General features: G+C 40.9%; 4 protein-coding genes, 1 long non-coding RNA gene, 1 other non-coding gene and 1 pseudogene across 22 annotated transcripts in view; 3 read left to right on the plus strand and 4 right to left on the minus strand.

The window, feature by feature from the left end:
• The window catches only part of ANKS1A (ankyrin repeat and sterile alpha motif domain containing 1A), a 180,221-nt gene extending 158,221 nt beyond the window's left edge, over positions 1–22,000 (minus strand). For 4 of the 13 annotated variants that reach the window (XM_078055458.1, XM_036096154.2, XM_078055461.1 and 1 more), the window contains exon 1: positions 21,704–21,999. In XM_078055458.1, coding sequence (XP_077911584.1) covers positions 21,704–21,894 — 191 coding nt within the window. In that variant the 5' untranslated portion in view covers positions 21,895–21,999. Of the gene's footprint in view, positions 1–21,703 lie in introns of all 13 variants that reach the window. The other 9 variants (XM_036096177.2, XM_036096188.2, XM_078055463.1 and 6 more) reach the window with 5 other exon arrangements.
• A 1,235-nt stretch (positions 22,001–23,235) lies between these two features.
• TAF11 (TATA-box binding protein associated factor 11) lies at positions 23,236–30,888 on the plus strand. Of its 2 annotated transcripts, XM_036096355.2 has the most exons (5): positions 23,238–23,530; positions 26,363–26,511; positions 28,830–28,917; positions 29,263–29,359; positions 30,026–30,888. In XM_036096355.2, exons 1-5 carry the CDS (start codon positions 23,360–23,362, stop codon positions 30,154–30,156), a joined length of 636 nt encoding a protein of 211 aa, XP_035952248.1. In that variant the 5' UTR covers positions 23,238–23,359; the 3' UTR covers positions 30,157–30,888. The 2 variants fall into 2 exon arrangements, with proteins under 2 accessions (XP_035952258.1, XP_035952248.1); XM_036096365.2 differs by lacking the exon at positions 29,263–29,359 and having other exon boundaries at positions 23,236–23,530.
• A 226-nt stretch (positions 30,889–31,114) lies between these two features.
• Positions 31,115–93,420, minus strand: BLTP3A (bridge-like lipid transfer protein family member 3A). 4 transcript variants are annotated; one of them, XM_036096141.2, is made up of 22 exons: positions 93,135–93,420; positions 66,388–66,550; positions 66,250–66,288; positions 65,460–65,551; positions 59,049–59,109; positions 58,858–58,938; positions 58,381–58,521; positions 57,782–57,952; positions 56,898–57,084; positions 50,410–50,496; positions 49,722–49,892; positions 49,191–49,330; positions 48,638–48,779; positions 48,185–48,378; positions 46,526–47,982; positions 42,000–42,196; positions 40,033–40,187; positions 39,794–39,944; positions 37,333–37,595; positions 36,774–36,882; positions 36,542–36,648; positions 31,115–35,934 (listed from the first exon to the last, which is right to left on the minus strand). In XM_036096141.2, exons 1-22 carry the CDS (start codon positions 93,176–93,178, stop codon positions 35,809–35,811), a joined length of 4,278 nt encoding a protein of 1,425 aa, XP_035952034.2. In that variant the 5' UTR covers positions 93,179–93,420; the 3' UTR covers positions 31,115–35,808. The 4 variants fall into 4 exon arrangements, with proteins under 4 accessions (XP_035952034.2, XP_035952021.2, XP_035952026.2 ...); XM_036096128.2 differs by lacking the exon at positions 59,049–59,109 and having other exon boundaries at positions 58,858–59,047; XM_078055466.1 differs by lacking the exons at positions 36,774–36,882; positions 59,049–59,109 and having other exon boundaries at positions 35,798–35,934; positions 58,858–59,047.
• LOC118538442 (large ribosomal subunit protein uL23 pseudogene) lies at positions 53,974–54,580 on the plus strand (annotated as a pseudogene).
• A 4,798-nt stretch (positions 93,421–98,218) lies between the features above and the next one.
• On the minus strand, positions 98,219–100,746 carry LOC118538258 (uncharacterized). Its single transcript, XR_004918535.2, has 3 exons — positions 99,437–100,746; positions 99,243–99,335; positions 98,219–98,656 (listed from the first exon to the last, which is right to left on the minus strand). It is a non-coding gene; the product is annotated as an uncharacterized LOC118538258 (long non-coding RNA).
• On the plus strand, positions 99,257–99,329 carry TRNAE-CUC (transfer RNA glutamic acid (anticodon CUC)). The gene has a single exon. It is a non-coding gene; the product is annotated as a tRNA-Glu (tRNA).
• A 5,324-nt stretch (positions 100,747–106,070) lies between the features above and the next one.
• Positions 106,071–121,657, minus strand: SNRPC (small nuclear ribonucleoprotein polypeptide C). Its single transcript, XM_078054360.1, has 9 exons — positions 121,615–121,657; positions 120,792–120,913; positions 118,666–118,814; positions 118,278–118,320; positions 113,820–113,928; positions 110,829–110,918; positions 109,392–109,496; positions 106,866–106,922; positions 106,071–106,433 (listed from the first exon to the last, which is right to left on the minus strand). Exons 1-9 carry the CDS (start codon positions 121,655–121,657, stop codon positions 106,309–106,311), a joined length of 843 nt encoding a protein of 280 aa, XP_077910486.1. The 3' UTR covers positions 106,071–106,308.
• Positions 121,658–127,195: the final 5,538 nt, after the last annotated feature.

Consider the following 127,195-nt stretch of genomic DNA (forward strand, 5'->3'; position numbering starts at 1 on the left):
GCAGTCGCTTAACCAACTGAGCCACCCAGGCACCCTAGACTTCTGTGTTTTAACACAGGGGAATCAGAGCATGCCAGTGATGAGGATCAGACTACATGAGCTATCAACGCAAAATGCTGACATTGATGCTCATTACAGATGTTGGAGAACCAACAAACTAATAAAGAAGAAACTGTGAAAATTTGATTTGGTCATGTAAAACTTAATACTAACTACAGTCCCTTATGTGAGCTGCTAACCTAATTACCATGCAGCACAATAATGATCATGCATATCATTAAAAGTGTCAGATTGGCATGTGAATGTTAGATTTCATCACAATGCTGCACTGAAGTCACCCATAAATTGTTTCACACCTAGCATATTTGTTTACTCACAACTTCAAGCTGAAATGAACATCCCTGGGTGAACAAGAACTTGTGTTGTTGTAAATGCATTAACAGTCCCTGGGCACAACCTGAAAACTGGAAGAGCAGAGATTCGTGGTGGCTCAGACTACTATATAGAGATTCCAGAGGCAAGAAATGTTACCTTGCAGTTTTATTATAGAAGTCTCTGTAGCCAAACCGCCATTTCTCTTCTGTTCATCTGAGTAAGGATTCTCTGCCCCACACACCACCATGCTTCACTCTAAACTGTCAAGAATTTAGAATAACAGGAAATTTGGAGTAGAGGCAGGCAGATGGCTGGATTTTGGCAGACTGGAGAGAAAAGCTTCCTCTCCGCACAAAGGGTGTGGTTTGGGTTTCTTAACGACCATTCAGGGCTGGGACTCCCGACACGGCCAATCACGAGGCCCCGCCAGGCAGCTTTTGTCGCCTTTGCCTTTTCTAGGAGTTTCAGTCCTAGGCACTCAGTCCCTGGCCTTCAAGAGGACACACTGCCGTACCTAAGGACCAGGACTGTGAGCAAGGAAGTCCTGGGCGCCTAGATAATAGCCCTGTGGGTTTAAGGATGTCCCTCACCGCTATCCTGTGCACACAGAGGAGTTTATTTTAGCAGACCACAGGCCAAAGCAAAGACAGGCTTAGCTCTAAACTGTAGAAAACCCTTAGAATCAAATCTAGATACCATTTCGCAAGAAGTGCTGGTTTGGTTTTCTGCACATGTCTCAGTAAATAAATGACTGCCAATCCCGAAAGGAGTAAGGTCTGCCTATTCTTCCCATATCACTGGTTCCCTCTCCGTTCAGGGGTTCATGGGTCCTTTCTGGAAATACCCACTTGGGAGATTTAGCTTTCATCACAATAAAAAGGAAGAATAAAACAAACCAAAAGACGGATTTATCTGCCTGATTTTTAAAGTCATCATACAACTGTAGGCCTCCATCTACAAACTTCTATGATCCCTCCAATACATAATGGGGCTGTTCTAAAGCAAACACTGTGCTTGTGCAGGAGAGGGGGAAAAGTATGTCATTTCAGTTATGACTTAAAAATCCAGTCCTATAAAAATCCACTCTCTCTTTCCATTGTTAACATCCTATTTAAATCCTATTTAGTCATCAACCTCTCCACTGCAAATCAACAACTACCAAGTCCTGTTCAGGTGACCTCCTAAATATCTCTCCAATTTGGCCTCCTCTCCCTACCCATTGTTACTGGCCTTAAATCATTTTTGTACTCCTACCCAATTTCAACCCCTGGATCCATTTGCCAAAAAACTGAAGTGATCTCCCGAAACTGCAAATCCATCATTACCTTCAGTACAAAATCCAGCTCCTTTACAGGGGCATGATGGCTTTGCCTCTGCCTGTTGTGTCTCAGAGCCTCTCTCTCCACTCCACAGCACCCCACCACCCTCCTTCCCACCAGGCAATTACCTACAGTTTCCTGAATGTGCCCCACTCTCCATATAACCAGTCCCTGCATATGCCGTACACTCTCTCTCCAGCTTAGAAGAGCCCTTGCTTTCCCCCTTCTTTGCCAGTATAACTCCTATGAGCTCTAATATTCCACTCAGACTTCACTTCTTCTGGGAGGCACATTTCCCTCACACCTGGAGTTGCCCCCACCCCCACCCCGTCCTTTAATTCCTACGTGATCCCCCAGCATCCCTCTGCTTCCCAGCACTCACCACACTATTATCTGTATCCCCCATTACAAGATTAGAGGCTGGGATTGAGATTCTTTTCTAACTCCACTGGCTAGCACATGGTCTGGCACCTATTAGACCAAGAAACTGCCATCGTCTTTTGGTTCCAAATCAGCGCAACTCCCCCTACTCCCCAAGAGGGTTACGAAAAAAGCACAGAAGGGGAACAGAAGGGGGATTGGGTGTTAACTGCTGCTCTCTGACTACCCTGTAAACTACTGAAAGAAAAAAAAAAAAAAGAGAGACTACTAAGATGACTTTACATTAATGATGATAATTATTATGGTAAATGTCAATTGAAGGCACAGAGCATGGTGTCGTGGAAAAAGCACGGACTCTGCAATCAGTGAGATATGGGATTGAATTCAGATAAGTAACACAAAGTCTAGGTCTGTGGTTTTATGGAGAATTTATTTAAGTCTGGGAATCGGTCTAGTGTAGTACTGGGCCCGTACAGACCCATCCCTGTTCCAGTCTCACTGTACTACATGGACTTGGGGGAATGGGGGAGAAAAAGAAACATGTTCCCAGGCAAAAACTGATGGTGACAGAAGTCAGAATAGTGGTTTCCTCAAGGAGGGGCATTTTTGGCTGGGAGGTGACCAAGAGCGCCTTCTGGAGTCTTGGAAATGTTCTGTCTTGATCTAGTTGATAACTACACAGATGTATACACTGGTAACACTACACTGTTTTGTACACTTAATGTCCATGCACTCGTGGTATATAAATTATATCCCAAGATTTATTTTTTTTAACTAATAAAAGAAACACACTCTCTCTCTGTGATGGAAGACAACCCCAAAGACAAGGCTCTGAAGTCCAAGTGTGCTTGCAGACTGAAGGCTCCTGGTCACTGACAGCAGCTTCTTAGCCCCGGGGCCGAAGTGTTGTTATACAAGGTCAGTAGGCATGACAGTAGGCAGAATAAATGTCTCATCCACACATATTACAAAGTCCCAAAGGTACAGAGAAGCTCTCATACTTAATAAAACACATTTATTGCAGAGTATTACTACCTTCACAGTCATTCTGTCATAACATATTTCCTCAATCAAAAGATACTCAAAGTATAACCACAATCCTGTTGGGACTGAAACAATTTTTGAAGTAATCTCTCTCTTTCTTTTTCTCTTTCCCTCCTTTCTTCCCCTTTCCCTTCTCCTCCTTCTTGCCCCTTCTCCTTCTTCTTCCCCCCACTTTCTTGCCTCCCCTACTCCCTCCCCATCTCCCTCTCTCCCTCCTCTCCCCACCTCTCTCAGGCCTAGAGCTAAAGTCTAAACTTGATCAAGCCAGCATCCAAGCTGGCACCCACCCAGCCTACCAGCCTCCCCTTCACTGGTTCCAGTGGTAGTCTTCACTCCCCTGGGATGATTCACTCACTGCTCAAACAGATCTTTCCCAATGTAGCTTCTCTACCTTTGCCCCTAGCTGTTCCCTTTCCTCCTCCACACCAGTCTCCCATCAGCTAAGTCTTGGGCTTTCTTCAGGGGCGGGTCTCAAGTCTCACCTCCCAGAAGTCTATGGGGCGGGAGGAGGGCTCTGCAGACCCTAGCCCGCCCCACCCTGCCACCATCTTCTCCTCTTCCAAAATCCTTTAGCACACACTGTTTACCTCCATGGCTACATGCTGAGTACCTAAGGGAACTCAGGCATGAGTTGAGGGAACAGAGGCAAAGAAATTAAGAAAGTCATTTATTATCTCTCAATTGGTAGGTGGCAAAGGCAAGATTTGAACCCAGACAACATGACTCCAGAGCCACTTATCTGATACGGCCTTTGTTTATTTAGTTTTTTTTTTAAGATTTTATTTTATTTATTTGACAGAGAGAGGCACAGCGAGAGAGGGAACACAAGCAGGGGGAGTGGGAGAGGGAGAAGCAGGCTTCCCGCTGAACAGGAAGCCCGATGTGGGGCTCGATCCCAGGACCCTGGGATCATGACCCGAGCCGAAGGCAGACGCTTAACGACTGAGCCACCCAGGCTGTTTATTTACTTTTTATTTTGAAATAATTTTAGGCTTACAGAAGAATGGCAAAGATAGTACAGAGTTCCTGTATACCTTTCGCTCAGCTTCCCCTTATGTCAACATCTTACATAACCATGGTACACTGACCAAAATGTAAGACACGAACACTATATTGTATATGGTATATTGTAACAGTACAATACTATTAACTAAACTGCAGGCTTTATTCAGATTTCCCCAATTTTTATACTCAGGCCCCTTTCCTGTTTCAAGACTGCACTTTACACTTAGTAGTCATAATTCCTTAGTCTCCAGTCAGCAACAGTTCTGCTGTCTTTCCTTGTCTTTCATGACCCTATCACTTTTAAAGAGTACTAATCAGGTATCTTGTAGGATGTCCTTCAACTTGAGTTTATCTGTTTTCTCATGATTACACCACAGGGACAGATTTCGGGGAAGAAGATCAGAGGTCAACTGTCCTCATCACATCCTATAAGGGGTAAGTGATAGCAACATGACTTACCACCAGTAATGTTAACCTTGACCACTTGGTTAAGGTGGTGTCTGCCAGGTTCTTCCACTATAAAATTACTGTTTTTCCCTTTCCATACTCTATGATTTGGAAGCCAGTCTCTAAGTCCAGCCCACACTCAAGAGGAGGGGAATTAAACTCCATCTCCTGGAGAGAAGAGTTTCGAAGAATAAGAGGGCATGGGTTGAAAGCATAACAGTAATCAATAGATATTTTAGGGAAGATGCTTTGAGGCTACGCAAATATTGTTTCTCCTTAAACTTTTACCCACTAATTTTAGCCTCCATTGGAGATCTTGCCTGCAGCAATTATTACTATGGTGTACTAAAGGTGATTTTCTACTCCCCTCATTCCTTCTATATTTAGTAGTTGGAATTCTTCTGAAAGGAAGAGCTATCTCTTCACCCCCATTTATTTATTCAGTTGTTTATATCATTAACTTGTGGATTATTTTATTCTTTGGTTTATAATCCAATACTATTGTTATTTATTTTGCTGTTCAAATTGTTCCAGCTTTGGCTTTTGAGAGCTCTTTCAGGTTGGCTTCCGTGTTCTTTTGCTGTGCCCCTGTCTTTTTTATTTTCCCTGCCCCCATCCTGAAATCTACAATTTCTCTGAGGAGTTGATAAGGTCATTTTATCATTGTTCTAATCAAGCCAATTTCTTTCTTTTCTTCTTTCTTTCCTTCCTTCTTTTTTTTTTTTTTTAAGATTTATTTATTTATTTATTTATTTGACAGAGAGAGAGAGAGGGAACACAAGCAGGGGGAGTGGGAGAGGGAGAAGCAGGCTTCCCGCTGAGCAGGGAGCCCAACTAAGGACTCAATCCCAGGATCCCGAGATCACGACCTGAGCCAAAGGCAGGCGCTTAATGACTGAGCCACCCAGGCGCCTCAATGTTACTTTTTTTAATCAAGAAAACAACCTTGCAATCAACATACATCTTCAGAGAAAGTCATATAATAAAAAGTACCAACAAACAAAACAACAAACAAAATTTACTTACAGTATCATCAGGCTCATTTTAGACTAAATGAATACAGTATATCCCAGTCAAGAAATCAATAACTCTTGAGAAGTTAAAAACTTCAAGAGAAACAATATATATTCATATAATATTTTACTTACTGACTTCTCTGAAATGTGCAAAAATTCACACGGCTAATGGAATTTTCCATGTTAAATGTTGCTCAACATGACAAATTCCTAACACAAAAATATTTTAATGTAGGAAGCAACATGTGAACATTCCATTTAGATGGTAAAATTCAGGTTACAATAATATGATAAATATCAAATAATATCCTTCTGGTCTAATGGAAAACATAACAGTTGTGACAGTCACGAATCAAGCCAATTTCTTAAGGGAACGGACAAATTTTGTACTCCTAAATATTTCCTGTAGCAGTATGCATAACATACAGGGATCAGGCACTAATCAGTGTTTGTTTATGAAAGCTTCAAAGTAGAAGGAGCAATGGCCCACTTACACACTCGCATAGATGAGGGGACAGACAGACTTCCTCCTCTCCTAACCTACCCTTCTGGATGAGGTATAGCAAAGGCCTGGCCCAGTTCCAGCACACAGTAAGAGGACAGTAAGCTGCGGTCTGACTCTGCAACTGCTTTATGACGTGCTGATGCACATTCCTTAGGAGCCCGGCAGGACGCGCTACAAACATTGCCTTGTTTTTGGATGGGAAAACTGAGGTGCAAGTGAAGTGAAAAAACATTCCCAAGATCATTCAGCTAGAGTGTGGCTGAGGGGGTACTAGGGGGAAGGCCCCGATGGACTGCTCTCCCATGCCCTTTCCCCGAGGCAGGGTGCACTCAGAAGGAGGAAGGTTCCTGGAGACAATGTTTCGTGCAGATTGATTTTTCTGTCTAGCCCATGTCCTCTTCCCTTTAGAGTTCACACATGGAGAGACTAGAGGATAAAACTAGGAGACCTATGTACTTTCCAGATCCCAGGGATCTAGACAGGCCTAGGCCAAGCTAAAACCCTACGGATAAGAACTTAAAGCTTAATGTACAGGTTTTGTCCAGGTAGCTACAACAACGTATAAAAGGCTAAAATCAAAATCCATGAAGGAGGGAGAGACAAGACTTAGATTTTGTTCCACTCAAACCCAGATGGCCACATGAACCCAAAGACCAATCCTAACTTCTAAGAATAAATACTAAGTTCCCAATGAGAAACAAAGAGGTTAAAACAAATGTGAATCAAGGAACACCTCAGTGGCTTGGTGGTTGATTGGCTGGCTCTTGGTTTTGGCTAAGGTCATGATCTCAGGGTCATGGGATTGAGCCCCGCATCAGGTTCCACACTCACAGGGAGTCTGCTTGAGATTCTCTCTCTCCCTCTCCCTCTGCCCCTCCCCCATTTGTGCTCGCTCCCTCTCTCTCTCTCTTAACAAATAAATCTTTAAAAAAAAATATGAATCACAATTAAAACAACGATAAAAAGCAGCAGGTTAAGCCTATCGGTGTCAAAATCTCACAAGTCCCTAGTATCTGGTAATGAGGAAACCTGATGCCAGCCAGATTCATCATATAACCTCTTATTTCATCACCAAAAGAAAATCAGATAACACCTTAGCAATGGGAAAGCTATTGACTTAAAAACCTTCTTGAAATTTGAAAAAAATTATGTGTGTATATACATATAAATAAATTAAATGGTGGTCATTATGCTTTTAAATAACATTCACATTTTTTCAGAGACCCAGACTTGTGGTCTGAACTCACAGCTGATTCGATCCACCAAAAAAGTGTATTTCTACCTGGTTATTTGACTTTTAAAGAAGTGGCTTATAGGTAAATTGGTTTTTTAGAATGATGACCAAAGCCCACAATAAGCCAGTTTGAAAGCATCAATATCAAGATAAGAAACATGTCAGTTATAAGCAATCAATTTTATAGATTACAATGGGACCCCCCCCAACACACACACAAAATAAATCTTGGGTTTACCTTCTACTAGATCATTTTGTTAGTACCAGCAGCTTATACAAAATTTACAATTACATACACATTCTTTTCAGCAAACATAGGTATTTTTAAATGATTATGAAAACTCACTCAAAAGAATTAGGTCTTCATAAATACCTGCCAAATGAATGAGGAGAAGCTAAAGTATACCTGGGCTGCAATTTTCATCAGTTCTCTCTGTAAATTAATGATACAGTTCACAAAAGAGTAAATATTAAAGAGAGGTAAAATATTAAAGAGAGGTAAACAGAAGTGATGGTAACTGAAGATAATGCATCTAACAGATCATAATAGGTAAAGAAAAGACATTAAGAAAAAGCTCTATCAATCTGATTGACGAAGCATAATAAGTAAAAGTACTGGATCCTAATTTCTCATACACTCTTTCTTTAAAAAAGAAAAAAAAAAAACCAACCCAACCACTGGGTGGGTGGGGCACCTGGGTGGCTCAATCAGTTAAGCGTCCAACTCTTGATTTCAGCTCAGGTCATGATCTCAGGGTCATGAGATCCAGCCCTGCATTGAGCTCTGTGCTGGGCATGGAGCCTGCTTAAGATTCTCTCTCTCCCTCTGCCCCTTCCCCCAATCTGCGTACTCGCTTGCTCGCGCTTGCTCTCTCTCAATAAAATTTTAAAAATTTTTAAAAATTAAAAAATGAACCAAACAGTTAAACTTTAAAATGAAGCACTAAGTCCTGAATCATTGACTTAAAAACCTTTTTGAAAGTCTGCTCTGGGTCTGCTAAAGATGGCAAAGGGCTGCTGATGAGTGACTAGCAAGAAAACTATTCTCCAGGTAAGTCTTAAACATACAATGAGATAGCAATAGATTAAAATGTAGCAAATCTGGAATCCCTGCCAATTTTAGTATCTGAGGTATTTGCATTTGTAGGTAAAAAGTAATAGAGCTCGTCTATTATTGCTAAGCATATAGGACCCATAGGAGTTCTCAGAGCTGTTTAACTAGGGTATAGAATATACTACATTTCCCTTCTACGTCTACAACCTGGGGACTCAAGATATCTTTCTTTCTGTTAGCCATGATCTCCACACAAAATAAACTCTAAAGGCCCAAATGGAAAACCTCAGTCCTTAACCTCTCTGAATCTCATCAGTAAAGTGGTCACTAATACCTCTATCACAAGACTGTGAAGATTAAAGCACTAAGGATTATGGGAAACTAACATCTCCTATCTCCAAATCCCAGGCTTCAAACTACTATCAACAATCATTTGAACTAGCCAGCTAATATTCTCTGAAAATCATTTTATGGACAAACTAATTATTATGAGATGAAATATTTGGTCATAAATCACTAATGAGGTAGGAGGAGTGGAGAGAACTGTTAAAAAGCTGAGTGGGTAGCAAGAGTTTGAAATAACTACAAATACACAGGCCTCTGGTTTCTTGCCAATTGTTTAGATTTACTTCCCTTGCATACACTTTGGCCTTCGTGGTACATCTGGCAGTCATGTGTCCAAAAACAAATCTTTATCACTTTGAACTTGGGGAAGGGGGGTGGGGGAGGCTGAATTTTCTCCCACATGAAATTCATGAATGCATTAACCTGCCTGAGAGGAAGATGGGAATTTCCTAGAAGAAAAGTTTGAAAGAAGCAATATGGAGGCTTTTTCCTCTTCGTGAGCTGCGGGGCATTCCCCTATATCCTTTTTTTTTTTTTTTTTACGATTTTATTTATTTATTTGACAGAGAGAGAGACAGTGAGAGAGGGAACACAAGAAGGGGCAGTGGGAGAGGGAGAAGCAGGCTTCCCGCTGAGCAGGGAGCCCGACGCGAGGCTCGATCCCAGGACCCTGGGATCATGACTTGAGCCAAAGGCAGACGCTTAACGACTGAGCCACCCAGGCGCCCCTCCCCTACATCCTCTTAACTAATATATTATTTGGCATAAGTTTAAAGACATTCCCCTCATCTAATTTTCCTATATTCCAGGGAAATTGCCAATGGGTTTTTTTTTTTTTAATAAGCCTCTCACTTTAGGTAGTCAAAGTGTTCCAAAGGGATTTTGTGTTACATTCTCGGATAAAAGGAAGAATCCCCAATTGCATAAAAACTAAGGGGCAAGGACTCCAGAGCCTGGGTTCAAAACCAAGTTCTACCACTTCCTAACTTACCACCTGGGGCAAGCTATGTGACTTCTCTGTGTTTCAGTTTTCTCATCAATAAAATGGCAAAGATACTAGTGCCTTCCCCAAAGAGTTGTCATGAGAACAAAAGGAGTTAATATTCATAAAGTGCTTAGGAGAGTGTACGGCACAAAGTAAGTGTTATAAAAGCAACTATTAAATTAAAATAAATAAACGCCTAATTCACCTTTTTTGGTAAAATATTACCTAAGCATATAGTATGTGATGTCTGAATCTCCTCCAAAGAGACTAAATTCTCCAAGTGGTCACATGGAGTGCTAAGCAAGCAACAGTTTTGGAGCCAGAGAGACTCCTGGCTCTGCACCCCTCTGTGTGGCCTTGTGCTGGTGACTTTAACCTGTCCCCAAACCTTTGCTTCTTCATCTGCAAAATGGGAATAACAATAATTATCTACTAGGCATATTATAAAGGTAAATGAGAAAATACAGATGTGAAGTTCTTGGCACAAAGCAAAGTATGAAGTGCTCTATCCCTCTCCCATATACACATGTACATACCCACCCACAATACGATCTATAGCAACAACTCTGAGCTGTTGGGAATTAACTTGTGAGCTAACTACCCCAGATACTGCAATGTGGGCTGGCTTTTGCAAAAATTTTATCATGGCAGTGGGACAACCTCAAGAAGCAAGAATCAGGTAGCTGGACCCAACCAGGACATGAGTCAATCAATGCACAGACTTTATCAAACTGCATCAGAGGAAGAGCGGGGAACAATGCACGGAGAGTTACAAACAAAGCCAGGACTGGGGTTCCTCTCTAGGCCCAGAGAAGAGCTAAAGATCTAAAAACAAACACATGAAAGCCTAAGAATCTTGCAATGATTCAGATAAACAGCCCTGAACTGATTTGTTTTGTAAGCTTTCCCAGTCACTGAACTTTCTTTTAAGTGGATCTTGACCATAATTCAAAAGGTAAAATGACTCAAGAAATGGATTGTATTTAAAAGAAACAAAGGAAAATCACAATGAATGCTTACTCAGGTGAAAGGAAAACAAAGTCAAAAGGCTGGTTCACTCAGACAAAAAGGGTTGTGACACAGGCAAAAACCCCCTTTAAGAAGGATCTTTCTGAGGTTAAATAAAGTACCACCTCCAAATAAACTAGCTTGTGTTTTCTATAATAGCTGACACCTCAAGTAACAGTACCACTTTGTCTACATTTCACAGGTAAGAATAGAGACGTTCCAATTTTTAAAAATAGAATGTTCCCTAAAAAAAAAAATCAAAATCCCTGAGATTTTAAACTTTTGCTGTGACTGAAAACTATTCTAATTAGGAGATCTAACTGTACACGTGTAAAGCTGAAAGTCATGAAATGCACAACAGGATGGACAATAAAAAATTTTACTTTCTTAATCTCAGTAAAGACAAGCACTTGATAATGCCTTCCAAATGCAAAAATCAATGCTACTACTCCAGTTATCAGTGAATGTTCGATGAATGCTGACTACTGGTATTATTAGTGGGACATACATTTGGAGCTGCTTTTCCAGGCACAGTAAAAAGCTTGACTGACCCCATACATCATGTTGCCTCTAGTCACCACTGGCAGGGATAAGCATGCAGTGTAATCACGACAAAGGATGGGCCCCATCACATGGGGACAGAGCCACAGCCTCAGTCTTGCAAGAATCATGCACCATCCAACTCAACTGTGTTGATAACTGCTTAGAACAATGAAGCTGAAGTGTTTTAAGAAATATTTTCCTTTCTGAGTAAAGAAGTTCAGTTTATTTCTCTTACTTTTGTTTTCATTTTTTCATCTTAACTAATGAAAATGCTCTTTAAGGAATCTGAGAGCCCCGCGTGAAAGTGCCAGGAAATTGGTCAGTATAATGGCGCCGGATGCTGTCATCGCCTAACAGAGGTCAAAATCTCTCTAAAGTAGAATGCTGACTGTCCCAACAACTGTCAAAAAGAAAAAAACAAATGGTTCCACATGCTGCTTTTATCACTTTTAAATTGACTATAATGTAGCATTTGTATGGCTAGTCAATGGGGGAATCTGGGCCAAGGCAGAAGCACCCAGACCCGAACCACCCATCCCCACTCCCAATATATAAAACCAATGAATAAAATATAACAAAAGAAATGCTTTTGTATGTAGTTGAGCCAAACCAAGCAAAGAAAATACACAGATGTCAGAACAGGAACTCAAAATCAGAGCTGTGAATGGGAACTCCGAATGCACTAAGAGAAATCAACAGTAAGTACACAGAGAAATGTGCTTGATATACTTAAAAGAAAATTCAGTGGACTCTTCAACGTTTCTTCAACGTTTCTTCAACGGTCATGTAAAAAGTGTAACACCATGAAACATACTGAGTAACAAACAAGATTGAATAATCTAAGTAACAACTCAGCTTGACACATCTAGCTTCTTATCTAGAACCAACCCATAAAGCTGGTGGGAAAACACCATTTAAAATTGTTCTTCCAAAAGTGCAACCTAGGGGCGCCTGGGTGGCTCAGTCGTTAAGCGTCTGCCTTCGGCTCAGGTCATGATCCCAGGGTCCTGGGACTGAGCCCCACATCCGGCTCCCCGCTGGGCGGGAAGCCTGCTTCTCCCTCTCCCACTCCCCCTGCTTGTGTTCCCTCTCTCGCTGTGTCTCTGTCAAATAAATAAATAAAATCTTAAAAAAAAAACAAAACAAAAGTGCAACCTAACAAATTTGATTACTCAAGTCCCTAGGCCATCTTTTTTACGGCTTTGTCATCTATAGGGCCATCTAAGGCCAGCACAAAACTTAAAAAGAGAAAAAAGATTAGAAGCTAGCTGAACTATATAATCTACACTCTCAAAGATTAGAACATTTGATTTGCAAATGGCCAGATGAACCAGCACAAACTGGGGGACTCTGAGTAGAAATATCACTCAAGTAAAATACACAAACACACACAACACCTCTTCATTATAAACCAATTTAACTGCTTTTCATAGTAAAGTAAAACTGTCAGTCTAAGTGTCTCAGAGCACATTTTTTAAAGGTTATTATTGGGGGTACTTGGGTGGCTCAGTCGGTTAAATGTTCAACTCTTGATTTCGGCTCAGGTTATGATCTCAGGGTCGTGAGATCATCAAGCCCTGTGTTGGGCTCTGCGCTGAGCATGGAGCCTGCTTAAGATTCTCTCTCCCCCCTCTCCCTCTGCCCCGCCCTGCTTCCACTTGCGTTCTCTCTCTCCCTAAAAAAAAAAAAAAAAAAAAAAAAGTCTTCTAGTTAATAAGTGAAGAAGGCAAAATAGAAATGAAATATCACCATTTTGCCAACTCTTAATTAAATCTTGGATCTAGGCAGTGATCTCCAGTGTCTGCCGACATCACAAAAAAAGAAAGATTAAATGAAGGAAGTACACAACACCCCCAGGAAGAAATCCTGCCAAAAACTTTGAACCTGAATGAGATCAAGTCTCTATATCTGATTTCCAGCTTCTAGAAAATACAAGGGACAGATGAACATGTTAAATGATACCTCAGAGATGCAATCAGCAGAACCTAGGCTGTGGGAAATGGGGTGAATACCTTTTCTTCTTCAACAAATAAACAAGAAAAAATGACAGAGATGAAACCCACAGATTTAAAGAGACTGAGAGAGATAGCAAATGAATACAATGTGTGGACCTTGTTTGGATACAGATTTGAACAAACCAGCTGTAAAACATAAACTATTTTAGACACTGTGGAAAATTTGAACTGTAACTAAACATTTGATGATTTTAAGGAACTGCCATTTTTTAGATGTGATATGGTAGTGTGAATATCTAAAGAGTCCTTATCTTTTAAAGACATGTATTAAAGATATATATAGGAGGGGCGCCTGGGTGGCTCAGTCATTAAGCGTCTGCCTTCGGCTCAGGTCATGATCCCAGGGTCCTGGGATCGAGTCCCACATCGGGCTCCCTGCTCAGTGGAGAGTCTGCTTCTCCCTCTCCGTCTGCCTGCCTCTCTGCTTACTTGTGCTCTCTCTCTATCTCTCTGTCAAATAAATAAATAAAATCTAAAAAAAAAATAAAATAGGGGAAAAGTTAAAAAAAAAAAAGATATATATAGGAGTGTCTTCAAAATAATTTAGCTGGGGCGCCTGGGTGGCTCAGTTGGTTAAGCGACTGCCTTCGGCTCAGGTCATGATCCTGGAGTCCCTGGATCGAGTCCCGCATCGGGCTCCCTGCTCGGCAGGGAGCCTGCTTCTCCCTATGACCCTCACCCCTCTCATGTGCTCTCTCTCTCATTCTCTCTGTCTCAAATAAATAAATAAAATTTAAAAAAAAAAAAATAATAATTTAGCTGGAGGGCTGATTAAAAGAAACAAAATTGGTCATAAGCTGGTAATTGTCTTACAAGTACATATGGTACACAAGGATTCATTACTTTATTCTCTTGACTTCTGTATGTTTGAAATTTCCCATTATAAAAGCTAGAACAAAAGAAAATGGCTTTTGTCTTGTTTTGCTTGGGGCATACTGCTTCACGCATTTATGTTATTAATGGCCCCCTTCTAAACATTAACCTCTGAAGAAAGACCCAAGAGGCCCCAACTTGACCATTAAAAGTCCTATGCCTACACAAAGGTAACTTTCTAAATATAAGTAGCATTTAGCAGCCATAGCTTAAAGCCATTACTTTCCAATCAGAAGGACCCAGGAGATGTAAGGGGCCTTAAAATTATTGTAAGAGTCCTCAAATACAACTGCATATGTGATTTTTGCAATGGCTGAATACTCAAATTACACCTACTATTCTGAGTATATAAAATGTTGTAAGCATGAGTATGCACAAAATGTTATATACAAGACAGTACATCCCAGTGCTGTTCCAACAGCAGAAAACTAAAATCAAAGTCATGTCTAATGGCAGAGGAGGGATTAAATGAATTACAGTCCATACCCACTGTGGAATATCACTTATTCATTTAAAATGAGGTTGAAGAGAAAATGATAGGAAAGTGTTTATAATATATTAAATGAAGTTTTGAGACAAAGTATGTACAGAACAATGTCATTTCTGCTAAAAAAAAAAAAAAAAATTGCACAGAAAAAAGACCAAAGAATGTACACCAAAATTGCAACAGTTATTTCCTTTAGGTGGTGGAATTACAGATGATTTTATTTTCTTCTTTGTGCTTTCATGTGTCTAGAAATTTTTTAATAATAAATACAGAGATCCATAATCCCTTATTCACAATTCAGATATCCAAAAATCTCTAAAAATAAATTTTTTAAAGTTAGTGGCAAACTTGTTTAGGTACAAAACCTGCCCTAAACTGACATAGAGCTGCTTCATATTTATCCCTTTTAGTGTGAATATTGACAGATTTCATTGCAGTAATACAAGGTTTCAGAGTGTTGACGCAGATTCTACTAGGGGCTCGCTATTACTCTCCAACAACCCCAAAATTTTGGATACTAAATCCCAAGGTTTCAGACAAAAGATTGTGGACCTATATCAATTTGTAATTTGCCACCATTACCATTTTTAGGCTTCTAAAAATGGAACTCACATTTAAAAAGTTTGGCAGCTTCTGCTATCAATTATTATACATTTTTAAATGGCATCAATATAAAATATATCCTTTAACAGGATTATCATTCCAGTTTAATCAAGGGTGGCAAGCATTGGGCTCCCATCAGATGATTTTAGCAGCCAAGGTTTACCAAGTCCTTGGCATGTGCCAGGCATTATGTGCCTTCCATATTTCAGCTCATCTGATGCTGCTTCAGGAAGTAGATATATCCCAGGCCCATTATACATATGAAGACACAGATGCTCAGAGAGGTTATGTAACTTGCCTAACTCACAAGGCAGAGTTGGGTCAGAGCCTGACCTTCAGCAGCCATGCTAAGCCCTCGCCAGTTAAGCAAGCCAGGGGGCAGTAGCTCCCTGTTCTGCTTCCTGGATCATCTCCACCATTTTTAATAGTGGTAATAACATCACAAGTAAAGCAGAGACAACCGACTTGTTTTAAAAACTCTTTCTGATTTGTAAACTAAACAAACTTGATCTACAAATTACTAGCAAAGGATAAATATGAAGCCGTAACGTATAATTTCTAGTATTACTACCATTAACTCTAACCACACCAAAGTTATTTGAAGATGTTCTATGAATGTAACAATATAATTTTCTATACCACAGAAAATCTCCCAGTAATCTTGTAGAAATCAGTGTGGGGAACATCTTCTGAGAGCTGTCCAGAAGAGACCAAGTTCCTACTCACAGGAGAGCCTGACATTTCCAAGAACAAACTCTCCACTATCTACTTTTGGGGTTTCCTTGGTGTCTCTGGGCTATAAAACCCAGTAATTTACTTTCCCTCCTGAAAACTAGGGTAGAAATAGCATTGACTTCCTTTTTGCAAACCAAAATTCACAGCTGTTTGGGGTGAACAAATCAAGAAGAAAAAAAGAAACTTCTAAAGGGATTTTTCTGACCAAGGAAGCAACTTTCACTGGGACCGTAATCTCCCAGGACAAGTGAACATGCTGAAGCTAACTGGATACAAATCAAATTCTGCAGACCACAAGACTGTTTCACTGTTTCCAGTCTCTAATTTTTGTAACTAAGACAGTAAAAACTGAACTTCAATTGGAGAATTCAGAAAAAGGGAGATGTCTGACTTTTCAAACTTCTGTTAAATTATCTTTTTCTATAAGTACATGCCTTACTCAGTTTAAGATAAGCACTATTTTTAGATATAAAATAACCACACACAGTCATATTCTGCTTTAAAGAAAGCGAAAATGCACAGCAATTCCAAAATAAAGGAAAAGGACCATTATCCCAATAAAATCATACTTAAAAGAGATATATTAAGAAATTCTTTAAAAATCATTTTTAATGAATTAAGAGGGTTTAGTGTAAGATCTAGAAAACTATTATCCTCATGTTTTGTTTTTGTTTTGTTGCATTCTCTTGGAAGAATGAGAATTTAGATCACACAAGCCCATGAGATCCTGCTTCAGGACCTTGCATTCTACAATCCTTGGTCAGCGTTGTCCTCTTCCTTAGGATGTTAAAATCATTTTGCTCAAATTAGGCATATTCAAAAGAAAATCTGCCATCACGGGAGGACAAAAGTAACAGGGTCAGCATGAGAAAAGTTGTCTTGCCATTACTGTTTCCAAGCTACACATTCATTCTGGTCAAAGGACCATTTTAATGGAATGGTTATGTTAACCACTTCTTTTTTTTTTTTTTAAGTCTGAATTCCTGACATAAATATTAAGAATCTTTCTTTAAAAACAATGAATATGTTGTCATATCTTCTGACATTGGAAGAACTTTTTATTGTCCCCAAAGTGGGGTCTATTTTTCAAAAGTTTTCATTCTTCATTTCTTATTTCAGAAAATAGTTCATATATTTGGCAAACTGTGGCTATTTCTAGATAGTCTCCCCCCACCACCCCAAAAGGTAGAGTAAAAACTAATTATAGCCACATTTATTGCTACTGTCTATAAATTTTCCGATTTCTCCAGTAAGCCTCCTTGGCTTCTTTTCTTATTCACTCTTATGCTTAAGAAATTAAGTATAGAATTCTCCTAAACCATGACACAATCTATTCCTTGATCCTAATCTTTGGTTTAGTTTCTTTGTGCTTCTGAACCCTCAGGAATGCATTTCACTCTACATTGTTCACATATACCAGTATTTAGCTCATAATTCAACATAGTTTTAAGTTAATATATGATGTTTTCTTGTAACATTTCCTTTTCTCAGGTCTTTTTGCCCTTTAGTTGATAGAATTCACTTCTAACCCAAATCTTACTGTCTTCTCATACAGAATTCGCTTTCCTGGAAATTAGTAGTTTCAGTATGACCATCAACATATCAAACTCTGAATTACATGAGAATTTGTGTGCAGGGCTGAAAAATACCATGAGTTAAAAAGAAGTTTAACACAGTGCCTGTTCCAAGGTACTTGACTGAAGGCATACATCTGTTCAACAATCAGAAAATGATATCGTATTATATAAAGCAAAATCTATGCCATCCAGAACCTTTCTAGGACTAGACCTTTCAGGTAACTATGCTTTCTAAATAATCTACTGCTTGTCTTTTTAAGTAACAGCAACTATATTTGAATCATTTTGGATAAAAAACTAAAACATGTTTTCCTTACTTTCATTAACATGCTACACTGAACATAATTTAATCTGTATCTGATGGCTAAGAGTCATACTAAACAGAAATTAGAGCACTAAGCTATAGTACAATGATGCCTAGGGCCTAAGGAAGTGTGTAGGGCTATGCACATCTATGTTAATAGTCTCAAATTACTAAAAAGTGGGAAAAATTATGATAGATTTTAATTGCTTTTTCTGTCTCTTATTTTGTCAATCTGTCACACAGACATCATACTGCTATAAATGCTGTAAAGAAAGAGACCACGCATCAGGAGAGGGGCTAATTTTGATAAAGTACCTACTATGTGCTGGGTCTGAGATAAACTTTACAGTGCATCTAGCAATTGGCCTGGCACAAAGTAGATGACAGGTAAACACTAGATAAATGAACAGCACTAATGTGCCTACCTAAGCGGGCCCTCTCCCCTATTTATTGTCTCTAAACTGCCACAGCCCGGAAAACACATACCCAAGTATGAAAGAACACCATTTATAATATATCTGGCATGGTACTTTGTACACAGCAGGGGCAGTATGGCAAAACTGTATGGGCTGAACTGAACTGAGGATGGCTAACAGGGAGCATTTACAATGTGCCAGAAAATGTGGAAGTATTTTACACACAGTATCTAAGATGATACCTATAAGGCAAACAATATTGTCCCCATTTTACAGATGCAGAAATCAAGACTCCAAGTGGCTGAGTAATTTGTATAAAATCAAGCAGCTAGTCCATGCTGGAAGCACACTGTGAATTCAGGCAGTCTGACTGCAGAGCATTATACTCTACTGCCTCTGAATAAATGTGCAGTAAATAAGTCTATAACAACTCTTTTTTCCTAAAAGTTTTTGCTAACTTTCTGATTCTCAGGTATGTTCTCAACTGGTGAGTGTTACTATATGTAAACATTATACTGACAGGCCAAAGCAATAAACTAGGAAAACTAGGCAAGTAAAGTACGAGCCGATGAGCTACTGTACGCTCCAGATGATGGGTTCCAAAGAAGTAGAAGCCTGAGAGATCTGTGTGTATTAGGGTCAGCAGGGAGGGCTTTAAGAAGTTAAGACCTAAGCCCAAGAAGTGTAAGAATAAAGAGATGGGGTGAAAGAGGGAGCATTTTGTAGCTTAAGAATAAACACAAAACCTTTGTGGAACTAGGGGAGGGGGGTCATAAATAGATGAACAGACAAACACACATGTGGTTTAGAACATTATAGCCACTGCAGCTGTAAGCTCCCATTCTAGCCAGCTTTACTTGGTCACTCAAACAGAGGGACAAACATAGGTTACGGTTGGCAGCACTAGTAAGGGTAGGATACGGCAGCTAATGCAAAGGCCAGATCTGAAGCTAGGATTCCACAGCTCTTGTTAAGGGTCCTTGGAGGTGAGGAGTGTGGGCATAGGGAGCCGACCCTCTACTATTTCCAAACCTAAAATGGGAGGACATGCTGACCTACGGACTATTTAAATACAGAGTGTCATTTGCTCAGAAATCTTCCACTAGGCTGAACCAGAATCACCTCTAATTAATGACACACCTAGTGTAACTAGTGCCTGAAGATCCTCCCTGCCCCTAGGAATCCCAGCGATGAGAGGCTAAGGAAGCTCTTGGGCCACCTACCATCTCCGTAAGAGACACAAGAGCACGTCAGGAGTCAGCTCTCTTATGCAAGGAAATGGAGACACCGTGCACACTTTATGACAGAGACTGGACATTTTAGTATGAGGCCCAAAGTAAAAACACTGTGGTCAACAAACATTTCCTAGTCTTGCTTAACTACATGGCAGCTAAAACCTCAGCAAAATTTCAACAGTCTCTGAGTGTGAGCAGTAAGAGTAATTTGACCTGTACTTGAAGGTGGGAGATATTTGAAAGTTTCTCATGTCAGCAGGTTATACTAGGGGTTAAGGTATCTCCGGCAACCCTCCAAATGCTACATTATTCAACCAAATAGAGACAGGCACCTCCAAACTTCTATAGTCTTTCTGTCATCTCTCAGACATCAGAGTGCAGAAATACCAAAGTAACCCAGGGAAGATTCGAAACCCAATGCATGCATTCAAAGTACATCTTTTGAGGGGCACCTGGGTGCCTCAGTCGGTTAAGCGTCTGCCTTCGGCTCAGGTCATGATCCCAGGGCTCTCTGCTCAGTGCAGAGCCTGCTTCTCCCTTTGCCTCTGCCTCTGCTCCTCCCCCCACTTGTGCTCTCTCTCTCTCCAATAAATAAATAAAATCCTAAAAAAAAAAAAAAAGTACATCTATTCAACACCCATAAGTTGTCAGGCACTGATCTAGGGACTGGGACTATAAACATAAGAAAGACTAAGTCAATCTAAAAGATGGAAGTGTACCCATTCATTATTATTACCTTTATCACGCCCAACCACTCAAGGCTCCTGGCAGGAAGTTCTTCTAGTGCCCCACTAGCACCAGATAAGTTTCCTTTCCTGCTCTGTGCCTCTGATCAGGGCTTGCCAGCCTGGAATGCTCTCACTGTACTTCACCAATCTAAATCCTCACATCCTTCAAAGTGAGCTGAAGTCCTCCTCCTGGAAGCTCTGATCTCTATCTCATTCCCAAAGTTATGTCTCATTTCTCCGAACTACTAACAATTACTGCCAGTACCACCATCACCCTATTTAGAAATCTGTCATCCCCTAATTGATATTTTTATTCTTTCAATGAATCCTGAGTACCAACTGTGTGACAGCATTGTTCCAGGGGCTGGAGAAAGGGCAGCAAATAGCACTGGTTTTAACCTCCCCAAAAGAATTCCTGGGGAGAGTTCTTCTCTTATACTGCTTTTTAAAAGATCTTCCTGTGTAGACATGGGCTTGTACCCAGTGCTTAATACCTAACAATTTATTAGATCCTTGGGCTGCTTTGGTCCAAGCTCACTCGAAGTAACTGAATAAACTAATAGGGAAACAAAAGCCAACGAAGCCATTTCTAAATGAACTTCCACTTCTTAAAAACCTCAAAAGAACAAGGAAGGAAAAGAAAACAGGCAATGAAAGTGCTGCTGAACCAACACATTTTACTCACACTGACAAAGCACGTCCAATTCCCCCCCAAGCCACGCAAAAGTGACCTTTCCCTCTCAATCCGTACAGCTCCAGATTCAAGTGTTTAACAACAGATCTCAGAAAAGTTTAAAGCACCCCTCAGTTTCCTAAACCAGTCTTTCTAAAGCTTTGTTTCTTGACGAATAAACCCCTTGATGAATCCTGCATATGCAGGATTAGCAGACTAATCCAATGAGGTTCACTACAACGAACTAGAATTTGAGCTTCAAGCACAAGAGGGACTAAATGAACACTTTGAATGTGATAAATCCAGACACAATTTTAATATAAACAACAAAAGCCAGGTCCTGCGGAGCGTGGTGGAAGGTTCCAAGTTCCCAAAAGAAGGGAATCAAGAGAATTTCCTCCAGGGGAGCGGCGAGATTCTGCAAGGCGTGGGAGTTTCTGCAGGAGGTGAGGGAGATTTAAAATAAATATTCCTTTGCTCTAAAGTGGCTTGTGAGATACGACAGCTGGCACCCTACAGCGGGCGAGGGTGAAGCCGGGCTGTGCCATGCGGCGGCGGCTGCCACCCGGGCACTCCCACCATTCTCCGCAGCCAGGTCAGGATGCGAGACGGGAGCCCGGCTCCGCGCGGACCCGCACCCGCGCTCCTCGCCCCGTGGGCCGCCCGCCCTCGACCCGGGGCACCCAGCAAACCCACCCGCCCGGGTCTCAGGAGCGCGGACCTCTCTGGAGACCCAGGAGACGCGCGGGGGAGAGGGGGTCTCCAGGCGGCTGTCCCGCCCCGGCGCGTTACTCACCTGAGCAGACTGGAAAGGGGATGGCTCGAGGACCCCAGGCCGCCGCCGCCGCCGCCGCTGCTCCCGGAGGAGCCGCCGCCGCCGCCGCCGCCCCCGAAGCCTGAGGAGAGCCGCTTCCCGGACAGCAGCTTCTCCACGGCCGGGAGGTGCCCGGTGCGGGCCGCCTCCAGCAGCTCCTGCTCCTTCCCCATCCCCAGGGCCACCGCCCCCTGGACCCCCTTCCCAGGGCTGCGGCGGAGGCTGCTCCCGCTCCCAAACTTTCCGTCTCCGGGCAACGCACCCCCCAAACCGGCCGGGGACACCACCCCCCTCCCCCCCGCCTTTTCGCCCCAGGAGCGCGTCACTTCCGGGATCTGGCGTCACGCGTCACCGCGCCCCCGCGCCCCGCCCCCTTGCCCACCTAGCTGGGCGGGGCTCGGCCGCCGGGTACAGGTGGCTTTGGTCTGCAGGAAATGGACCTGGGTCTGCGGAGATAGGACTCCAGGGGCGAGAGGAAAGCGCCTTGTAGTTACTCGCTGTACAGGGGGAAGGGAACAAACGGGGCCCACCTGTATGCGCCTCCCGAAGTGCGCTCCTTCCCCAAAGGTTTTGGGAGCCCACAAGACAGGAAATACGGTAATTCACCCAGGCAGCGTAGAAACAAAGAGAGAAATATGGTAACGCGCACCTACATTTCCAAGCCCATTCTTTGAGCACGCATAAATTAAATATGTGGTGGATGTGGGAACCTAGTGATACAGAGGTGAATAAAATGCCCCGCTCCGTACCTCAATGAGGGAAGAGAGGAAAATTTTTAAATAAAAATATCTCCACTTCTTCATGGTCCCAATCTCTGAAATGGCTCGTTAAAGCGAAATATGCAAAGAAAAGACCTCCCATCCCGGTAGGATTTGCTTCCTCTTACTTTTGATGAGATTAACAAAACTGACATAAGAAGTCAGGCTTGTGAAACCGACCTCGGTCTTGAGTACTGGTGAATTGGAAAACTCACTTAATTGGGTAGAAACTGTATGTTTTTACTACTAGAACTGTTCCTAGCTCGAAGCAGGCGTTCAACAGTTGTGGAGTGAATAAATGGATTGGATCAATTCTGTTCAAGCTATATGACTTTTTTTTTTTTTTTTTTTAGGGTGCTTAAGGAACCCAAGGGAAATGCTGACAATTCACACAGGTCCACGGTCTGTACCCAATTGAAATGTACGAGGTTGAGTCCCTGCCTAAAAGTTTACCGGATAGCCGCATCCCACGACACGGGCGTACAACGTAATTGAGTTTTCTCCCGTCCCTAAACTTTACTCTGAAGAAAGCGGACTAAGGAGTTAACTACGTTTTTAGGAAGGCAGAATGAGGGGGGGGAAGTCCTTCAGTAAACAACACAACTGTCCTTTACAAATGCTGATTTCCCAATGTGGAAGGAAAATCCACAAACTGAATTCTGTACCCTCAATCTTCCCTCTCCAACCGCCACCAAATCAGACTTGAAACAGAGCCCTGAAGTCCTCTGCGCATGCTTCCAACTGTCCCCTCCGAGGAGCCGTAGGAGTGATGTTATCATAGCGCGACAACAGGAAGTAAGCTTGTGGGCTGCTGTATGCCTCTAGGTCGGGAGCTCCAGAGTCTGACAGGACTGCGATCTCCCCTCTTTTTCTTGCTGCTATGGATAATGCCTGCGAGTCGCCCACGGAAAAAGGAGGAGAGACAGGGGAGTCAGACGAAACGGCCGCTGCTCCCGGGGGTCCCGGCGCTACCGACACGGACGGAATCCCGGAGGAAACTGACGGGGACGGAGATGGGGATTTGAAAGAAGCCACGGCCGAAGAAGGCGAGGTAGGGAGAGCAGTGTTGATGAGGCCAGAGATTGTTAGTGCTTGCTGGACCGGCTTTCTGGTTGGTCCCTGCCAATCTAAGATAACTGGAACTCACCATGACTCCCTTTAGATCTGCGAAGGTGGGTGGGGAGAGGGAGGAGACAAAACTGTAATGCTGGTTCGGTTCTAGACATCCAGCCATTGGGTTAATACTTTTAATCCCTTAGATATCAAGGCTACTTCTAAGAGAATTTTTTTTAAGTAAACTCTACCCCCAAGGTGGGGCTTGAACTCACGACCGTGAAATCAGGAGCGGCATGTTCTACGCACGAAGCCACCCAGGCGCCCTTAAGGGACTTTGACGTAGCCTCTTGGTTTTCCTGGTGAGGAAATTGGGATCTGATGTCACACTAACACTTAGTGCAAGAGCTAGAACCCAGGATTCCTAGTACCCCTTTGACCGAAATATGGTTTCTCCTAGATGTTGCTCAAGCATAACTTTGTCATTATACACTGCAGAATCGTTCAAGGAAGACTTCGAGGGAGTTACTGGATTAGCCACGCTTTTACCCTCTTCAGACATTTAACTACTACCAGTGATCTGGATGCTAATGTCCAAGGCTCTCTATAGCATAAATACACCAAACCCATCAGTTGTGCCACCCGAAGAGTTCAGCAGTGTTGCCTAACCGAGCATCAGTCGGGGGACCAGAATCTCAGTGTTCTCTCGGTTCCATTTCTAGAGATAGAATCTTGGAGTCTTAGAGCTTCTTCTTAAAGGGATCATGGGGGAGGACATTGGATTAAATAGAAACAGCCTTTCAGAGCATTAAGTTGCATCAAAACATGTAAAGTAAGAACTTTTAGAAAAAGAAAAATGTGATGAAACTATTTTAAGAAGGAACCTTTAAAACAGATCTGAAGGACAGAGAAGATTTGAATAATCGTCTCAGTCCCATAAGGAGCTTACTACATGCAGAAATTTGCACCCAACAGAAGATAATTTTTTTTTTATCTGAAACACTTTTAAAAAATTGATCATATAGGGGTGCCTGGGTGGCTCAGTTCATTAAGTGTCTGCCTTCAGCTCAGGTCATGATCCCAGCGTCCTCGGATCGAGCCCCGCATCGGGCTCCCTGCCCCTGCTCTTGTGCTCTCACTTGCTCTCTCTCTCTCCCTCTCAAATAAAATCTTAAAAAAAAAAAAAATCACATACCATACCACAAAGAAAAACACAAATTCTTAAAAGTAGAAATCAAAACAGGCCACATCCTGTTAGTACAGTGCAATAGACCTAAAATTAACAAAAAAAAGCTTCTCCTCACCCCCACTCCTCCCAAAAAACTAGCATCTGGATATTTTAAACTATTTTTTAACTAGCCCTTAGATTAAATAAATAAATAAAGAGAACACTACATTAAATTCTATGGCCTTTCAAAACTTTATTTAAAGAAAATTTCATAGCTTTATATATTTTTATTATTAACGAGATGCTGAAAATAAGCACCTAACTCAAGAAACCAGAAAAAAAAAACAGAACAGGGGCACCTGGGTGGTTCAGTCGGTTAAGCATCTGCCTTCAGCTGAGGTCGTGATCCCGGGGTCCTGGATTCCAGCCCCAGGTCAGGCTCCCTGCTCAGCGGAGGGCCTGCTTCTCCCTCTCCCTCCCCCTGATTGTGCTCTCTCTCTCAAATAAGTAAGTAAAATCTTTTAAAAAAATAAATAAATAAAAGAACAGAACAAACCAGAAATATTTGGTGTTCAAGTTTAGGCCAAATACATTTGAAAATCTAAGAAAAATGGCTTATTTTTAGGGAAAATATAAATCACCAAAACTGAAGCACAGAGAGGTTAGAAAACTTGTATTAAATAGATAACTAGAGAAGAAATTGACAAGTTTTTTAAAGGTATACTGCCTTCACTTTCACCTACCCCCCTCATATTCCTGTATGAGTTCATATGAGTTCCTCTTTAGGGAAAACAGAGGTTAAATCCCATTAATGAGGTTTGTTATGTCTTTTGATTTTATATTAAGGTAGAGGGGGTGAAGTTTGGATTTTGATTTTAATTGCTATTAAACAGACATTAAACATCTAGCATGAGTAAACCTATGCTAAATGCTTATGTGGGGAGAGAGAAATAATAACAGACAAACCTATCTTCAAAAAGTTTTCAGTCTAGCAATGAAAAATAAATATTTGCATGATACAGTAGAATTGAGAGATAGGAAGAAAAGAGCACTACACGTGGGGGAAGCTCACTTATAAGTTCCAAATCCAGGGCCACATGGCTGGCTCAGTCGGTAGAACATGTGACTCTTGATCTCAGGGTCATGAGTTCGAGCCCCATGCTGGGGGTAGAGGTTACTTAAAAAAAATTATTAAAAGTTCCAAATTCAAAGAAACACTGTTTTGATGAGAAGGTGCCTCCTTTTTAATATTCTTTCCAGATGGAATCATCAGCAATAAAGAGATCTATAGATTTAGAGGCAGAAGAGCTGGCTGGATGGAGAGGACTTTTCTGACATCCCCTCTAAAGAATGAGGTCAGGAAAGTGGGCTCAAGGGGGGGAGTGGTTTTCATGATCCTTGGCATATCATTTCCTTTGTAAACATACTAGAGCTATGATCATAGCTAAACTGGAACACTGGATTATTTGTCTGGTTTTCTTTCCACAGCTGGGCTATAAACTTCTTTAGGAGAGTGTATCTTACACATAATGATGATACAGCCAGTGTTTGGAACCAAAAAACTATTGAATAATGGGTTTGTTGTGTTATAATAAGAATGAAGTCTTACCCAAGTCTGGAAAGTAGGCCACGTATATAATGGGGTTTCTTTCATCTTCTCAGCTCAAGAGTCAGGACATCTCAGATTTAACAGCAGTTGAAAGGGAAGACTCATCTTTACTTACTCCTGCAGCCAAAAAAATGAAAATAGATACCAAAGAAAAGAAAGAGAAGAAGCAAAAAGTGGATGAAGATGAGATTCAAAAGATGCAGTAAGTCACTTTCTGATTTTTTTCCCCATTTCAAGGCTCTAACTTGACCATACAAAGTTAATAAATTTTTTTGGCCTTTAAATTTTTTTCCTTTTTTATATTCAAAAGAAAATAAAGCAAATAATACCTTATGTTACATTTTAGAAAACATAAATAAGTAAAAAGAAAAATATCATCTTATCACCAGAGATAAAAACTGTTAATATTTTGGTGTATAGTCTCCAAGATACTTTCTATATACATATATATCTAGAAATAAATTTTTCCAAAGATGTTACTGTTTGTAACCTGTTTTTCACATTATATAGGGTGAGTGTTTTCCATGTTAATTATATATCTAGGTCATAACATTTTTTTAAATGGAAGTAGCTTCATTGTGGTTTTTTGGGTTTTGGGGGGGATTTTTTGGGTTTTTTTTAAGATTTTATTTTTAAGTAATCTCTACACCCAACATGGGGCTCAAACCCACAACCCCAAGATCAAGAGTCACACGCTCCACCAGACTGAGCCAGCCAGGCACCCCTCATGGTGTTTTCTGATTGTAAAAGATGTATGGGCTCATGCAAATTATTCAGAGAATACAGAAAAATGGAAAAAAATAATTACCTCTAATCCCACCACCCAGAGTTGACCCTGGATATATATTTGATTATATACTTCTTCAGACTTGGGGGTTTTTTTGGTTTATTTTTTTGTTGTTGTTTTCAGACTTTTTTTTTAAGATTTTATTTATTTATTTGACAGAGAGAGACACAGTGAGAGAGGGAACACAAGCAGGGGGAGTGGCAGAGGGAGAAGCAGGCTTCCCAGGGAGCAGGAAGCCTGATGTGGGGCTCCATCCCAGGACCCTGGAACCATGACCTGAGCCAAAGGCAGACACTTAACGACTGAGCCACCCAGGCATCCCTCAGACTTGTTTTTAATGTTTTATATGTATAGCTAAATATTTTGTCAGTAAATATGCCCATAAATCATCAGTTGCAATGGCTGCATTATATTCCATTATGCAGGTGAATAATTTAATCAATCCCTGTAGTTCTTTTTTTTTCTTTTTTTTTTTTTTTATTATTTTTTAAAGATTTTTATTTATTTACTTGAGACAGAGAGAATGAGAGAGAGAGAGCACATGAGAGGGGGGAGGGTCAGAGGGAGAAGCAGGCTCCTTGCTGAGCAGGGAGCCCAATGCGGGACTCGATCCAGGGACTCCAGGATCATGACCTGAGCCGAAGGCAGTCGCTTAACCAACTGAGCCACCCAGGCGCCCTCTTTTTTTTTCTTTTGACAACATTATGATGAGTATCTTTGAGCACATCTTTGCATACTTGTCTACTTATTTCCTAAATAAACTCCTAGAAGTGAATTGCCAGTTCAAACAGTATGAATATTTTCAAAGGCTCTTCATACACATTTCCAAATGCTTCTCCAGAAAGGTCGTTCCACTTCACACTCTACCAGCAGGTATGAGTTTTTGTCCTCCCATTCTTATTAGTACCATTCTTTATACTATTCGTCTGATTCATGAAAAATGTTATCTTATTTTAGTTTATCATTGTCATTTCTTTAGTTAATAATAGTTAATTTTTTCCTCTGTATTGGCCATTGGTATTTTTGTAAATTCCCTGTTCATGTCCTTTGCTCATTTTCTAAATTAATATAGCCATCTTTTTATTTATTTGAAAGTATTAAGAGTATTAACCCTTTTCCATATATTTTACAAACATTTTCCCCCAAGTCAGTTAATGCTGAAAACTACTGGTTTGAATATAAATTTATGTATCAAATTTTTACCATCAATATGTAGTAAGGTAGAGTTATGGGGAGAGAGAGCCACGTGCTGAAAACAACCTACACAATCTAGATAGTACAGTATACTGTGACCCAACATTGTTGTTTAAGTTTTGTTCTTAATGAAGTAGAAAGGAAGTTGTGTTTCACTTTTTCTCAAGTTCCTTAAGAGTAGAAACGCTTTGGAACGCCTGGGTGGCTCAGTCTGTTGAGCGTCTGTCTGCCTCTGGCTCAGGTCATGATCCCAGGGTTCTGGGATCGAGCCCTGCATCAGGCTCCCTGCTCTGCGGGAGGCCTGCTTCTCCCTCTGCCTGCCGTTCCCCCTGCTCGTGTTCCTTCTCTGTCAAATAAATAAATTTTTAAAAAAAGAGTAAAAATGCTTTATCTTCATTCCTTGTAAGCACCAAACCTAATGCTATTGACCCCTCGAAAATTTATTTTCTAATTGTCTGAGACTTGCTTTTATTGATGTGATAATATATTTTAAGCATTTGTTCTTGTAAGCCAACTTAATTACCTGAATCTTTGTCTAGAATCCTGGTTTCTTCCTTTTCGGAGGAGCAGCTGAACCGTTATGAAATGTATCGCCGGTCAGCTTTCCCTAAGGCAGCCATTAAAAGGGTAAGGATGGACTACCACACTTCATTTCCATCCGATGTGAGAGCTGAACTAGACACAAGAGCTATGTCCATTAGCATTTTGAGTGGGGTGTTAGTCAAGGTGGTGGATCATTCATGCAGGAAAATAAAAATAACATGCCCCTCAATAATCAGTTGGAGTTTTGTATTCCAGGGATAGGATCTTGACATATAGGTCACTATACACCTGAATCCTTGTTTTAATAGTCTTAATTTCAGCATCCAGCCTTTAGCAAACACTTTTTTAGGAAAAAAAAACTCTTAAGGGTACCATGTTCCAAAGCCAGTTCTTGACTATATTAATCATGGTCTTTGTCCTTCTTTCAAGCTGATCCAGTCCATCACGGGCACCTCTGTGTCTCAGAATGTTGTTATTGCTATGTCTGGTATTTCCAAGGTTTTCGTCGGGGAGGTGGTAGAAGAAGGTGAGTATTATTAATACACATACAGGATTGAACCTTTGGGGGTCTTATTTTCAAGAGTATCTATACTAAGGGACCTATTAAACACTTGTGGGAGTTTGCATTTGCACTAGTAGTTGACCAAGTGGGGCACCTTGTATTCAGGAGAGCATGACCATTATTCCTCAGAAGTTTTAATACTCAGAGGCAAGGAAGCATCTGGGAAATCTCCTTTCTGGATGCCTGTCCCCAGCCCAGGGTGACAGAAGCATACTTCGTACTTTTCTCCAATGGACTTTGCTCATTTCTGTTGCCAAATTAAAGACACAAGAAAAGCAATCACTGGGGCCTGACCAGTGTGGTGTGATGAGTTGTCCCCGATGTTATAGACCCATGGGAGCTGCCCTCTGTCCGTCAAGGAAAGAACCTGGCTGCTGTGTATTGCTAACCTCATCAGTGAAATGTTTTATTTTTTTAAGCAGAAGTTATGTTTTAAACTATTGCCTATGATAAAGCCTGATAGGATATACTAAAGCTAACATGATGTGTTTTATAGCATTCTCTAAAGAAGGGAGTGTCATGGTTTCCTTAGCAAGCTTCAGAAGGGTTAATGAAAATTATAGGATTCAAATGGATTATGTAATATGAAGTTCTTTGACAATGAAACTTTTCTTCTTGTCCTCTGTTTAGCACTGGATGTGTGTGAGAAGTGGGGAGAAATGCCACCACTCCAACCCAAACATATGAGGGAGGCTGTTCGGAGGTTAAAGTCCAAGGGGCAGATCCCCAACTCAAAGCACAAAAAAATCATCTTCTTCTAGACCAAAGCCTAGAAAGGCCTGGTACTGAAGGAAGAAGCGCTGGTTCCAGACCTGCTGCTGCATGAGACTTTTGCACTGGTGCTTTAGTATCTCAGTCCTCCAAGGATTCCATGATGATTTTAATGTCTTTCTTGGAACTCTGATATTCATCGCATCTCAAAGGCATGCAGCCTGTTTCATACTTGCCTTGACTAAATATTGGGACCTCTTTGGGCATTTTGAGGCATTGAACTGTTTCTTGGCCAGTTGGAAGAAGGTACGTGGGCCGTAAGCATCTTCTAGACAGGGAAGCTGCTTACAGAGAGAAAACCTTTCCAGGAGAGCTTTGACGGTTTCACACTGAAGCATGTAGTTGCTATGACTTAGGTTGTTTCTTCCATCTGGTTTTAAGTAGATGAAACAACCAGAAACTTTTGACTTGAGATACTCTACCATGAAAAACACAGTGAAAGCAAGAGTAGTGGAGGGGCGCCTGGGTGGCTCAGTTGGTTAAGCGACTGCCTTCGGCTCAGGTCATGATCCTGGAGTCCCTGGATCGAGTCCCGCATCAGCCTGCTTCTCCCTCTGACCCTCCCCCCTCTCATGTGCTCTCTCTCTCTCACATTCCGTCTCAAATAAATAAATAAAATCTTTAAAAAAAAAAAAAAAAAGAGTAGTGGAAAAGTTTGTCCCTGTAAACATGTAAAGTTCTATGGATTTTGGTGAGTCATCATTAAACTGTTTTCCAACGTGCCATATGTGTGTTCATTTTCTGTCTAGCTGGTTGGAATGGGGAGAAGTTCACCATTCTTCTCCGGTGTCAGAATAAAATTAGTCTTGGCTTTTTTTGAAAATTTGAGCCCTTCCCAGTTTCTGTTAGGACCATTAAAATTTTCTCTCATAAAAGAGTACTTAAACCACTTAAAAATAATGTAAAAGCCCATATATTTCAGGTTCCTATAAAGAGAGATACCACAACCAGTGTTTAGTAAGTTTAATTTGCTTTTTTCAGGTGGTTCACAGAACCAGTACACTCAAGGTTTGATTAGATAATGCAACATTAAAATTTCCCAACACTGACCAGTATTCCAGTTCATCAGATACATTCTCATTGTTTTCCTCAAATAGAGGGGAATGGAGTGACCTTTTATTGACAGTGATTAGAAGTAATAAGGCTACTGTATATAATTGGCAATCCCCAAGAATTCTTTCCTCTGTTATTCAGTGTCATAGAGAGAAGAGTTTTGAAGCTGTTCTCTTTTGAAGCTTTCCTGAGCATGTCTTAAAAGATGCCAGTTCTGTTTAGCACCCTGATGGAGGGGAAACAGCTTGGACTCACAAAGTACAGTAAATCCGACTTTGAGTATCTTACATTAAAACCCATGGCTTTAAACATATATTTAGCTAGTGAAGAAGACACTTCAGTGGGACATTCCACAAAGAAATGTTGTAAGACTCAGGCTAAATCTTAACCGGATAATAAACTAAGGGGGGAGAAAAAAAGGCAGATAGTCTCTCAGCTCTAACAAATTTTTTTTAACAATTATAGGAACTACACCTATTGCAATTTGACATATTGGATAAGGCTGAAACTTATAAGTAACAAGGGAGAAAGATCACATCACGAGTCTAGCCATTTAGCAAAGCCTCACAGTTTAAGGTTCTCCAAGAGTGTTTCTCCTTGTGTCTGTTGTGAGAGATAGGGAAAATAATCCCCACTCAACAACAGCTTCCACCCATACCTATCCAGAGGTGAATGGGAATATTCCTACTCTAGTAGAAGGCAGGAGAAGATCTAGGTGAGGGCTGTAGTCTCTGGAAGGATGGTACATCACACCAGCTTCTCTCGAAATGGTAATGACTACGGTAAATTACAAGGTCAGGACAGCTTTTGCAGTTCTCAAATAACCAAATGTCATTCTACTAGCAGTGCAGCAATGTTCGTTTGCACAGTTTTGTGATGTTACTGTAACTGATTTTAGAAGTTTAGGCAAGTATTAAATGAGAAAAAACTAACCCTTAGTGTAAAGGTTTAGAATGGCAGATTCCCATATCACTATGGCAATACTTGAAACGACCTGCTTTCCACTACCCCCCTGAACTAGGCTAAGGGGAAACTAATGTAAATGGGTTAAATGGGAGCATTTAAATTCTGGGGTATGTTGAGGGGTAGTGTTTATCCCTTGTATATTCCGTACACAGAAACTGTTCCTTTGAGAACCATGAAAGGGTACATCAAGTCTGAGGACTGTGGCAAAATGAGGGTCAGATTACAGAATACAGCAAAAGCAGCCGTCACAAGAATAGAACCCATTCCTTCAGTCTTAAGTCAAAGAAATGAGGTTAATTATTCCAGTGAGTTGAAAAATTTGAGATCAATAACCATCCCTGCAGCTCAGCTAAGAGATATTTAAACTAAAGCCTACCTCCAGTACATCCATGTAAACGGGAAATCTCGACAATCATAGATGATACATAGTTGGAAATGCTTCACAGCTGAAATGGTGATGTGCAGCAGCTGAGGTCTTTGAGGGATAGTGGTGCTATCACTCCAGACATTTTCTTGAGGTATTGTTATTTCTTGTTCACAGAGTCTTAGAGCTCCAAGGCAGAAATCATAAGCAGTCCAAAGTACTATTTTCCTTCCTTTTTTTTCTTTACATTTATCCTGAGAACTACCAACCAGTTCACATTTCTTCATTATGCAAGTCTTTCCCCCAGCGAACAGGAGTATGAAGTTACACAAGATGATTGTTAACTAAAATTTCCTGGGACAATGACCCCTACACCACATTTTCTGCAGGAGGATTTCAAGACACAATAGCCAAGGATGCCACGTAGGAAAGTCAGAAATTCTAGGGCTCCATCTGTCACATGGACAAGAACTCCAGAGAGCCTAGAAACCTGACTGAACTCTGGCCATTAAAGGGGTTAGCCTGGATGTTTGCCAGATTTGTTTGTATCGCTGACCAGCAAGCACAAGCTTAAAGTGAAGGTATACCAAGCAATGCCCATTAGGCATTTTCTTTGCATGGAGGGATACCAGAGGGACATGGTGTGGGTGGGGGTAGGGTGGGGGGGAGGAGGGGAGGGAAAAAGAATCAGAATGTGATTTTAAACCAATTCGGGTGAGTCTAAGTTTGAATAATTCTGTTTTCTGGCTACTGATCTCCTTCCGCAAGGCCTCCTCTAAGAACATTAGAAAGGCCATACTTGAGAGGACGAGTGATCCATTTTGTTCAACACTATGCCTTCCGAAGGAGCACTAAGGGGGAGTGTGTGGAGGAACACAGTTACCGTCTCACTGTGTTTCACCAAATAGCCCTAGTTTTCCATAATTCCGTTGGAAGGCCATTATACAAGGATTCCTCTTAAACCTTTGCCACCCAAACATAGCCTCTGCCAGCATCACTTCTCGGACAATGAGCTCTTTAAGTTTCTGATTTGCCAGGAGAAGTGCTTTCTTGTACTTAAGGCTATGAGGTTGAGCCCCAGAGCTAGAATATCAGGACTTGGTGAGCATGTCCCTCCTCTTGACCAGGTATCTGATCTCACACTACCCTCAGCTTTTATCTTTCCAGAGTTGGAGCTAACATTTTAAACTTGTGTCCTCATGTGGAAGTATCTCCACTCCCTGATAATTTTTGCTATTATCTGGACCTTTCGTCCCTTCACCATATATTCTGTAAATAAGGTCACTAGAAGTGCATAGATAATGTAAGCCATTAAAATGGTGTTCTATGAGGTCCTGTTTTCTGTGTTGTCTCCATGAGCCCTTCCTGATGGTGCAGTCGGGCTTTGAGCCAGAGCAGCCAGCACACTGACCCCTCCTTCCCCTCAGCAATGGTTAGGTTACCTTGCGGAGTTCTAGCAGAGCTTGCTGCCTTGCTGATTCTTCTATTACTTTACACTTCCCTAGACTGAACCTCACCTGTCATTTTCCTGTGTCGTCACAGCCAGGCTTGTGGGCCTTCTGTGGTTTTGCTTTTTTTTTTTAAATCCCTTCTGGTTTACCTTTCACTGCCTGAAAGTAGTGACATTCGACTGCATTATAATTTCCTACTTCCAGGTAATTTATAAAAATCCTAAGTAAGGTTAAACCAAGCATCCACCCACAGGGAACTTCCCCTGTTAGCATTATCTCCAAAAAGATGTTTATTCTTAAGTCTCTAAGTTGTTTCCTAAGCACGACAAAGTATTCCCGTATCTCATAGTAACTGGTGTTTTTAAAGTTGCTTTAAGTGAAGAACCTTGACAAAAGTTCTTTAGAAGTCTGAACAAATTATATCTTGTTGTTTCTTGAATGCATGTTTCTTTTTATCCTCAAAAAAACTAGAATATGCAAGTCAGGCATGATTTCCCATAAAGGAAAACATTTATCTTTCCTCCAATATGTCATGTGTGATTAAGACTTCAGTGACACCAGTAAATCACTCATTTTACCATCTTGCCAATTGAAGGTGAGTTAGCTGATGAGCTTCTGTCCAATCAACACAGCTTGAAGTATATTACAGAGCAGTATGGATGAAGGTAGAATACTGAGGAAGAATTAGGAAAGAAAGGGGGAAAATCGTTCTTTCATGGGGCAAGGGGAAAGCCTAGCTAGGTTGAAGGATTTTTGTTTTGTTTTTTTACTTAAGTCAAAATTACATGATTTTAAAAAGCCACAGTGATAGAGGAGTATGAGAGGCAACAAGTTGAGAAGTTTACGTTACAGTTTAAAACACATTTTCAGCTCCCAAATGACCAAGTGCAAAGGAGAGTGCTGGTAGAAAGTCCCAGTGCGGGGAGAGTAGACGTGCCGGGAGCCCGGGGAGACAGAGGAATCAGTCCTGAAGCGCAGCTGTGAAGGCAGGCAGGCCTCTGGGCAGGCAACAGTGGGCTCAGCACAGGCTCCCCTAGTGATTCTTACCACGTCATACCTTCAGCCTAGCTCAGTGAATATTGATTTAAATTTCAAATAATGTTATAGAAGGGAAAGATACAACTGAGCCACTACTGTTTACTTTCTACCACAGCATCACAATGATGAAGTGTAACAGAAAAGAACCTTAACCCTGAAAAATCTGATTGTAGTATCAGCCAAGATGGCATGAGCTTGGCTCCCTTTCCAAAAAAAGGCGGCATCCAGGTCTCCCTTACTCTTGTGCCTCTCCTGGCTCCCGCCTCGCTGGCTATTTCCTGTTCCACTCTACTATCATGGCCAAAGCTCAGGCCGAGGACTTTTCAGGTCTGCTACAGGAAGCTCTGGGACGTAGAATCTTTGGTGGCTCTGCGGGTGACTGAGGAGGTGGGTACTTTCTCTTGTTCACACAGGTTGTAGAGAAAGCAAATGTCTCTGCCATGAAACCAGGTGGTGAAATGGCCCGACAGTGTCGACAAGATTCCACCTAGTGTGCAGAGAGCCAGAAGGCTTTATGTAGGCAAGACATGATGCTTGAGCCACACGCAAAGCTGCCCCCAATTTCCTAGAACGTGGCCATGCTTTGCCCTGTCTTCCACCCAAGTCAGAACAGCTGGTGGAAAGGACACCCCAACGAGTGGGCTGAGCACTTCCCAGGCCCTCTGGCATCCTTAGCAGACTTCTTCAGTGCTGGCCGGTGCCTTCTGTCACAGGTGGTGCTATTGCTGGTGATCTCCTCTCTCCTTGGTAAGACGGCTGAGCCACTGCTATCAGAGCTCAAAGAGGGGGTTATATTTCCTAATCTCCTGAAGCAGTCTTTCTTTCTCCTGGTTGGCATCGGCCAATGCTTGTTTAGTTTCTATGAGTTCCTTTTGTAGGGTAGGCAATTCTTTCACCTGGGGAACAATAACAAATTTACAGTTAAAAATAACATGCCTTGCAAAAACACCTGATAAGGGAACAAGAACTCAGAGTTCAAGCAGAAAAATCCACAAATTTGGTTACTGATCAAGAGAATACAACCAGATCTTTCTAAAAGCCTAATTGGGGCAACCTGGGTGGCTCAGTCATTAAGCGTCTGACTTCGGCTCAGGTCACGATCCCAGAGTCCTGGGATCGAGCCCTGCATCGGGCTCCTTGCTCAGCTGGAAGCCTGCTTCTCCCTCTCCCACTCCCCCTACTTGTGTTCCTGTTCTCTCTGTCTCTCTCTGTCAAATAAATAAATAAAATCTTTAAAAAAAATAAAAGCCTAATCCTGTCTTCAGAGTTCATCAGTTATAAGGACAGCAACAGTAGAATATATGATCAGCAACCATTCACCTACAGTTCCTGACTTATATCCCCTAGTAAGCACTTCTAGAAGTTGCTGCTAGGTGACAGGAGCCCAAACCACCCAGCTATACACAGCACAGACAACCTTTTCAGCCCTCTGAGTTTTACCAGCTTCTGTAATTACAGCCACTAAGGGTCTGTGGGAAAAGTACTGTTCAGTTGGGTCCTCACCTGCTGTCCAAAAGCTTCTTCTGTGGGCATCAGAAACATCTGTTCTTTGGGGGGCTGCCTCTTCTCACTTTTAGGTCCTTCAGATGATGGTCTGTCTTGAGCAGCAGCTGGAAAAAAGTAAAGGTTCTAAATGACAAACTCCTGCCAACATGCAAACAATTCCTAGTTATCATCTATCCCTTTATGGGAGAAAAAAGGCAGAGAAGCCAGGAGGCTGACGAGCCCAACTCACCGTCTATGTGGAACACACCATCATCACCCCGCTTCAGCACAAGGTGCTCCGTGGCCAAAGTGATGGGGATAGGGCCTGGAGATGTCGGATAGATGGGGGGGGTATCATCCTGCAGGGAAGAGGGAACCCACATGATGCCCCCAACCAGCTCAGAGCAATTCAGGTAACAACCCTTGCTTCTACCATCCAGCCTGAAGCAGTGTTATGCCATCATGTATCCATACATTCTTGCAAGGTAGAGAAGCAGAACTGAGTCTCTCCTATTCTAGAGATGGTCAAACTGAGGACCAGATAACCTAATGGGCTTATTTATACATAGTCATGCTGCATGCCAGAGACAAGGTCAGGGCTAGTGACAAGGTCTCCTCACCTAAATCCAGAACACTTTGATACAACACACATTTATGTATTACTACAACCTTCACTAAGAATGCTAATATGCATTTACTCACTTGATCCTCACCACATTGGACCATGACAAGGGAAGAAGTGTATAGCTATCACTGCCAAAATTCCTTGCCTGGCGAAGTCTAGGGTAAAATCCCAAAGCTCCTCTCACCTTTAGGGTGATCCTGGAGTGCAGGAGCTCAATCTGCATGGGAACTACCACTGGGATCTCCTCATCCTCCAAGAAGGGCCCCAGGCCATTGAGCACCGAAGTGAACAGCTCAAGGTCACAGCCTCGAAGCAAGAAATGCAGGAAGCCATTCTGTGCGGCCAGTGGGGAATGAACAGCTGCACCAGGCCCCACCTCAAAGCGAAGGCCCACAGCTGGCCTGATGTGGTCAGTCTTCAAAGCTGAGGATTCCTGAAAGCCTGTACCTTTGAGAAGAGAGACAGAAAGAAAACATTAATTAATTATGAGTCAGAGACCATTCTAAGCACTTTACATATATTTAATATTCATAACAACCCTATGCCAAAAGTATTATCATCATTCCCATTTTAGTGATGAAGGAACTAAGGCACAGAAAATAACTTGCCCAAAGTTCAACAGCTTGTAAGTAGCAAGGACAGGACTTGAATGCAGGCAACCATGACTGACTGCAAAGACTGGGCTTTTGCTATCATGCCTCTCATGGTGGAAGGGAAGTCAAGGATCAATAAAAAGCTGGCCTTGCTATAAATCTGAGACACTGGGCTAAAGGCCAAGGGAAAGCTCTTAAAACACAGGACCCTCAACTCTGCTAAATTTGAACATCTCTTCTTTCTCCAAGTCTTGGTGTTCTCATTTCTGATAAAGCCACGCAGGATCCATGCTAATCTCCCCAAAACTCCATAAAGAACTATCACAGGTGTAGCCAAGGATATGAAATAACTTATATAACTGCAAATTGGCACAGTATTTTGGGAAAAAAACTGGCATTACCTAGTAAAGTTGAAGCTACACCTACCCTAATGCCCTGGAAATTATATCCTCAGGAATGTAACCCCGGAGAAACTCTCTTACATACCAGGAGACGTGTACAAGAATGTTCAAGGCAGGGCGCCTGGGTGGCTCAGTTGGGTAAGCGTCTGCCTTCAGCTTGGGTCATGATCCCAGGGTCCTGGGATCAAGTCCCGCATTGGGCTCCCTAATCGGCAGGAAGCCTGCTTCTCCCTCTCCCTCTGCTGCTCCCCCCCAACTCATGCTCTCTCTCTCTCTCTCAAATAAATAAATAAAATCTTTAAAAAAAAAAGAATGTTCAAGGCAATCCTATATGATATAGCAAAAAAACCCAGAAACAACCCAAATGTCTGTTAAGAATAGAGAAGTAAATAAAGCAATGGGTACAAGGGATATTTTAGGGGTGATGGTAATGGTTGCACAACTCTGTAAACTTGTTAGGATTTATCAAATTGTATACTTACAATAAGCAAATTTCATAAATGCAAATTATACCTCAATAAAGTTGTTTTTAAAAAGCAAAAACTAGTAATATTTATACAATAGAATATGATATAGCAATGAAAATGAATCACAGCTAATTCAACAACCTAGTAGAATTTGAAGAATATCAAAGAAAGAAGCCACTCATGAAAGAATACAGACTATAATCCTATTTAGAAAAACTCTAAAACCTGCAAAACTAAATAATACACTGATAACAAACATGTAGAAGAGTTGTAAAGTAAAGCAACAGAATGAGAAACACAAAATTCAGGAGAGTGATTCTTTATGACAGGTGAGAGGCAGAAGAAGATTCAGGAGCGGGGTTCCTGGGGACTTCAAAGTTAATGGTACTATTCTGTTTATTAAACTAGGTGGTGGTGTACATGGGTTCACTGTATTTTTATTACTTTATACCTTACATATATGTTGTAAGTATTCCTTAGTATCTACTCAATATTTTTTTTTACTTTATACTTTCTTATATTTTTTACTGTTATGTTAATTCTACTCAATATTTTAAAAAATATTTTTAAAATGAAGAATGCAGCATAAGCCCAGATTTTTCCTGTTATCATCTTTTTTTTTTTTTAAGATTTTATTTATTTATTTGATAGAGAGAGACACAGCGAGAGCAGGAACACAAGCAGGGGGGGTGGGAGAGGGAGAAGCAGACTTCCTGCCAAGCAGGGAGCTTGATGTGGGGCTTGATCCCAGGACCCTGGGATCATGACCTGAGCCGAAGGCAGACGCTTAATGGCTGAGCCACCCAGGCGCCCTTCCTGTCATCTTCTAAAGTACAAATATCAAAGGATTGAATCTGAATGACAGAATTCCCTGATCATATACAGTTGGATGTCAGCAGCTACACAAATGAAGAAGTGGACAGTGGCCTCCTGTATAAGCTTAAGGAGCACCTGGGAAGTGAAGATGGTGAATAGCCTACTGAATGCAAAGCCCCAGAAAGGGCTCTGGGAGGTTCCCCTGCAAGAAGAAGGCTTGACTGGAGTTCCTCCTCCTAATGGCTGCTGGAGAGAAGGACCAAGGGCTTGGCACTAGGACAGCTACCCTTGGGGCCCAGTGACAGGAGCAAGAAGCTAGGGCTGCCCCAGATAAATCCCAGCTCCCCTAGAACAGCCCCCATCCTCACCTGAGCACTGTCCATGCAGGAACTGCCAGAGTCCCACGGTGCCCAGCTGTTGGACACTCAGTTCCTCTGCCTGCAGGGCTACAGCCAGGTCCTCACCACGTACCTCGATCCCCAAAGATACCTCATTCACCTTCAGGACCAGAACGGAGACCTGTAAAAGGATACTTTCTTAGCTGAGTGCCTCGCAAGCTTCTAGCCTACAGCCTACTCTCTGCAGAGAAGAAAGGAGAGCAGCTGACCGGGTGAAGGCTGAGGTCTTCCCCACTGGGTGAGACCGAACTGTTGGCCTCTGGTGACCCCTGGCCGTAACTATCCACAACAGGGCTCGCTTGGACACCAGCACTGTCCAAGACATTTGGAAGAGTTCCTGGTGGAAGAGATTCTGGACCAGACTCTGCATAAGAAAGACAACAAATGAGTTTGAAAATCAAAAAGTTCTGTTCAAATCCAATCTCTAAAAACAATGACAACTGTGGAAAAAAAAAAAAACACTTATGACACTTATGAGACAATTGGGAATTTGAAAACTGGATATTTGATGAATTTAAAGAATTGCTGATTTTTAAAAATGGGACAGTGGTATTTGGTCACATTAAAAAAAAGTCTGCAAATGAATGCAACCCAAGTGTCCACAGACAGATGAACGGATTAACAAAATGTGGTATAAACATACAATAGGGTATTAGCTTTAAAAAAGAAGAAAATTCTGACATGTGCTATGAAGTGAATGAACCCTAAGGCCATTATGTTAAGTGAAACAAGCCAGTCATAAAAGGACAAATACTGGGGTGCCTGGGTGCTCGGTCGGTTAAGTGTCTGCCTTCAGCTCAGGTCATGACCTCAGGGTCCTTGGATGGAGCCTGCATCGGGCTCCCTGCTCAGTGGGGAGCCTGCTTCTCCCTCTCCTCCCCACTCGTACTCTCTCTCTCTATCTCTGTCTCTCTCCCGTCAAATAAATCAATAAAATCTTAAAAAAAACGGACAAATACTGTGTGATTCCATTTATATGAGGTACCCAGAATAGTCAAATTCAGAATACAAAGTGGAACAGTGGTCGCCAGGGGCTGGAAGAGAAGGGAATGAGGTACAGATTTTCAGATTTATGAGATGAAAAAAGTTCTGGAGATGGATAGTGGTGATGGTTGCACAGCGATACTTTTTTTTTTTTTTAAAGATTTTTTATTTATTTGACAGAGAGAAACACAGTGAGAGAGGGAGAGGAAGCAGGCTTCCCGCTGAGCAGAGAGCCCGATGCGTGGCTCAATCCCAGGACCCTGGGATCACGACCTGAGCCGAAGGCAGACGCTTAAGGACTGAGTCACCCAGGTGCCCCTGCACAATGATACTTAATGCTCCTCAATTACAGTTAAAAACGGTTAAGATTGTAAAGTTTATGTAATATATACTTTGCCACAATTTACATTTTTTTCAAATGTTTTTAAAGTTTATTTTCTAGAGATGCATAATAAAAATATTTATGGATAAAATGTTATGTTTGGAATTTGCTTCAAAATAATATGGGAGGAAAGGAAGTGAACAGAAGTATGTATGAAACAAGAATGGCCATGAGTTCTTAATATTTGAAGCTAGGTAATGGGTACATGAGCGTTCATCGTTTGATCCCATCTACCTTTATACATATTTGAATTTTTCCATAATATTCCATAATAATAACAAAGCAAACAGGAGTACACACCACCCAGCTTAAGAAACAGTACATTCTCTTTTTACTTTATTTTCGTTTAGACACTCTTAAGGGACCATTTAAAAAAGTCTCCGGTTCAATAACATGAAAGAACCAGTGTAGTTTCCAGTAATGAATGATCTAATTCCTAATAGTTACTCATTTTATCATAGAAAAAGCTCCTATTTTCCAACAATAAAATACATAGTTAGGGGAAAAAAAAAAACCCAAAAGCACCAGCCACCAAACTAATCCTCCTGCCACAGCTACATGGCTATAAGACTAGCACTCTCTCTTTTGGTCTGAGTCTCATTCTGTGATGAAGGTCAAGTGCTAACCAATAACCTAGAAGATGTGTAGATAAGCCAGAGCTACAAATCCACTAAAATTTCTCTCTTTTTTGGTTTTGGCTAAGAAAACATCTATTTTATCAAATCTCAGCTCCTTTTGTATCCTGCTGGTATACAGGCAGCAGAAAGAACCCTTTTTGGACTTCAGTTTCACCTGGCTGCTTCCACGTACCAGACTCCAAGAGCGTCACAAAGCTATCACTGCCATCACTGTCCACGGAAATCCGGTCTTCAGGGCCACTGTTATCCAATGAAACGCCGTCAAATGACTGCTGAGATACTGTCCTCTTCATGGAGAAAAGTCGGAGTCGGGCAGCCCCTCCACTCAGTGGTGCTGCCGCCCCCTCATCTATTTTGGCCATGGGCTCCCTGTTTAAGAGATAAAAACCATGGGCGCCTGTGTGGCTCAGTCGGTTAGGGGCCTTCGGCTCAGGTCATGGTCCCGGGGTCCTGGGATGGAGCCCCACACTGGGCTCCTTGCTCTGCGGGAGGCCTGCTTCTCCCTCTGCCCCTCTCCCTGTCGTGTGTGCGCTCTCGCGCGCTCTCTCTCTTTACCGTGCGTGCACAAAAATAAATTAAAAAATCTTTAAAAACACACACACACACAAATGTGGCTTAGAAGATATGTTTTGGGTCTTGCAATGCCCAACCCTTTCAACCCAAATAGTTATTTATACATTAACTTTGATGTCAACTATTATCTGCTGTAAGGGGGTCACACCATTTTTCAACTGCTGGCCTTTCTGAATCTGGCATTTCAAACTGCATAAGTAGCTCTGCCATATCAACATTAAATATCAAGTTTATTCAAGGTCATCCCATATATAGATGAGACTGACTACCTACAGCCCCAGTGCAAATGAATGACACCTGAAGCCACCCACATCCATTCCACAAGTATTTACTGGAAAACCTGTGCACATAAGGCACCATACGAATCACAGGGAGTGAATAAAATAACGAACAAGGCATCCTCTGTCCTCAATGAATGTATAAACTATCAGGAGAGAGGAGATTCAGATACAACCTACCATCGTATGGGCGTAAATCACACACACCATAAGAGAGGGACAGAGGCTAGGCAAAGCCAAAGGCTAGGCAATATCAAAGGGGGGAAAGGATGAGAAGAAGGGTATCAGGAATAGCTCTGTGGAAGGAGATGGCATTTGAGGGAGCCCTTGAGGGCTGTGAAAGAAACAGGGAAGGGGCATTCTATGCGGAAGAAACAGCATGAGCAAAGACATGGAGCACGGAGCTAGAAAACAAAAAGTACCTTTGGAGACAGTAGCTCAATGCAGCTAGAGCTTAGGTTTTGTTGGGAAGAGCAGTGGAAGATAAAGTTAAAAAGGCACAATAGAGTGAAAAGAAACCTTTAAAGATCTTTTAATCTTCCTATTTAATCTCCCCATTTTATAAAAGAAGCTGACTCAAGGTCATAGTTAAAGATGGAATTAAGAAAAACCCAAGTCTCCTAACTCTTGCTAAGTGTTTATTTCCCCCTTTTGTACCACATGGGTTGCAGCCGGATTACAGAAAAACCTGAATAAAAGATTATATATGAAAGTGCTTTTAAAACTATAAAGTACAGGGGGTATATGGGAAATCTCTGTACCTTCTGCTCAGTAATTCCTATGAACCTAAAACTCTTCTAAAAAACAGTCTATTAAAAAACTGTAAAGTGAGGGGCACCTGGATCACTCAGTCTGTTAAGTGTCCAAGTCTTGGTCTCAGTTCAGTTCTTGATCTCAGGACCGTGAGTTCAAGCCCCAGCATGGAGCCTACTTAAAAAACAAAAAACACAAAGTACCATATGGAATATATCACAATAATTGATTATGCCACACTAATAAGTTCAAACTAAATTCAGGGGGTATAAGGGAAAAGCCTAATTTTAGAGTAGGGAAATAATAAGATCAGACCTATGTTTTAAGGCTCTTTCAAACAAGCTAGTGAGGAAAAGACCTCCAATGAGGAAATCAATTAATAGTTTACTGAAATAGTCCACATGTAGGAACAGACAGCAAAAAGGGATATGAGACTCCCTAAAGCAGTGTTCTCAAAGTGTCATCCTGGTAGGAGCATCAGCATCAATGGGGGGAGGGAAGGGGCTTAGAAATGCATGTTCTCAGGCCCTGTCTCAGACCTACTGGATGAGAAACTTCTAAGGGTGGGGATCAGCAATCTGTTTTAAGAAGCCCTCCAGATGATTCTGAAGCACGCTTTGGTCTGAGAACCCCTGCTCTAGAATTACAGTCAGAATCTGGCAAATGACTGGAAGAGGCAGGAGAATGATACAACTGAATAAAGAAAGAACTGGTCTAGGGAGGGATAGGGAATTTAGTTTTATGTATGTGAGGTTTGCCACACCCCTGGGAAATCCATGGGGAACTACATGCAGTAGATGGTTTTTGATGAAGAGCAGGGGAGGGGAGAAAAGTCAGAACCGGAAATATAGACTACAGCAGAGGTAAGGAGATGAATAAAATAACCTTGAGAGAAAGTATACAAAAATGCACTGATAAAAACCTTCCTGAAGTTTGGCAAATTCATCAAGAACCTTAAAAATGTTTGCAGCATTTGACCCAATAATAACCCACTTCTGGGTTTTCATTCTAAAGATTTAGATATGCATAAAGAGTAATGTTCACAAAAACAAGGGCATTTAACACAGCTTTGGTTCTGAGAAAAACTGGAAACACACTAAAGCCCCCCCCACAGTGGGATGAATGAATAAATGAGGATAAATCCATTTGCCAGAATACAATAGAGCAATTAAAAATTATGTATTCAGGTACCTCATGAATGGGAAATGATTCACAAACAAACATTAAGTGAATAAAACTGGAAATTTTCTAGATGATATAGAAATAATTCTATTATTGTAAAAATAGTATTCATGTATAGCGTATGTGTGTACACACCTATAAGCATTCACATGGGTACCCAAATATAGGTATAAAAATCGGAAGAAAAAAGATCCAAATGTGAATAGTGACTATCTCTGCATTGTGTTGTCACAAGTGACTTTTTCTTCTTTATTCTTTTTTTCCTACATTGTCAACAAAATGAACACAAATCATTTTTATAATTTAAAACATAAAGATTATGATAAAAGTGATCAGAATACGGACAGCCTAGTGCAGTGGAGCGGTTAGGTTTATAGGACAGAAGACAGCAGCCAAGGAAGAAGGAAAGACTCCTGCCGAGAAGTGCAGTGTGAGGGGCCGCGCAGGGCTATAAGCGTTCGGGACAACTGCAAGGCCGACACGAGGAGCCAAGGACAGGGAGGACTGAGAAGAGGCCATGGGACTGGGCCACCAGCAAGTCAAGGTTGGGGGTTGAAAAAGGGTTTGTGTCACACACCTTTCTTTTCCCTTTATCACCCCCTCTCCTCTTTTCCCATCTCCATTTAGAAAAAGCAGCACATTTGGTGACTGGGAGTCCAGTCAATCCTCACCCCACCACTCAGGAGTTCTGTGATCCTGAGCAAGTTTCTTACCTCTCTGAACTCAGTTTCCTCACGTGTAAAATGGGGACTGATATTATTACCTGCCTTCCAGGGTTGTTACAAGAATTCAATGGATTAATATTGTAAGCATTCAGGAGAGTGCCTGATACACAGAAAGCACTCCATAAGTGTTGTCTAGTATTCTATCATTTATCCCTTCAAGTTTTCCCTTCTCCTTCCTTCTAGGCTATCTGTGCCTAGCAAGTACTAACACTGGCATTGCTTAGAGACCCACTTAGACCCACAATCCACTTAGACAAAGCTCCAAAGCCACTGATCTTCAAACCATGGTCCCCAAACCACAAAGCATCCCAACAAAGATTTCCCATAGTCTTCATTATCATTCCTAAAACCACGAGGCACCAATGGAAAAATCCATACCTTTCCACTCTTCTGATTATGCATTTCTGTATTTTTCTGCTAACTCCCTACTGTATCTTCAGTGTCTGACACAGAGCCAGGCACAAAGTAGGGGCTCGAAAAATTTTTGTTGAATGAACACATGAAATTCTTCCTTCTCTATTACTCTGGCAGACATTGATAAGGTGTACCAGAAAGAGCAAATACAAAGCCCCAGCTTCTCTATCTACAAGATACAGGATCCATGGGCTCATCCTTTTTGATCCTTCAGTTCCCTCAGCTATAAACTGAGGATACAAATTTCTATTGCTATCTCATGGGGTTGCTGTGGGGATCAAATCAAACAAAATATTATGTGAAAGGCCACTAAAAAGAATAAAATATCATACAGATGCCAAGTATTATTATTATTATTGTTCTCATAGAGTATATCTGTATCAATAATAGTGAATCAGTGAAAGAGGAGGGAAGATCCTATGAAGCAGTAAATGTTGACTTGAAACTGCCCAAGAATAGGCTAAGCTACATGGAGGCATGTGCAAATCCAATTTCTGGTTCTTCCCCTATCACAGAATTAGATGTAGTCTTAAAAATAAGTCTCTCCAGTTGGTATACCTATATCCTCTAAGTAGCCTAAAAATTCTTCCACTGCCCTTCAGGCAGCACTGAAAATTAAAGGCTTTGGTACATTAGAGAGGCCATTCTATGCCATCCCCTGGACTACACAGTGCTTCCCAATCTAACAGTACACACAGCAGGAGGCCTTAAGCCCAACGACCAGAGCTAGGAGGAGGAGACAGGATGAATGAAGAAGGCAGAGAGCCACTCACTTGGCTGGGGGCAGGGACAACATCTTGTGCATGGTGGAGGTCATTCGGTCTCTGCCCAGACTGAAGGCATCCTTAGTCAGGGACACAGCTTCCTTGGTGAGGTCCATAGTGGCATGTAGAGCCTCCTTTGTGGCATCCTTGGTCATGTGAATAGCACTTGACAATTCTCCCTCAATGTTCTTCAAGGGGATGATCTCGGCCTGTCCATTCACAGCAGTATCCCTGCCATCTGGGGGCTTCAACGCAGCTGGTGAGGTGGATGCCTGGGTTCTGCTCAGTCTCTTGGCCTGTAAGAAATCCACTGCCTCATGGCCCTTCCCTACCTCCTGCTGTGCAAGAGGATCTGAATCCTGTAGCTCTCCATTGCTATGGAGAGGCACTGGCCTATCCTGGGATGCATCCAGATTTTCAACGCCACTGTCCTCCAGAACCTTCTCAGGGCTTGCTGGGCCCTGGTCTGAGGAGGCATCAGACTTCAGCTCCCTATCCTCTGAAGGAGACAGCTCTGAATCGATGAGGCTGGTGGTATCTGAAACTGCAGAGTCAGCTTCAACAGCCGCCGGGGCAGGATGCATGAGCAGAGCCACCTCAGCGCTGGGGAAGAGGACCCCAATGCAAGCTGTCTGGTCCCGCAGAGGAGAGCCAGTCATGGCCTCTGTGTCCTTAGTCAGTTGCTCTTGAAGACCCTGTAGCACCTCCTTCAGGCGGAGCAGAGCCAAGTACTGGTAATGGTCAAGCCTCACGCGGACATGTGCAGGGGAGTGTACAAGCATGTGAACATCTGCTGCATCCTCAAGCTCAGTCAGAGGCCCTTTGCTGTCCACACTACTGCTGCCTTCTCTCAAAACATCCATGACTTCTGTAAGGCCTGACAGGCTTTTCAAATCATGCTCAGTCTTTGACCTTTGATGGGGCACAGCATCAGGGGCAAGGGCCTCAGAATGGACAGGACTGCCAAAGCTAGCGGATGGTTTCAGCCTCCCTTCTGTGGCCAAAAGGAGCTTCCGTGCCTGAGCCTGCTGCCAGCGGAGGGGTAGGCAGGCCCAAATGGACAAGGGGAAGGGGGCCACAAAATTCAAGGTATGGCCTTTGAAGTTCTCTGTTCCCTCAAAGTCCAAGGAGATCTGGGTGAAGTGGATGGACCACAGATCCTGGGAAGCCTTAAGCCTCTGGGGAGGGAGGGTACTGGGTTGAGGGAGGCGGGAATCCACCTGGAAAGCATGATGTAAAAAAAGCATGTGCAGAAGGCTAAAGCCACCTGGAACCTTGGGAAAGTGAACATAATTGGAATGAAAGAACTCAGCAGCCGCAAAACCTCGGAAGAGACTTTGGAGGTCTGGACAACTACAATGTGGGGCATGACGTGTATTGGTGGCAGTCACGCCCGATGCAGAAAAGATGAGGGCCTGAGGACGATGCAACCCAGCCTGCTCTCTCTTCTCCAGCGGGAAGCTAACCTTCAGAGAGAAAATGAAACCCAATTCAGAATGGACATCTGAGTAGCTCCCCAACCTGCTATTAATACATGTGTAAAAGACCGAGCCGCAATACTGTTTTTCTTACTTCTATCAAAGGGACAGAGCAGAACCCTGGATTATAGCCACGGGAGAAATGCAGCTAGGGATGCCAAAAGGGAATGAAAATCCCACTCTCCCCTACCTTCAACCAGAAGGCATCCAGTCGGATATCCAAGTGTTCATCTTTCTGGCTCGAATCTTCCAGCTTGTAGATAGCTTTGAACTGCTCCAAACTGCGGTATAAATCCAGGCAGAAGAGGTTTCCCCAGAGCAAGCTGACAGGATCCATAGTAAACGTCAGACCATTTAACTGAACATAGAGATTGGGACAGGGAACTGGAAAGCAGGAAAAAAAAAAGAATTGCCGTGTACAGAGTAGCAACTCGACTCCTACTTACCAGCTGATACTCATTTTATTACGAAGAAAGCAAAGGTGCATATTTCTACATGGCAGAGTTTTTAACAAAGGTGTGCTAAACTAACTCAAACACCTAAAATTCCTAGAGACAAATGAGAATACAAGCCGTGGCCCCAAGGCTGGCAGATGTGAAGAGCATGAGCTAAACAATAAGAAGTGAGCGGATCAGATGCTTACCTGGAAGCTCCTGATTATCGGGGAAGTAATACTCTGTGAACTCAATATGAATGGCAGAGACCTGAGTGGGAAGATTGTGAAGCTTCCGACTGCAGGAAAGGAGTGTAGATGGCTTCTTACTTGGCTGTCCAGCCGTAGAAACCTACACAACCACACGCAAGTTGCTGTTAGCACCCGTACAGCATCCAGAATAGAATTCCCTCAATTTCCTCTGAGGTCATAGAAAGCCACTGCCACCCTTGCAAAGTCTACCACAGGGAGCAGAGGGCTTTTCACACGTATTGCAGGCATTCTCGCACCTGCTCCCACTATCTGCAAGTTCACTGCTCTCAGGGGAAGGTTGGTAGTAGGGTATCAGAGGAAACTGGGGGAGTCCCAGGTCCTGATCTCAGCAGCCATCCATGCTCAGAAAGAAACAGACCAGTGTTATCAATCCACCCAGAAGTGAGGGAAGCAGCCCCTGAATCCCACAATCTTCTTCACACCTGTTGCCTTCCAAATGTACTGTTCCACCCCTTTCCAACCATGTCTCCCTGCATCCTGGGCTTCTCACCTGGTGGATGTCCAAGTCATCCACCCGTACTACCAGGCAACTAGAGCGCAAGCGATTCCATGCTGGAGGCCGAAAGGCAGCCTGTCGGCCCTGAGAGGGGCTTCTCTCAACGGGGTTCTTTCGAGGACTGGAGAGAGAATCTAAATAAAAATAAGAAAGTAGGAAAGAGAATCAGGTACATTCAACTCTCATTACTAACAGAATTAGGAAAGTAAAAATCCTAAGACACTAAGGCTATATATATGTAGAAAAGAGAGCTTAACTGTCTAGCTCCTAGAAGGAACTCAAAAATTGTATTCTCCTTAAGACCAAGGCCACAGTCTCTGGAATAAAGGTGACAACAACCTCTCCTCAACACTGCAACTAGTCCTAAAGACAACTAGGACTCTGTAAAGAAAAAAAGTCACTGATGTCTTTCCATGGGATCAGGTTGGGATAATTAGCTAGTCCGGTGCTTTACCTTCACTGGATATTCAAAAGTAAATAGCAACAGGCTAAGCAATGGGAGTCCTCCAGCTCCTTGTAACCTACCTGCTTTCCTCCTGAAGGGAGAATCTACCCCCAGGTGCCAGGGCGGTTTGAGACCCGTCTCTTCATGCCACTTCTCCATTTTACTCTGAAATTCCATCACCAGCTTCTGGGCCCACTGGACTCGTGTCTCCATGGCCTCACAGTGCCGTACCCAATGTTTGCAGCTGTCACCTATGCAACAAAGAAGCAAAAAGATTTCAGTCCAAGATCATGATCCAACATTCTGATTTTTCCCTTCCATTGGTATAGTCATAGTTCAGAATCTGATCCCTCACCCCAATCCAGATTTCTCTGGGGTAAGTAAAAATTATCTAGTGACAACACTCAAGTTCTTCTGGATTCCATATGTGATTTTTCCCTAAGGTTCCCTAAAAGGCCAGCTGCTGACTGTCACTATCTTTGACCATGGACTACTAGGAAGGCTCTAAAACTAGTGGAAGTAAGGGGCAGAGCATAGAGTCAAAAGCAACATCTCAAGCACTGCCTCTCCTACTTCTTCCCATCACTGATAAAGAATCATCAATAGTAGACCCGACAAGTTTCTTGAAGAGGGCTATTCCCAACACCCCTCTGAGCTGCAACTCCTGGCACCCTCCTGCTGGACAGTCAGGAATGAACCCAAGAATCTGTCCTCAATACACGGGTACCTGGGACACACTAGAACTGCTGCTATTTAGAATTGTCCTACCTGCCCAGTGGAAGGGGTAATAGTCAAATGCCATCTTGCGGAAAGTAAGCTGCATTGCACCACCCATGAGTCTGTTTGCAGAGACACCTATAAAAGAAAAAGAAAGGTGAACAACGCAGAAGAAACAAAGAAGCCTAAATACCACTTGAAGTATTTAAGTCCTCTGAGCATCAGTTCCAAAGCCTGAGGGCGCCTGGGTGGCTCAGTCCGTTAAGCGACCAACTCTTGATTTCAGCTCAGGTCATGATCTCTGTCCCGGTTGTGAGATTGAGCCTCACGTCCAGCTCCACGCTGGGTGTGGAGCCTGCTTAAGACTCTCTCTCTTTCTCTCTCCCCCACCCCACCCCCACCCCACTGCCTCCCCTCTCTCTCTACAAAAAAAAAAAAAAAAAAAGAAAAAAAAAAGTCTGGTTGATACACAAGTGCAACTGAAAGGCCAGGGTGTCAAGTGATTTGCAAGTCTGAGGCCCTCCTCTCTTGATTTATAATGGTCAACGGACAACACCCAAAAAAGGTATATCCCATTATCTCTGTAAATGGCTGCCAGATTTCCAGAAAGGCAAAAGAAACTGCAAAACTCAGGGTTCAGGAATTACAATCCTAGGTATCCCACTGACACATTCTAAAATCCTGATTGGTTCCCCCAAACCTAACAATGCTAGGATTGCTGTTCCTCGGCCCAACACCTGGAGAGGCATAAGCCAAATTCCCCCCAAAACAGAACCCACATTATTTCCTTTCATATCCTGGCCTCAGAGCTAATTAGACAATCACTACATAAAATACATACACAGTACCATGGAACACCAAAACACTGCACTAACAAGGACATTTGTAAAATACACATACAGGATATTGTAGGTAAACTGGAATTTTTAGCATCAAGTCAAATACTGTATTATATTTATCTTGAATTTACATTTAATTCTTACTAAATGAATGAACCTTCCCTATTTCTTTTTTTTTTAAGATTTTATTTATTTATTTGTCAGAGAGAGAGAGCACAAGCAGGGGGAGCGGCAGGCGGAGGGAGAAGCAGACTCCCCGCTGAGCAGGGAGCCCGATGCGGGGCTCGATCCCAACCTGAGTCGAAGGCAGATGCTTAACTGACTGAGCCACCAAGGCGCCCCAAACTTTCCCTATTTCTACCTTACCTCTCCAACTACATTCTAAGAATTGTTAGTAGAGTAGTTAGAATAGACACTACTTCTCCTACATATGCATATTGTCTGACCTACCCTGTTCTACATTTCTATCTCTTATTAGGGTGAAGGGAAATACCATGGGATCCTCTGGGTATAAGCTGGTACATTTCCGTCTAGTCTGGATTTCACCACCTCAAGTTCTGGACTAATCACCATCCTACACTCATGTTCCTTCTTCTCAATCTTTTTGTTCGTTATCACTACCTCTAAGGAGCTTATTTAGACATTTTTTTCATAATTGCCTCTTCATGAAATCTTCATACCACAGATATACTATATATCTGCTTATGTACTATGTCTGTCTGTGCTTTATACATAAAAAGAATGAATACAGGGGCGCCTGGGTGGCTCAGTTGGCTAAGCGTCTGCCTTCGGCTCAGATCATGATCCCAGGGTCCTGGGATCAAGCCCCACGTCGGGCTCCCTACTCAATGGGGAGCCTGCTTCTCCCTCTGCCTCTACCCCCCCACCCTGTGCTCGCTCTCACTTGCTCTATCTCAAATAAATAAATAAAATCTTTTTTTTTTAAAGATTTTATTTATTTATTTGACAGAGAGAGACACAGTGAGAGAAGGAACACAAGTAGGGGGAGTGGGAGAGGGAGAAGCAGGTTTCCTGCAGAGCAGGGAGCCCGATGCAGGGCTTGATCCCAGGATGCTGGGATCATGACCTGAGCCGAAGGCAGATGCTTAACTGACTGAGCCACCCAGGTGCCCCAATAAATAAAATCTTAAAAAAAGATTTTTATTCAATGCAAGGTAACAAAAGACTAAATAATTCTTTTAAATTAAAAGTTAAATTTAAAAACTTAAAGCTATTAATATTTAACAACTTTATAAATATATTTGCTGAGTAACCTTTAATGAAACTTATTATATAAATTATAATGTATCAAATTATATATGCAAATTAGCAATTTATAGAAATACACAACAGCAATATAACCAAATTTTTAATTATTCAAAAGTATTTTTCAGCAAAAAAACAGAAAATTTAAATAAATTTCTTAAAATTAATTTTAGTGAACTTTTTTTTTTTTAAGTAAGCTCTATGCCCAATGTTGGGCTTGAACTCACTACCCTGAGATCAAGAGTCACATGCTCTACCGACTGAGCCAGCCAGGCACCCCTTAGTAAACTTAACTTTTAACTTTTGCTTGATGAGAAAAAATCTTTTAGCTTATCTAGCTGCTAGGTATTCGTTCAGACTGGGTCAATATTTTTTCTTTTCTGCATTTAATGAATGATTTGCTGAATGTCTTGTAGAATTAAATAATAAAATAGAAACTATTTTTATTTAATTCTTGAAGTTCAAATCACAAAAGCACTGAGGCTCAAATATAACAACACTGACAAGGCAGCCAAAGGCAGTCAGGAGGCATGTGCAAGGCCCCTCCTACTGTATGACTTTGAGATTAAGCAATCAATTGGGAGAAAGTCCTCCAATCACAGCCATCTATTCACCATATTTTGTGTATCTTCCATGAACTCAATGTCAATGCTCCTCACATGATACCCAAGAAAACCCAATGAAAGAAATTAAGTACCAAGGAATAAAATTTTGTCATGCAGGGTTAAGCTTTGGAAGGGCACAAACTATTGTTACAGCTAAGATTGTTTTTTGCTCCCACACCTCACCAAAGCCAATTTTTTAATGTCAAGAATAGAAAAACTCAAGACAGAAGGAAGATCAGTGGTTCCTTAGAGCTGCAAAATGGAAAGTGACAACTAATGGGTACATGATTTGTTTTAGGGAGGGCAAAAATGTTCTAAAATTAGATTGCACAACCCCATGAATATACTAAAAAAACACTGAGTTGTATATTCTAAATGCGTGAATTGTATGGAATGTGAATTCGATCTCAATAAAGCTGTTTAAAATGAAAGAGCCAATTTGCAACTGCTGTTGGGTGATACCATCCTAGTTAAAAATGCATAACTGAGGCTACTGGAGGTAGAGGGTTTCACAGCAATGCTCCCTCCATTGGAATTATTTAGATGTAAAAGAACAATAAACTACATAGACTGAGCATATTAAAATAGGGTCTAGAATTAAAATCAAAATCAAATAGAATTACCAATTACCAACATATTTAATTATAAACACATAATCATACAAGAGACATAAATGGTAAATAGTGTCCATAAATGACTAATTAAAATTCTCCAGTGAGCTGGTGGGATGAGGACAGCATGGCCTTAAGAGTGATAAAGAAAGTTTTTGGCTCACAGGCCTCATTCTAAGGAAAAAGAATTAAAAAGAGGCAGGCGACACTCTTCCCCATCAACTACTAACCTCTTCTCTGAAGGCTGGAATATACACTGCTCCAATTTTATTTTAAGAGATAGTGCTGCCCCACCTCAAGCCAAGCTGTCCCCGAGGACCCACCCAGTTTCCAATAATTTCACCTCCAATACCAAGGGAAAGGTAAGCATGTTACTCAAGGGCTCAACATCCCAGGCTATGGTGTCCCTTAATGAAAAAGCAGGTAAATCCCTTTCACGAAGATGGTACCAAAGGCAAAGAAGGAAGCCCCTGCTTCTCCCAAAGCCAAAGCCAAAGCCAAGGTTTCGAAGGCCTTTTGAAAGGCATCCACAGTCACAAAAAAAAAGAAGATCCACACGTCACCGAAATTCCGACAACCCAAGACACTGCATCTCCAAAGGCACCCTAAATATCCTCAAAAGAGCGCCCCCAGGAGAAACAAGCTTGATCACTATGCCATCATCAAGTTCCCCCTGACCATTGAGTCAACCATGAAGAAAATAGAAGACAACAACACACTTGTGTTCATTGTGGATGTCAAGGCCAACAAGCACCAGATCAAACAGGCTGTGAAGAAGCTCTAGGACACTGACGTGACAAAAGTCAACACCTTGATCAGGCCTGATGGAGAGAAGGCATATGTTCGACTGGCTCCTGACTATGAGGCTTTGGATGTTGCCAACAAAACTGGAATCATCTAAACTGAGTCCAGCTAGCTAAATCTAAAATGTAAATGTAGGGGTGCCTGGGTGGCTCAGTCGTTAAGCGTCTGCCTTCGGCTCGGGTCGTGGTCCCAGGGTCCTGGGATCGACCCCCGCATCGGGCTCCCTGCTCGGCGGGAAGCCTGCTTCTCCCTCTCCCACTGCCCCTTCTTGTGTTCCCTCTCTCGCTGTGTCTCTCTCTGTCAAATAAATAAATAAATTCTTAAAAAAAAAATAAATAAATAAATAAATAAATAAATAAATAAATAAAACGTAAATGTAGCCTTTAAGGACCCTCTAGAGTCCAAAAGAACTTTCTGTGATGATGAAAATCTTTTATGGTCTGTAGATTGTACTGAGTACTTGAAATGTGACTGGTGCAAATGAGGAACTGAATTTTTAGTTTACTTAATTTTAACAGCCACATGTGGCTATTGGCTACCATACTGGACACACAGCTCCAGAGCAATGCTATCTATTAGAAATATAATGTGAGCCACATAAGTAATTTTAAATTTTCTAGTAGCCATATGAAAAAAAGTTCTTTAAAAAGGTGAAATTAATTTTAACAATACCTACTACTTAAATGAATATAATCAACATTTTATCAATTTCCACATACACTCTATATGAAAATAATTATCAAGGTATTCTACACTCTTGTTTTCTACTATATCTTCAAAATCCCATGCGTATATTATATTTGCAGCCCATCTCAATTTGGATCAGCCAACAGTAGTTATATGTGGCTGCATATTAGAACAACTCCAGAGAATCGTACAGCCCTTTCTGTACCACTAGTTCTCCCTTCCCTTTTCTCCCCAGATCCCAGGAGAAGAGTCAAATTCACAAGAACTTGTTCTGTTCCTTGCTCCTTAACAGAGTCATACACCACACCTGGGTAAGGCAGGTTGGGAGTTATCCCTGTATCTAAAAATATCTCATCCAAAAATTCCCTAAATTCCAGATTTGTAGTTTAATTTAGTTTAATAAATAAATACATGAGGGCTGCAGAGGAAGCTAGTCATTCATATCTTAGTGTGGATTATGGGTCCTGGCCATATGAAGAGGACAGTGCTAAATACCCCTCATCAAGCAAGAGGACGAAACTCTCAATAATACACTCTTAAATAAAGACCTCTGAAAGGATTCAAAACAAAACAAGAGAAAAAACCCAAAGCATTTAGAGTAACACTTGGAAGAAACAACCAAACAAAATAATAATCATTTTAGGAAAGAACTTCCAAAATAAGTGGGTGGCAAACCAGTGAGCAATTTATTTCTTATGGTCGCAAAAGCAATCTTTATGTTGTCACGGCTCCTTTTAGCTGTCTCAGAGTAGGAGTAGATGGGGGCTGAAGTCACTTCAACACCAAAGAATAGCAAAGCAAGAGAGACAATGCTGCTTGGAGCCCCAGAAAGAAAAGGTAAGTTCCCCTGAGGAAACAGTCTAGGTGTCATTAAGAGGCAGACATAACCTTCAGAAAGGATAAGGCAGCATGAGAAAAATCTACTATATATTAGAGCATCTCAAGCCAAGAGGTGGTGCAAAGGGGACCATAAAGGAAATGTAGACAGGGTATTAAAGGAACAGGCAGCAGAGGGATAATAATACTGAGTATGTGCCTATAATTAAGGTCCTCCAGATTCAGTATATCATTTCAGTTGAGCGTGACAACAACCAATGTGGTAAAGGAGTCATATATGATTTAACTCAAGATCACAAATGAAGAAACTCAGAGAGCTTAAGCAAGAGGCTAAGTGATTTCCCCAAGGCTCATGAAGGGAAAAAATGAGTCCAATTCCTTTTTCATTTTGAATAAACATATATGTCTATGTAATACTAACTGTCCTAATGAATGAAAAGCATAATGAGAATACAACATAACCTCTCTGCTTGGGAAGAGGGCATTTACACATAAAAAATATTTAAATTGACTCAAAAATCTGAAAATCCTGGAGTTTCCTATACTTGAATTTACTTTCCTAAAAGTTATACCAGTGGTCAGCATTGCCCAAGATATGCTGGGGAGGAAAAAAGTACACTCTGCTTGAGCTCTGCCCCTGAGGACTCTCTCTTAGTGAGGCCTGGGAGAGTGCTGGCCTCTGTATTTTACTAAGTATTGCTGGTGGTCCCGCTGCACCCTAAAGGCTAAAAGCACTACTTCCCACCAACAGAGCAAGAGACACCACCGGAGACTGAGGCCCAAGGAATGCCTGGGATTAAGGGAAGCCAACCAAAGTACTCCACAGCATCTTGAAAAGAGCTGAAGGTACTGACGGACCACCCAGCCCAGGCTCAGGCCTAACAGAGTACCTGGCTCTCGGGACTGGCTATCATCGCAAATGTGCAGGTCCAGACGGGAGATGAGCAGATGGTAGGAGGACTCCTTCACATCAAATCTCTCAAAGTACTGGCTGAGGCGACTGCTGCTGCTGCTGCCCTGGCCGCCCCCGAACGCCTGGGCCCAGGACTGCTGGGCACTGGGAGCAGGTGGGGTGATCTATACGTGACAGGGAGAAAAACAAGACGTCCAAACCCAGAGAGGCTCCTCACACAGGCTTTCTTAAGCTTTAGCTTTTTAGTGAAGAAAGCCACAATTTAGCAAGATGCCCCCTCCCTCTCATAACTAACTGTTCACCTGGTAGCTCACTTAGGTCTGTCTCACCTAAATAACCCAAACTCCGAAAAGCCTAATTATAATTAGTCTTGTAACTCCAGTCAGAGTACTGTTCTGAGGTTTGAAGTGCCCCCCAAGCTCTCACCCCCCAGGACTTAGCTGACTGATGCTAAAACACTGCCTCCAGAAAGTCTTTCTTAAATGCCCTCTTTCAGCCTGTGTAGTTAGATGCCTCTTCTTTGTATTCTCATGGCATAGTGTCTACCTATATACAGCACTTACCACCTCCTATTATAATAACTTGTTTATAGTCCATATTTAAAGACAGTCAGAGCTCCAACGACAGGAACAAGAGGCTTATTTTACTTTTCCTTCCCAGTGGCTAGTACTATATAGCTAACACACCGGAGGCACCCAATGAAGAGAATAAATGAATAAATTAGAAGCACAAACAAAGCCTATGCAAATGACAAATGTCCCAGATAAGCCTATGAAGTCTAGACCCCACCTATGTTGGTATGAATTAGGTCTGGCCCTCCATCTCCCTAGCCCCACCCAGGGTATGTGTTTTGCCTCTAACCTGTACAGGCTCGGGGGCCAGGCTCTTTCTCTGCTGGGCTGACTTCTCCATTGCCTCACTCAGTGACTCTGCATACTTCATCATAGCCTTGAGCTGCGAGTCAGTTAGCACCCAGAGCAGGTCATCCAACAGGAACATCAGCTTGGAGGCTACCACATTGCAATCTTTGGTCTGAAGGGGCCACATAAAACATGGGGTTCAACATCTGGTATCATTCCAACTCCTCAATGGGACTATTACTTGATTAATTTCAGAGAGGGCTTTTCAGAACATGAAAGGAAAGCAGCAAACACTATGGAGAGTCAATTTCTTACAAAACTACTAAAGTTTTCTGCGATTAACAAGAAACAACAGCAGTCAACGGCCAGGTGCCTATGTCAGTGTTCCTATATGGGTAAAAATTGTGGTTTCCAAAATTCAGGTGACAAGGAGGGGCAAATGTTCACAGGAATGTTCTGTGCAACACTGAATTACAGGCCTGCCCCTTTTGATTGTCATTCCTGGGGCCAGTAACATTCAAAAAACAGAGAACAACAACTCCCAGGCTGTCTAGGAGAATAAAAGATGGAAGTTTTCATTAGGGCAGAGAACATACTCACTCTTCTCTTGAGGGCTATCTGGATCCTGCCTTGGTTGGTAATAAGCCTCAGTGGAGTGGTGACTGGGTCCTGATCACCATTGTCTGTAGCATCTGCCTCAATTCGAAGTGTTTGCCAAGTTATTTCCTTAAATGTTAAAACCTAGAAGGAGAGAAAGTAAAATCCCTTAATTCTATGGATGAAATTAACCAAGAGGCAGGAAGTCCAAGGGGAAAAGACGAGCAAAACAGAAACTCCCACCATTCTCAGTTGGGATCCTACCAATAGAATGCAGTGAATCAGAGATCCCTAAGAGAAGAAAGCATGTAGCAATAACACTGGGATTCTTGGGTTCACAGGAATGGGGGACATATCTGAGGAAATCCCCAAAGCAGGAATAATATCCTTTAAAAATCAGTCCTATTTTGAATCTCCTTTAAAAATCAGTCCTATTTTGAATCTCCCCATTCTCTCCTCTTGCAATACTGGGGCTGTCACCTCTCCTCGGTGGGGGTCAGTGATGCGGGTGAAGCGGAGGTCACTCTGCTGCCAGTTAGGGTTGACGCTGTAGCCCTGGAGCTGCCACAATTCAAAAGAAGCGTGGAAGGCCTTGGAGTGAATCTTGATGGTGATGGAATTGACGATGATGAACATCCCCTCCACCACCTTCTCGGCAAAGCCATACTCACTACAACAAATGAGGCAGAGCGATGTTCAGAAGCAGGTGAAACTTTGTGCACACTCTTTATACTGGAAGACATCAGACAAGATTATTAACACTGTCTCTCTTTGGGTGCTAGAACTATGAATGATTTCTTTCTTTATTTCTCTCTTCCTATTTCTACTTACAGTTTTTAAATTTTGAAAATTTTTTATGATGCAATACTCTTTTTAATTGGATTTTTTGAGGAACAAAATAAAAGAAAAAGAGTTGACCTAGAAATAATCTCCCTTCTGTTAGAAAGAATAAATTGAAAAATATTTTTATAATCCACAAACTACGTAAATTTGAATGTTGTACATGAGGGAAGGTATAACTAAAGAAAGGAAATACTAGGTTTCTATAAAATCTTCAAAGACACAGCATACTCTGCAAAGGTAGTGGAAAGAGGAAAGAAGTACAGCCAAGTGAGCAAGAGGTCAAGAACAATTCCAACTCTCTACCCTGTCAAATATATCCCAAAGAGCATAGCTGTACTTCCACAGTGAGAGGTCAGAAATGGCAAGGAGAGAATTGAAGGCCATCTTAAAGTTCTTCTGGATGTAGAAAACACAGACATTCTTTTTTTTTTTTTTTAAGATTTTTATTTATTTATTTAACAGAGAGAGAGAGAGAGAGCACAAGTAGGCAGAGCGGCAGACAGAGGGAGAGGGAGAAGCAGGCTCTCCGCCAAGCAGGGAGCCCGATGTGGGGCTTGATCCCAGGACCCTGGGATCATGACCTGAGCCGAAGGCAGCCGCTTAACAGACTGAACCACCCAGGCGCCCTGAAAACAAAGACATTCTTGACATGTAAATGAAATCAGTTCTCATTACAAGAGATAAAAAGGTGTGGAAATTATAAACTGGAAAAAAATATATTTGCAATCTATATCATAAAGGGCTAACACCTCTAATGTATAAAGAGCTTCAAGAAACTGAAAAGAAGGGGCGCCTGGGTGGCTCAGTCGTTAAGCGTCTGCCTTCAGCTCAGGTCACGATCCCAGGGTCCTGGGATCGAGCCCCGCATCGGGCTCCCTGCTCAGCGGGAAGCCTGCTTCTCCCTTTCCCACTCCCCCTGCTTGTGTTCCCTCTCTCGCTGTGTCTCTCTCTGTCAAATAAATAAATAAATTCTTAAAAAAAAAAAAAAGAAACTGAAAAGAAAAAGACCTACAGGCCAATAAAAACGGGACAAAGTATGGACAGTTCACAGAGAAGTGCAAATGATATTAAACATAAAAATGTTCAACCTCACTCATAAATCACAATTATGCCAAGAGACACTTAATTTATAATAGAGGTGACAGAGTAGTAGGGAAAAGATGGTCTTTCAATAACAGTGCACGGTCAATTTGAAGATATTGACAGGGAAAAAATAGTATTAACTCCTATTTTACATCAAACAAAAAAAAATAATCAGTTTTAAGACTGTATCTAAATGTGTAAGGTCAAACAATAAAACTTTTAGAAGAAAACAAAAAAGAATATTTTCATGGCTTAGGACAGGAAAAGAGCCCTTAAACAGGACTCAAAAAGGGCTAAGCATAAAGGGGAAAAAAAGGTATACTGGACTACATTAGAATTAATCATTTCTGTTCAACAAAAAAGCAATATTAAGAGTGATAGTGATGCTCAACATCACTCATCATCAGGGAAATGCAAATGAAAACCACAATGAGATATCACCTCACATCTGTCAAAATGGCTAGTATCAAAGCAACAAGAAACAACTGTTGGCAAGGATGTGAAGAAAAGGAAACCTTTGTGCACTGTTGGTGGGAATGGCAATTTGGTGCAGCCACTGTGGAAAATAATATGGAGGTTCCTCAAAAAACTAAAAAGAGAAGTATCATACAATCCAGTAATTCTACTTCTAGGTATTTACTTGAGGAAAATGACAACACTAATTCAAGAAGGTATCTGCATCCCTATTTATTGCAGCATTATTTACAATAGTCAAGATATGGAAGCAACCCAATTGTCCATAAATAGATAAATGGATAAAGAAGATGTGCTATACACACACACACACACACACACACACACACACACACACACACACAATGGAATATTACTCAGCTATAAAAAAGAATGAAATCTTGCCATTTGTGACAACATGGGTGAACCTAGAAGGCATTAGGCTAAGTAAAACAAGTCAGACAAAGAAAGACAAATACCATATGATTTCACTTATATGTGGAATCTAAAACACAAAACAAATGAACAACCAAAACAAAAACAAATTCATAAATACAGAGAACAAACTGGTGGTTGCCAGAGGGGAGGGGTAGGAGGAGTGGGCAAAATAGGAGAAGTGATGAAGAGGTACATACTTCAAGTAATAAAATAAATCAGTCATGAGGATGAAAAGTACAGCACAGGGAATATAGTCAATAATATTGCAATAATATATGATAACTATACTTATCATTATGAGCACTACATAATGTGTAGAACTGTCAAATCACTATATTGTACACCTGAAACCAATAAAACATTGTATATCAACTATACTTAAAAAGAAAAAAAGGAAGCAACACCAGGGATGAGCAGGTACAGAGAAAAGGCCATGTGAGGAAATGCTCAGGAGTCAGCATCTGCAAGCCAAGGAGAGAGGCCTCAGGACCTGCTGATACCTTGATAATAGACTTCAAGCCCCCAGAACTATGAGAAAATAAATTTCAACTATTTAGGCACCCAGTCTATGGTATTATGTCATGGTAGTCATAGCAAACCAATACAAATGGATACAGAGTTCCAATTTCAGAAGATGAAAAAGCTCTAGAGATTTGTTGCAGGATGTGAGTTCAGTTAACACTACTGAACTGCACACTTAAAAATGGTTAAGATGGGGGCACCTGGGTGTCTCAGTTGGTTAAGTGTCTGCCTTCGGCTCAGGTCATGATCCCAGAATCCTGGGATCGAGCCCCACATCAGCTCCCTGCTCAGTGGGGAGTCTGCTTCTCCCTCTCTCTACTGCTACCCCTGCTCATACTCTGTCTCTCTAATAAATAAATAAAATCTTTTAAAAAATAAAAAGATGGGGACGCCTGGGTGGCTCAGTCGTTAAGCGTCTGCCTTCGGCTCAGGTCATGATCCCAGGGTCCTGGGATCGAGCCCCGCATCGGGCTCCCTGCTCTGCGGGAAGCCTGCTTCTCCCTCTCCCACTCCCCCTGCTTGTGTTCCCTCTCTCGCTGTTTTCTCTCTCTCTGTCAAATAAATAAAATCTTAAAAAAAAAAAAAAAAAAATCTTTTAAAAAAAATAAAAAATAAAAAGATGGAATCATACTGTATGATTCCAACTATATGACATTCTGGAAAAGGAAAAACAATGGAGATAGTGAAAAAAGACCAGTTGTTTCAGGGGTTGGGGGCAGGGATAGAGATAAGTAAGTGGAGCACACAGAATTTTTAGGGCAGTGAAAATACACTGTGATACCATAATGGTGGATATATGTCATTATACATTTGTCCCAACCCATAGAATGTACAAAACCAAGAGTGAACCTTAATATGACCTATGGACTTTGGGTGATTGTGATGTGTCAATGTAGGTTTAACCACTGTAACAAATGTACTACTCTGGTAGGGGATGTTGATAATGGAGAAGGCTATGCATGCGTGGAGGCAAGGGGATATGGGAAATCTGTGTACCTTCCTCTAACTTTATTGTGAACCTAAAACTGCAAAATTTGTCTTAAAAAAAAATGAACTTCTCTATATGTCAAATTGGTATCCCAACCATATAAAAAATGACTTCAAGTGACTTTAAAACACAGCATTTGACCATACTTCCCTAGTGGGATATATCATAAGGTTAAAACACATGAACGCACAGAAATCTACTGTATTCAGTAATCTTATTGATAGTTATAATATTGGCTTTGTTATTTTTTTAAACAATTGAAAAAGTAAATCATTTATTATATTATTGTTGTTAGGAACCAAGGTTCAGCACATGAACAAAAAATACAAACAATAAATCTAAAAAGTTATTTTAAAATCCTCTTTTTATTTGAATTGAGAAACATCAGCATATTGGCATGATTTATTTTTCTCTTTCTTAAAAATACCTTTACCCTAGAACTGAACACTAAGGCCTCAATTCAAATGACAACTCAATGAATACAATTTTGCCCAGACTGTTCTCTCTAAATAACATTTCTCACTAAAAGGAATCAGGGTTCCTTGGAGAAATGTCAGATTCCAGGTCTGAAGTAAGGATGTATATGAGAAGCCTGAAACATCTTATTCTGTCTAAAAGCAAAAAGATTATTGGGGTCTTCTCCAAAAGACACAGGAGGTGACTTCGAAAGCCTCTCACTAGCCAAAGATGAGGACATCTGAATATCAAAACAAATAATGATTATAAATGTATGAAATACAACAAACATTTTTTTTTAAGTAAATGGAAGTGTAGGATGTAAGAAAATTTAAATGTAAAAACATGTAAAAAGAATCTAAAATAGTAAACCACTCTGGAAAAGTTTGGCAGTCTCTTAAAAAGCTAAATCTTACCTACCATACCACCTGACCATTCCACTCCTAGGCATTTACCCAAGAGAAATAAAAGCACATGACCACACAAAAACTTGTACATGAATGTTCATAGCAGCATTATTCACAATAGCCAAAAACTGTAAATAAAGTGTCAATTAACAAGTGAATGGATAAACAAATTGTGATCTATCCACACAATGGAATATATTACTCAGTAATAAAAGAAATGAACTACTGATACACTCAACAACATGAATGAATCTCAAAATAATTACGCTGACTAAAAGAAGCCAGACAAAAACCAGTACATACTATATGATTCATTTATATAAAATTATAGAAAATGTAAACTAATCTATAGTCACAGAAAGCCATGCTTGTCTGGGGATAGGAAGGGGTGAGAAAGGAAAGGGAAGGAATATAAAGGAGAACAACAATATGTTTAAGGGTTAATGGATATGTTCGTTGTCTTGATTGTGTTGATGATTTCGTGGTGTATGCATATGCTAAAACTTATCAAATTGTATACTTTGTATATGTAGTCTATTTTGTGTCAATTATACTTTAATAAAGTTGTTAAAAACAACATGAATTCAAAATGATAAACCTCCTTCATCCTCCCCTCACACCCACAAAAAATCTTAGAGATTATTGCTAATCTATTATTGCTAGTAAACGCAATAGGAAGAAAAGAATTATAAAATCCCTGTTTTGCAGCCTACAATGAAATAACAGATCTATACAACTATCATCAAATGGTTATCAACAGTCCTTACACCATGAGGTGAAATAGATAAGGAACTTAATCACAACAGATAAATCAGACCATCATCATCTGAATCCACTGATTAATCTTAACCAAAGGAACATTTTGTCCCTCCTGATATGTTACAATAGGAAATACATGGTACAATTTCTAGAGCATTCTTACCAAGAAAACAAAAAACAAAAACATTTACTCAAATCAAGCCTTTAAATCTTACTCTCGGTTTAAATGAGAAACATTTAAAATATAACCTTGAGGACACAATCAGCCGAAATACAAAATGTGGGAAATTCTTTAGAAAAAACAATCTAGTTTATACAAAGAATAAATGGTTTATTAAAGAGTGGGGGTGGGGGATTGTTTAGAATTAAAGAGCCTTGAAAGGCAAATCCCTAAATGTAATATGTGGAGCTCTTTGGAGCCACACTGCATTGGAAAAAATATTTTAGAGACAATTCAGGAAAATTGAATATGAAATAAGTATTAAATAATATTAACAAATTCCAGGCGCCTGGGTGGCTCAGTTGGTTAAGCGACTGCCTTTGGCTCAGGTCATGATCCTGGAGTCCCGGGATCGAGTCCCGCATCGGGCTCCCTGCTCGGCAGGGAGTCTGCTTCTCCCTCTGACCCTCCCCCATCTCATGCTCTCTCTCTCTGTCTCATTCTCTCTCTCAAATAAATAAATAAAATCTTTAAAAAATAATAATAATAATAATATTAACAAATTCCTATTAATTCTATTGATTGTGATAATAGTATTGTGTGTTTTTTCTTTCTTTCTTCACAATCCCTGTCTCTTAAAGACACAGTATCCAGAAGTATTTACAGATGGAATCATATGGTGTCTGGGATTTGCTTTCAAATACGACAGTGCGCACGCACGCACACACACACACATACACACACACACACACACACACACACACACACACAGTGGCAGGAAAAAGGTGAAAATAGAATGGCAAAATGTTGATAGCTGTTAGAAGTTAGATCTTAGTTGCATGGGGGTTGATTACACTATTCTCTCCACTTTAGTGTAGGTTGGAAAAGTCCCATAATAAAAAGTTTATTTTTCACTAAAAGTTGATACAGAACAGGTAACATGTTGGAAATAACAGGGACCTAAGAAACTAACCTCTGTCCTGAAGCAAGGGCAATGGGAGACTGTCCATTCGGGGGCCGAGGCTCCTCACATGTCTTCATCTCCACCTCTACCTTATCCAGACACTGAAATAAAAGCCACGGAGAGCTAAGCATCTGCACAAAAACCTACACAGCACACACTGAGTCTTATTCATCCCTATGCTCTACTGCCTAGTTGAGTGCTGTGCCTACAGGGGGCAGACAATAAATGTTTGTTGAATGAATGAACAAACTGAAATGCAAGAAGAGGCCTCATCTTCCCTCTTCCGTGTCCATTAGCAGCAGAACTCTAGGACAAGCATGGGATTAACTCACAGCAGAAAACTAAAACATAAATCCAAGTTACAGAAGTATTCCTATCCCTGGGGATTCCAATCTTCGGATAAAGATAAGCATTGATGGGTTCCTGAAGGGCTTTCAGCTGATAATCACCCAATAGTCGACATGAACTAAATTTCTAATTTTTTCTCTGTCAGGATTTCAAAGGAAATCTAAAAGTAGAACCCGGGCAGCAAAATGTGTTATAAAAAACAAAAGGCAAAACAACCAACTCAGGACTCCTGTGTCTTGTGTCTCAGTGCTAACTGCCACACCGCACAGTAATTTCAGAATAAGCCCAGACAATAGTCACTGTCTCAGAGAGAAGCTCACAAGCCAGACAGAGCAATCACCACTCCCAAAAGGGATAGCCTGTCAGGACTCCTCCCCATCTCCTCTCAGATCTTTTAAAACCCCACCCCAGCCATCCCATTTGATTACTTGCAATCAAGAAAGGCCATTACCAAGCAAATGGGGTGTGTCTTCAACTTTGTCCACTGGATCTGCAAGAGGAAAGCAACACTCAGGGCTGTGGGAGCTGCCCCTCAAGAAAGCATGCCTGCTGGCCAAGGACAGCAACAGCACCTGACCCCCATTCTCACCCGGATGGAGGCCCTGTTGCAGTAGACCCGAGTAATGGCTAACCAGGTAGGCAGCTCCAGCACATTCTGTAGAACCTCTTCATCCAGCTCCAGGTTGCTCAGCTGACCCTCCCCTTTCAGGGTGCTCAAATTGATTTTGTCCGGGGAAAGATTCTTGGTGAACCTGAAAAGAGTAAAGATAAGAAGCTATTATTTCCATGGAAATCCACAAAATGAGCATTATAGCCAACACTTCTCAATTTGGAGAAAAGAGAAAGTTAAAGAACCAGTATTCACTAATGACCACACTGTCTCTATGCCAAGTAAGATGTTAGGTCAGACCTACCACTCTACTCATGATTGTGTCACCTTTCTACTCAAGCACCTACGATGGGGATTCTGGAGAAATGGCTATCGAAGTGGCAACATAGCCTTTGGTATTTCTGAATCCCCACATTAAAACAGAGCAACTAGATAACACCACAAAAAGCCCATGGATAACATCCATAACAAAACTAGATGATAAAGCGTCCTCATAAACCCCCATATAAAGAGAGAAAAACATCAATGGCCAGGAGACACAAGTACTATATAAGCAGCTATGCAGATCAACATAAAGGGAAGCAATAGGGCATCTGACAGACCAGAGAACAGAAGAACCCCAAATAACCAAGTTTTAAATGAAAAGCAATGTGGGCCAATCTGATCACAGAGACTGAAACTAGTGGGGTTGAGTCCACTGCAAGGGGTCCCCAGTGAGGCGTAAAGGACCTGGAGCAGTCTAGCCTTAAAAACTCATGGAACTAACCAAGGCTCCTTCCTAGGACAGGGCACCAACGCTGAAAAGAAACTGCTGAGAGAGGAATCCAAATTGAACAAGATAGGGAAAACAGAAACAAAGAGATGGTACAAACAAAAGTGGGGGTGGGGAGGGGCAGGGGACAGACCAGGATATCTCAGAAAGCAAGTTATATTTTTTAACACTACTTGAAACAGACGAGGGAGCTCTATGAAGTTAGAATGTGAAACAGTAACAGGCTAATTGTTGGCTTGTTAAGTAGGGTCAAATGAAATCCCAGACCCTTACACATACCTTTACTCATGTGATCAAAGAACACCCCCCTCCCCACCTCTAGTCCTGCCAAAGGGAATAAGCCTGAATCGCATCATGCTACTAGGTCCAGTTGCTAATTTGTAGGAAATACAGAGGACAGAGGTAAACTCCTGAACTGCACCATAAGCGTGCAACCAGCAAAATACAGACCATGGGAAACTATATAGGTCAAGTGGCCTGGACATAATTCCCACAGGTCAATCTTTGCACTGTTCCACACTTAGTGTCTCCAGTCTGCTCATGTGCTCTTGCCACCCCCTTTCCTGAAGCATCCTTACCACAATCTGCCATTCAAGGCCCAATGCAAGACTTCTCACTGAGGCTCTTTCCCTCACTGCTGCAACTCACCTGAAACTTTTTTTCTTCTACATCTCTGGAATCTGTTACACACATTTAAGTCATAATCACAGAGGGTCTTGGGATATTTTCTAATTCTCTCCTATGTAACCACCCTATGTGATTAGACATGAAGCCCTGTGAGGTCAGAGGCTCAGTCTTAGCCGTCTCTCCTAATCAAAATGGTCACCTGACACACCTACATACCTCTCAGCTAACTATCCTGCTGGCTACCTACTCCCAGCTCCCTTCTCCCATCTTTTTGGTTAGATCAATTTAAGGCCAGTTCCTCACAGCATATCCCTCTCTCCTGTATGACAAATTGTCTATGACAAATCTCATGCCTGTAATTCTCACTGTTGCTGCCTCTCAGAGTCACCATTTTCCACCCCAATAATGAATTGTATTTTGCCCTCCATCCATAACTATACTTAGCCCTTACATATATTAGATGCTAATAACTGACTTTAGAGTTACATATTATTTACCAACTTTTATTTTTTCACATATATCCTTTCCTATGACTAAGCTATATTTTAGTGGTTTTGGTTTTCCTCGGACCATAAGATCGTGACATGCAAGAGTTTTATCTTCACAGTTTTTTTCTACAGTGCCTAAAATGGTACTATGTAAAAAGGCTCTTTTAACAATTTTTAAATGATAGTAAAAAAAATTTTTAGAAGTTTATAAACATGCAACAAAATACTATATGATATTAAGGGATTCACAGGAATGCACTGGCATGATGACAATTCAGGAAACTGCTTACCTGTGAGACAAGGGGAAGGGTCCACAGGAAGCTGCAACTATACGAATAATACTTATTTGTCACGCTGGGAGGTGACTGTATGGCTATTCATTATATTACTCTCTAAACCTTTTTGTACAGCAAATATTTCATAATAATTCTAAGATCTCTATAAATTCCCTACTATATGTACTTACTGTTGGGAGAGCTACTCCTCCATGGGTCTCTCATACTCCTACATGTCTTGCTGAGTATGCCAAAAATGCATGACCCTGACCACTCCTTACCCAGGCCACTTTTCAGGACTGTGTTTGAAAAGATCAGCTTTGGGGGATGAAGTAATGTCCCCCACCCTAGGACGTACAGCAGGCTTGCTTGCCACTTACTATAAAAACAATGGATTCCCCAAGTTCAATGTTCTATTCCTATAACATATGTGCAAGCATCCATCTGGGCCCATTCGTGTCACTCCGATGGGACTTAAGCGGGCAAGGGGAACTAATGCAAACATATGCTTATGCTACTTGCTGGACCATGAGTAATAAAGTCCTTGGTCTCAGATCCAGGAGTCTCTTCTGCTCTGTCAGCCTCCATGAACTACAGCAGGCTAATTATTAGCTTCTAAGCAGGGTAAAATAAAATCCTATACCCTTACACATACTTTTACTGACTTTAATTCATAAAAAAAATTTTTAATCAACATTTACTGGGTATGAGCCAATTTTATTCTCTGGACCCAAAAGACAAGCTTTCTACAATGGCTCCTATCCTCTGAAAACTAACTTGCTACAGAGGGAAAGAGAATTTCTCTTTTCCTTCAAGGAATGGCCATGTACAAGGAAATAGGACTGGGGTGTGAAATAGAAAAAAGAACATCTTAAACACTTCCACTACGTAAAACAAGAACAACAACTGAAACTAAAGGAAGATATAGTACATGCCCCTTAGGAACCTGGAGGAAACACAATCCTGCAGGAAGGAAAGGAAAGCAGAAAACAGAACTCAACATTATTTGTAATCATTAGGTACAGGTAGGCTTTCTTTTTCAAGCCTCTTTTATATTTAAATAAGATATTACAATTATTTCCTTCTAGCAACCTTTCCTCTACTCTTAAGTATTCAGGGAAGCCATATCAGCTCACAAATTGGGGTGAGGCATCCTTCAGAAGTATTAGTCTTAAAGATAAGAATTTTTGAAAATGTGGGGCGCCTGGGTGGCTCAGCCGTTAAGCATCTGCCTTTGTCTCAGGTCATGATCCCAGGGTGCTGGGATCGAGCCCCGCATCGGGCTCCCTGCTCTGCAGAAAGCCTGCTTCTCCCTCTCCCACTCCCCCTGCTTGTTTTCCCTCTCTCGCTGTGTCTCTTGTCAAATAAATAAATAAAATCTTAAAAAAAAAAAAGAATTTTTGAAGATGTGAATTCAGTTTTGAAGACTGTAACTGTATGTCTGTTCCTTTCCTCCCCACAAATTGTGATAAGACCCCACTTCCCTGCCTCAACTGGGAAACATGGTAAGTGTGAGTCACTGTCAGAGATGGGAGTAAGGACTCCTTTAATATGCAGGAGAGAAAAGGCTGAAAATCACAAAGACAAACTACTCTTCTTTATGATAAAAACCATTTTTAAGAAAAGAAAGTGATAGGGACTTTTTCAAGTATGTTCCTCTCTGAAAAAAAAAAAAAAGAGGAACATACTTTGAATGAAACAAAAACACAGATCTCTTTCTATTTCAATGTCTCATCCTCCATTCCCAGTATGCCTATTTCTATCCTTTCCACCCAGGTGTCTACAAACTGAAATCTGGACAAGTTTAAAACTGAATTAATGTTCCCCAGAAAGCCTTTCCATTATATCCCACTCTAGCTCCAAGAATAGATTTTCATCCCTTGTCTCTCTAATACTATAGAGAACTGAGAACAGGGAAAAAAATTATCAATGAAAATAGTCAAAATCAAGCTTGTAAAGGCAAGACCAACCACCTGAAAACAATAGGCCTGTAGTTGGTAACCAGCTTAGCTTAACTTTGACTTCTATGAATTTTGTAACAATGTCATCTGGCAGAGTTCTATGAATTTTGTAACAATGTCATCTGGCAAATGACAGCACTGACTTCTTCAGGGCAGTTCTGTGGAGGAGAGAACCCTGTGCCCAATTTATCCTGATAGTAACCAGGCGGACTTATCTTGGAAATAAGTGCAAGTGTAAACACCAGCCAGCCAGGACGAGAGACTAATCTCAGTGAGGATGCTCACCAGCCTCTTGGCATACTACAAAACCCAGGAGAACCAGTCTTCCTACCCCAAAGTAGATGAGATCCGGATGAAAAGTGATCATTCATATTTCCAGGTAGGGCATAGAAGATAACCAAGAGGATAAACTTCCTTTTATTATATAACTTTGGCTATCAGAATAAAAAATCTCTCTAGAGATTACCTGTAGGTCTGCTGGACCACCATGGTTGTCCTCCCCTAACAGTAATAATGATATATATTTGCTTTTTCATTTACCAATTTACTTTTAGTATTCAACAAAAGATGGATAGCATATTATTAGCTTCTCAAAAAAACACAGTAAGAATTCCTCAACTGATTTTGACTGCATTTTACAGTAATAACAAAGAATAAGTAAAAAGGTAATCCATGGGGCCTGGTGTGGAGGATTGTGGAGGTTCGCTCAACCAAGGAAACCAGATCTGAGATCTGATCTGAAACCACTTTATTCAGCATCTGTGTTCCTAATTGAGGATAATATCACTGATTCCAGGGTTGTTGAAAAGGCTAATGGAAGCCTGCTATTTATTCCACTTCAAGTATGTGGGGAAACATTTTTCTGGCCATCTGTCACTGTTACAGAGCACAGAGGCTAAGATGAAATCAAGTTGGAGAAACAGATTTTGATCAGGTTTCATTTCTGCCAGGGGATTGCAATCTGCCAAAGAGACAACAGAGAAAGACTCTCAGACATCTTTGTGAAAATGTACCACCGTGTTAGGAAGTGAGAATTCTTAGATTTTCAGACTCACAGAATTTCAGAGTAGAAGGAATCTTAAATAATCATTTAGTCCAAATCTACGATTTTCAAATGGCCAGTGAGTTAAATGACTTGTCCAGCTAGCCAGTGGTAAACCTGCAACTAAGTAAATGGCAGAAATGAGACTTAACCCAGCATTCATTCAATTTTCTGCTTCAGGTCCCACAGAAATTGAACCCCCACAAAAGCAAAAATGTCTGCAAATACACTTCGTTTCCTTCACTTCTTTTTCCACTAAGGTGATCACAGCTCAGGCCTTGGTTTCTAAGCTTCCTACCCAAATCCATATCAAAGTATTTTCACTGCCCAGCCACACCACAGGCATATCTTTTAGCAAAAATATAACACACTAAGCCATTGATTTAAACACAGGACCCCTAAATCATCTAAACAAACCATCTCAATCACTAAAGTAGCTAACATTATTCCATCCTGGATAACGTGATGGAATATGCCATCCAATCTTAGTAGTTTGCCCTAATAGGTTTTACTCTCAAAACATCTACATGAACAGATATATGCCTTTCTTAGAAGAAAATTCTCCTTCTGGATTTTTGTTTTCAAAAATTTTAATTGTTTCATTTAAGGTGCAGTTTATATACAGTGGCTTATTTCTGAACTTTATATTTTGTTCTGCTGATCCACTTATCCATATGCCAATACCACACTGGCTTTATTATGGTAACTTCATTTTAAGTCTTGAAAGTAAGTAGTATAAACTTCATTTTTGCTTTTTTTCCCCAAGATTATTTTGGCCATTCTAGGTCCTTTTCATTTCCTTATAAATTTTTTAATCAGCCTGCCACTTTCTATCGGGGGGGGGGGGGGGGCTGCGGAAAGCACCTGCTGAAATTCTGATTGGGATTGCATAGTTGAATTTGGGGAGATCTGACATATTAACAAAAATGAATCAGCCTATCCTTGAACATGGTATACAATCAAAGTACGCATATTTATTTGGATCTTTTTTAACCTCTCTAGGCATATTTTATAGTTTTCAGTATACATATTTTCTTCATATATATATATGTACAGTAAAGGAATATTTACTATTGTAAAGGAAACTAAAATTTTTTTCTAGTTGTTTGTTGCTAGAAGATAGAAATAAAAGTGATATTTTTATATTGACCTTTTTTTAAGATTTTGAGTAATCTCTACACCCGACATGGGGCTCAAACTTACAACCCCGAGATCAAGAGTCGCACACTCCACCAACTGAGCCAGCCAGGTGCCCCTATATTGACTTTGTATCCTACAACCTTACTAAATTCAGTTATTAGCTCTAGTGGTTGTTTTGTAGGTTCCTTAGGATCTTCTATATAAACAATTATATCTGTGAATAGAGACAGTTTTACTTCTTCATTTCCAATCTTTATGAAAATTGATATTTATATATTGATCTTGTACATTGCAACCTTGCTAAGCTAACTTATCAGTTCTAGTAACTTTTTTTAAAGAAGCCATAAGATTTCTATATAGACATTCATGTTGTCTGCAACATCTCTGTCAGGCTTCTGTTACCATGTTAAACAAGATGGGAAATGTTTCCCTTCTCTATTTCCCTAAAGAATTGGTGTTAAATGAGTATTATTTCTTACTTAAATGTTCAAAAGAAGTCATGAGGGGCACCTGGGTGGCTCAGTCAGTTAAGTGACTGCCTTCAGCTCGGGTCTTGATCCCAGGGTCCTGGGATCGAGCCCCGCATCAGGTTCCCTGCTCTGTGGGGAGCCTGCTTCTCCCTCTCTCTCTGCCTGCCACTCCCCCTGCTTTGTGCTGTCTCTCTCTGTCAAATAAATAAAGTCTTTAAAAAAAAAAAAAAGAAGTCATCAATAAAGCTATCTGCACCTGGAGTTTTCTTTATTAAAAATGGTTCTGATAACAAATGTAATTTCCTTAATAGACATAAGGCTACTCAGATATTCTATTTCATTGTCAGTTCTGGTAAGTTATGTTTTTCAAATAATTATGTGCATTTCATCTAAGTTGAATTTTTTGACAAAAGATATTCATAATATCCCTTAGTACCTTTTAACATCTGTAAGATCTACCTATATCCCCTCTTTCACTCCTGGTAGTATTTATGATTTTTTTCTTGAGCAGTTTCACTAAAGGTTAATTTTGATATTTAAAAAAAAAACTTTTGTATTAATTTTCTCTATTTTTGTCCTATTTTCAATTTCAGTGATTTCTTTTTTTTTTAAGATTTTTTTTTAAAGATTTTATTTATTTTATTTATTTATTTGACCGAGAGAGACACAACGAGAGAGGGAACACAAGCATCAGTGATTTCTAGTCTGTTTTTCCTTTATTCTACTTACTTGGTTTATTTTGCTCATCTTTTTCTAGCATCTTAAGTTGGAAACTTCAGTCACAGATTTTTAAACTTTTCCCTAATATAAGTGTTTAAAGCTATGTATTTCCCAATACTCACTTTATTAGCTATATCCCACAAGTTTTGATATGTTGAATTTTCATTGCCAACTAGCTAAAAATATTTCCTAACTTCTTTTATGTTTTCTTTGACCATGAGTTATTTAGAAATGTATTTTTTTAAAAGATTTTATTTGACAGAGAGAGACACAGCAAGAGAGGGAACACAAGCAGGGGGAGTGGGAGAGGGAGAAGCAGGCTTCCCGTTGAGCAGGGAGCCCGATGCGGGGCTCGATCCCAGGACCCTGGGATCATGACCCGAGCCGAAGGCAGACGCTTAACAACTGAGCCACCCAGGTGCCCCTAGAAATGTATTTTAAATATTCCAAATTTGCAGGGCCTTTCTAGTTATCTTATTGGTACTGATTTTTTTTTAAGATTTTATTTATTTATTTATTTGAAAGAGAGAGAGAGAGAGAAACAGCATGAGAGGGGAGAGGGTCAGAGGGAGAAGCAGGCTCCCCGCTGAACCAGCAGCCCGATGTGGGACTCGATCCCAGGACTCCGGGATCACGACCCAAGCGAAGGCAGTCGCCCAACCGACTGAGCCACCCAGGCACCCTTAGTGGTATTGATTTTTAATTTAATTCCATACTATAGTCAGGGAATATACTATGTAACTTCCCAATATTATGAAATGTGTTGAGACATATTTAATGTATGGTCTATTTTGGTGAGCATTCCCTGTGCACTTGAAAAGAACATATATTCTTCAGTTGTTATGTACAGTGTTCTATTAGTGTCAATTAGGCAAGGCAATGCAAAATGTTACTCAGATCTTCTAATTTTTTTATAAATATTTTTTGTTTTAAAGATTTTATTTATTTGATATTATTTGTTTATTTGAGAGAGTGAGACAGAGTGCACAAGCAGGGGAGAGAGGCAGGGGTAGAGGGAAAAGCAGGCTCCCCGCTGAGCAGAGAGCCCCACACGGGCTCGATCCCAGGACTCTGGAATAACAACCTGAGCCAAACGCAGATGCTTAAGTGACTGAGCCACCCAGGCTTCCCAGATCTTCTATATTTTTATTGATATTTCTCAAGTTGTTCTATCAACTACTGAGGGAAGAGTATTAAAAACACCCAACTAAGGGGCGCCTGGGTGGCTCAGTTGGTTAAGCGACTGCCTTCGGCTCAGGTCATGATCCTGGAGTCCCGGGATCGAGTCCCGTATCGGGCTCCCTGCTTGGCAGGGAGTCTGCTTCTCCCTCTGACCCTCCTCCCTCTCATGCTCTCTGTCTCTCATTCTCTCTCAAATAAATAAATAAAAGCTTTAAAAAATAAAAAAAAATAAAATAAAAACACCCAACTATAATTGTGGATTTGCCCTTTTATGCTTTTTTTTTTGAAGATTTTATTTATTCATTTGAGAGAGAGAGCCCACAAGCTTTTAATTGTTTTGTTTTGTTTCATGTGTATTTTTTTTTAAGATTTTATTTATTTGACAGAGAGAGAGAGAGAGCAAGAGCAGGAACACAAGCAGGGGGAGTGGGAGAGGGAGAAGCAGGCTTCCAGTGGAGCACGGAGCCTGATGCGGGACTCGATCCCAGGACCCTGGGATCATGACCTGAGCCGAAGGCAGACGCTTAACGACTGAGCCACCCAGGAGCCCCTCATGTGTATTTTTTTTTAACTCTTCTTTTTTTTTTTTTAAAGATTTTATTTATTTATTTGAGAGAGAGAGAATGAGAGAGAGCACATGAGAGGGGGGAGGGTCAGAGGGAGAAGCAGACTCCCTGCCAAGCAGGGAGCCCGATGCGGGATTCGATCCAGGGACTCCAGGATCATGACCTGAGCCGAGGGCAGTCGCTTAATCAACTGAGCCACCCAGGCGCCCTTAACTCTTCTTTTTTAAGATTTTATTTGAGAGAGAAAGAGTACACACGTGCACACATGGGCGGGGGGAGGAGGAAAGGAGTAGAGGGAGAGGAAGAGAGAAAATCTCAAGCAGACTCCCCACTGAGTGCAGAGCCCAATGTGGGGCTTGATCTCACGACCCTCGAGACCATGACCTGAGCCAAAATCAAGAGTCAGACGCTTAACCAACTGAGCTGTCCAGGAGCCCCTTGTTTCATGTGTATTGAAGCTCTTTTATTAAGTTCATATACATTAATGATTGTGTCTTTCTGATGAAATGATCCTTTTACTATGAAATGTTTATCTCCAGTAGTAAACTTTGTCTTGAAGTTTATTTTGTCTGATAATATAGCCACGCCAGCATTCCTGTGCTTACTGTTCACATGGTGTACCTTTTTTCATCTTCTCACTTTCAATCTGTGTTTATCCCTTTTTCATCCAGTCTGACAACCTATGCTGTTAAACTGGAGTGGTCAATCCATTTACATTTAATGTATTTATTGATATTGGTTAGATTTTGGTTTACCATTCTATTTGTTCCATCTGGTTTTTTCCTCTATTCCTCCTTCGCTGCCTTCTTTTTAGGTTAACCTATTTATTTTTAGTATTTCATTGTAATTATTTTATGGGCTTTTTAGCTGTATCTCTTTACGTGTGTGTGAGAGAGACAGAAAGAGAGAGACTGCTCTAGGGATACAATATGTAAACTTAACACAATCTACTTACAGCAAATACTGTAATTCACATAAGAATTTAAGAATCTTTGCAAAATAGTTCATTTACTGCCCTTCACCTTTTGGACTATAACTGTCATATTTATTACATCTACAGTAGTCCCCCTTTATCCACAAGGGCTACATCCTAAAACCCCCAGTGGATGCCTGAAATTGCAGATAGTACTGAATCCTATATATACTGGGGTTTTTTTTCTATTAATACATAACTATGACAAAGTTTAATTTATAAATTAGGCACAGTAAGAGATTAACAATAATAAAAATAGAACAATTATAACTATATACTGTAATAAAAGTTATGTGAATGTGGTCTCTCTCAAAATATCTTACTGTACTGTACTCACCCTTCTTATAATGACGTAAAATGATAAAATGCCTATGTGATGAGTTGAAGTGAGATGACTGACGTAGGTACTATGACACAGTGTCAGGCTACTACTGACCTTCTGATGATATGTCAGGAGGATAATCTGCTTCTGGACTGCGGTTGACCACAGGTAACCGAAATCATAGAAAGCAAAACTGTGGATAAGGGGGACTACTGTACATATGTCCTAGACCTACAATTAAGTCTTGTCTTTTAAAGAAATTGAGAATAAAAAATATATAGTCTTTTACACCTACATTTCCAGTGTTCTTCACTCTTTCCTATAGATCCAAATTCCCATCTGATATCATTCCTCTCCAATCTGAAGAACTTTTTTCATTATCTCTTGTAGTACTACTAGGATTCTCTGAGTTTTCATTTGTCTAAAAATGCCTTTACTTTACTTTCTATTTTTAAAAAATATTTAAGCTGGACATGGAATTCTAGGTTGAGAGCTTCTTTCAGCATTTTAAATGTATCATCCCATTATCTTCTTGCCTCTGTTGTTATTGATGAGAAGCGAGCCATTAATTTAGATCATTGTTCTCCTTTGTGTGATAAGTCACTTTTCTCTGGCTGCTCTCAAGTTCTTCTCTTTCTCCTTAGTTTTCAGCAATATGACTGTGATGTGCCTGGAGTAGTCTTTGTATCTGTTTTGCTTAAGGTTGACTGAGCTTCTTGGATTCTATAAATCTGTTTAAAAGTTCTGTTGGAACTTTTAGCCATTATTTCAAGAACAGCTCTATTGAAATTAATTCATATACCATATACACATTCATTTTTTTATTATGTTATGTTAGTCACCATACAGTACATCATGTAGTTTTTGATGTAGTGTTCCATGATTCATTGTTTGCATATAACATCCAGTGCTCCATGCAGTATGTTTAAAATGTGCAATTCAGTGGTTTTTAGTATACTCACAGAGTTGTGCAACCATAAGCTTAATCAATTTTACAACGTTTTCATTACCCTCTTCCAAAAAAACCGGTACCCTTCAGCTATTATCCCCATTTTCCCTACTTCCCCTAACCTGGTAACCATTATTCTATTTTCTGTCTCTATAGATTTGCCTATCCTGGACATTTAATATAAACAGAATTATATAACATATGGTCTCTTGTAAATAGCTTCTTTCCCTTAGCATATTTTCAAGGTTCATCCATGTTATAACAGGAATCAGCACTTCTTTCCTTTTTATGGTCAAAAATTGGTCAAAACATTACTGAGACTCCATTATATGGATAGTCCACATTTTGTTTATCCATTCATCAATTGATGAACATTTGGGTTGTGTCCAGTTTGCGGATATTATGAATAATGCTACTATAAACATGCAAGTACAAGTTTTTGTGTGGACATATGCTTTTATTTCTGTTGGGTATACATGTAGGAATGGAACTGCTGGTAAAATGGTAACTCCTTACTTTTTCAGGAACTGCCCGGCTGTTTTCCTTACTGGCTACACCATGTTACAGCCCTACCAGCTGTGTTTTAGAGTTCCAATTGCTCCACATCCTCACCAACATTTGTTATTATTTCTCCGTATCTTCACCAACACTGTTATTATCTGTCTTTTATTATTACAGTCATCCTTATAGCCATTCTATTTGATCTGCATTTCCTTGATGGCTGATAACGTTGAGTACCTTTTCATATGTTTGTGGCTATTTATGCATCTTCTTTAAAGAAATGTCTGGGGCACCTGGGTGGCTCAGTCCATTAAGAGTCTGCCTTTGGCTCAGGTCATGATCCCAGGGTCCTGGGATTGAGCCCTGCATCGGGCCCCCCACTGAGCTTCTTTTCCCTCTGCCACTCCCCCTGCTTGTGCTCTCACACTCTCTCTCTGTCAAATAAATAAAATCTTTTGAAAGAAAGAAAGAGAGAGAGAGAGAAAGGGAGGGAGAGAGAGAGAGAGAAAGGTCTATTCAGATCTTTGGTTCATTTTTAAATTGGGTTGTCTTTTTATTGTTTAGTTGTCAGCCATTATTTCTTCAAATATTTTTGTCCTGTTTTAGTTATCTACTACAGCATAACAAATCACTCCAAACCTAGTGCCATAAAACAGTAAGCATTTTATTAAGTTCACAGATTTTGTGCATTAGAAATTCATTCAAGGGACAACTGGGATAGCTTTACTCTGATTCATGAATTCTGGGGTTTCATCTGGGACACCAAAATAGCTGGGAGCTGGTATCACCTAGTGGCTTCTTCACTTCACATGGTTGATTCCTAAGCTGAAATGTCTCAAAGGCCAGGCTGAGCCAGGACTGTTAACTGGAGCTCTGCGTAGCTTGAATGTCACTCCCACCTCGATTCTATTGGCCAAGAGAACATGTAGGATGGTAGATACTGCTGCAGCTATCTTTGGAAAATACAATCTGCCAGATGTCTTCTGTCTCCTTTACTTCTAGGACTCCAATTACACATATATTAATATTGTCCTACAGTAACTGAAGCTTTTTTTTTTTTAATCTTTTTTCTCTTTTCTTCAGAGTGGATAATTCCTGCACTCTATTTTCAAGTTCACCAACCCTTTCTTTAGCCATCTCCAATCTGCTGTTAAGCACATCTAATAAATTTTTCATTTCAGGTATTATACTTTTAAGTTCTAGATTTTACATTTGGTTCTTTTTATAGTTCCCACTTCTCTGCTGAGATTCTCCATCTGTTCACTTATTATTACCAAGTTTAATGTCCTTGTCTGATAATCCCAACACCTGAGTCATCTTGGGGTCAATTTCTATTGACTGCTATTCTCAACGAGTCACATTTTCCTTCACTACACATCTAGTTATTTGTTATTGTATACTGAACATTACTGAGATTCTAAATTCTGTCAATCTTCCTCTGAAGAGTGAATTTTATTCTACTGGTAAATTAACTTGGCTAGATTCATACTCCAAACTCTGTCTCCCCCACAAGGGGCAGCAGCTAAACCTCAGCTCAATTCATTCAGCTTTCCAACTACTGCCTTTTCTAGGCTCCATGAAATCTTTCCCCATGCATGTCAAGGATTTGGACAATTTAAAAGCAGATTTCAGGGCTCCCTCTTCTGTTGCTCCCTCCTTTCTGAGATTTCTCCCCTCATTCTCCAGTCCCTCTTATAGTCCTGAACTCCATCCGACTCCCCAAGCTAGTAAAACTGTAGACTTTTGTTTGAGTTCTAGCCACCACCCACCATGCAAACTGGGGCATATCCTCAGGCAAAAGAATTGTATAAATGAGCATCATGCCTGGTACAGTTCCCATCTTTCAAGTTTCCTATCAATTTCTGCCTCATTGTCACTTTCCAATGTCTTCAAGTAGTTATATTTTTTTACATACTGTCCAGAGTTCATAACTGTTATCTCAGAAAGGGCTAGATCAATATAAGATACTCCTATATTATTAGAAGTAGAACCCTTTTCTACTAGATCTCATTGGTATTTTATCTTCCCCAAGAGGCAACCATGATGAGTTACCAAAAATACATATGACCAGATGTACACAAATGTACCCTCTCAAAACAGTATGATAGGTGGTAATAGATAAATCATCCTCTTAGTCTGCTAGTGAAGTGCTTATCATAAAAAAATTGAAACAGGGGCACCTGGGTGCCTCAGTTGGTTAAGCGTCTGCCTTCAGCTCAGGTCATGATCCCGGGGTCCTGGGATCAAGCCAGGCATCAGGCTCCCTGCTCAGTGGGGAGTCTGCTTCTCCCTTCCCCTGCTCTTGTTCTCTCACTTGCTCATTCTCTCTCTCTCTCTCTCTCCGTCTCAAATAATCTCAAAAAAAATTGAAACTAAGGAATAAAGGGAAAAAAAGGTATAAAAGAAAAAATTATTTTATATATACTTTATATATACTTTTCTAAAACTTGCTTTTATTTTCAATGAACAATATATCTTGGGCATTTTACACTGTCAAATTTTTAAGTACTTTTTAATAATTGGGGAGTTATCTATAAGCAACACCTCTGTATGCAGAATTATAATTTATTTAATAAGTCCCAACTGATTGCTCTTTTACATTAATTTCATTAAAAGCCTTATAGGTTTTTCTTACTTGTTTGATTCCTTCTGTAGGATGATTTCATAAAAGTGGAATTGTACATTTTTACATTTTGACAGATATTGCCAAATTTCCCTCTATAAACATGACACTGATTCACACTCTCTACAATTGTAACCAATTATACATATTTCCCCACACCCATGGTAGTTGTGTAGTCGATGACTTGAAGCACTCCCATTTACCCTACCTTCCCATCCCAATACTAGGCCAGTTGATATTCTGGAGATTATGTTTCTTTCCTTAATGTTCAACAGTAGCCCTGATGAACATTCTAATTCCCTTCCTTAAGCCTGGAGCCTTGCTAAAACCTAGCCTGTTTAGTTCAAGCCCCAATACCTGTCTGGTTTGAACCAGTCTTTTTTTTTTTTTTTTTTTTAAGATTTTACTTTTTCAAAGTAATCTCTATAGCCAACACGGGGCTTAAACTCACAACCTCAAGATCAAGAGTCACATGCTACACCAACTGGGCCAGCCAGGTGCCCCAAGCCAGTCTTCTTCTAGAACTGAATACTTGCAATCTGATCCACTAGCAAGGGTCTATGCATGTAAGGCATGTTACATATGGACTCCTCATCTAATTGACTGTTAACATATTTGAGTACCACCTGGAATTATGGCTGTAATTTCTTATCCAATATCTTTTCCACGGGAGGCCTGCTTCTCCCTCTCTCACCACCCCCTGCTTGTGTTCCCTCTCTAACCGCGTCTCTCTCTGTCAAATAAATAAATAAAATCTTAAAAAAAAAAAAAGAAGTATGGCATATAAATTATCTGAGCTTTGAAAACTGCTCAAGAAGGAAACTGAGAATAAAAGATTTCATACATGAGGCTGTCCTTAATTTTTGAGCAGAACTGGCCCAACGTATGCTTATTTTAAGAGGCAGAGACTGTTCTGGGGCACCTGGGTGGCTCAGTTGGTTAAGCATCCGACTCTTGATTTTGGCTCAGGTCTTATCTCAGGGTCGTGAATTCAAGCCCCACATTGGGCTCCATGCTGGGCATGGAGCCTTCTTAAAAAAAAAAAAAAAAAAAAAAAAAGGCAGAGACTGCTCAAAATGAGCCATGTTTCACATCTGGTGGTGAAAGAAAAGCCCTAGCAGTTGAGCAAAAATGCTCAATTAATGTGTACTACTTTGAGTAGTTTCCCCTGCAGAGATCATTCAATGAACAAATACCTAAGATAGTAGCACATTCATTGACTGAAGTAAATAGGTTCAAACCATGTAAGTAGCTGCGGAGGAAACAAAAGAGCTTAAAATAAAAACAAAGGTCTCTAACTCCAAGGAGGACTATGTGCTCCTCAAGAGCTATAACTGTTTTCATTTAGATCTGTGTCTAGCACAAAGTCTAGGATAAGAATGCTCAATTGATGTTTACTGATAATAATACAAAGCGAATAAATGCTAATTGCCAAATAGATGGAATGACCTAAAGGGTATACCCAACAATTCATCCATATTCTTTCACACATTGTAAACCAACCATAATACTCTGATGAACCAGACATGTTAAACCAGGTTTAAGAGTGTCATATGTAAACATGGAAAAAAATTTATCTGTGAAGCTGAGGGAGAAGGCACACCCTTCCCATTAGAGACAATAAAAAGTGCAAAGTTTTTAAAAAGGAGGGAGAGAGAGATTAGTATATTCTAAAAGCTCTTTCTAGAAGCTTTTACAATAAAAAAAAAAAAATCAGGAAAAATGAAAAAGAAGGATGACATTTCTCTGAGAACAAAAATTATTTTTAAAATAATAGCTAACATTTAATGATTGCTTACTTTATTCCAGACACTGTCCTAATAAGCACTTTGTTATACATTTTTAATTAATTTATTTCTCTCAATGACCACATGATATAAAGGACAACTATTATCTCCATTTTATAGAAGAGAGAACTGAAGCATAGAAAGGTTAAATAACTTGCCCAAGATCATAGCAAGCTAGGATTCAAAATCAAGCAGTATGGCTCAAAAACTTGCAGCCTTAACTACACTATACCATCTCCCTGACTTTTTTCCCCCCATCTCTCTCACTTTTAACAAAATCAATAGAGGTATAGAGGTTTGGAGTTTCAACTGCCTCAGACCCAGATCAATGGCAACAGAAAACAAGCTGAGCCCTATCTAGATGCCTGGGCATAGTATACAGGCGTCTATGATCCAGCCTCTCTCTATCTTTCCAACAGCATCTCTAGCTACGTTGCACCCTCAAACCCTACATTGCAGTGACACAGAACCATACGCAGTCCCTTCTGTTTCTCAACTCAGTACCATTACTAATGCAGCTCCCTCTGCCCAGCATCACCTTTCTGCCCCTGACTATCTGTGCCCCTCAGGCTCCACAGATACTTCTTAATGCCTTACTGGGCTTACTGCTTACAGGTCTGTTTATTGCTGTAGGCAGCTGAGTCCCTGAAAGGGAATCTTGTCTCATTTGTTTTCAAGTTGCTAGTGCTTGGCATACTGGTCAGTAAAAGTTTCCTGATAGAATCAATGAATAAATGGTCTCAGAAACAGAGTCCTCAAAGGCAGCCCAGGGGCTATCTGAGGGGAAGGCTAGACTCCCTATCTGAGAATGGCTGACACACCACCTGCAGCCGACCATCGAACTATCTTGTAGCAAATTTTCCTCTCAGAGACTGAGGACCCTCTCCTGTGGCTCAGAGGACTAAGGAGCCACGGCCAACTTCACCTGAAAGGAAGGGAGACAGTGAGGACTCTGCCGAGGTTCAGGAAAACGATGTCTTACAATACACTGCCAGGCCTCTAACTTCACATCAGCCTCTGTTAAGACATTTTCTCAAATGAAATGTATTCCTGAACTGCAGTCCCTTTTTTCACCTAAGTTAAAACAAAACAAAACAAAAAAACACAGATTTCAAAGAGAAAGAAAGAAGGAAACAAAAAGAAAAAGAAAAGAAAAACAGATTTCTCTTAGAAATGGGAAATGCAGGTGGCGGCTCAGTCAATTAAGTGTCTGCCTTCAGCACGGGTCAAGATCCCAGGGTCCTGGGATTGAGCCCTGCATCGGGCTCCCTGCTCAGCGGGGAGTCTGCTTCTCCCTCTTTCTCTCCCTCTGCCTCTGCCCCTGTGCATGCTTTCTCTCAAATAAATAAATAAAATCTTAAAAAAAAAAAAAAAGAAATGGGAAATGCATGTTTTCAGCTCTGCCTGAGAAAGCACTAGACCAGAGGGCTGGAGGCACTCAGCTTGAATGAGCTTAGCCAATCCTTATCTGGATTTTCTATATATTGGAATTCTCCAACTTTCAAAAGACTCAGACATGCCACAAATGGCTGCCCAGCCCCCTGCCCCACCCCAACTGCCACAGAAACCAGTTTTGGAAAATCAAAAACAAACTGGGAACTTCCAGAGTATTTGTGGAATCAAAAGCTATGAAATTAAGAGTAACTTAGGGGAACTGACCCTGAATTAGAAATGGTCTAATTAGAGTAGCATTCCTTCTCCAAAAATGTTCTCTACATCCCCCCGGCCCCGACTTAGCTGAAATCATATATCCTAAAGAACTGGGAATTTTGGTGCAAAAGTGAGAGGAGCAGGGCATGCAGGCCTAGGAGGGCGGTATGGTAGTGAAGGGCTATGGCTAGAATTGGAGCAACGGTACATGCGGAGGACCTTAGGAGGTGGGAAAAACATCAAGGGAAGAAAGAGTGTATCAAGAGCAAACTTCAGCTGTTTTAGAATTTAGTCTAAGTCAGTGATTCTCAACACTAACAGACTCAATTCCACGAGTAGCACTGCCAAGAGTGACAACGTTTTCTAAAATAATAACAAACACTTGGTAAAGTTCAAAACAATCTTCCCCCATGGTAGGTGCAGTCTGGAACATTCACTATAGTTTAAAGCTTACAATATTTTGTGTTTATTACAACAGAATTAGATTCTAGGTTTATATAACTTAAATGGGTAATTAACCTATGCATCTAACAAATATTCAAAATTCAAAAAAGACAAAGGACAATGCTTCTTTATGTGAGATTATTCTGCAAACTGGATGACATCAGCATCTCTAGCCCGCTGACTAAATGCTGGTCATACCCCTTAATCACAACCACAAAAAGTCCTTGCTGAGATACAATGATCTCAATGATCTAAACGATCTTACTCCAAGAAATGGGAGAGAAAAAAGTTTTTTCTTCTTCTCAAACTCCACTCCTCCTTCAAATGGTTCCCCAACAACCAAGACCCAGAACTCCATCTACTGAGCTTATATTATATATAGTTAACCCACTATGGGTTTTGTGGGCTAACTTGGAAACCTACTCAACATTTAATACACTATTTCTACTGGCATACACACTCCAAATCCCAAACTTAGAAATAAAATTTGAGAACATACCACTTCCTAAGTCAGAGACTTACACTGATCTCTCACCATCAATGTTCTAATTTTTAAAATGATAGGCTGACATCCAAGCTACACATGACCAATGCACTATAAAGACTAAGTATACATGTAAAATGATCATTGCTGTGGGCAAATAAAAAAATGTCAATCCAACAAATATTTTATAATATATCTAGTCCTTATTTTTATGGCAAGAAGGTACAAACAACATACCATTACCTAAATTCTAATGTGTATTACTTTACACTTAAATTTTCCCCTTTACTATAGATATTGATTGATTCTACTGCTTATAAATACTGAAAAATATTCTTTAGTATCTATAATCAGCATCAATAGCAAATACTTGCCTCATCACACAAAAACAAAAGGTCCCTTAACAATACTGGGTGAAATGGGTTTCCTTGCCCTTCTGCTCCCCCCACCACTATTCCCACTCTCGTCTAAGGTTCCCTGAATTCCAGCCATGTGCTCCCATTCCACACACCTTCTCCTGCACCAACTCAAAGCACCCTCAAACTCTCGGATTTTCAAAGCAGCCAACGGACCACAGTCCCTGCCATCATGGAGGGTGTAGATAATTGAGCTGTGATGAAAAGAATCTTTTTGGGGGTACCTGGGTGCCTTAGTCGGTTAAGCATCTGCCTTCAGCTCAGGTCATGATCCCAGGTCCTGGGATGGATCCCCCAAGTTGGGCTCCCTGCTCAGCGGGGAGCCTGCTTCCCCCTCTCCCCTCCCCCCAACTCATGTTCTCTCTCGCTCGCTCTGCTCTCTCTCTCAAATAAATAAATAACCTCAAAAAAATAATCTTTTTTTTTCTTTCAATGATTAAAGCCATACTTACAGATTATTATTCAACCAGGTTCTATATTAGGTGAGGGTAACTAAATGACCACTGATTTTTTTTTTCACTCTAAGAATACAGTATATGATTATGCTATAAGTACATCCACTAAGGAGCCAACCCCATATATATATTTCAGTTATTTCACCCATGCTGAGGTCAAAGTTTCCTCTGTAGTATGCCTTGATAGTAAAAAATGATGAACAGAAATAGCCCTTGTTCCCTTCTCTCCTTAAGCACTGATACAAAGAACATTCATCTCCACCTCTCTGTATTACAATGTTAAATGCAATTTCTAAATATTCAAAGGTCTAAATTCTTTAGATACCTTAGGCACAACCTTAAAGATGCTGAAAAGTATTATCTTCAGAAACTAACAGCAATCTCTCGAGTAACTTTAACAAATACTAGATAAATAATAATAGTCACTGTTTACTAAATACCTTTTCAGGACCACTTTTATAGGGGCATCTGGGTAGCTCAGTCAGTTAAGCAGCTGCCTTCGGCTCAGGTCATGATCCCAGGGTCCTGGGATTGAGCCCTGCATCGGGATCCTTACTCAGTAGGGAGCCTGCTTCTCCCTCTCCCCCTGCCTGCTGCTACCCCTGCTTGTGTTCTCTCTCCGTCAAATAAATAAATAAAATGTTCAAAAAAAAAAAAAAAAAAAAGGACCACTTTTATAAGTGATTTCTAATCCTCAAAACCACATTGTGCATTATTGTTCCGCATTTTACAGATGAGTAAACTGAAGCTTCAAGAAGCTAAAAGACTTGCAGAACACACAGCTTATAAGCGGCAGAGTCAAAATGCACAGCCACCTTTTAGAATCCAAAGTCCTGGTTCTTTCTGCTACATTGATGTGCCTCTCAATCAATTTTTCAAAGCAGGTAATTTCATTATTTGTGAACCGTACATTAAGCTGTTGTGTGTCAGATCCGTACAACAGTACTGCTTTAAATTCTTATTGCTTTTAAATACTACTTTTTAAGACACAAGATGTTTTACAATAAACCTTGGAAAGCTGTAAAGATTGTGATACAAAGGCTATGAAATTCAAATTTTAGTTCCTTTAGTAAAGATGAAATGGTATGCAAATGGGGTGCCCAGCTTTCAGAACAGGATGAAACCAATATCCAAGGTATTCTGAAGACCAAATATTTAACAAAAACCCAAATGCCTGAAGAACAGCATTCCTTTTCTCTTAATGTACATGACTGCTATTCTGACAGGGAGCTAAGCCTCAGATCCATTCCAAGTAAGAAATGTTATGGGCTGGGGCGCCTGAGTGGCTCAGTCGGTTAAGCGTCTGCCTTCGGCTCAGGTCATGATCCCAGGGTTCTGGGATCGAGCCCCGCATCAGGCTCCCCGTTCCGCGGGAAGCCTGTTTCTCCCTCTCCCACTCCCCCTGCTTGTGTTCCCTCTCTCACTGTGTCTCTCAAATAAATAAATAAATAAACAATCTTTAAAAAAAAAAGAAGAAGAAGAAATGCTATGGGTTAGAGGCACCTGTGTGGCACAGTCGGTTAAGCGCCCAACTCTTGGTTTCAGCTCAGGGCATGATATCATGGGTAGAGATCTCATGGGTTGTGAGATCAAGCCCCACATCCAGCTCTGCACTGAGTGTTGAGTTGGCTTGAGTTTCTCCCCTCCTCTGCTATTTCCCCCTCCCCCATGCACATTCTCTCTCTTTCTCTCTCTCTGAAATAAATCAGTAAATCTTTTTTTAAAAAAGGAAAAAAGATATGCTATGGGATAGTAGTTATAAAGTACCCTAATTATTTTTATTGAACCTGCGTAATTTGAACAGTGCTCCAAAAAGATCTTGTGTTTTCAATGTTCTGACATTTGCTTGTGACTAAAATTTACCAGAATTTAAAAACTAAACTGACGCGAAAATAAAGTGGCCATCTGGCTTACCACAGATGAAGTAAAAAAATTTTCAAAACACATCCGCCAGAATGGCTAAAATGAAAGAGATGAAAATACCAAGTGTTGACAAGGATGTAGAACAACCAGAACTCTCAAACACTTCCAGTGGAAGTGCAAATTGGTATAGACTCTTCGGAAAACTGTTTAATAATATCTATTACAATTTAACATGTTCATATCCTACAACCCAGAAATTCTGCTCCTATGTATATCCCCAACAGATATGTGTACATTTGTTCACCAGAGGACATATACTAGAATGTTCCTAGCAGCACTATTCATCATAAACCTACACTGGGAAACTAACCAAATGTCCATCAATAGTAAAATATATAAATATACTGAGGTATATTCACATAACAGAATGTCATACAGCAATGAAAATGCAGAATCTACAACTCGATGCAACAACAGGGTTTAATCTCACAAAAATGTTGAGCTAAAGAAGCCAGACACAGAAGCATACATACAATATGATTCCACTTATATAAAGAACAAAAACAGACAAAACTAATCTGTGTTGTTAGAAATCAGGACAGTAGTTACCCCTTGATAAAGACAATGATAGAAGAAGACACAAGAGGGCTTCGTAGGTGCTGGCAATACTGTTTCTTCACATGGATGCTGGTGACAAGAGCATATTCAATCTGAAATATTCAGTAGATGAGAAGTGTACAGCAGCAGAGTAGTAAAGAGAATCGGAGTGCCTACCTTTGAATCCCAGTTCCATCACTTACTAGTTATGATTTTGTGCAAGTTGCTTAACCTCTCTGTGTGTCATTTCTTCAACTATAAAGTAGGCCTAATAACTACCTCATAAGGATAGTCTGAGAATTACATCATTATAAGACTTTAAAGTGCTTATTCATACAGTTGGTTATTATTATTAAGTATTTGCTAAGTTAAAAAAAATGCTTTATTCTAAAGCAACACAAAAAATGCAGAAAGGAAACAAAGGCATATATGATTGGACCATTACTGGAAAATGAACAAAATAATTATTTAGGAAATGAAGGTGATAATAAATAAAGTCTAGTACAAAGAGGCATGACCTGGAAGTTGAGACAAACCTTTACCTATACAAACCCTGGGCCAGTGGTGGGCCACTCTGAGCCTACAGCTCCCCACTGTCCCCTGGGGGCTGGCCACGATGATCTCTTCAGGAGGATGAGTAATAATGAGGGGAGACCACTGATCAGGAACTAAGAGGGCTGAGCTCACAGTAGGCTCTCTTATTCTCCAAGAGGACTATGAAATCTTGTATGCTTCTGCATTTTAACTAATACTTATATTTTTGAAATATCTATCATGTCTATCAGCTGTGTCTCTGTCACTCAGAATCACATTTCCTGCAGCTATTTAGAGTAAATAATCAAGACTTCTGGTAGGTTTCTTTTTTTTTTTTAAGATTTTATTTATTTATTTGACAGAGAGAGAGAGCACAAGCAGAGGGAGCGGCAGGCAGAGGGAGAGGGAGAAGCAGACTCCCCACGGACAAGGAGCCCGATGTGGGCCTCGATCCCAGGACTGTGGGATCATGACCCGAGCTGATGGCAGATGCTTAACCAACTGAACCACCCAGGTGTCCCAAGACTTCTGGTAGGTTTCTAAAAGAGCCAATCAGGGGGCGCCTGGGTGGCTCAGTCAGTTGGGCGTCTGCCTTCAGCTCAGGTCATGATCTTGGGGTTCTGGGATCGAGCCCTGTGTGGGGCTCCCTGCTCCTCGGGGAGCCTGCTTCTCCCTCTCCCTCTGCCTGCCGCTCCCCCTGCTTGTGCTCTCTCTGTCAAATAAATGGATAAAATCTTTTTAAAAAAATAAATAAATAAAATAAAAGAGCCAGTCAGGTGGGTTACTGTCATCCATACCAGGGTAGCATCCCTAACTTCTCCGCTCATGTATAATAGTTACTCTTTACATAGCTACCTACTTCCATAGCTACCTACTTCCATGCTAGGCATTATAATAAATACTTTATCCCCAATCCTCAAAAAATTCTGCTAGGTACATGGTATTCTTCCTTATTCTCACCTTTTACAGATAACAAAACTAAGGCTCAGAAAGGCTGATCTGTTCATTACGTGACAGAGCTGGAAGGTGAATCAGACTTCTCTGGCTTCAGACCATGCTCTTTCCCTGAGCCATAGTCCCTTGACTTACTTGGCGATCAATCATATTTCTTTTTAAGAAAGGTCATTAACTAAGGTGAGCTAAAACAAGAATAATCTAATGTAGTAAAAAATCAATTTTGGATATTTTTTAAATGATTACTTTTGTTTCTAAGTAAAGGTCTTCTCTTGGGTCTATTTAAATGACTACTGTGCATTGAAGCTATTTGTACTACACAGCAATCATCCAAACCATAGGTTAAAGCCCTTAGAAGATGTTTACATTTCTTCCCTGCTGAATCCCCAGTGCCCAGATCAGGGCCTGGCCTAGAGCAGGCACTTAACGAAAATATCTTGAAGACCACCTCCCTCAAATCTTGTTTACCAAAATACTAATAAAGAAGATGCATTCTAACAAAATACTATTAATATCTGAAACTTCATGACCAAAATTAAAGATGAGAGTCACTGGGATATCCTTCCTGCTGTTAAGATACTCTCCTCCAGGTCAAGTGGCACTGTCATCATCAACAAATAATTATTAAACACCTACAAATGTTATTTAACCTAGTAACTCAGTATCCTTATCCTCTCTTCCCCCATGAGATTTGGCAAGCCACAGAAGCTGTAATTCCCCTCCAGGCAGGCCAGCTTCTGTAGGTATCAGAGAGACCATACAGAGATACAAATGTCATACATGATTGGGCCATTTTTCCAGGATAAACAAATAGAAAGGCCCAAGAAGTCTGACTTGTCCCTCAACCAGATCCATGTCCTATGACCTTTTCCTGGAACCCTGATATTGCAGCCCCAAATAACCTTCTCTTCCTCTTCCTCCTCAGTCAACCACACAACACTGAAGAAATCAGAAATTTCTCCCAATGTCTGTCATACCTATTCCTACTTCATCTAAAAGAGATACTCTGTTCACTAAGGATCCACTGAATATGTCAGCATATATTACGAAAATTTTTCTTTAAAAACTCTATCCTCATAGAGAGTGCACAGAATATGTGTGCACTAAACGGAAAAACATCAGAATTAGAAAGCTGGGTTCTAGGGGTGCCTGGTTGGCTCAGTCAGTGGAACAAGTGACTCTTGATCTCAGGGCTGTGAGTTCGATCCCTGGGTTGGGTACAGAGATTACTTAAAAATAATAAAATCTTTAAAAAAGCAAGCAAGTAAGCAAGCAAGCAAGCTGGGTTCTATTCCACTACCTTACCTTCCATTGCAACTGGGCAAGTTATTTGTCCTCTCTAGGCTTTAGTTTCCTCAGACATAAAATAAGAGAGCGGAACAGTCAGGGGTTATTCACTTAGTTTCAAGAGGCCTTGCAGGATTCAGGCATGTGCTTTTGGGGTTCATAACTCTCCCCCAGAATTTACATAAAAATGACTGGTTGCATATGCAGATTTTTCTGAAGAAGTCTATGGCTTATATCAAATTGTCACACCATTTGTGCCATGGCCCAAAAGATAACTATAGCTCATATTTTATTGAACACTTACTATGTGCTAGGCACTGTGCTGTCTTTACATATATTTATTCATGTAACCCTCAAAATAACCCTCTGAGGGGCACCTGGGTGGCTCAGTAGGTTAAGCATCTGCCTTCGGCTCAGGTTATGATCTCAGGATCCTGGGATATAGTCCCGGGTGGGGCTCCCTGCTCAGTGGGGAGTCTGCTTCTCCTTCTCCCTCTAGCCCTCCCCTCCACTCATGCTCTGTCTCTCAAATAAATAAATAAAATCTTAAAAAAAAAAAAATAACCCTTTGAGTTAGATTACTATTACTATCCTCATTTTACAGTTGAAGAAAGTAAACCAGAAAGAGCCTGGGCTCTTAAACACAATGCTGTATTAGGTGAGATCATCTTTAAATCCTAAAATTCTCTGATTCTATGTTTATTCAAATTAATAGTTTTCCTTTAGTTAAATTTTCTATACCATTTCACAATCTTTAGTTCTACTTTTAAATCTTTATACAGAACAACCAAACTCATGGAACACCTAGATTAATACTACCTGAGAAAGAATTTATTAGAAAGATAATCCAAGTAAAGAGTCTAAAGGCACCTTCCAGCTCCAGCCTCCAATCTGCTTTTACTTTTATAACATGGTGATTAACCAACAGATGTATCTGAATCTAATTACTAATTCAAGTCTAAAATCATAACAGTAAATAAGCCAGAGTGTCAGCCAGAAAAAGGGATACAGTGGCAGCAAAAGTGTCTCACCTACCACTCATCCAGGCAATGAGAAGACCAGGAAAGATACAGTAGTGCAAGGCCCCTGTGTCCCCCGTTGACTGGCTCCACCCCCTACTCCTACCTCCGGAAAACCACTAGTGTGTACAAGGCTAGAATCACTCTCCCCTTGCGATACAAAGGCTGGCTAAAACTATTAAGGCATCCCCAACACCTGTCTGGAATAAGGAGTGAAAACTAAGTGGGGGGCCGGGGGGGGGGCGTGCAAGCGAGGACGGGGTGACCTGCTCGGCGGTGTGGGAACTGAGTGGGAACTGAGCCGGGGGCAGCCGGCCAGGAGATCCTTGAGGGTCGGGAGGCTTAAGGAGGCTGCGAGGGTCGAGAGGAAAGCTCGGGGCACCCCGCAAGGGCAGAAGAACCCTGCACCGGAGGGCCCAGGGCGAGGGAAGAACAGAGTGGTGACAACGGTCGGGGCCAGCCGAGCGGGCCGGAGACTGTCCAGCTCGAGTTGCGGCGAGGGCCGCCACGGAGTACCGGCTCGGGCTAAGGAGGGGACCGGCCCGAAGGAGGGCGTACCGGAGGAGGGTCGAAGGGGGTTAGGAAGGGCCCCGGGACGGCTGGGGGACGGCGCTGGCGCTCTCACCGGGACAGGTGCTTCAGGATCTGCTTCTTAATGATCCCGGCCATGCCGGAGCCGCGGCCCGCGTGGAAGGCAGGCGGGCAGCTGTGGCCTCCTCAGTCGTGAAGTTGCGGTGCCTCACCTCGCCGCGGCGCGGGGACCGGATGCCGCCGCCATGGCGCTCTCCCGCCCCTGCCCCGGCGCCGGGAGCTCCGCCACGATCCCACCCACCCGCGCGGCGCCGCTGCCGCCAGCCCCGAGCGACGCGGAGATGGCGCGCCACCAGCCCCGCTCGCAGCTGCCCGGGCGCGCGCAGTGAGAGGGCCGCGCGTGACGAGGGGCGGGGCGGGCGCGCGCACGCGCCGCGGCGGCGGGGGGCGGGCGAGTTCCGGGCTCTTTCCCACCGCCCTGCGGCCTGGCTCTCCACCCAGGGAAATCGGAAAGGCTTTCCCTCTGAAGTGTGTGAGGTTCCCGCAGTGGTTTTAAAGCATAGGGGGAACTCGGCATCTTTGTAATTTTTTACAGGAATTCGCTAGATAACTGCGCAATGCCTCGTCCATTTCTCATCCATTTCCCTCACACATTCACTCATTATTTGTTGAGCACCAGCTAACTCTATTCCAGCAATCTGGCTGAGGAGTGACAAGTGGTCTCAAGAACCTCACGGGCCCTTAGAACCACCTCAGTCTGCTGTTTTGTGCCAAAGAACTGAGAAGGGGGCACCTCGTCATCATCTCTGTGCCCCTCTCAGCTTCTACCCGGCTAACCAATAGGCAAATGTTTAATCAACACGTAAGAACTGAAGCCCAGGAAAATAGTTGAAAAACCTTGCCCGAGGTCACGACTACTTAGTGAAACTCAGGCTGAGAACCCTAGTGTTCTTCCTCTCAGTCCAGTGCTATTTCCACTCTATGTCGTTCATACACTTAGAAGTGTAACCCATATGCTGGGGACACCTGTAGACTACACCTGTGGCAAAGGTGAAAAGGTGGCAGTTTTCTGGACTTAAACCTTACAACAAAAACCTGAGTAAAACACAGACAGGCTTATAGGAAATCTGGGCACCTATTCTTTTTTGTAAACAGGTAATACATTCCCTAAAACCTGCACATAATACAATTGTTACCTGATTCCAGGGATAGTTCAAGCATGGTCAACTATATAAATGTTAAAATTTTAAAATAATCAACAAACTTCATGCATTCCTATGTGTATCTTACAGTAAGTTCAATTTTCCCTAGAAGTTCCCCCAAAATTACTTTTTTTTTTTACATTTTATTTTAGAGAGAGAGAGAGCACAAGCAGGAGGGGCCAAGGGAGAGGGAGAATCTCAAGCAGACTCCACACTGAGTGCAGAGCCCATCGCAGGGCTCAATCTCACCACCCTGAGATCATGACCTGAGCCAAAACCAAAAGTTGGAGCTTAACCGGCTTCGTCACCCAGGTGCCCCCCAAAATTACCTTTTTAAAAGGGAAGCAAATAATCCTCAACCTGGGGGCTCTACTACCCAAATCCCTCTAGCAAGACTACACAGTCTATCATTATTTGCCCCTCTGCCCACCTCTCAATCGAAAACGTACTAGGAACCAGTAGATCCTATGAAAGAAGTTTCTTGCCAGGATTATTGACCATTATCACTCCCTCCCAATTCACTGCTCAGGTGTACGGGCTTGGGGCAATTTCTTGCATTTTGTGCTTCTTTTCCTAGCAACTGATTGGATATCTGACATCAGCTATGTAAAACAAAACCTGCCCAAGCTCAGATTCAGCATCCTTGTTGAACAATTCATCATGCCTAGTGAATGAGTTATTTTTGTTGGAAGCAAAAAGTCATGTTCTAAAAAAATATGGCCCCTCTAGGGACCATGGAATAGGAGAATTCATACTCTAATTCATTTCTATTCTATTCAATTCTAACTCTAATTCATACTTTTCTTTCCCTGCAATGCTAAGAATAAAAAGCATATAAAAATAAAAGGAATTTGGGCCCAATCCATACATTTGTCTCTCTCTGTCAAATAAAATCTTTAAAAAAAAAAAAACATTTTGAGATGATTGTATATTAACTTTCAGTTGTAAGAAATAATACAAAGAGATGCTTGTATCCTTTACTCAGTTCCCCCCAAGGGCAACATGTTGCAAAACTTTACTATGATATCCCAACCAGAATATTGACATTAATACTATAGAACATTTCTTCCTTTCTGATATGAAAGCCTTTTATTTCCTTTTCTTGACTTATTGAGCAGGCTACAATTCCTGGCACTTTGTGTAATAGGACTGGTGACAAATTGAGAACTGGTTCTGAACTCAGGTTCAGCTGCTCACCACTCGAAAATCAATACTCAAGAGACAAGTGATGGTGGGAAACGAAAGGTTGCTTTATTCAGGAAGCCGGCAACCTGGAAAGATGGTGAACTAACATCTCAAAGACCATCTTCCACGCCCAGGGGAGCTGGAAGGCTTTAAAGGAGAAGTCATGGGTAAAGGGAGGGGGACTATGTGCAGGAGAAGAAGGTGCTCAGGTGGTTAGGTTAGTCTTTTGTCGACATGACTCTGAATGGATTTGCTGGCGTTAGCGAATAAATAAATAAAGCTGTTTTCAAATTTAGTCAGACTTTATCTTCCGGGAAAGTTGGGTCCTTCACTCCTCAAGGCCAGTGGTCTGCAAATCTCAAGGAGATTATGTCAGGTCTACTACAGACCAAGGGACTTTGGTCAGCAAGCAAGGAGTGCATAAGCTGGAAGCAAGTTAACCCTTAAGACCAGTTGGAGTGCTGTTACAGCGACAGTAGATATACTCTCTCTGTTCTCAATCTTACAGGAAAAGCAACTGATTGGATTTCGTTTTTCACCATTAAGTATAAAGTTATTTGTAGTTTTTTTTTTGTGGATGCTCTTTATCAGGTAGAGGAAGTTCTCCTCTATTCTTATTTTTGAGAGTTTTATCAAGAATTTGTTTTTTTCAAAAGCTTTTTCTGCACTGAATGTCATGTTCATGTGATTTTTCTTCAGCCTGTTTAACAGCCTGTTTACACTGATGGATTTTCAAATACTGAACAGCCTGCATCCTTAAAACCTCATTTGGGCATGGTATATAATTACTTTCATATATTGCTGAATTCGATTTGTTAATATTTGCTTAGGAATCTGTGTATATTTCCTTAATGGCTAATGATGTTGAGCACCTTTTCATTATAGGCCATTTGTATATATTCTTTGGAGAAATGTCTTTTCAGGTCCCTTTTAAAACTGGGTTGTCTTTTTATCATTGAGTTGCAATTTTATATTCTAGATACAAGTCCCTTCTCAGATATATTATTTGCAAAAATTTTCTCCAATTCTGTGAGTTGTCTTTTCATTTTCCTGATTATGTGTCCTTTAAAGCACACACACAAAAATCTTTTTTTTAGTTTATTTATTTAAGTAATCCCTACACCCAACGTGGGGCTCAAACTCATGGCCCTGAGTCCAAGAGTCACATGCTCTTCTGACTGAGCCAGCCGGGCCCCCTGAAGCACAAACATTTTTAATTTTGATGATATACAGTTTCTTTTTTTCTTTTGTTACTGTGCTTATGGTGATACACCTAAGGAATAGTTGTGTAATCCAAAGTCAGGAAGATTTACATCTATGTTTTCATCTAAAAGTTGTACAGTTTTAGCTCTGACATTTAGGAAGTTTATCCATGTTGAGTTCATTTTTGTGTATGGTATGATGAATGGGACTGACTTCACTGATCTGTCATGTGGATATCTAGTTGTCTTAGCATCATTTGTTGAAAAGAATCTTTCCCCATTGGAATGTAATTGCTGATAAAAGTAATGGTCCATTTCTGGATTCTCAATTTTATTCCATTCATCTGTGTCTGTCCTTACACCAGTAACACAGTGTCTTGATTAGTGTAGCTTTGTAAGAAGTTCTTTTTTAGGGGCACCTGGGTGGCTCAGTTGTTAAGCATCTGCCTTTGGCTCAGGTCATGATCCCAGGGTCCTGGGATCGAGCCCCGCATCGGGCTCCCTGCTCAGCAGAGACCCTGCTTCTCCCTCTCCCTCTGCTGCTCCCCCTGCTTGTGCTCTCTCTGTGTCTCTGTCAAATAAATAAAATCTTTAAAATTTTTTTTTAAAAAAGATTTTATTTATTTGACAGAGAGAGTGAGAGCAAGCACAAGCAGGGGGAGAGACAAAGAGAGAGGAAGCGGGGAGCCTGATGCGGTGCTCGATCCCAGGACCCTGGGATCATGACCTGAGCTGAAGGCAGACACTTAACTGACTGAGCCACCCAGGCGCCCCAGAAGTTTTGAAATAAGGAATCTATAGTGCTTTTGTATAGCTTTGATAGCTTTTAGATGCATAGCTTTTAGTTGTTTCTCTAGTTATTACATTATTTTTATCATAGTCTTATCACTGTCTACGGTATTGCCAGTTGCCAGTTCAAGTGAAGTGCAGAAACTTTACCTCCCTTTAGGTCTCTTTTCCCTCCCATAGGTATCATTTTTTTTATTTTTTAAAAAAGTTTTTTTTTATTAAATTGCCAGAGAGAGAGAGCACAAACAGGGGGAGCTGGAGCAGGAGAGGGAGAAGCAGACTCCCCCCTGAGCAGATTGAAACCTGGACATTTTCATATTATGTTCTCAGACTTGGGACCTTACTTAAACCTTCTGTTTTCCTTTTTCTTCCACTGGTCTGGCAAAAGGGGGGGGGCCTCTTGTTGCTGTCAGGTGAAGACAGAAGTCCAGGTTTACAATTAGCCTCCTTGGACACCCAAGGGAAGGGTTCCTCATTACTGTTAGGCTCAGACATGAGTTCTGGCTCTCCAGTAGGGCTCAACTAATACTTCCTTAGCAGAGTGTAGCAGACTGCCTATTAATGCTCCTCACGAGGACTCCACTGACATGGGGGTATATGCAGTCTCATAATCACTGGACATTGTTGAAAGCCCTTAAAGTTCTGATTAGTTCTCTTCAGACACTACCTCTGTCAGGAGGGTTCAGTGCCTTGTTATTGCCTCATGGGAGTGATAATCTCAGCTCCCTATTTGGCTTTCTCTGATACCAACCCAGCAGGAGTTTGGAGCATTTCGATACAGCCTCACAAGGGTGGGAGAATAAGCTCCCCCCTTGACCTTTGTGGCATGGGTGGGAGTAGGGCCTGGGTTTTTTTCTGTGATATTTGGCTGGAGTAGAGTGGTTACTGTCTAAAAGTTTTGTCTTCCAAACCTCTTTTCTAGTCCTTTGGCTACAGAAAGCAGGCTTTTCTTGGGGTGTTTTTATTTATTTATTTATTTATTTTATTTTTTAAAGACTTTATTTATTTGAGAGAGAGAATGAGAGACAGAGAACATGAGAGGGAGGAGGGTCAGAGGGAGAAGCAGACTCCCCACTGAGTAGACAGCCTGATGCAGGACTTGATCTTGGGACTCCAGGATCATGACCTGAGCCGAAGGCAGTCGCTTAACCAACTGAGCCACCTAGGCGCCCTCTTGGGGTGTTTTTTGTCTGTGGCCCATCACTGTTTCTTGGTTGCCAGCTTCTTCAGCTCTAAGTCTGGGATATATGTAGCAAAAAGAAAATCCAGAGCTCATTATATTGTTCCTTGGGTCCCAAGTTCTCTAGAAGATCTGCCTTTTTTTCACCTTTCAGTCTTCTTATGCTTGTTTTATACACACACACACACACACAAAGTATTCATTCCAGGGTTTTAGCTGTACTTAGCAGTAGGAATAGGGAAAAGCACATCTCTTCCATCTTTCTGGAAGCATAAGTCTATATGGGTTTTTTTTTTAATGTTTCTAATGTTTTATTTTGAATTAATTATAGATTCACAGGAAGTTGTTAGGATAATACAGAGAAGTTCTGTGTACCCACTTCCCTGCAAGAGTTAGAGAGTTACATGTTACATAACTAGAGTACTGACATAAAACCCAGGAAATGGATACAGCCACATCTCAGAGATATTGCAGGTTGAGTTTGGTTCCAGACCACCACAATAAAGCAAGTATCACAATAAGACAAGTCAAATAAGTTTCTTGGTTTCTCAGCACATGTAAGTTAAGTTTATGCCACCCTGTAGTCTATTGTGTGATAGCATTATGTCTAAAGAAAAAATGTACATACATTAATTAAAAAATACCTTACTGCCGAGGTGTCTGGCTGGCTCAGTTGGTAGAGCATGTGACTCTCAATCTCAGGGTTGTGAGTTCAAGCCCCATGTTGGGCTTAGAGCCTACTTAAACAAACAAAAAACAATACCTTACTGATAAAAATTGCTACCCATCATCTGGCCTTTCAGAGAGTTAAAATCTTTTTTATGGTGGAAAGTCTTACCTCAATGTTGATGGCTGCCGACTGATCAGGGTGGTGGTTGTTGAAGACGGGTTACTTGGGCAATTTCTTAAACAGATGGACAACAATGAAATTTATCACATGGATTAACTCTTCCTTTCACAAACGATTTCTCTGTGGCAGGCAATGCTGTTTGATAGTGTTTTACCCACAAAACTTTCAAAATTGGAGTCAGTTTTCTCAAACCCTACTGTTACTTTAACAACTAAGTTTACGTATATTCTAATCTTTTGTTGTCATTTCAACAATCTCCACAGCACCTTCACCAGGAGTAGGTTCCATCTAAGAAAATACTTTCTTTGCTCATCAATAAGAAGCAACTCCTCATCTGTTAAAATTTTACGAGATTTGCAGCAATTCAAATATTACAATAATGACAAAGTTTTAAATATTGAGAGAATTAAAAAATGTGACAGAGAGACACGAAGTGAGCAAATACTGTTGAAAAAAATGGCACCAAAAGACTTGCTCAACACAGAGTGGTCACAAACTTTCGATTTGTAAAAAACACAGTATCTGCAAAGCACAATAAAACGAGGTACACTTATATTGGTGTGTGTGTATAATTCCGTCATTTTATCACGTGTAGACTTGTATAAGCACTACCACAATCAAGATACAGACTACTCCAGGGGCGCCTGGGTGGCTCAGTCGTTAAGCGGCTGCCTTCAGCTCAGGTCATGATCCCGGGGTCCTGGGATCAAGCCCCGCATCGGGCTCCCTGCTCAGCAAGAAGCCTGCTTCTCCCTCTCCCACTCCCCCTGCTTGTGTTCCCTCTCTCTCTCGCTGTGTCTCTGTCAAATAAATAAATAAAATCTTAAAAAAAAATTTTTTTTAAAAAGAATTAAAAAAAAAAATACAGACTACTCCATCACTACAAAAAGCTCCCTCATGCTACCTCTTTACAGTAACTTCCTGATCCCCCCTCAACACCCTAACCCCTGGCAACTACTAACCTGTTCTTCATCGTGATAACTGATTTTATAGAGTGCTAAATAGCAAAGATAGGTTATTATTGACTATAAGGATTCTTGAGAGTAGTTTTCTAGTTTGTGGTAACTATGATGTTTTAAAATGACTTTGAGGTATGATTGACATACAACAAAGTACACAGTTTTTAAAGTTTTGACATAAATACACTTGTGAAATCACCACCACAATCAAGACAATGAACATACCCATCACTCTCAACAGTTCTGAACTACACTGGCCTCCCTGCTATTCCTCCAATACATTAAGTAGACTTCCACTTCAGGGTCTTTGTACTTGCTATACCCTCTACCTGGAAAGCTTGTGCCCTAAACATCAGCATGGCTGCCCCCCACCCCCGCCCCCTCATGTCATCCCCACAAGAGTCTTCCCTGATCTGGCACTCTTTATGTCCCTTACTTACTTCATGGCCATGTACCATGCAACAGTGGTATTTTTAACTGTCTGACTTGTAGCAGGACAAATTAATCAATTATTACTCTTCTCCTTGAGCACCTCTTTTGTATCAGTCAGGTTAGATTCAGCTGCATAGGACAGATGCATAGAACAGAAAACTCAAAAATTACTACATGGCTTCAATTAAAAAATGTGTATATCCCTTTCATGTAAAGTAAGTCTAAGGTAGGCCATTCACGGCAGCTCTTCAATCATTAGGGACCTAGGCTCCTTCTATCTTTCTAACACTAGCTTTAGCTGTCAGTCTGAGGTCCAAGATGCTGCTTGCATTTCACAAGTATCATACCCATTTCCTCTCAACAGCAAAGAAAAAGGGCAGGGAAAAAAGGCATGTTCTCTCCTGCTACGTGGCCTCACCTAACCAGAAGCTCTGGCAAATGTGCTATTCATTGCAGATGGACATGAAGGCAGATAAAAAAATTAGGGGTTCTATTATTACAGATAGTAACAGATACCGGGGCGGGCAATTAGTAATTCTGTCTGCCACTCTAAGCTCTATTGTATTACTCTTCTTTTTGTCCCTTTTTACACGCTTCACTCTACCAGCAGCGGCCTAAGAGATAAAAGGGATAAAGGGAGAAAACACAGCATTTGACAATAGAGGTAAAATTCTTTGCCCTACCTTTTACTTCTCAATTCTTTCAACAACCATCTCCCCAAAGTTATTAGGATGTGATGTACAAAGAAAAGTGGTAAAGGATTAGGAGAATTATTTCTCAGTGTCACTGTGAAAACTGATTAAGTCCTTACAAAGGGCTTTGAGATCTTGGATTCCTTTCTTTGTTTGTTTTTTGGGTTTAAGATTTTATTTATTTGTCTGAGAGAGAGAGCATGAGCAGGGTGGAGGGGCAGGTGAAGAGAGAGAAGCAGACTCCCCGCTGAGCAGGGAGCTCGATGCAGGGACTACATCCCAGGACCCGGATCATGACCTGACCTGAAGGCAGACGCTTAACCAACTGAGCCACCCAGGTGCCCCGAGTTCTTGAATTCATATGCTGTGTTCTAAGTCTTATTAGATAAGCATGTAAGTCAATGGGCTTTTCTTAATTGGTAGCTGAGGAAAGATACTCAAAAAGAACAAGGGGGAAATTGGACAACACCTTGATGGATGATCAAAATTATCATCACCAATGAAGGGCAGATGGACCCTGTGCGCCTGCCTATAGATGTGATATCCTAGGGATACAACTGAAGACAAGTACCAGAATGTAATCATGAGGAAACATCAGGCAAACCCAAAATGAGGAATGAGGAACACTGTATTAAACGAAAGGTGGTAAGATTGTCAGTGTCATAAAAGACAAATGCTAAGAATTGTTCTAGAGTAAAGGAGACTAAGGAGCTCTGACTAAAAAATAAAGTCCATGATTCTAGAGAGGATCCTGTACAGGAAAGGGGGAAAGAAAAAAAATACAGGGGCAATGTTGGATCAATGGATAAAAATGAAATATGGTTGGCAGATTAAATTATTGAGTCAAGGTTATATTTTCTAGGCTTGATAACTAAACCATAGTTGTGTAAGAAAATGTTATTTATTCTTAGTAAATACCTACTTAAGTATGGTAAAAGGCATGATTTAAGCAACTTACTCTTAAATGGTTGAGGAAAAATATATACATACATATATATAGTGAGAGGGAGGGAGAGGGAGAAAACATGCACGCAAATAAGTGAAATGCCAATAGCTATCAACAGGTGATTCTGGTCAAAGGGTACATAAGTGTTCTTTGTACAGTACTTGCCAACTTTTCATTAAGTCTGAAATGCCCCCCCCATGCCTAAAGAGTAAGGATGATAAGCAACACTCAGATTATCTTATTCCTGCACCTGTCTGATGAACTATTTTAGATGCTGTATTCTGTGCCAGAAAATCTAACCCTTAAGCTTTCAGTTGGGAGGGAAAGAAATGACCCCAATTAGCTAACATTTATTCAGGGCACCTCTATCAGAAAAATCTAAGGCAGGCCAGGCTTTTTTCTTTTGTTCACTAAATATATCTAGGAGCCTAAAAGATACCATCTGACTGAAGCTATTCAACTGGGACAAACACTTAATCACCACTGGACTTTTTCCATACAGGATGACCAAATTAGTCTGTGGTTCTATGCAAGGATCCCATTTCTCGTGCAGCTGGGAATCACGGGGACTGGCATTCTGACAAAACACTAAAGCCGAGGCAGTGGAAATGATGCTAGCTTGGACTTCAACTGCACTCCCAATGACTTTGGATCTGCCCAAGAAAAGGAAGCAAGTACATTAGCCCATACACGCTCTACACGAACTTCTTCGATTCTTGAGATCTAGTGGCATTCTTGTTGCACTATACAAATTCTCACATTACAGCTGATATTTTACAATTAAAACCAGATGTTTAAAGGCATAGATTAAGAGCAGTAAGTTTATATTCTTCACAGCCTCTTACAAGGGAAATGTCTTATAATCATTAACTATAAGCAGTTTGACTTAGGAGTTAATAAAAAGACAGAAAGAACCTTATTTAAACTATTTATTCCTATTATGTCCATTGTAAAGTTTGTTAAACTTTTAAGTCATCGTATTGTTTTTCTAAAAGTATGTAAAATACTTTCTTCAAAGAAAATAAATGTTTCTGGGCGCCTGGCTGGCTCAGTTGGTGGAGCGTGGGACTCTAGGATCTTGGGGTTGTCAATTCAAGCCCCCACGGTGGGTGTGGATATTACTTAAAAACAAAATATTTATTTTTTTAAATTATTGATTTATTTATTTGAGAGAGAGAGAGAAAACAAGCGGGGGGGGGGGGGGGGGCTTGATCCCAGGACCCTGGAATCATGACTTGAGCCAAAGGCAGATGCTTAACTGAGCCACCCAGGAGTCCCAAAAACAAAATCTTTAAAGAAAAAAAAAAAGAAAGAAATGTTTCTGGAATGGATATTCAACCTTAAAAACATACTTTGGAAAAAGCTTCCTTTTAGGAAGACCTGGGTTATTCCTAAGTACCTGAGGCTATTTTCAAAAACAAAATAGCTATCTGTGAGCTTTCTGTGTATATACAAAAGACACCCTCTGCACCTTGAGCCTGACAGAGCCAGCTCAACCAGAAACTTGCTGAGTCACATGTAAGCTCAGTTGGCAAGGTTTCCCCTATCTTAAAAGTCTGCAGAGATTTTAATAACAAATCTGAGCTGTAAAACTCAGATATATAAACTATCAATTTCTGGTAAGTCCTTCTTTAAAACATGTAATGACGAGAAACTAAAAAATCTAAGCTGTAAAACTCAGATATATAAACTATCAATTTCTGATAAGTCCTTCTTTAAAACATGTAAACGACGAGAAACTAAAAAGCAGTAAGTAGTCCTAGCAAAGACTCAGATTAGGAAGTCGACTCAGCTTTTACAGAGGCTGAGCATAAATCATCTGTCAGGATCTCTATTTCTAGCCTCTTGTTTACCTAGATAAGGTTGTTTATTTGCCTAAATTAGCCCTTCTTCAAGTTTCTAGGGAAAAAAAGCCATCCACCTATTGCCATTTCAATTTCTAGCTGCAAATCTATAAAAAAAAAAATATATATATATGTAAGACACACACATACATCCAGTATTACATTCCTGAGTAGAATAGATCCTAAGAGTTTGCCAAACCCACTAATAATCAAAATTTCCTAGGGAGCTTTCCCAAAATACCAATTTCCTAAGCCTTACCCCAGATATATTGAATCAAAATCTGGACTCTTTATTTTTAAAAAGACCCCCATGATTCTAATTGCCAGCCAGGTAGGTGTAACTGCTGGTTTAGGGCACCCTCTTCCATAACATCACTATAATAATAATGTCAGATGGCAAAGATAGTTTTGTTTTATAAGTAATGATTCAAAATAAAAAAGATACAAAAAGGGGATAAGCCTCTCATTCACCCATCCCCCAGCCACCCATTTACTCTTCATGAGCAACCAGTATTACCAGTTGCTTATCTGTCCTTCTAGAGATCCTTTATGCCTACACAGGAACATACAGATATTTCCTCTAAATAAAGATAGCAGAGAACAATTCATTTTGAAAAAAATCAAGGTTCAGTACAATGTGTGTCTTAGAGATCTTTCCCCATCAGTACATAGAGCTTCTTGTTTTTTTTTTTTTTTTAAGATTTTATTTATTTATTTGAGAGAGAGAATGAGATACAGAGAGAGAGCATGAGAGGGGGGAGGGTCAGAGAGAAGCAGACTCCCTGCTGAGCAGGGAGCCCGACGTGGGACTCGATCCCAGGACTCCAGGATCATGACCTGAGCCGAAGGCAGTCGCTTAACCAACTGAGCCACCCAGGCGCCCCGAGCTTCTTTATTGTTTTAACCTGCCTGGTATATGACATTTTGTGGATGTATCATACTTGATAAATCAGTCCCCCTTCATTGGACATCTATGGTATTTCCTGTCATTTGCTGCAACGCATAGTCTTGTACACACATCATCTTGTACATGTGCAACTCTATCTGTATGATAAATTCCTAGACATGGAAATGGTAAGTCAAAGGTACTGTAATTCTGATAGCTATTGCTAAATTGCTCTCCCCAAAGATTATAACAATTTTCACTCCCATTTGCAACGTGAAATAGCTTGGATTGTACACTGAACAGAATATAAACAGTGCCGATGGCTGACTTTCTAGATGTTTCTCTGAAAATAGCCTACTTTTATAGCCCAATGATATAACAAAGGACATCCTGAAGACAACTTCTGTACCATGGAAATCTGCCTAATTTTACCATTACTATTAGGAAGTTTTCTGATTATTTAAGCCCAAGAAAAAGAGGAACTAAGAGAAAGGAGAAGCTGAGGTTAAGGCAATCTTTAGCTGACATACAGAGACTGGAAAGTCTTTTTCCCTACTTCAGCATAAAAGATTTAAAATTTTCCACTTACTACACCAAATGCTGTTCATGTGAAAAAGTAACCAATTGTGCTGTTTGTTGTTTTAATCAACAAATAGCTCTACAAGTGTTAGATTTACCAAGTCTTGCACAAAACAACTTTACTAAATAAAGGCAGGGTGTCCAAAAGGACTCACTATAGCTAACGAAAAAGAATGTCATGCAGAGGGCATGCTGCAGAGAAAATGAGCTAGAGAAACAACTGGAATACTTCATCTCTTTTGTAATACACAAGGAATACAGAGGGGAGAAAAAAAGGGAACACGTTTTTAACTAAAACAGTTGACAATTTTATTTTCACATTTCACAATACAAATGAAAATTGCTTTTTTTTTTTTTTTTTGTCCTACTACTTCCTGGCAAAAACTATTCTCTCTTTGATAGGAAGGTGGAGCAAGTCTTCCTTGTCCTGCTGTGAGAAAACACCCAGAGTCACAACACCATGATCTCCTGGTGAAGTAAACAAGTAATATAAAATGAATATAAAGAGGTTCCTGTCTCTTCTTATCTGTCTGGTCGAGTCATTCCTGGCCGAGTGGGCACCATCATGGGACGGGCAGGAGGTCTCATCATTGGGGGCCCAGGCATCATTGGCATGTGGCCTCCCATAGGTGGCCTCATTCCAGGAGCTGCAGGACAAAACAAAGAAAAGGGAAAAAGAGAGTCAGAAAATACTACTTTTGAGCGAGCTTGATGGGACTTCCATTAAAGACAAAAAAGTAGCCCCCCCCTGCAAAATGCTGGAAGAAAGACATACCTGACAGAAGAAATGCAACAAATTCATCACATCTGTAAATTACTTAGACATTCTCAAACAAAGAACAAAGGTCAACACAAGAACCATATGGGAATCATGATCTAATGATAGTAAGGGGGAAACTATTAATAGACTGCTTTCCAGAAACCACCAGGGACACTAGTTCCCTAAACTGACCTTTTCTCACTCAGGGAAATTCATAACTAAATTACACATTACTGAGTCGGCATTTTTAATCAGTTCTACCCACCATAAAACCAGGAGCTATTTCATGAATGTACACAGGCACAGAGGACAATCTTACCACTAAGCGTTTGCTCGGAGTTGTAGGAAAGGTGAGCAGGAGGCCCATGCTGAGAACCTGTTAGTAACCATACTTAGCTCAAGTCAAGAAAAATAGGCAATAATGTGATTTACAACAATTAGCGCACACACAAAAATCTGATTTTTCTAATGCAAGTTAGAAACTGTTAAGAATTTTTTGAAGTGTCCCATTAATATACCAGCCAAGTAAATGAGCCAGGGAAGGGAGGGCAAGCAGAGGTGGAGGTTGAGGAGGATTACAGGCAGCTTCACAGAATTGATAATATTCTACCTCCTCAGCTGAGTGGTGGGTTCACGGGTATTCATTTTATTATTATGCCTCATAATTTTCAGGTCTTCTTTTTATATATCAAAATTTACACAACTACTTATTAAACCATTTTGATTAAAGGCTTGCAATAAATGGTTCAAAACTATATTCAAAGCCAAATACAGTCTTTTCACAAAAAGTAAAACACAAGTATATGCAAAGACACAACAGGTACAGAATTTTTTTAAGATAATTTCAACAGGAACAGAGAATAATACTAAACTTCTAAGTATCTTATTAAAAAACCCCACCATAACATAACCCATATTCAGCATTTCCTAGAGGAAACTCATCTAGACCAAAGATTGAAAACGAGGCACCTGAAAAGTTGTTTACTTTGGTCTCCACAGTGCATTTAACTGTGATTAGTTGCCAACATTGGCAACTAATAGCCTAATTACTAGTAAGTAGTAAGTCTAGATTCCTTTTTTCAACTTTTTTTATTATGGAAATGTTCAAACATGCACAAGAATAGAAAAAAGAGTATAAAGAACATCCATGTACCCATCATCCAGCTTTAATAATTATCCACCCCGGCCAACCTTCTATCTTATCCCAACCCGTTCTTATCCCTGCCCACCCCCAACTACTTAATTATTTTAATTCAAATAATCTTATGTCAACTGCAGCTGAAGCTGAGTTCTAGAAGCCTTCTTTAGGTGTGTCATGCATTCACCAGTTCACCAAAGCCCTAACCCCTCTAAGAATTTGAATTTGTGACCCTGATTTAAGAATGCAAAAGCAGCCTTGCAAGTCACTTTTAGATTCAGAAGCCAGTAAGGCAGGAACTCTTCTCTAGACTCTCCTTACATCCCTCTAAATGATACCCACAGCGAGCATACCGAATGCTTTTGGCTAGGAAGCTACTCTAATACCTTCTTGTACTTTGTCTTACCAGTTGAGTTGGAGGCTTCTTGTGGCCACTGTATTTACTCTAATTACATAATTTATTCTGCAAATCAATAAAATGAGTATAAAAAAGAACCGTATGGGGAACCTGGGTGGCTCAGTTAGCTAAGCGGCCGCCTTTCGCCTCAGGTCGAGATCCCAGGGTCCTGGAATTGAGCCCCACATTGGGCTCCTTGCTCAGCAGGGAGCTTGCTTCTCCCTCTGCCTGCCACTCCCCCTGCTTGTGCTTGCTCTGAACACCAGCCCCCGCCCCGCCCTGTGTCAAATACATAAATAAAATATTTAAAAAAAAAAAAAGTTTTTTTTCCCCACGAAAACTAAGTAGATATTTGGAAAAACTCAAGTAAATCATCCCAAAAAGTGCTCACAAATTTGGTAGGTGAGAGGATCATAAAAGACTGGAACTAGATTGCCTCACAAGGTTTCTAACCTTGAAAGAAAATGAAACTAAAGTTGGTAAAGAATGCATTATGGGGGGGCGCATGGGTGGCTCAATCTGTTAAGCGTCTGCCTCTGGCTCAGGTCATGATCCCAGGGTCCTGGGATGGAGCCCCGAGTTGGGCTCCCTGCTTGGCGGGGTCTGCTTCTCCCTCTCCCTCTGCCTGCCGCCCCCCCGCTTGTGCTCTGTCAAATAAATAAATAAAATCTTAAAAAAGAAAAAGAATGCATTATGGATATGGTTTATTGATTTAGGCAAGAAATAGATTGTGCTCCAATCAGTAGACTCATTTTCAAAGCAAAGGCCCTGATCGACTATCAGAAAAATCTGCAAATTAATCTATTTTCATGTTTGTGTTCAAATAAAATGTTTGTTATCTCCCTTCCTGAATAAAAGACAAACTACAGCGCTAAGGCCTTTTTCATATACTAATGTGGCCTAGTTAACCAGCAAGATTAAATCAACAACAAGAGGTAGCTCTGCTTCAAATCAAAACTGAAAAAAGGAGCAGCACAAGTATTTACCTACCCCTTCCCTTTATCTCCCCTTAGAACAAACTCATTTACCCTTTTCTCCATTATAAATGGCCAAAAGTCAGAAGAAGGCAAGTAAGCAGCAGGGAGGGAGAAGAAGAAAAAAAAAGGGCAGCCTTATCCTGTTTTTAGTAGTACAAGGTCTTTGGGTATCATCCAATTACACTGATAAAACAAATATTTCTTTTTATCATTACAGATTCGCCAAATATAATTTGTTGCAATAATATGTTTAGACAATGAATTAAGAATTCCATTTAAATGGAGAACTAAAACACAATGGAACATCATAAAAGGAAAGAGATTCAAACTTACCAGGTCCCACTGGCATCATCCCAGGAGGAGGAGGGCCCATCATTGGCATCATGGGAGGGCCCCCCATATGGGGCGCTGGCATCATACCAGGGCGAGGAGGACCCGCTGGAATAATGAATGGGGGCGGAGGATAAGATATGCTTACATATTAATATTTTCTCTTCTATGAAACTAGTAGGGCCTCACGGTCCAGTCCAAGTTCTGGAACAATAGACTTCTTATGGTTTCTTTTATAACAGCAGATCCACAAACATCAACATGCCACAAAACTTTAGTTACTTTATGTCCAAAGAACAAAAACAAGACTGTCTAGACAGAAGTATAAAATGAAATCAGGTTCTCCAGGTTAAAAAAAATTCCAGAACTTTAATTTTTTTTAAAAAGAGTATTATGCCATCTGTAGAGCTCCTGTCAAACTAAAACCACAAGTACCTAATTTCAGATTTGTTTTTTAAAAAATCAAAATGTTTAAAAGATTCTTTGGAAATACGAAGATGTGTATGCAGAGATATTCTTCACAGTATCGTTTACAACAATTTGGAACAACTTAAATGTCCAACAATATGAAAATGGTGAGGTTAATTATGGCACAGTCATACTATAGATTATTCTACTATTAAAAATAATGGAGTTGGGTGCCAGCCAGCCAAAATACAGAGTAGGACAGAGAGGTGACCTGAGAGCTCCTGTAACCCAAGGCCTGACCTGGTCCCAGGATGGTGGAAACCCAAGAAGGTTTTGGTGGGCCATTAGTGGTCTACCTGCATTAGTGTGCAATTATATAAACAGCCTACTTCTCCAGGTTTATACCCAGGGTTACTTACAGGACCAAGTTTAGGTTTCTGAATTCAATTTCATTGTAAGCCCTTCCAAGAGAGCCATGGAACTTATGGCCTAGTTACTCACTTTCCTTCTGTCATTCAGAAACAAAAAACCTTCACAGAGAGGAGAGGCCTCTGATTCACTCTACTTTCAACTGTCCAGTTCTTGTCTTTTCCAAGGTATATATATTGGTGTTAGGTGGGTTAGAAAATAGGAAGAAAGACTGAAGAGTGTATCCACTACTTTAATCCTCCAGTGCTGGGTTCATAGCAGTAAATAATTTAATGTACTCATCAATATATTCATATATTAGCTCATCTAATATAGTAATAATAATTAGCTTCATATATTAGCTCATCTAATCACAGGTACATTCTGACCTTTCCACTGAATTTGTCTCAAACCCACTTGGGATGTTACAAATACAATATCCTAGCAATAAGGCAATGTAACTCTGAAGATATTTCAGAAATGATACCACTGAAGTTTTCTTTTACTATCTATATATTCATTCAATGAGCATTCAAAAGTCAACTGTGAGATACTCTAACAAAATCAAAGGATAATCTGCCCCCCTGAAGTTATGGCTGCTAAGAAAAAGCTTTATAAACTTACGGAGACTCGGGGGAGGTGGGATCATTGCCCCTGCAGGAGGAGGAGCAGAGAATGGAGTAGGAGGTATCTTTCCTTGTTGAAATGCAGCAGCTTTGGATAGAGTGAGAAAAAAAACAACACAGAGTGAATAAGAACTCAACAACCCATTTACTAAAATAACCCTTCTCTTTTAAATCCTTAATGGTCCCATTTATTTCACTTTACTTCATTTAAAATTACTACATCATGGCCTCTACAGTTTTTAAATCAACCGTAGGTATTCACCAGCAAAAATTACAATTAATTGGTTTACCGATTTGGGTTTTTCAACCCATTTTTATTTAGTCAGCATTTCTATGGCTGAATTATCTATGGGAGAATGGAATGAAGACCTCCCATCTACCAATGTCTTACCAAAGAGATGCAGACATCTTTAATCTGTAGATGCTGTTCACAAACAATTTGAACCATTCAGTTTTGTTTGAAAAATGTGTGATACCTGCCCAAAGGCCAGGCTTTGTAAAACTTCACATCATTTTGGTTTAGCAGTTTTGAAATTAATGTACTGAGCTAAGAGACATGAAAGAGAAACAAAGATTTTAAAGCAAGAGCCTGCCCTAAAGGAGATTACGATCTTAAAAAAATGTCCAATACAATCAACTTTTTTCTTTCAGACAATATGAGCCACAAATGAAAACAAAAGAAATTGAAGATAATTAATATGTGGCTTTACAAAGAAGTCACACATAAATACTATGATATATACTCATAGTTAACTATACTAGAACTAAAATTAAGTAAATAAATAAAATAAAAATGTACACTCATAAAAGCTATTCCTAAATATAAGGCCTTTCCGATTCAGTGCAATCTGCAGCCTAAGGACACCCCACCTATCCCCATTCCACCCCCACCAGTGCAATGTAGGTCAAATTACTCAAGTAAATCACTGCTAACTCCTAAAGACCAGATCCAAAAAAATGACTTAGAAGTGGAGATTTATTTCTGTACAGCCAGCTACTCATATGCCTCTGAATACAGCCTGTGCTCTATAGGGGATCATATCCCAACAAGGGCTTTTCCAATCAAAATGATACCTCCTACACCCTAAGCAGAAGGACAACTTGTAGAGACTGAAAAGGGAGTAACTAAGCCATCGGCTCAACAGTGGACTCAAAGCCAACATAATCATGGACATCAACATCACATGGTGTGTCCCTGAGGGCTTGCCTTCTCTCTTCCAAAAGTCTTCCATCAAAAACATTTACTCATCCTACATTCTTTTGCTGCATACAAAAAACAACTAAATGAATATAATTCTAACCTTTAATGCCAAGAAATTTCTAACATCTTTTCAAATAGAAAAAAGAAAGATTACATTATAATTCTTTTCTTTCTTCCTTTTTTTTTTTAAGATTTTATTTATATATTTGACATAGAGAGAGCACAAGCAGGGGGAGCAGCAGAGGGAGAGGGACAAACAGGCTCCCCACTATGCAGGGAGCCTTATGCGGGGCTCAATCCCAGGACCCCAGGATCATGACCTGACCCGAAGGCAGCCGCTTAACTGGCTGAGCCACTCAGGCATCCCATAGAATCTATTTTTTCAAATGAAATGGGACAATGTCTGAGATTTGCTCCTTAAAAATCCAGGATGGAGAAAGGGAGAAGATGAAGGTATTTGGTGGCTCTCAACTAGGGGCAATTTTGACCCTCCTGGGGACACTGGGCAATGCTTGGGGACATTTTTAGTTGTCACAACTGGGAAATGCTATTGGCATCTAGTGGGTAGATGCCAGGGCTACTAGTGAACAGCCTACAATGCACAGGACAGCTCCACAACAAAGAATCATCCAGCCCCAAACGTCAATAGTGCTAAGTTTGAGAACCTGGTATAAACAAAACAAGACTGTTGCAACTAGGTGATGGAAATTAGGGGTGGGGGTCACCATGGGAGGTTCATTCATTAACCCGTCTTTCTCTTTTTTTGATATTTTCCATAAGCTTTGCTTTTTTCTTAAAATTGCAACACAATCAAAGCCCACATTTGCCTGCCAGCTCTGAATACAATAAATGAGAAAGGCCATGTTTAAAATACACCAGCATGATCTAACATAGAAATGCAACATCTTCTGTCAGTGTCTTGAACTCAACTAACCTAAACAAATATTTCCCAAATTAAACAAAAAGAGGGGGGCCCGGGTGGCTCAGGTGGCTAGGCATCTGACTCTTGATCTCAGCTCAGGTCTTGATCTCAGGGTCGTGAGTTCAAGCCCTTGCGTTGCGCACAAAACAAAATGAGTATGGCATGTCCAACAGAGGTCCAAAACGTACTCAGAATACTTTGTCACATCAATTACTTCCTTCTTAACCGAGTATCTTTATCAGGACTACAAGAATAAGAAACTCAAAGTCTCTCAAACTCTTTGAAGGTAACTACAAACCCACCTCCACATTTTCCTATTACGAAAGGAAAATAGTTCTAAACACTATGATCAGGGCGCCTAGGTGGCTCAGTCGGTTAAGCATCTGCCTTCAGCTCAGGTCATGATTCCAGGGTCCTGGGATCGAGCTCCACATCGGGCTCCCTGCTGAGTAGGGAGCCTGCTTCTCCCTCTGCCTCTGCCCCTCCCCCTGCTTGTGCTCTCTCGAGTTCACTCTCTAATAAATAAATAAATAAAATCTTAAAAAAAATAAAATAAAAATAAAAACTACGATCACTATAAAGGAGGCTTCACATAAATTTGCTACAAAATCTGGTCCATGTCAATAAAGAAATTATTAGGCAACCCATTCTTCTCTGCCCCACTTCCCAATCTAATCAATACCTGATTGCTCTAACCTCAATAATTATTGTGTTCTTACATTCCCCAGGAAACCAACGACCTTCTAATTCTTTCACTGAACACATCAGAATGCTCCTATTTATCACTCAGGATGAGTCAACAGAGAGACAGGGACAAGAAAGAATGGGACCATTCTACCACATCAGAACAAGAGACTGAAACGCACTTGTTTTGTCGATCAGACTCTGAGCCTGCTCTTCCATCCATTTCTGATAGTAGTCTTTCACATTCTCTTTGTGTTTCCTACCACTGCAGTGTGTCTTTCTCACAGATGGCTGTAAGACAAAAAGGTCATATCAGTCACAGAAACAAGTTTTCCCAACTAGAAATTTTATAAAGCCTTTCCTTTATATTGGTAGCCTGGCTACCTTTAGCAGCTTTAGCTGGGTGTTGAAGCATCTTTTACAAACATTATCCAACAATGTACTGTGGTCATTTATCTACTATACTAATCATCTGAACCAAGAGGTCAGCAAACTATGGCCCATGGGCCAGCCACCTGATTTTGTAAAACAACAGAGTGGAACAGCCACATTCATTTGTTCAGGTATTATCTATTTCTTTTCTCTACAAGTCATCACAACAAAGACTATACGGTCCATAAACCTAAAATAATTACAACCTGGCACTTTAAGGAAAAGTTTGCAAACTCCTGATCTAGAACATATTGCCATTTTAATGCCCTTTCTTAGATTATTCTATAGCAAAATAATATAGCTTACATACATTTAAATTATACTGTATATGAGAATATCTTCTTTTAAATGACTATGGGTCTAGAATATAGACTATGTGAATCACACACAGACTTTTGTCTCTAGCCCACTAATCCTTTTGTTCTTTAACAGCTTGACTGAGGTAAAATTGACATAAGATAAACTCCACACATTTAACCATCTGTTTAAGTTAACATTTATTTAACACTTACTACATGCCAAACATCATGCTATGTACTTTGCAAGCAGTGTCTCAATCATCATAATAATCACACGTGCCTGATACAATGGGATATTAATCAGAAAGAATGAATCGCTGATTCACACAATTATGGACGAATCTCAAAATCATGCTCAGGGCGCCTGAGTGGCTCAGCCGGTTAAATGTTTGCCTTGAGTTCAGGTCATGATCTTGGGAGTCCTGGGATTGAGCCCCGAATCAGGCTCCTCGCTCAGCAGGGAGTATGCTTGTCCCTCTGCCCCTCCCCACCACTAGTGCTTGCTCTCTCTCTCTCAAATAATCTTAAAAAAAAAAAAAGCATGCTCAGCAAAAGAAACAGGACACACAGAGAGTATATACTGTAAGATTCCATTCAGATGAAGTTTTAAAACCAGTTAATAATGATCTTTTGTAATAAAAACCAGATCAGTCGGGGCTAAGGGTGCAGGGGATGGACTGTAAAAAAAAAAAACACAAAGGAACTTTCTGGGTTAATGGAAATGTTTTATATCTCATGTATACACCAAACCGTATTATTTGCCAAATCATCAGACTGTACACTTAAAATGTATGCATTTAATCAACATATAATTCAATAAAATTGATTTAAAAAATTACAAGCCTATTATCTTCAATTTACGCTGAAACACTTGTCTTTTTTTTTTTCCCAGATGCCAAGATTTTCATAACTTTATTCTTTGGTGAAAGACTTGTCTTAAAACACATAGCTGGTAAATAGCAAACCAAGGCCTGGAGCCCAGATCTTACTCAGATGCTCCTCATGGCTGTCTAACTACCTCCTACCGACACATCCTCTCTTCACAGGATTGCTTCGGTAGCAGCAGACATGACCAATATCACAAGACCACAGACTGTCTTTTCATGGTCTACATTTCAAAATATTGTTCCCTGACTCCCCAGTGACTGATTATGTAACACGACAAGGCCTTAAGCCTAATAAAATCATGCCTAAAAATCAGCAAAAACTCAAAAGTTGCAGCGCTGAATGTTTACTGCATTTCAAAGTCCACCACAGGGAACTGCTTCAATCACTATGGAATTTTCCTACTTTCACTAACTATCATGTTAGAACAACAGTGTTAACAAGGGTTCCTGACATTTCTCACAAAGAGACATTCATTATAAAGAGATACTTTTCAATTCTCTGAATGCTGGCGTTGGCAAGATAAGCTATAAAAGGGTAGAAGAGCATTGCCTACTTGCAGTTTCAGAAAATTATGATGAGGGGTTTGATCTAGAAAGGGGGCTAGGATCAAAAAAACTGGGACTCTATAGGCAAACTACTGTAATACCAACTTATTGGAGGAGTCCCATCCAGGACAATCTATAATAATATTCAGAACTATTATTACTTCAAGAGGAGCCATCCTACTTACATGTTCCACAAATTAATACTACATCTGACCAAGTGTTAGAATTCTAAACGAAGTGACAACACAGAAATCATTGGCTAGGGTTCTTGCAGCTACTATTCAAGATGACAAGATGATCAAGAGTTCCAGTTTAATCACATTTCTGCAGAAGCAGCCAAATACAGAGCTGTAGTTTTCAATGTGTGGTTCACAGGCATCTAAAGGTGTCTCAGACCCACCTTTCAGGGGGTCTGCAAGGTCAAAGTAGTTTCATAATAATACTAAGACATTACTTTCCTTTTCCACTGTACTGACATTTGCACGGATGATCCCAAACTTCTAGCACTTTAGAATAAATCAAGGCAATGGCAACCCAATGCATTAGAGATTGTTGTCAGTTTCACTGACACTGTCCTTTGTGAAGCAGCAAAATTATTAATTCTACTAAATCTCAACTCTTGAGTTCATGTCTTTTTAATATTCTGGGTGAAAAGTGGGATGTACAAAGTACTTCAGCCGCATGCCAAAATATGATGCTATTTCAAAGAAAAGCAGGAATGCAAATAGTTCAAGTTATAAGCTCTACCAGCTGCCTCTTTAATGGAACATCATTTTTACTTGACTAACTGAGAAACAAACTGGAGATTCAGACTTCTCAGAAGTAACTGAAGTGAGCCTGTCACTTCAAAGGAAGCAATTGGTAGTATTTATTGCCAAGGATAAAATTTGAGCTTTCAAACAAAACTCAATTTTAGAAAGCCTTATCTACTACCATGAGCTTGTCAGCTTCCCAATACTTAAAAGCCATTTCTGATTAGACTGTGACATTAATGTGAATTTTTATATTACATAATCAAATGTGTCAACAGATGGAAGACCTGTATAACTGAGTGAACCAATATTCCAATATTCATTTTCCAAATGACCAAAGCATGTTACAAAATCACATCTGGTAAAAGATTCACTCAAAGTGCAAGACAGATCAGTGAAACTGGGGGCGGGGTTGACAGGGAAGGGCAGATGGAGAGAGAGAATCTTAAGCAAGCTCCATGCCCAGCATGGAGACCCACAAGGGGCTCAGTCTCACAACCCTGAGATCATGACCTGAGCCAAAATCAAGAGTCAGACGCCTAAATGACTGAGCCACCTAGGCACCCCTAAATCAGTGAATTTTGATGTAACAGAGTATGAAAAGTTTGATATAGTTTCAGATTCCATACTGCAACTAGTTTGGATGCAGTAATATGAAGTATTAAAGAATATCTACAGTTATCTAAAAAGGCTAGTAAAGTACCCTACTTTTTTTCAACTCCTTATCCATTCTTCATACAATTCAACCAAAACATAGTGCAACAGATTTAATGCAGAAGAATCCAGCTGTCTTCCATTAAGTCAGACATTACAGAGGCTTGCAAAAAGGTTAAAGCAATGCCATTCTTCACTAACTTTTTTCTTTCGGAAAACAGCTATTTTTCACTTATAAAATGTTATCTGTGTTACAAGTAAAAAGTCTGTCAATGTTACTTTCAAATGAATTAGTATTTTTTAAATTTTAAGTTTTAATTTCAAATACAGCAAATATTAGTAACTAAAGCAGTATAACTGATGTAACTAGTTTTTTTAATAACACAGTAATTTTTAAGAGTGGAAAGGGGCCATGAGACAAAAAAGTCTGAGAGCCGCTGGCAGAGAAGCCCTGGAGTTAGAGTGCTTAGGCTAACCTTCTAGCTCTGTACAACTTACTGGTTTAGTAACACCCAGTCATTTACACATATGCTGCCTCAGTTTCCTCCTCTGTAAAATGGAGATAATACTAACCTTATAGGCTTATCCTGAGCATTAAACAAAATGATACATGTAAAGCATCTGGAACACCGCCTGACACACAGTAAATATTCAATCTTAGTTGGTATTGTTTGCCAGTTTTTAATCAAAGTAAAAAACTCAGTTTCAAATGTAGGCATTTCTTTCCAGTTTAATCAATCAAACGTTTGAGTGCCTTGTCCCAATCAAATATTTGAACTTTAGGACACGTCCCTGGAATTTCTACTTGTCATACAAATTTTTTTCACCTTCAATTTTGCTAAAGCATTATTACTTTGGGTCTCAACTGAAAACACTAACTGCTGGAAGTCCAATAACTACAAATTATGAAAACAGTTACAGGAACGGTGGGGGAAAAGAAATCCAAATTATTTTCTCCAAGCAGCACTTAAACCTCAACAGGATGAAAAGCACAAATTTACACCTAAAAAAAAAAAATCTAAACTTGTTACGCACAATGTGTTCTGAAACTGAAAAGAGACACTACTTACAGAGTCATGGGTGAGGTACGTGTCGCAGTAGTCACAATAAAACCTGGAAAGAGGTGGAAAACAGAAAAAAAGAGAAGACGACCACCAGTTAACAGATGCCCATTCACCGAAGTGCTGTTCAATGAAGGCAAATTATAAAAGTATCTATTCACGATTCCAAGACAGCAGACAAAGCGACCTGACATAAACTAGGCTTTTTTGTTGCCTTGCGCAGAGTCGACCTACAGACACTGCAAGAGGACAGTATCTGGAACTCCCGGGCTCCCTCCCCCACACCCTCTCGCTTCCCGGGAAACCTCAAGAGCTAGAACCCTCTCTGCACTCCCCCCACTGGGCCACAGTTAGCGACCGTGACCGCGAACACCCGCAGATTCGGCGCCCCACTCACTTAGGCATGCTGCTCTGCAGGCCGTTGGCCACTCCGTCCCGCGCCGCCCGGAAATGACGCACACAGCTAGCGCCGACGCCGCGGAATCGATGAGTCAAATGCGACTCCAGAAACCCTTCCCAGTCATCCAATCCGCTGGCCGCGTTGCGCTACGACACCGTAGCCGCGGCGGCGGCCGAGCGAGGGGCGGGGCTTTTCTCCTTCTCCCCCTCACCTATAGCAAGGCGGAAGGGGATGGACGAAGGGTCCCTGCGAGGTTCAATCCACGCCCCTGAGATTTCAATCCTTGATGCTTCCGGAAGCGTGTTATTCGTTCTTTCGACAACTTTCTAAGCATTGCGCGCTGTGTACCAGGCACTGCTATAAAGGCTGAGAAGTCAGCAGTGAACAAAACAAAGGCCCTTGCCCTCGTGGAGTAGGCGGTAGGAGTTGAGAAAAACAAATAATGAAGTCAGTGTGTAGTCAGGTGGAGTCAAGTGCTGGGGGCGTGGGGATGGGGGAGTGAAGCAGGGAAGATAGGAGTTCAACTTTAAGACAGAGAAAGCTTGCTGAGACGGTCAAAAATGAGAAATAATAGGTTTCTTAAAGCCAGATGCAAACGGTTTTACATAGGGTCTTTTCTGAGTCTCATTAACCCTAGGAGGTGGTAGCATCCTTAGTTTCAAGTGCCATCTCCAGCTTCCTAGCCGTGCTGCCTGATCAAGTTATTTAATCTTTCTGAGCCTCAATTTTCTCATCTGGAAAACATGGATAATAATTCTTACACTTGTGGGGCTTAAGGAAGAATTAAACGTGAAAATGCTTGTAAAGTGTGTAGTGCAGTGTTTGTACATACTAAGCCCTCCCCATATGGCAGTTACATTTACATTACATTTACATAAGGGGAAATTGATACTAACTTGTCCACAGATCTAACCTGTTTAGCAACAAGGCCAAACTTCGGCTTGGTCTATCAGACTCCAAAATGACCCGACCTCTCCCAGATAAGGGGAATGGAGAGGAAGAGTTTTTAATTCTTCTCCATATTCTCTGATGGTGGAGTTGCAACCAAAATAATAATTGCTACTTGCTATTATTGCTAATAATAATATGAATGTTTACTATGTCCTAGGTACTTTGAATGCATTAATTTATTTGATCTATTCAACAATCCTATTATTCACATTTCGAGGTGTTTTCCTGGCTCAGTAGGTAGGGCATGCAACTCCTGATCGGATTGTGAGTTTGAGCCCCACCCTGGGTGTAGAGATTACTTAAAAATAAAATCTTTTAGGGGCGCCTGGGTGGCTCAGTCGTTAAGCGTCTGCCTTCGGCTCAGGTCGTGATCCCAGAGTCCTGGGATCAAGCCCCGCATCGGGCTCCCTGCTTGGCGGGAAGCCTGCTTCTCCCTCTCCCCACTCCCCCTGCTTGTGTTCCTTCTCTCGCTTTGTCTCTCTCTGTCAAATAAATAAAATCTTTAAAAAAAAATACTTAAAAAAAATCCTATTATTCACATTTCAAATGAGGAAACTAGCTTTAACAAGGTTAAGTGTACCGTAAAGATTACTTCCTGGTCTTAAAAGAAAAGTTAACTGCACAATGAAATTATCAGGCTTTCATCACTCTAACAGTGGTCAATCTTAGCATTACTAATGGTGGAACAATCATATTATGTGTTTCCTGCTAGGATGCAAACATTAAGTAGACATCACCTATGACCTATTCTTACAAAAAATGTTTCGATTGGATCTAATCAAGTTTATAGGATAGGCAAGAGGATCAAGCTAACGTAAAGCAAAAGGCAGCGAACAGATTCAGAAGGTGAGATATTCTGTAGGACAAATGACCTCTTTCCTTCACCAATTCAAGAAAAGATGTCATTCTAGAGTTAAATGTTTTTAAGAGACATAACAATCAGACAGAGTATGGTTCAGGGTTAGATCCCAGTTTGGACAAACCAGCTCTAAAGGAAATTTTGTGGAAAATACCTGCATTAATGTCACAGTTTTAGAAACCCATCTTTGTGTAGGCACCCTGAGTTGATTCGTCTCAAAGGGGATAGAGTTGTCTACTATGTTTTTATTTTTTCCCCCATTTTCCCTCTGTGCTGATATTGGGCCTGCTTTACCCTCAAATCCATTCCTCACCTTTCCCTTCCTCTTTTCAGTATGGCAGTGGGGGAATGCTGCCATTAAGGCTTTGTGTCTTGGACTCCTGTGCTGGTTGGGTTCCAGGCTGAATTGCTGGGCAACATCTAAGGCGGGCATTTCTGGAAATTGGAGAGATTGAGGAAATAGGCAGAGTATCCCCACTTCCACCTCATCCCTAACCTCAGGCTGTCTCCTCCCACCTACCTGGCTCCAACTTCTAGCAGATGATCCTAGGCCCTGGGCTCTGGTAACAAGATGTCCTTCTTCTGTCTCTCCAGTGTGAGGGCAGTGGTAGCTTCTTGCTATTGTTCATCTCTGCTTCACTTTTCTCTGTTTCACTTTTTATCTCTGCCAACCCCTATATAAACCAATGCTCTGAATTAAATTCCCTCGGTTTTAAAGACTTAGAGTTGTCTGTTTTCTAGGACTCAGAAAGTGACTTTATTTCCAAGTTCCAAAGGGTATCTCCCCTGAGTCTTGTTTATGGGCCCTATTATCTGTAAAGCAGTGCTTTTCACACTTTTCCTTTCAGTGTCTCAAGCAACTGAGAGAGTTCATTTTTTACCTTCATTCTCCTAGGTCTCGGGTGAAAATCCCAAGTGCCTACCTGAGCTTGAAATGCCCTTGAACTCCTATATATCTTAAAAACTCACAATGTTTGCAATCTACTTTATAAATAAGGTTTATATTTTTCAATTTCTCTTAAGGTATTTTAAACTTAAAATGTATTTTGTTTATTTATTTTTTAATAAGTAGTAAGTACACATGGTGCAAAATTAGAAAAGAACAAAAGTATGTTCCCATACACACACCCCCTTACCAGTTTCTTGCAAACCCTTCCAGATATATGCAAACATAAACATGTTTCCTGATTCTATTTCCCAAATTACTGCACAGTAATTTATGCTATAGATGTACCTCAATATATTAACCAGTCTTCTACTGATGAACACTTAAATTGTTTCCTGTCTTTTGTTATGACAACGATGCTGAAGCATGCAGTTAATTGGCACATATATTTGTAGGATGGATTTCTAGAACTGGAATTACTAGGTTAAAGAGCTTTGCATCTATCATTTTGAAAAATATTGCAAAATTTCCCTCTATTGTGATTGTATTTAAGAGAGCATTTTCATCCTTTCAATCTAGTAAGTTAAAAGTGTCATTGTATTTTAATTTCTCTTATGAATAAAGTTGAGCATTCTTTTTCATAAGTTAAGAGCCTTAAAGAATCTGGGGCGTGTGGGCGGCTCAGTTGGTGGAGTGTGCAACTCTTGATCTCAGGGTTGTGAGTGTGATACCGACATTGGGTGCAGAGATTACTTAAAAATTAAAAAAACTTAAAAAAAAAAGAATAGGGGCACCTTGGTGGCTCAGTCAGTGAAAGATCTGCCTTCGGCTCAGGTCATGATCTTGCAGTCCTGGGATCTAGCCTTGCACTGGGCTCCCTGCTCAAGCAGGGAGTCGGCTTCTCCCTCTTCCTTTGCCCCTCTCCCCGATTGTGCTCAAGCTCTCTTTCTCTCTCTCAAATACATAAATAAAATCTTTATAAAAAAAAGAATAATTGTCTTCATTTTATGTGACAAAACCAACTTAAACTACTTTGGCAAATAGTTCCCTACAGAGGCCCAGAAATCTGAGACATCTCAGGGTAGATTTATCTCCAGGTATGGTCTCAAAATATGTTGTTACTTGGTTTCTTTGTCTCTCCATCTCTCATCTCATCTCTGCTTGTCTGCTTCTCTTTGAACACTGGCTTCATCCTCTTACATTGCAACCTGGCTTCCTCCATGCAACTAGGTAAGAGAGCCTCAAATATCTCCAAAATTCCATTCTTCTAGCAACATAATGCCAAATGCCAGGGAGGGGCCCGAATGGCCAGACTTGGGATAGGGATGGGTGGGAAATTGTAATAACAGTCTCACTGAAACCTCAGGGAGTGAGGCAGGAGTGCCCAAGAGGTGGTGGGTGGTGGGTACTGTTTTCAAGAAAGTACAGAAAAGCATCCCAGACCAGAAATGGTGTGTACAGCAGCCACTGTTGGTCATACCTAACCCAGTTTGCAAAACCCAACTCAAAGGAAATGACCAGTTTAAGGTAGTAATTTCCATTGTAACCACCAGGGGACTTGAGTCCTTAGTGCCTTCTTTACCTACCTTCTCTTCTTCTCTCCCTCATCTTTTGCCAATGCTAAGGCATAGAAAGTAATATTCAGTTATTTAATATTTATTCAATAAACATTTGCTGACCACCCAGTTGCTGTTAGGTCAGTGTTGGCCACCAATAGTGGGAAAATGACTAAACATGCTGTGCCCACCATCAAGTTTAGTGTACATGGTAAGCATTTAAACAAAGAGCTATATAGCATTAGATAGTAAGGACTATGATAAGACAACTTCATCAAGAAGAAGTATCATGTAGTAGTAATAAGCACAACTTCTAGGTTCAAAATGCCTGTGTTTGAATCCCAGTACCACAAGCTATTGCTTGGACCTTGGGGAAGTTGCTTAACCTCTTTCTGTCTTAGTTTCCTCATCTATAAAAGGGGGACAATAGTAATGCCTTCTTTATGGGGTCATGGTTGTAAGGACTGAATGAGATAATTCTTTTTTAAAAAAAGATTTTATTTATTTATTTGTCAGAGAGAGAGCACAAGCAGGAGGAGCGGCAGGCAGAGGGAGAAGCAGGCTCCCCGCTGAGCAAGGAACCGATGCGGGGCTCCATCCCAGGAGCCTGGGATCATGACCCAAGCCGAAGGCAGATGCTTAACCAACTGAGCCACCCAGGTGTCCCAAGATAATTCTTTTTTTAAAAAAATATTTTATTCATTTATTTGACAGAGAGATAGAGAGAGAGCACAAGTAGGCAGAGCAGCAGGCAGAGGGAGAGGGAGAAGCAGGCTCCCCACTGAGCAGGGAGCCCAACGTGAGGCTTGATCCCAGGACCCTGGGATCATGACCTGAGCTGAAGGCAGATGCTTAACCAGCTGAGCCACCCAGGCGCCCCCCAAGATAATTCTTATAAAGCACTTAGCACATAGTTAGCCATGCAGTAATTGGTGAATACTGTTGTCACTGTCAGTAATAAGAATCACTATTTAAAACCCAGGTCACTTGAATTTCACACACATCCAGGATTCCTTCCACACACATCCAGGGATCCTTCCAGGCCTCCTCAGGGCCACACAAGAGATGAGCTGTGGAATTCAGACTCATTTTCCGTATCCCTTCCGGTAAGAGGCTTCCACCCGCTTAGCAGCCATCCGTGGCTGCTGGCTCTTCCAGCTACTAAGCACTCTTCCGAATCCACCGTTCTTATTCCCTTCCCAGACTTCAGGGCTCCAAAATGTGGGGGAGAGGCTGAATCCTGGATGGACTTGCCTCTGCACTCTGAGCTGTATTTCCAGTTTGGAGAGGGCTGATTTGTTGATAGATGCCTCACTGGGGAGGATCACACAACTGTGGCTTTATCTCCTAACTTTTCTTTTTGAACTGAGACCTTGCTGCCATGAAGTAGACTCAGAAGGCTAAAACTGGATCTTTCTATTTGGAAACAACAGGAGGACACAGGGCACCAGCTTTAGAAGCTCACACCAGGTCTCCCAGGTAGATGTAAACATAACCATGGCTGAGAATTCATGACCATGGCTGGTAAGAGGAAGGGAAGTCCTTCTGAGGACCTCACCCGATCTTTAGCCCGCTCTAACCTGCAAGCGCAATCAGTTGGGAGGTGACCTAGCTGCTGCTTTCCTAGGCCAGTGCCTAGAGGGAAGGCTTTTGGCAACTTAGCCTGGGCAATACTAGGACCTCAGTGAGGAGGCCCACCTTCCGGAAGGCAGCAGACCTGTCCATGTTTGTCCAGCTGAGTGGGAAGAGAATGATTATTCATTAGTTCTGCCATGATTGTCTTGTCTCCCTCACAGTAAACAGAGGGTTCACAGCTGGAAATAGAAAAGCCCAAAGTCCCAGGATCTGGGGACCAAGTTCTTTTTTTGAAACTCTTTATTAATCTAAAGCTGTTGGATCAACAGGTCATGGTATCAGGAGGAAGCCTGGTCAGGCACTAATCAACAAGGCAGAAGAACAGGTTTGACAGGGTGGTTTTGAGTAACTCTTTACTGAAAAGGAGTTATTACTCACTCTTTGAATGTCTTCTCTTAGATGTAATATTTTCTCTCTGAGCCCATTTCATTAGCACAGGAAGCTTTCAGCCTAATTCTAGGAGTGTGAACTTGGAAAGCTGGAAACAGAAACATAACTGGCTTTTTTCATGGCTTAATACTTTAACAGGATCTGAGGTCATGGTTGGGAATGGCGTGTGCAAGCACACATACACGTGCACACACACACGTGCACGCACACACATATACGCCGTTCTGCTGCCCCAGGGCATGTGGTCTTTAGTGACTGGCTTTCCCTGCAGAAAAGGGAGACACATTTATAAAGCACTGAGTTTGTATCAGCACTGGGCAGTGTGCTTTCATCATGGGATTTGATGTTGAGGGTTTTTTACTGATGAGGAAACCAAGACCCAAAGAAGTGACATAATCGGAACAAAATTGTGTAGTTAATACATGGCAAAGATGGGATTTGAACCCAAATTACCAGATTCCAGAGTTTAAGTTCTTCCTGTTGAACACACTGCTTGTACATATGAGACTTTTGAAATTGTGGCCTGAGTGAAAACTGTTCTCAGTAACTCTCTTACTGCAACTGATAAGCCTGAGTTTTTCAAATAAGTACTTCAAAGCACCAATATGTAGCAAGGCCTCCCACATACAAGGGAGAGCCTCATGAAAAGTTGAATCTTATTGTATGCAATTTATACTTCAAATAATATACATGACTTTTAATAAAAAGGTTGAGGATGAAAAGCACCTACAAAACAATAATAAAATGATTATCAACTCAAAAAGTACAAAGGAGGGGCACCTGGTTGACTCAGTCAGTAGAGCATGTGACTTTTGATCTTGGGGTTGTGAGTTCAAGCCCCACATTAGGTGTAGAGCTTACTTAAAAAATAATAATAAAAAAAATAAATCTTGGGGCACCTGGGTGGCTCAGTCAGTTAAGCGTCTGACTGCTCAGGTTCAGGTCATGATGTCAAGGTCCTGGGATTGAGTCCCACTTAGGGCTCTCTGTTTGTTTCTCCCTCTCCCTCTGCCCCTCCCCCACTTGTGCGCACACACACTCTCTCTCTCTCTCTCTCTCTCTCTCTGTCAAATAAATAAAATCTTTAAAAAAATAAATCTTAATGAAAAGGAAATATAAATGTCCACTAAACACACGAAAAGATACTCATCCTCAGTATGAATTCAAACTAAAAGTCACCGAGATTTATTTATTATTTATGGGATTGGTAAAAATCCAAAAGATTGAGAACACTTAGATTAGACATAAATGTGGGTAAATAGGAGCCATCATACATTACCAGTATCAGACTAATTCCTATTGAGGGCAATTTGGTCATGTCTACCAAAATAACATATGTATATATCCTTTGATTCAACAACTTCATTTCTAGGAATTTATTTTATAGTTATAGTTGCTGGTGTGCAAAATGATGTATATACAAGGTTTTTCACTGAAGCAGTACTTGAAAGAAACAGCAAAATTCTGAAAAGTTAGATGTCCATCAATAAGGGCCTGGTTAAATAAATTACAGGACACCCATACAGTGGAACACTATGCAGCCATAGAAAAGAATGAGAAATATCTTTGTGTACTGATTGGAAAACTCTCCAAGACATATTATTGATTGAAAAAAGCAGGACAGGGGTGCCTGGGTGGCTCAGTTGGTTAAGTGTCTGCCTTCAGCTCAGGTCATGATCCCAGGGTACTGGAGTCAAGTCCCGCATCAGTCTCCTTGCTCAGCGGGGAGTCTGCTTCTCCCTCTCCCTCTACCTCTCCTCCCACCACTCATGTTCTCTCTCTCTCTCTTTCTCTCAAATGAATAAATAAAATCTTTTAAAAAATGAAACAAGCAAGACACAGAACAGTGTATACAGTAGATATCATTTACATAAAAAGAAAGGAGATACTACATACGTGTATTATCTTGTAAATGCATTCAAAATCTCTTAACGGAGATGCAAGAAAACTAGTAACAGTGGTTATCTGTTGTGGAAGGTAAAGATGGGAGGGATATATTTCACTATATGTATACCTTTTCAAAATTTTGATGTTTCAACTTCATGAATTCTTAAAATTAAGTATGATTGTTTTTAAAGTAAGGGAAAAAAAGAAAAACGATGTGGTATTGGGGCACACCACATGTCCTGGCTGCACTGTGGGACTGTCTCCCCAATCCATGCTCTACAAGCTGCCTTCTTGAGCAGACGGACTCTTCATTAAAAGTGACTCAAATAACATGTAGTCTCCTAAACTGACATCCTTGAATGC

Source organism: Halichoerus grypus, chromosome 9 (genome assembly GCF_964656455.1).
Source record: "Halichoerus grypus chromosome 9, mHalGry1.hap1.1, whole genome shotgun sequence".
Lineage (NCBI taxonomy): Eukaryota > Metazoa > Chordata > Mammalia > Carnivora > Phocidae > Halichoerus > Halichoerus grypus.

What these genes read in the sequence shown, in the direction of transcription:
- TAF11 (XM_036096355.2), top strand. Translation starts at nt 23,360, where the DNA reads ATGGATAATGCCTGCGAGTCGCCCACGGAAAAAGGAGGAGAGACAGGG. An exon ending in CCACGGCCGAAGAAGGCGAG is followed by an intron (nt 23,531 to 26,362) that starts GTAGGGAGAGCA and finishes TCATCTTCTCAG; the next exon opens with CTCAAGAGTCAGGACATCTC. An exon ending in CGGGGAGGTGGTAGAAGAAG is followed by an intron (nt 29,360 to 30,025) that starts GTGAGTATTATT and finishes TCCTCTGTTTAG; the next exon opens with CACTGGATGTGTGTGAGAAG.
- BLTP3A (XM_036096128.2), bottom strand. Translation starts at nt 93,178, where the DNA reads ATGGCCGGGATCATTAAGAAGCAGATCCTGAAGCACCTGTCCCG. An exon ending in TGGCCCCCGAGCCTGTACAG is followed by an intron (nt 57,085 to 57,781) that starts GTTAGAGGCAAA and finishes TGTCACGTATAG; the next exon opens with ATCACCCCACCTGCTCCCAG. An exon ending in TAGCCAGTCCCGAGAGCCAG is followed by an intron (nt 50,497 to 56,897) that starts GTACTCTGTTAG and finishes TTTCTTTTATAG; the next exon opens with GTGTCTCTGCAAACAGACTC.
- SNRPC (XM_078054360.1), bottom strand. Translation starts at nt 121,657, where the DNA reads ATGTTTATGTTTGCATATATCTGGAAGGGTTTGCAAGAAACTG. An exon ending in CTGAAAAGAGGAAGGGAAAG is followed by an intron (nt 118,815 to 120,791) that starts GTGAGGAATGGA and finishes ACGGTGTCGTAG; the next exon opens with CGCAACGCGGCCAGCGGATT. An exon ending in CTGCAGAGCAGCATGCCTAA is followed by an intron (nt 118,321 to 118,665) that starts GTGAGTGGGGCG and finishes ACCTCTTTCCAG; the next exon opens with GTTTTATTGTGACTACTGCG.